The sequence below is a fragment of the Colossoma macropomum genome, unplaced genomic scaffold (genome assembly GCF_904425465.1).
Source record: "Colossoma macropomum unplaced genomic scaffold, Colossoma_macropomum, whole genome shotgun sequence".
In the NCBI taxonomy this organism is placed as follows: domain Eukaryota; kingdom Metazoa; phylum Chordata; class Actinopteri; order Characiformes; family Serrasalmidae; genus Colossoma; species Colossoma macropomum.
Genome location: NW_023494794.1, coordinates 10979409 through 11119599, shown reverse-complemented (window position 1 = coordinate 11119599; position 140191 = coordinate 10979409). Strand labels below are relative to the sequence as shown.

At 39.2% G+C, this 140191-nt stretch overlaps 1 protein-coding gene across 1 annotated transcript; it reads left to right on the top strand.

Annotated features, from left to right (window-relative positions):
* Positions 1-33515: 33515 nt before the first annotated feature.
* On the top strand, positions 33516-128368 carry LOC118814523 (androgen receptor-like). Its single transcript, XM_036580156.1, has 7 exons — positions 33516-33659; positions 38257-38373; positions 106365-106658; positions 116717-116861; positions 122048-122178; positions 123799-123950; positions 127679-128368. The coding sequence occupies exons 1-7, from the start codon at positions 33539-33541 to the stop codon at positions 127835-127837; spliced, it is 1119 nt and encodes a 372-aa protein (XP_036436049.1). The 5' UTR covers positions 33516-33538; the 3' UTR covers positions 127838-128368.
* The last annotated feature ends 11823 nt before the right edge of the window (positions 128369-140191 follow it).

The window sequence follows — 140191 nt, the reverse complement described above, 5'->3', positions numbered from 1 at the left end:
CCGCGACTCAGGGGTCATTTCCATTAACTGGAGGACCTTCACTCATTACATTCCCAATTTATTCAGCACTTCTAGACGGTCCTCTATAGTAGCTCATCTTACCCTTAACCTACGTTCAACTAAATATTCATTAAATTCACTTTTATTCTAAAACCCGACACTCATTCACTCAGTTGGCAACTTTAATCTCACACCTGATTCTGATTCACAGTAGACGTTAAACAAATAGTAGCAGATACTGAATAATCGATAATAAATACTAAAAATTACATAGTAGATGCTGAATTAAATAGAATAATTCATACTAGGTACTGAATAGTTAATGATAAATACTGAATAATTAATAGTAGGTACTGAGTAATAAATATTAGTTACTGAGTAATTCAGAGTAGATACTGAATAACTAATAGTAGTTACTGAATAATTCAGAGTAGGTAATGAATACTTAACAGTAGGTACTGAATAACTCAGAGTAGGTACTGAATAATTAATAATACATACTGACTTATTCAGTGCAGGTACTGAATAATTAATAATAAATGCTGACGTACTCTATTGGCAACTTTAATCTCAAACCTGATGCTAATTCAGAGTAGACGTTAAACAATTAATAGTAGATACTGAATAATCAATACCAAATGTTACATAGTAGATGCTGAATTAAAAAGAATAATTCATACTAGGTACCAAATAATTAATAATGAATACTAAATAATTAATAATAAATACTGAATAATTCAGAGTAGGTACTGAATAATAAGCCTGAAGTCTAAGAGGTTAATGATGATTTTGCTGCTGATGCTTACCGGTTTTTTGTTTTTGAATTGGCTGGTAATTTATTCAGTTGTTTTTCTCCCTGCATAATAATTTATAGTAGCTGCAGAATAATTAACAGTAATTAATAACTAATAATCTGAAGTGGTTTAAATTTATGTAATTTGTTAGTTAACGATTAATGTATAGTTGTTACTGAACATTGCGTAATAGATATTGAATAGTTTATAGTAGTTACTGTATAATTCTTAGCATTGGCATAATTTTATTGGTTACTGAATAATTCATAGTAGTCACTGAATAATCTGTAGTAAATACTGAATTCATAGTAGTTTCTGAATAATCTGTAGTAAATACTGAATAATTCATAGTAGTTACTGAATAATCTGTAGTAAATACTGAATAATTCATAGTAGTCACTGAATAATCTGTAGTAAATACTGAATAATTCATAGTAGTCACTGAATAATCTGTAGTAAATACTGAATAATCCATAGTAGTCACTGAATAATCTGTAGTGAATACTGAATAATTCATAGTAGTCACTGAATAATCTGTAGTTAATACTGAATAATTCATAGTAGTCACTGAATAATCTGTAGTTAATACTGAATAATTCATAGTAGTCACTGAATAATCTGTAGTGAATACTGAATAATTCATAGTAGTCACTGAATATTCTGTAGTGAATACTGAATAATTCATAGTAGTCACTGAATAATCTGTAGTGAATACTGAATAATTCATAGTAGTTACTGAATAATCTGTAGTAAATACTGAATAATTCATAGTAGTCACTGAATAATTCATAGTAGTCACTGAATAATCTGTAGTAAATACTGAATAATTCAAAGTAGTCACTGAATATTCTGTAGTAAATACTGAATAATTCATAGTAGTCACTGAATAATCTGTAGTAAATCCTAAATAATTCATAGTAGTTACTGAATAATCTGTAGTAAATACTGAATAATTCATAGTAGTCACTGAATAATCTGTAGTAAATACTGAATAATTCATAGTAGTTACTGAATAATCTGTAGTAAATACTGAACAATTTGTGGTAGATACTGAATAATTGATAGTGGATACTGTGTAATTCATAATAGTTACTGAATAATTCATAGCACTTCACAGCAGTTGCTGAATAATAAGCCTCTAGTCTCAGGCTGTAGCTTTAGCTGGAGAGTTTTGATCCATTCGAGATCAGTTTAAGTGACTTATTTTTTTCTGTAAAATGTAAAAAAGCATGTGGTGCCCAAACTTGCATATGACTGTACAAACGTGTCTTTTAAGACAAGACACCTGGACAAGGAATCTGAAAAAGACTGGATTAAAATGTTCATTTTAGTCCAACATAACCTGCCTCAGCGCTAGGAGCACATAAAATACGTCATTAAAAACCCTAAATATCCAAGTTTCACAAAGTAATTTCAATCTACTTTCATCTTATTTCAGCTAACCCAGTAAATGGTCAGGGCCCACCGGCAGGCCCACAGCTTTATTACACACTCCTGTAACCTGACAACGGCTCAGCCAGTTTGCACTGAAGTCCCTGTAGTTACTGAATAATAGGGCTTAGTGCCAATGTGTCAAACACAAGGCCGGCGGGTCAGATCAGGCCCGACACACAATCCGAAGTATTTAAATTCTCTGTTAATATTAACCTGTTCCACAATGTGCAGCACTACAGTCCCCAGCATGCACTGCAACATAACGTGCTCTGACTCTCCTACCCCAACAACAACAGTCTATGGGACAGTGGTTACACCTCAATTCTACACAGTTCCACACCAGTTACATCATCAAACACACCAACTGCAGTTCAGCCAACATGAACACTTAACCTCAGCTCAGCAGCTCAGAAACTGAGCACAAGTCTTAATGAACTTAAAGGGATGCCAGGTGTTTAGTTTAAGCAAGTAGGTAGGTTTAAAAGGCACCTGAGGACACTTAAATTTAGAATATTTCAGGTGTCCATGTACTATTTCAAGGTCTGCTACACTTATCTGTATTTTACTGTTGAAGTTTTTGCGTATTTTGAATAAACGAGGGCCGGTTTGGGTTACAGCACCAACATTAATTAAAACGACTTTTTAATACGGCCCTTTTACTGGTTGAGGTTGACACCCTGCCTCAGTATGTGATAAGACTGGGATTATAAGGGGTTAAGTTCGAAGGGATCCTCCAACATGCATCGTCCACTACACAGAAACAGTGATCCAGTGGACCTCCCAGCTGACAGTGTGTTGGGCTGCAGGCCTGTTCAGTTGGTCTCATGAGCTGTGTGTGTGTGTGTGTGTGTGTGTGTGTGTGTGTGTGTGCGCTTCGGTCTGGAAGGACCTTTATCTAACATGGAGTGTCTCTCGTCAGCGTTTAGCCTTCAGACCTCTTGGATTCAGGTCAAAGGCAAAATTGTTATGAAACACCACACAGGAAATCCAGAGCACAACAATTACTGCCCAAAGAGCTGAGCCAGAGTCAGAGAACCACTTCAGCCAGAAAATGCTAACCGTGAACCAAGGCATGTGGGAACTAGCTAGCGTTGTCGCTAGCCAACTAGTCATGCGGTCATTATCAGCATTATTAGTACCGCTATCGTTTGTGGGTGAAGTTCTCCTGAAAGCAGAATCTGAGGAATGCGGTCTTGGCCTTGACCTGCCGAGCAGCCGAATAAGCGGAGAAATATTCTTGGACGACGGAGCCGCTTGAAGAAGACAGATGGGGCGCAGTTGTTGTGCATTAAATACGAGAGATTTAATTTGTACGTTCATTAAAACGGTTGCCAGCCGCGCTTTGTTTACATCTGCTGGCTTCCAGTGGCCCGTCAGACCCGTTTGTGATCGTATCATTTGTTCCCTCCTTCCATTCGAGAACGTTGTGCTTGCATTTTTGTGATGTACCATCAGCTTCCGGAATTAGAAGCATTTCTGCAAAACAGTAAACCTAGATGGCTCTTCAAGGGTTCTTTAGTCAAGACAGTGGTTCTGAATAGAATCATGACCCCTCAAAGAATCATATGCGTGGGTTCTTTGCATGATGAAATGCTTATTCAGATTGATGGAGAATGCATCGTGTATGGTTCTACACAGCACCAAAAATAGAAGGGTTCTTCTATTGATTCAGTGTCAAGCTTGTAACAATAGAAGAACCCTTCTGTTTTTGGTGCTACGTAGAATCATTTACGACATCAATCTGAAGAACCATTTGACCATGTGATGGTTCTTTGCATGGTGAAATGGTTATTCAGATTGATGGAGAATGCGTTGTATAGGGTTCTATATAGAACCATGAATACTCAAAGAACCATATGCATGGGGTTCCTTGCATGGAAAAATAGTTTTTCAGGTTGATGGAGGATGTGTCGTATGTGGTTCTACGTGGCATCAAAAATAGAAGGGTTCATCTATTGTTACAAGCTTGACGTCGTAACAATAGCAGAACCTTTTTGGTGCTACATAGAACCCTTTTCATAGAACCCCATACAACACATTCTCCATCATTCCGAAAACCGTTTCACCATGCAAGGGATGAATTACATGCTTAAATGGTTCTTTGCTTGGTGAAATGGTTCTTCTTATGGAGAGTGTGTCATATATGGTTCTAGATAGAACCAAAAAAACGAAAGCGTTCTTCTATTGATTCAGTGTCAAGCTTGTAACAATAGTAGAACCCTTCTGTTTTTGGTGTTACATAGAACCATATACGACACTAATATTAAGAACCATTTCACCATGCAAGGTACCTTTTGCATGCCTAAATGTTTTTTTTGCATGGTGAAACGGTCCTTCAGATTGATGGAGAACGTGTTGTATAGGGTTCTATATGAAACGATGTACACTCAAAGAACCATATGCATGGGTTCCTTGCTTGGTAAAATGGTTTTTCAGATTGATCAATTGTTGTATATGGTTCCATACAGCACCAAAAATAGAAAGCTTTTTCTATTGTTACAAGCTTGACATCATAACAATAGCAGAACCCCTTTTGATGCAATATAGAACCCTTTTTAAAAATGTTCCATATAGAACTCTATACAACACACTTTCCATCTCTCTGAAGAACCATTGGTTTTACATAGCATCAAAAATAGAAGGGTTCATCTATTGTTACAAGCTTGACATGACAATAGCAGACTTTTTTAGTGCTACAGAGAACCGTTTTCAAAAATGTCCTACATAGAACCTTATAGAACACATTCTTCATCGATCTGAAAAAAACATTTCACCATACAAGGAATGATTTACCTGCTGAAATGGTTCTTTGCATGGTGAAATGTTTTTTTAGATCAACGGACAATGCATTGCATAGGGTTCTAAATAGAACCGCGAACACTCGAAACACACGAAAACCGTATGCATACTTTGTAGAACCATGTATGGCACATTTTCCAGCAATCTGAAGAACGATTTGACCATGCATGTGGTTCTTTGAGTGGTCATAATTCTATGTAGAACCTTAAACAATGCCTTCTCCATCGATCTGACAAACCATTTCACCATGCAAATGGTTCTTTGAGTGTTCACAGTTCCACATAGAACCACTGTCTTTACCTACCCTTGAAGAACCATCTTTTTAAGAATGTACTATAGGACCGTGTGGTAGGATGAGAGAAAAGGCACCACGAAAGAAAGTTTTAAGCGAAGTTCTCAATTTTATTGGAACTGTTTTTTAACAGTCCTTAATGGAGCTCAGCGCTGATTTACATCAACTCGATTTTAAAGCACTCAAACAAATGAGAGGACAATTTAAATGCCACCAGCAGATGCTCTGACATTTATCAGTAAAAGTCAACCCATTAGCGGCCAGAACTGAACCACCAAGACAAAACGAAGCTCATGTAAGCTTGAATTTTTAAATATGAAATATCTGACGCACGCGGTTCTAAAAAAGCACAAAAACAAATCAACTGTTTAGCTCCTGAATAGGCCGTTAGCTGTTTATCTCTAATGAAATAGGGCACTGTAAAACGCTCACACAGGCGACTGAATGGCCAGTGCATTGCCAGACTATTTATAAGACTGTTTGGAACGGTCTAAAGGTCATTAACCCATGGATTCAACCACTTAAATGGATTGACCATCACGGATAAACATCTGCTGCTGTGCTTAGGTGGGGAATGTGTTGGAGCTTTGAGAACATCTGGCTTAAACCTCACTGTAGCCCCTCTATCTGCGTGCCTGTAGATTTTTACACCAACGTACGTTTAATAGCACAACAGGGCAACGAGTGCAGGCTTGTGGAGCTCATTCGTCCAAAAGGAACCCATAAAAATGCTAAAGTGCAGCCACTCTAGCAAGTATGCTAACAAGTATGCATGGTGACAAACTGATTGGGAACAAATGACTAAGTGAACAGAGGCATGCTACCGTGTAAAGGGCTGGAGCTGATTGATTGTAGTAAATCAAATTAGGCAGGTGTTTTTTTTTATTTACAGTACTGTATTAACTTGGCTTTTACCGACAGACAGGAGCATGTTTTTCTGGCAGCCACGGCGCCTCCTTGGCACAGCGTGTTGCACCGCTATGCCAAAAGCAGATTTTTCCGAAATATTTTACAGCCACAACAACTCGCCAACAAGTTACCATCCAGTTGAACCTCTTGACAAGCCATAGGCCTGCAGGCAGGCCCAAAGATTTATTACACACTTCTATAACCTATGAATAGCTCCATTAGTTTGCATTGAAGTCCCTGTAGTTACTGAATAATAAGGCTTTGTATGAAATAAACCTGGATTGTTAAGGGATTGACCAAAGCAGTTTGTTCCACAGGGCTATTTTGGTGCTGCGATGCTGCTCAACATGAAGATTCAACCATTCCTTCCTTTTTTTTCCATATATGCTACCTGGCAGTCATTGGTCAGTTTCGGTGATGATTTTGACCACATTAACATAGTCAAATGCAACAGAATCAGCATTTAAAAAATCGATGAAAGAAAAAAATCAATCAAAGACAGCTGCGTATGATGCAAGATTCGAATTGTGGCCTAATTGAACTGCAGACATATAATAGCTATTTTTATTTCACTTTAAACTCTAAAAACATCTTGAATAAACAAATGAAAGTGTCAAATAAATTCAGTTCATCGCCTGCTATGAAATAACTGCAGCAGGATAGGCCTGTTTTCTTTATTTCCCCTTAAAGGCTCACTATACGATTCTGAAGAACGATTGTTGATATTTGAACTCAACATCATCTTCGATGTAAATATGTCTCAGCTTGTGCTAATGTACTAGTATGGGATAAAAAACTCTGCTTTAAGCTTCAGCTCAGCTGTAGCCACTTTTCTCGCATCTCCAGCAGGAAACTTTTCCTCAAAAGTGAAACAGATTCTTATAAAATGACTCTCAGCGTTCGACTTTTTATGAGGCTGAAGTTGCTTCTCATTTTCCAGCTTCTGGTTCGAATTTTACCGTTCCGCCTTAAATTAATGTAACTGCTGCACCATTTAAGGTGGAATGGGAAAATTTGAACAAGAAGCTGGAGAACGAGAAACTGACTTCAGCCTCACGACTTTTTAGTGTTTGTCAGTTGCAGATTAAACGTATCAGGAAACCAGCTGGAGTGATTATAAACACAAATAAGTCCATTAGTCTCTAAATTATCAATGTTTGTCTTAAATCTCTCTCTTTGCCATTTCGTAGCTACTAGCTAGGTGAGACTGTTATCTGTGTTGCTATGGTGACCAGCAGTCTGCGCTGATCTTCAGGGTTAAAGGGTGAATTAGCAGTTCTACATTAACTCCAGTGTTTAAGACCATTTACTGTTAAACTGTGTTGAACGATCAGCAGAGCTTTATTTTACTGTAAAGGAGGATTATTTTATTTTTACCCACACAAATCTGATTCAGCTGTGGAGCCGAAACAGGACAGTAAAAGAGCCTCATGCAGCTCCAGAGCCACATGTTACCGACCCCTAGCCTGACCATATGGGTGATTGGGCGAGTCAGGAGAATTCTCATAGCATTTTGGCTGGTTGCTCCAAGCTGATGTATAAACTGGTGCACGAAAAGCCCGGCAACACTTTCTTTGAAGGGTGTCTGCATAACACATTCATAACATGCTCATGAATATTTAAAACAACATTCACAAAGTATACGTTTTACATGACATTCATGTGGACTACTATGTCATTTTAGTCAACTGTTTTTCAAAAAGAAAGACTCTATAATTTATTTTGAAAAACTATATTATTTTCAGTAAAACTGAACTCAACTTCTTTTTAATTAGTTTTTTCTTAAACATTTGTATTTTATATTTTGTTATTCTGTTTCCTTTGTAATATTATTTAAGATGAAACATCAACTGTCTTGGGTTTAAATGCTAGCAAGCTTTAAGTTTTAAGGAAGACAGTAAGAATAAAGAATAACAAAGTGTAAAATACAAAGGTTTCATAAAAAAATAATAATAATAATTGAAAGGAAATTGAAAGTCTAGGCAAAAAGTGTATAAGTGTCAAATCACTTTTTGCCTAGACTTTAAATAAATAAATCACATCTAAATAAAAATCACATTTGCCTATAAATGATAAGTTTCACTGAAAATAATATAGTTTTTCAAAACAAAAATGGGGAATTTTATTTTGAAAAAAAAAATCTAAAATGACATAGTAGTCCATATTAATGTCATGTAAAACGTACACTTTATGAACGTTGTTTAAACATGCACGAGCGTTTGTGTAAGATGTTATGAATGTGACATGTAGACACTCTTAAAGTGAAGTGGTACCAAAAGCTCATAAAGCTCATAAACGATAAATGTCACATCTAAGTGTTTGTGTAGTGATTTAGGGGTTAAACCAGCAGCCCCCAGCTTGAGTGGTGCCGCCCCGGTTTGCAGACTGTGTCTGAGACTCGTACAGTGGACAGAGATTAGATAAAGCTAAAGCTTCTCCTGTTATCTTCAGATTTACTAACACATTTTCTCCTTGTGGTCAGTTTGGCTGTAGCAGTTCAAACCTCCAGGACGTGTCAAAGTTCCGGTGGGAATTCTGTTCTCCCCCATGTGGTGTGAACTGCCAGTGCTTCTTTCACTACTGCACGCCCGGTCATGTCAGGTTAGGGCCCTAAAGCAGAGGGAAGTTTTGAAGATTATTGATTTGCATGTTGTATTGACCTTTATCATCCAAAACCATCAAAGCAAATGTGATATTTCTTGTGTTTTATACTGCTACAGCAGCCTGGACTCAACCTGACCCCAGAGAACACAGATACATTCAAAATGTGTGACACTGAAAACATATCATCCTGTTCGGTTTACTCAGTCGTCCCCACGAAATTGGGAAAAGTCATTAAATATGAAGCAAAAAAAAAGGATGTCAATTATTTATTTAGAGACATTAAACATGAATGGCTTAGCAGATGCATGTACGGGCGCTAATGTGCAACTGCTGCACTATTTAAGGTGAAATGGAAATTTGAAGCTATTTTCAGCTTGACTGTGTGAATAAAAGCCAACAGGCGGCGCTCTAGAGTTCATTACATTTTTACATTAGTGCCACAGTCGTAGCCACAGGTTTATCACAGGCCTACCCAACCAAACGGAAAAGAATATTTATGAAGCCGAATTTTTAATGATAATGAATTTTTTCTCTGCATGCTGTTGTTGTATTATGGTCAGTGAAATCCTCACGCTCGCCGCAAAGCTCCGCTTTATTTTCCTCAGCCCTACTTGGCAACCGTTGCTATCGGCCATTGCTTCAAGCCAGTTTATCACACACCAATTTCTGAATTTGAAGCTGCGGTTGGTTTCAGTAAAAGTATAATTGCACCTTAAAAGAGGTCTCCACCAGTGGGCCACGAGGCACCCTCTAGTGGTCTGCAGGGCCTGTACTCAGGGGAGGCAGTAGTTTATAGTGGGCCAGTAACGCCACCATAAGTCATAAAAACATAAGTGGGAAAATGATTCACTTAATAATTAAAAACATTTACAGTACAGGATGATTCAAAAAGATTCATCTGATTTCAAAGTGATTTATTTCACTTGTAAATCATTACAGATCAATGCAGTAAACTGTAAATGGTTTAAATGAGCATAAAGTTTATTATGTAATTGTACAAGGTCTCAGTATGAACCTCCTCCAGCTGTACAGACAACATCAACACCATAGTCAAACTCATCCCATACTGGATTGAGCGTGTCGGGTGTCGCTGCACTCACGGCTCTTTCAGTGCGATTTCGGAGATCATCCAGTGTTGTGGAACCAACGACGAACGCTCTGAGCTGTTGGAGCTTCACTGCCCACGAAAATCACACTGCACAGTTATGACGGATTCACTCTTATTGAAGTGGAGAACGCAGAACGCTTTCTGCTCAGGGGTCTCATCTCCTCTCAGACTGAAGGGAGCCATCTTCCACTGACAGTCAGAAACTCTATGAGCCCCTCTTTCAGTTGGATTGTGATTGGTTCCTCGGCGCCTCACGGCTGTAAAAATATGGCGCTTTGAAATCAGATGAAACTTTTTGAATCACCCTGTATAACCAGTAGAAATATTATAGTGGCTAATTGAAGGTTACAGTCTGAGATGTGGGCACGCGATGCAGACAGCGAGCCAGAGCTGGAGGAGTTTCTTTGTGAAAACATTAACATAAACATTTAACGTTACTTCAGTGCATCGATAAACTTGTGGTAGTGTTTTTGCGTACAGTGTTTAGATTTAGTTTTTTAAGTGTGCTCTATTATTCTATCTTGGACTTTATATTAAAATCTTTTTCCTTTGAGTGACCCAATACCTTAATTATGATGTTTGACATTACATTTCATCACTCCCAAAACAATCATAACACTGCTGAAACTTTCCCAAATGTTTCGGTAGTGACAATTTTAGCTTACATTTTTGCTACCAATATTAGGCTAACAAATAATGGACAAAAGCACAAACACATTCATTGAAACATTCAATTTTTTGTCACTACCGAAACAATCACAACACTACCAAATGTTTCAGTAATGACTGTTTCAGTAGTGACAATTTTAGCTTAATTTTTTGCTACCAATTTTAGGCTAACAAATAACAAATAAAAGCATAAATACATTCATTGAAACATTCCATTTTGTCACTACCAAAACCATCACAACACTGCTGAAACTTTCCCAAATGTTTCGTGGTGACAATTTTAGCTTAAATTTTTGCTACCAATATTAGGCTAATAAATAATGGACGAAAGCACAATCGCATTCATTGAAACATTCAGTTTTGTCACTACTGAAACAATCATAACACTACTGAAACTTTACCGAATGTTTCAGTAATGATGGTTTCGGTAGTGACAATTTTAGCTTATTTGGAGCAGAACTCAAACATGCTAGCCATTACATGACACAAACACAGCTTTGAACAGCTGCACACACCTGAAATCATAATTGTCATTAAAACACAACAAAGTAAAGAAAGTCTGTGTTGCGGTAGTGACCATTCTTAATGTTCCACACTGATTTTCAGACTTTGGGACACATTTACCTCAAAACAATGGGATCTAACTGCTCACCACGTGTGTCAGAGACTCTCAGAATGTTTTGTCGTCTTCTTTGGGCCGAAGTTTTGTGTGTGCTGAGTGGACGCATGCTTTATGGTGAAGGCGTCGCAGTGTTTGTTGTGTTTAAGTGAATCCAGCTTTCTGATTGGTTGATAGTGTTTTGTATCAGGGCAGAAGTGTTGGATTAGGTAGAGTGACGACTGCACTGCAGTCACCTAGAGCCCGAGGTAATGACAGTGCAGACATTAGCACATTTGGAAGTTGTACCTATAAAGTCGGTCTACCAGCTTTGCATGTGTTTGCATGTGTGTGAGCCCTGACTCGAACCTTTAAAAGCCTTGTTTGATAATGGTGCCGTGGGCAGTTTTTAATTCTTTCCACATTTCTAATCAAAGGTAGGTTGTCTTGGTCACATGTACAGGCATCTCTGTGTTTTTATTATAACAGTCTGGAATGTTCTCTCTGGTTCATTTCTGGATATTCTGAGTTTGGAGACATTAGGATGTTCTTGTTTGTTCCTGTTTGTCCAGCCGGTGTACCCTTTAAATGTTGACCTCATACCCTCCAAATGCTACCAGTATAAGGCTAACAAATAATGGACGAAAACACAAACACATTCATTGAAACTCTCCCACTGTAGTCCATCTGGTTCTCTGCGTACTTTGTTAGCCCCCTTTTACCCTGTTCTTAAGTGGTCAGGACCCCTATGGACCCTCACAGAGCAGGTACTACTTGGCTGGTGGATCATTCTCAGCACTGCAGTGACACTGACGTGGTAGTGGTGTGTTAGTGTGTGTTGCGCTGGTCTGAGTGGATCAGACACAGCAGTGCTGCTGGAGTTTTTAAACACCCCAGTGTTACTGCTGGACTGAGTATAGTCCACCAACCAAAAATATCCAGCCAACAGCATCCTGTGGGCAGCGTCCTGTGACCACTGATGAAGGACTAGAGGATGACCAACACAAACTGTGCAGCAGCAGATGAGCTATCGTCTCTGACTTTACGTCTACAAGGTGGACCGACAAGGCAGGAGTGTCTGGACAGTGAATGGACAGTGTGTTTAAAAACTCCAGCAGCGCTGCTGCGTCTGATCCATGTCCGTGGCCCCACCTACGAACTAAAACTCTGTTCCGCTAGTGACACAAAACTGTGGGACAGCATCGACCTTTTATTTTATTTAAATATTAAACTCATGATAAATCTAAATCAGTCAACTTCACTTTAAAAGAAATCAAAAAGATCTTTAATTAAACAAAACTGGAAGAAAATAAACATTAATAAAATTATTACTGTCTTAACTTTTGAAAACATTTACAAAGTCACTGTTGCTACAAACTGTATGTAGCGTATGCCTCTGTGAGGGTTTGGCACTATTACAAAGTGACACCATCTGCACTATTGGCACATCAAACGATGCGATTAATCTTACTTAATTACTTCATTGTTTTACAGCTGGTGTGTTTGGTTGTATTTTATATCATCAAAAAACATCTTTAAGTATCCAGTATGTTTTAGCTTCAATCACGTTATGTGATCCAGCTTTATGTCTAGCACATGTACTGGCATTATGCTGTAAGGTTCTACCTGCACGTTTCTGCTCAGGTTTCAGGTTCTGCTCTATTGTTTCTCTCCACAGTGCTTGGCAGCCACTTCAGAGCCACATATTTCAGAGCCACATCCTGATAAATATCAATACACACATAAACACACAATTGCAATTGTGTTTGAGATCAGACAGCTTGCAGTTTTCATGGTACAGGGTGTAAAATCCAATGATCAAATAAGGAATCTTTAATTGAGGTTTTCTTGATTTGATTGAGGTTTTCTGGAAATTCTAGATCGGTCGCTGAGTGTGAATACGAGCCGTAGTCTAAGCAGTGTTCCGGTTAGTTGTTAGGAATGGAAAACAGCGGCTGCAGCTCTGAAATCGTCACAGTAAAACATACATACTAAGTCAGATATATGATAATGTCTGTTATAAGCTTCAGATAGAACATATGGAAGGACTACAAGATGTTTAATCCAGAATGACCAAAATGTTCATGTGCACTAGTGTTAGCTTAGCGCTGACATAATATTAGAAATCTGCATTTTCATAGAGGTGTTTTCTTTCTTGAGTTTTGACTTTTATGACCAGAACTGAAGGCCTAGCACTAATAGCTGGTTCACCTTTGGTATGCAGAACGTCTGAAACTTGGCTAAACAGTAAAGCTTGATTTACTGTTTACAGTAAGCTCAGAACACACTGTACTATATGAATTTACAGTTTTCTAAAGTTCATGTTAAAGATTCAGTCAAACCACAGTAAGAAAAGCTCTTCCTTCTTTTACAGCTCAGATTTAGTTTCGGTTCTAGGTAACAGACAGGTACACACTGTATAAGACTCTGAAGTCTTTATACCACTGTTTTACCCCATATAACAGCCAGCTATGTAGAAGTTTTCTGATTTACATCCCTGCTTAAAGATTTTATGTTGAAATTTAATAGTAAACATTAAGACGTTTCTAGCAAACATTACTTAGAAATAATAACTTTTGATCTTGAACTTCATAATTCATGTACTACTGTACGGATGGTTCTTTATAAAAGGCAACAGGTCTATATGGAACCATAAACACTCAAAGAACCACTTGTTTGCGTAAAGGGTTCTTTGCATGGTGAAGTGGTTCTTCAGATTGATGGAGAATGTGTTGTATATGGTTCTATACAGCATCAAAGAGGGTTCTGCAATTGTTACAAGCTTGACATTGTAAGAATAAAATAGCTATATAGAACCCTTTTCACTGTGTTCTATCTAAACCATTACAGTCCTTTACACCGGGACGACCATCACTGACTACTGGACATCAGGAGAAACTTTAATGCTTTCTGTGATTTTTTTCAGCAGGGTGGTTACTCGGCAGCAACATCATGCTCTAAGCCACGAGGCCGAGCATTACTGTGATTGTACCACAGGGAAGGGTGTCGTTAGGCATGACATGAAGTGTCAGAGTAAAAATCCCTTCCTCGTGATAAAATCACTGTAGTGTACGACCTCAAGTAGCTTATTGCTTTTATAAAATGATGGCCGGCATAAAATATGGTAAAATACACCATTTTTTAAGAAAATAATTTAAGTTATCATTAATAATAATCAACATAAACAAGTATTCTGCCAAGAAATGTAGTTCCTTCAGAGTATGGTATCATTGCCAAGCAACCATGGACTGCTGAATGAGGAGAACGTTCAGTCGCCCATCGCTGTATATTGCAGTCATTTCATTAATTTTGTAACATTTTGCCGTATAATGATAAACATATGATAACACAGCACTGTTTAATGCAGAAACTTTCACTTTATAAGGACTTTTTAGTCACCAAATCACCACCATGAGTCTTATTTAGCACCAATCCAGCGGCGCCCTCTTCTCACACTGGGGCTGAATCTCAAACAGCTCCCTGCTCCCTACATAGTGCACTACATAGAGGTTTAAATACTGGGTCCTGCAGCCCAACGGAGCAAAATACAGCTAAAAAAAAAAACAGTCATTTGGGATTCAGACTCATCCACACTCGCTAAATGATGCACTGTTTGGCTGTAGAGGCTAGAATTTCTAAACTTTCATAGCTAGAACACTATTTAGGGAGTACGGAGCCGTTTGGGATTCAGCCTGGGTTTCACATTTTTAGACTTTTATACTGCAGTTTTACAGTAAATCAGACCGTAAATGCTTTAATTCAAGTCTGTGATATTAATGATGGAGCTGTTAGACTGTGTGTCTGTGTGTGTGTGTGTCTGTATGTGTGTGTGTCTGTGTGTGTGCCTCTGTATGTGTGTGTGTGTGTCTGTGTGTGTCTCTGTGTGTGTGTGTGTCTGTGTGTGTGTCTCTGTGTGTGTTTTTCACTGCAAAATCATCAAAAACCCACAAGGTGGGTTTAATCATAATATTCACAGACAGCTCTATAAACCACAAAGCCAATCAGTCTAACAAACACCTGCTCGCGGTGAGAGAGAGAGAGAGAGAGTGAGAGAGAGAGTGAGAGTGAGAGAGAGAGATGTTTCTGATAGTACAGTGAGGTCAGAATACGATTGCTGGCTGAACACACCTCCGAAAAACATTCAGAACAAAAACAATCTCAGAAACTGCATCATTTATCTGAATTAATCCTGTTTGGACTTGTTTTTTCATCACATGTTTGGATGTGTGTGTGTGTGTGTGTGTGTGTGTTTGTGTGTTTGTGTGTGTGTTTGTGTGTGTGTGTGTGTGTTTGTTTGTTTTTCTGATTTGCATTACATCCAAAGCACAATGGGATTAACCTTCAGCTCCAACACCTGTAATGTGATTTTTTTATATAAATTTCATATTTCTTTTACATATAACAACTTCAGTGCACCTTTGTGTTGTCTAAGATGATCAAGTAAGAGAGAAAGAGTGTGAGGAAAAAAAGACAGAGAGAGAGAGAGAGCGAGAGAGAGAATATCTCTTTAATCTTGTCTCAGAAAAGAACGTACATATCTGGAGCCAAAAATAAAAAATAAAAAAAAGATGAAGAGAAAAGATGTAAGACAGAGGTGTGTTTGGGGTTTTTTTGTGGTGTAAGTGTTTTTCCATTTGTGTCGGCTTGTTGACAACGAGACGTAGTGAACCTGAGGTCTGTCTAACAAAGCAGGTGTAACTGACTTTTCTGACTGAGTTAACAACTTTCTGTTCATTTAGGATCAGACTGTGATTAATCCTTCTGTGTGTGAACATGAAGGAAACAGAAAGGATATTTTCTAAATATGTAGAAACTGAAGCATTTATAATGATTAAAAACAGCAACGCTGCCAACAGTGTTACTTCCTAAAAAGCTAAAAGTTAGATCCAACTAAGCTTAGATCCAAGTCAGCTTAAAGTCAGATCCAACTAAAAGTTAAATCCAAATAAGCTTGAAGTTAAATACAACTAAAGGTAAAGTTAGATCCCACTAAGCTTAAAGTTAGATCTAAATAAGCTTAAAGTTAAATCCAACTAAGCTTCAAGTTAGATTCAACTGAGTTTACAGTTAGATCTAAGTAAACTGAAAGTTAGATCTAACAAAGCCTAAAGTTAGATTCAACTAAGCGTAAAGTTAGATTCAACTAAGCGTAAAGTTAGATTAAACTAAGCTTAAAGTTAGATACAACAACGCTTAAAGTTAGACCAAACTAAGCTTAAAGTTAGACCAAACTAAGCTTAAAGTTAGACTCAACTAAGCTTAAAGTTAGATTCAACTAAGCTTAAAGTTAGATCCAACTAAACTTAAAGTTAGACCAAACTAAGCTTAAAGTTAGACTCAACTAAGCTTAAAGTTAGATCCAACTAAGCTTAAAGTTAGACCCAACTAACCTTAAAGTTAGATCTAATTAAGCTTAAAGTTTGGATTCAACAAAGCCTCAAGTTAGATTGAACTAAGCTTTAAGTTAGATAGAAAAAAAGCTTAAAGTTCGACTCAATGAAGTTTAAAGTTAAATACAACTAAGCTTAAACTAGCAAGATGGATGGGCTACAACAGCAGAAGACAATGTCTTGTGTCAGCAGTCCAGGCCGGTGGAGGTGGTGTAATGTTTTCTAGGCACACTTTGGGCTCGTCAATACCAATTAATCATCATTAATCATTAATCACCTGCTTGAGTGCTGTTACTGACCATGTGCATCTCACAGTTTACCATCTTCTAATGGCCACGTCCAGCATGATTAGGTACCATATCACAAAGCCAAAGTCGTCTCAATCTGATTTCATGAACATGACAGTGAGCTCAGTGTTCTTTAGTAGCCTTTCCAGTCACTGGATCTGAATCCAATAGAAGACCTTTGGATTGTGGTAGAAATGGAGGTTTGCAGTCATGCAGTCGTGTCAACAACATGGATCGGAATCTCGAAGAAATGTTTCCAACATCTTGTGGAATCCATGCCCTGAAGAACGGAGGCTGTTTTGAGGCTCTGCCCAGTATGAGTGTAGTGTTCCTAATAAAGGGCTCAGTGAGTGTATACTGGTACTTATATAGGTACAGTGCATACAGGATGTCCCAACAAAGCATAAAAACAAAAAGGCTGGTGTTTGTGTTTGGGTTTGCATGCAGAATTAACCTCAGATGGAGCAGCATCAGCGCTGATTGTAGGGTTTAAATTCTCTGGTTGAATTCTTTCCTTTTTTCTTGACTCACTGAGGAATCTTGAAAAATAATCTTGGCCGCTCAGCACTCGACCCGTCTCCGCCATTTCTGTCAGGCTGGAAGGGAAAAGAGAAAAAAAGAGAGACAGAGAGAGAGAGAAATGGAGAGAAAGCGTCTGTTCAGTTTCACCCCTTTCATTCAGGGCATCTCGAGATTTCCAATGATTCAGTTTTATGATTAAAATTAAAATTAAAATTAAAATTACACTGTTTACAGCAGTATTAGGTGTTAATTGTTTTTTTTTATATATATATACATTTCTGTTTGTGTTTTTAAAGAAAAGCCAAAAATAAAATTTCACTAATTTCATTAATTACTGATTAATAAGCCTAAAGTACTGAACAATTAATAGTTTCACTGAAAAATAATTCTAAAGATACTGAATAATTTATAGTAATTGCTGAATGATAAATCTAAACATACTGAATCATTCACAGTAATAACTAAAATAATAAGTCTAAAGGTATTGAATAATTCACAGTAATTACTGAATAATCAACCCAAAAGTACTGAATAATTCACAGTAATTACTGAATAATAAACCTAAAACATACTGAATAATTTCATTGTAATAACTGAAAAATAAATCTAAAGGTACTGAATAATTCACAGTAATGTCTGAATAAAAAGTCTAAAGGTACTGAATATTTCACAGTAATTACTGAATAAGAACTCAATGTACTGAAAAATTCAAAAAAATTACTTAGTAATAAGTCATAAGAATTATTGAACAAGAAGTCTAAAGATACTGAACAATTTGTAGTAATTACAGTATAAAGGATGTAAAGGTACTGAATGAATTACAGTAATCACTGGATATTAAGTCCATTGATAATTATATAAAATAATTACTGAATAAAAAGTAAATGTACTAAGTAATTCATATTATTTATTGAATAATAAGTCTAAAGGTACTGAATAATTCACAGTAGTTACTGAATACTAAATGTAAAAGTACTGATTAAATTACAGTTGTTACTGGATAACAAGTGTCAAGGTACTAAATAATTAACAATAATTACTGAATAGTAGGTGTAAACATACTGAATTATTTCCAGTAATTACTGAATGATAAATCTAAAGCTACTGAATAACTAAAAATAATTACTGAACATTAAGTCTAAAGGTACTGAAAAATTCACACTAATTACTGACTAAGAAGTCTAATGGTACTGAAAAATGTATAGTCATTACTAAACAATAAATGTAAGGTACTGAATAATTCACAGTCATTACTGAATAATAAGTCTAAAGGTACTGAATAAGTAGTAATTACTGAATAGTAAGTCTAAAGGTATGGATTGATTCATAATGGTTACAGAATATTTCATTGTAGTTCATTATTTATGATAGACATTGATATATTTTAGTTGGTACTTAATCGTTCATAGTACTGAGTAAGTAATTTATAGTAAGTACTGAATTAGAGGGAAAAGACTAAACAAAATTCAGCCGATTCTGTACTCTGTTTAAAAATAAACACACACCTGTGAGTGAAGATATTGTTTGCACATGAGTGAAATTATTGCAGTGTACATTGTTTTGCAGCACTATTTATTGTTGTTGATGTTTTTAACATTAGAGCATCAATGTTTGTGCCTTTAAAAAGAAACGAAAGACAAATGTGTCCAATAATAAAGTCGAATTGAATCTAGCGTAATTTGATCAAACGTAGAAAAACAATAAACAAAGCATCTATCGATAGGAAGGGCTGTTATTTTTGAAAATAACACTGTAGGGTGAATAACTGAATAACGTTATAATCTGTTATAACACATTCTAAGGTTGATACCATTACAGCTCTTAATGAAGGGAAAACGACAAAGCAGGCAGAACATGGACTTGAAATTTTTAAGTGCCATTTCAAGACGACACACGTTCTCTTTGACTACAGCGCGGATGTGAACAGCCATTTAAAGCCGTCTGCCCGAGCTGGAGTACGTTTTCCATGCTCAGGTGAAGAGCTGAGCTTTAGTCCTACTCAGCTTAATGATGTGGAAGAACACCACACACGCACACGGAGGAACCCGCCGTCTTATTTCGGGTACTAACCTTTCCGAGTTGTCATCGCACCACTGACGGCTCATTTGCATGTGTTCAGCAGGACCATTTCTATCACTTTGGCCGCGTTTTATTTTCTCATCTTTGTGCCTAAATTAGGGTGTAAGGTTTTATCCACAGTGAGTTCGGACTGATCTGTCACCACGCGAAAACAAGAGGAAAAGACTTTTAAACAGCACAGAAAAGTTTACAGAAACTTGAGCTGAGCCGCCTTAGACAGCTACGCAGGGCACCTGTAAACATGATGTCGTTGAGCATTCAGTTCATCTTCACTCTGTTATTTATTTGTCTACTTGTGGTAAAAATAACTGCGCCTCTACAAGATACCGCATGATCTTTTATCTTTGTGTCTTCCGAGCTTAATAAACACGAACAAATTACTTGAGTAAACAAGTAAATAATGAATGGTTTAGATGCATTAAAATACCATCATTACCCCTTTAAACTGTGAGGGTCTTTGTTTGGGTTCACACAGTTCCTCAGTTACTGAGTAATCCAGTATTGTTACCAAAGAAATCGTAGTATTTACTCAAAAATGTATAACAAGTACCAAATATTTTATAGCATTCACTAAATCATTCATAGGAGCTGCTCAATAATTCATAGTAGTTACTGAATAATTTATAGTACATACTGAATTATTCATAGCAGTTACTAAAGCAATAAGCCATGAGAGGCTGTGCATTGCTGTGATTTTACCACGGGGAAGGGTGTTGTTAGGCACAATGCGAAGTCAAGTAAAACCTCCTTCTCTGTAATAAAATCACAGTAACGAAAGCCTCAATTTGCTTATTGCTTTTATAAAACTGCCACCAACATAAATATAATAGAACACACAATTTCTCAGACAATAGCTTAAGTTATTTTTGATAATAATCGACAAAAAATATTCCCGCCAAGAAACGTAGTTCCTTTAGAGTGCGGTATCATTGGCAAGCAACCATGAACCGATGATTGAGAAGAACGTTCGGTCACCCATCGCTGTATATTAGTCATTTCATGAACTTTTTAACTTTTTGTTATATAACAATGAACCTATGATATCACAGCACTGTTTAATGCAAAAAACATTTGCTTTATAAGTACTTTTTGGTCACCAAATCACCACCGCGAGTCTTATTTAGCACCAATCCAGCGGCGCCTCTTCTCACACTGGGGCTGCATCTCAAATGGCTCCCTCCTCCCTACATAGTGCACTACATAGGAGTTTAAATACTGGATCCTGCAGCCCAACAGAGCAAAATACAGCTAAGAAATTTGGGACTCTCATCGGCTCAACACAATGGCTTCGAACGTGACTCAGCCAATCAGGTTTTAGGACTGGAACTATCCATAGACTTATTTTTCAGTAATTACTGTGAAGAATTAAGTACAAGAGGAAAAGACTTTTAAACAGCACAGAAAAGTTTACAGAAACTTGAGCTGAGCCGCCTTAGACAGCTACGCAGGGCACCTGTAAACACGATGTCGTCGAGCATTCAGTTCATCTTCACTCTGTTATTTATTTGTCTACTTGTGATAAAAATAACTGCATCTCTACAAGATACCGCATGACCTTTTATCTTTGTGTCTTCCGAGCTTAATAAACACGAACAAATTACTCGAGTAAACAAGTAAATAATGAATGGTTTAGATGCATTAAAATACCATCATTACCCCTTTAAACTGTGAGGGTCTGTTTGGGTTCACACTCCAAAGTAGTTAATCAAGAATTCATAATAGGTACTTAATATTTTATAGCAGTCACTAAGTCATTCATAATAATTACTCAATAATTCATAGTAGTTACTGAATACTTTATAGTAGATACTGAATAATTCATAGCAGTTACTAAAGCAATAAGGCGTGAGAGGCTGTACATTACTGTGATTTATCACAGGGAAGAGTGTTGTTAGGCACAATGTGAAATGGAGTAAAACCTCCTTCCCTGTGATAAAATCACAGTAACGAAAGGCCTCAAGTTGCTTATTGCTTTTATAAAATGGTGGCCAACATAAAATATGGTAAACATTTTTTTAGCAAATAATTTAAGTTGTTTTTAATAACAATCAACATATGTGATGCAAACAGAGTCACGTCTGTCAGCAATCACTCGTCTGCCGCTGTGGTCACTCACAGTCTCAGTTAATGTTACTTAGTTGACTAAAATCGACGGCCAAATTAGTTGGCAACTAATTTCATAGTTTAGTTACTTTAGACGTCATTACTCGTCTTTCTCACGCTCACTATGTTTTGACATTACCTTGGTCCCACTTTATATTAAGTGTCTCTAATAACTGTGTAGTTACATGTGAACAACATATGCGACAACAATGTAACTACTAATGATTTAGTCACTGTTACAGATTGGATTACAGAAGTACACCTTGTGTAAGTACACAACTGTATCTTAATAGCTGTAAAAGCCTATTCTCTCTCATGTAATCACACAATAGTAATAACATAAATGTAATTACATTTGTAATCAGACTGATCAGCAGTTTCAGAAGTCTTTTCTAGCAGTAAAAGGAAGTGTAGTGCAGTGTTAAACTGTAACGTTAACACTGCACTACAGGAACGTTCCTGTGTAGAAGATGCACTTGTGTCATTACAGAGGCAAAACTGAAGTTGATACACATCTGTAATTACATAGGCTGTAATCCATCTGTAACAATGACTAATCATCGGTAGTTATAGTGTTATTGCATATTTATTCATGTGCAACTACACAGTTGTTACAGACACTTAATATAAAGTGGGACCATTACCTGTTACTGGAGAGTTGACAACACTGCAATGGCAGCCTCAAGAAGAAGATCCTCAAAAATGTGGGAGCGGGCTCCCGAGTGGCGCAACCGTCTAAGCGTTGGCCCGATGCTACAGTCATCCGTAGCCGGGAGTCCGAGAGAGCACAATTGGCCTCGCTCTCTCTGGGTGGGTAGGATGGCCCCTCCTTCTCCCCCCATCACTCACTCAGCGCGATGCTAGTCAGCGCAGGCGTCTGTTAGCTGACGTAACAGATCTGGCGGTTGGCGCTTTCCTCCGAGCGCGTTCGGCTGTCCAGTGACGTTGCGTGAGCGGCAGTTCTAAAAGAAGCGGTGGTTGGCTTCACAGGTCTCGGAGGAAGCCTGTGTTAGTCTTCACCCTCCTAGCGTTGATAGCATCGTGTGATTGGTGGAGTCCTAACTAGCGGGTGGAATTGGAGACGACTAAATTGGGGAGAAAATCGGGTAAAAATTAATGTGGGAGCGTTTTAAAAAAGTGGTCAGTTGTACTATTTGTAAAGCCGAGCTTAGCCGGCACAGGCGCACATCCTCCATGCTGAAGCATCTGAGGAGGAAACATTGTCGGCTCACTGGATGAAAACGGTTCATCTCGGTAAGTTATTAACATCCTCTATTTTACAATGCACGTTCCCTGGAACTGTTAATGGAGTCGGAACGAACAAAGCAAGTAACTATTATTCACAAAGATCGCTTTTCAATTAGCGTTTACAGTTTTAAACACTGCATCGTTGTCTTAACGGCGAGGCTACAAGGTGCTTTTAAATGCAGCAAACATTTGAGAACGTTTGCAAACAGTTTTCTGTTTTCTGTTCTCTGCGAATGTTTGGCTCCACTCGCCAACAGGTTCAGGAGGTGGTTCTCCATGAACATACAGGGCAGCTGGACGAAGGGATACCATTGAAACCAAGTGTTTACACAAAATCGCCCAAATTTAACTGTTTGCCACAAATTTTCGCCACTTTCCCATCAGCTCCGTCAGAGCGCGTCTTCTCTGCAGGATTTGTTTACTTGAATAAAAGAAAATCTGATTTATATTTTGTTGTATTTTATCGCTGCTACTTTGCACATCCTTGGTTTGAAATTTCGACAGTATTGAGTTTTATTTATCTTTCGTATTGGCAGGAAAGTTCATTAAAACTGAATTTTTGAATAACGTTTTCATCTTTATTGTATTCATTGTCAATTTTTTCCAATGCATAAAACAACCTCAAGCTAAATTTAAAAGCCGATAGCTACATAAGTTATTTGGTAACTAAGTGATGCATGATCCGAATAATCGATTATTCGTTTCAATAATCGACAGATTATTCAACCATCAGATTAGTCGTTTGTTGCAGCCCTACTGCTGAAGACGTACTGGAGTGGGACGACTGCAGAAGGAGCTCTGAAAGAACCTGAGAACTTTAACAGCACTGAGGATTTTCTTTGTGGAAGTTCATCTTGGCAGCTTCACCACATCTGCTGTTTGATGAGCTGTACTCGAATTAAAGCTCCTCATCCAGTTGGAATTCTGAGGGTTTTGTACTGAGCTCTGTTAAAGCCACATTACAGTGTGTAAAGGCCTTGGAAACCACAAAGCTCGTTCCTGAAAAAGTGGTGGGAGCCACTAAACAGGGCAACAGAGTTAGTCACATTGCAAAACTTTAGCCTTTGTTTCTGCTGGCAAGTGGTAAATAGAGTAAAAGACAATTCTGGCCTTCTTCACTGTTTCAGAAGTGATTCGGGGTCTTTTCACGTCGTGCCAGGGTGAAGTGTTTTCTATTAGACTTTATTTTTTTAAATTATTTCCCAGTTGAGGACCCCTGATGTTTCACATGTTATTCCATTTCCTCAGTACGTCTGCTGCCAGCTGGACCAGTTAACAACTGGATTTGTAACTGGCGGGATCCCTTTAACCCTTCGAGAGTCTGAGGGGTGTCAGCTTTTATAACCTCAGATGCTTTTTGGAGTGTATTATGATGCATTTGGACTCCAAAACACACCAGTAGTGGCAGTAATGCAGTGTTCCAAGTGATCACACCCAGATTTTCCTTATTAAGCTGTTAATAGTCTCTGTTTTTCAGACTTGTGGGCCTGAAATATGGTCTGAAGTGTTTTATACAAGATTCTTGTTTCATTTTTTTTAACGAAACACCAAAACCATTTTTTTGGTTTCAGAGGTTAAGATTAGGGGTATGCTTAGGGTAAGAATTATTATATAGATATAACAATTTATATCGCTGCTGTCAGAAGAAAACCTCGTATCTCCATTTTTGTCGTTGTTCAATTTTTGACCGAATTTGGAAATACCCATTCTCTTTTACATTGTGTGTAAATTTCATGAAGATTGGACCCAAAGAAACAACCTGAAATGACTTGTTGACCTGGTTCTGTTGCCTTGCATTAAAAGTATAGTGGAACCAGACTTTTTTCTAAGTAATTTCGGGTCATTTGTTTTGGTCCATTCTTCATGAGATTTACACCCAATTTAAAGGACAACAGGCATTTTCAAATTATGTCAAAAACTGAAAAACGACAAAAACGGCGCGACAAGGTTTGTTCTGACAGAAATGAGATTTATGCAGGGCTATTTGTCCACACCTCCAAAGTTCAGTCTTAGAAGCTGGTCGATCATTTTCTGAAGTAATCAAACACATTCAGTGGTGTTGAGGTCTGGACTCTGGGGTGGTCAGTCCATCGTTCAGCTTCTTTGTTTGATGTGTCCGTCTCCTTTTCTCAGTGAGGTTCTTCTTGACAGCTACACATCCTTTCAGACCCACAGCGCTGAGTCGTCTTCTCACAGTGGAAGGATGGACAGAAACACCTGTGGATGTTTTCAGATCTGAAGCAGCTTGATTTTCTCCTCTCTCTCAGAGATGAAAGCTTTAAGTGCTGTTTATCTGATGGGGGCAGTTTTGGGGTCTGCCAGGTTCTTCCAGGTTGTTAGGAGCCACATTTCCTCTGACTTTCTCCTTCCTTGTGGACGTAGAATATCTTATATCAGATCTCCTCATAAACATCACCTGTAAAATGAACAAGCTGTACTTATTGGCTGTTTTGACTTAAATGAATGAAGGGGGGTTCTCTGACTTTTGCACAGTACTGAATACTGATGAAGAGCATGTGAGCTAAGGGCCTCTTATTAGCATCTGTTGCTAGCTGGTGGCTCTTTGTTTACATCCACATGTAGTACATTTTTAGAAAGAATGACAAAATACTTTGTTATAATGTATCCATTTGAGACTGGGCAGTTTAATCATGGCCCTGATGGGGGTCAGTCCCTGTTGACCCATTTACACCTCCCAAGGTTCATTACACCTTTGTTTTTACAACAATTATGACATTAAACTCACTCATAAACACGTAGTGGATGGTTATACATAGATGTTTTGAATCAAGGATCTGTTTAATGAATTGGGGGACTGTGTTTCGTGTCTATGAAGAGCCCTTTTCTTGGCCCAGGTGGCTAATTGTGTGGTTGTTTTGGTTTTTCGCTAATGATCAGAGTCGATAACCTCATTAACATTCTAAAAAAATCATAGTTTGACTGGAAAACATCTGTAATTCAAAGTAAACTATTGAAAAAAGAAATCGGCAAAAATGGACGTGGGTCATTCTACAGAAACGTCCACTTTTCAATCTCTCCATAGGGGTCACTGGTGTTACTGATCCTCATTGGTGTTACATAGGAAGGGTAACACCAGAGACATTTTAATGAACAATGTATTTTACAAAATGGCTGCTACGGAGCTTCAAACCACATGTTGTCAGTCATGGAACATCCACCAAAATATGGAATTTAATCCATTTGTATTCTATTTTTTCACAATTACCTCAGAATAAAGTCGGTCACACCAGTGACTTCAGCTAAAAGCTTCATATGAAATCCTGAGCTAAATGAGAAAATCTCTGATCATATTTATATTTGCTTCTTTATAGGCAACAGTGAGTCATACAGTGTCAGAAACCGCATCTCTATTAGAGATCAGAGTCTCACATTATTTGGATAGTCAATTATAGATTCTCTACAGATGTTCAAATTGTTACAACTATCTGGTGAAACTCAGTTGATTCTAAACAGTGGTCAGGTTAGGGTTAGGATTTGGACCAGGGTTAGGGCCAGGACCAGAGTGAGGGTTGGGTTTAGGTTTGGGGTTGAGGTTAAGGTTAAGGTTAATATTAGAGCAGGTTTAGAGTTAAAGACAATGCTGGTCAGTTTAGTAGATATTTAGAAAAGCATCTAAAGTGGACTATCCAAATAAAGTGTTACCAAACTCATTGAAGAATTTCACATGGTTCGGTTGGAGGCATGACTCTAATTTGTGCATAAAAACTTCCATTACTTGTTACTAGGGGTGCGGGAAAAACTCGATTCTTAGATGCACCGCGATGCGGACGTGAACGATTCTGAATCGATTCATAAATGTCAAAAATCGATTTTCTAAATATTTAATTTATACCGTAATGTTCACGGAACGCAAAAGGCGGAACTGGAAGTGGGTAAGTGCAGCGCCCGGACAGTCTGTGGCGGCACATAACAAATCCACTACTGGATGAGTGAGAAATCCGACCAGCTCCCTCTGCATTAAAGCCAGGTTAGGTCAGGAGTCACAACACAAATGATAAGAAGAGCCGTTTTGTCCTTTCAACAAAAATCAAACCACCTTGGGAGCCACAACATTTAATGTCCAGTATGTCTCAGTATGTGATGATGTCCTAGTATGGGCTAAAAATATAAACGAGAGTGCAGATTTACTTCGCTCTGCTTTAAGCTTTAGTTATAGCCGCTTTCCTCCCATCTCCGCCAGAAAACTTTTCTTCAAAACTAGAAGAGTTTCTTGTAAAATGTCTCAGCGTCCGGCTGTTTTACGAGGCTGAAGTCGCTTCTCATTCGCCAGCTTCTCGTTCTAATTTTCCCGTTCCACCTTAAATTCTGCTTTAGGCGCCGAATGTAACTGCTGCACCATTTAAGGTGGAACGGGAAAATTCGAAAGAGAAGCGAGTTCATTTTCGCAACTTTTTAGAGAAAGACAGTCTCTCAGCAGATTTAACCAACCGCGCTGCTTATAAATGCGAATAAGTCTCCAAATGTTCGTCTGAATCTCTGTTTTTTTGTTCGCTACTGGCGAGGCCGGACTTCGGGGCTATGTGACCTGCTGTCTGCTGTCTGTCCTCAGTTGTTGAGAACCAGGGCTTTCGCGCTATGCTGCACACTTTGGAGCCAGGATTCAACGTCCAGTCAGGAAGGACGGCTGTAACGCGCTGCGTGGACACCCGTTACCACTGGATCTTATTTCAGGGTAACAGCGCATTTTATCGCAGATGAGTGGCAGCAGCGTCTTTGAATGAGAGCCTTCTAGTTCACTTGCCACATCACTTCCATTTGATTTATTGATAAAAGATATTTTAGATGTTTAAAGCAAAGTGTTTGTAATGATCATTACAAATACTTTAAAACTACCAAGTTTTTAGACAGTAGGAAGATGGAAATCCTGTATAGAGAAAAAAGATGCATCGAGATGCATCGATAATCATTTTATAATTGCATCGCAGCATCTGAATCGTAATCAAATCGAATCGTGAGGTACCTAAAGATTCCCACCCCTACTTGTTACCTACATTAGCCTCGTAGCTACAGTGCTAAAAGTAAAGATGTTTTGCTGAAATATTCCTTAAAGGAGCGATATGTAAGATGACCAAACTGACAAACTGATTCTCCACACAGTCGCTCGTCCTCCCTCCTCACACCTCCTCCTGTTTACTTACCAGTCTAGAAGAAACGTTGCGAGATCAGCATCAAACTTCATCCTTTTACTTGGCAAGAGCTCCAGTAGTGTAAAGCAGCGCTAATGCTAACTCTTGTTTGTTTCTATTTATGTCAATTCTTTCCTTTGTGGAGCGGCTAATTCTTCATCCTCTCATGTTAGACTGTTGTAGACTCGGTGCTACAGCGACTCAGTATCGCCTCTTGAGGTACAGAGTGGTATTACGAGACAGGACAGGCTGGGGCTAGCTGCTTAACATGTTAACTTGGTCCTGGTTGTTGTGGTTCCTCTCAAGCTTTCTTCCTCTTGCTCTTAGGGAGTTTTTCCTTGCCACTGTTGCCATTGGCAACACTCATGAGGGCTCAGACCCGGATTTTTCGGTAAAGCTGCTTGGTGACAACGCCTGCTGTGAAAAGCGCTGTATAAATAAACTTTGACTTGACTAACTTCAGTAGATATCTCTATACATGATACACAGACATCTTTGACAGAACAGAAGTCTTCCAGATTGCTCATTTGAAGCTGTGAGGCTACCTTAGTGAAATACCAACCAGATTATATTCTCTTTCTCTCCCACCCAACACAACTTGTGTAAATCTACACAGCTCGTGTCGTCATACAGCCCTTTCGCATGGTTTCATTTGCAAATCTATTTAGAGTGAATTAGGATGTGAGGAGGATTATTGCAGAAAAGAGAGGATCTGTTCATAAGATCTGCTGTACAGTCCAGTCAGGGGGTATTAACCCCTTTAACAGTCCAGGATTATTACATACAAAGGCTTATTATTCAGTAGCTACAGGGACTTTAATGCGAACTGGCTGAGCTATTAGAAGTGTGTAATAAGACTTTGGGCCTGTCGGCTGGTCTGTGGCCTGGTAAGGGGTTTACTTTCTTACTATGTGTGTGTGTGTGTGTGTGTGTGGGTGTGGGTGTGTGTGGGTGTGTCCTGATTTTCTGCTGTCTTTATGTCCTAATTTTCTTTTCTCTTCTTATGTATGGGACCTACACTACTGCTCAAACGTTTGGGGGTCACTTTGTGGAGTATAAAATCAATTTCAATGCAGAAATGTGTATTAAATGATTCTAGGACGAAACTAAAGGCTAACAAGTGTCAAACCGTTTTGCAGGAAGCTGTAAAATCAAGATGTTTTGGGTGATAAATGGAGCTGTGATTTCATGATTATTCAGAAGTCTGTACAGCATTGAGAACTTCCAAAGAATCTAACGTCCAAAATGCCTCGTACTTGAAAACCGATAACCAAATCTCAGCCATTCATAATATTTTTGTGACAACAGACAAAACAATAAAGAGAAAATTATAGCTCAATATGTAATAACACTTCTATATCAAGCACTGGTTTAAGTTTTGGTGTCTTAAAAAATGGTCCTACAAGGGTTCTTTAGTAAAGACAATGTTTTTATATAGAGCTATAAACACTCAAAGAGCCGTGTGCATGATTAAATGATGAAACAATTCCTTAGATTGATGGAGAAAAGAGTTCTGCTATTGTTAATAATGTCAAGCTTGTGACAATAGAACCTTTTTGGTGCTATATAGAACTCTTTTCTAAAAGGTTCTATGTGGAACAATATACAACACTGCTCCTAACTCCTAACAACCACCTGGAAGACCTGCTAGACAACAAAACTGCATTCCTTAAAGTCAAAACAGCCATTAAGTACAGCTTGTTCATTATTCAGGAGATGCTTATGAGGAGATTTGATATAAGATATTCTACGTCAATTAGGCAGTCAGAGAAAATGTATGCTCCTAACAACCACCTGGAAGACCCGGTAGACCCCAAAACTGCCCCCATCAGATAAACAGCACTTAAAGCTTCCATCTCTGAGAGAGAGGAGAAAATCAAGCTGCTTCAGATCTGAAAACATCCACAGGTGTTTCTGTCCATCCTTCCACTGTGAGAAGACGACTCAGCGCTGTGGGTCTGAAAGGATGTGTAGCTGTCAAGAAGAACCTCACTGAGAAAAGGAGACGGACACATCAAACAAAGAAGCTGAACGATGGACTGACCACCCCAGAGTCCAGACCTCAACATCGCTGAATGTGTTTGATTACTTCAGAAAATGATCAACCAGCTTCTAAGACCGAACTTTGGAGGTGTGGAAAAATCAAGAACTTGTACTTAAAGACCATTTTATTAGAAATTAAACACATGTATTGTACATATCGGACACATGCTTGACCCCACGTCCTTACACTGTATGAAAACAAGTGTGAGTGTGTCTGTGCGCATGTGTAGGTGTAAATGTGTGAGTTTGAGTACAGTTTGGACTCGTCTGCAGACAAAACTATGGCTCAATGACAGATACTGTGAGATCTCAAGGTTGCAAGAGCATCAAATACACAAGGTTAAAGAGCTTAGAAATAAACACAGCACACGGTCACTCTCTCTCACACGCACACACATGCAAACACGATTAAAGCCTTGGGTTCACTACACAACTTTACAGTCTTAACAGATTATAAAAGACTGAGCATCTCACACTGTCAGACTGGTGTTTGCAGATGTTTTGGGGGACTGAAATATTGGGGATCACATGCTAAACATTTAGGAATCACACACTACTCAACTTTTGCTGCTGCTGAACTGAACAGAACTGAACTCTTGCACACTCTTGCAAACTCTCACGTTCTCCTGTTACTAGGAGATGCAAATAAACAAACGTGGAGCGGCTGCTGCTGTTTTTTCTCTGCCGTTTGCGCCGACGCTGTAAAGAAGCAAACATGTTCACAGTCATGGATTTAAAAATGTGGTCAGTTTGGTATTTTCAGAGTTTTAAATGTACATAAACTCGATTGTGCCTTAAACTCAGCTCATTAAAAAGCTTCGTTCCACACATGAGAGACTTTTCAACATTTTCCATCGTTTACTTGCTGAATTTTCTTCTTTTGTGCTCTCGGCTTTCATCGGCTGTTGCAGAAGTCCATTCGGATTGAGTGGTTGACCAGTTTGCACTACTAGATCATGAGTCGGGCAGGAAAAATTAAGCGTTTGATAAACTCTGAAACGCGATCAGTAGGCCGAAAATTTGAGTCTGTGCCCCTCAAACACGACTCGACTCCCTCTCCAACTGTCGACTCTGACTGACCCAAACATCTGCAGACTAAAGCCGACCAGCTCAGACTCGGCCCGACTGAGAATCTGGGCTAAAATAGGGTTAAAAGTCATGTAGTGTAACCCCGGCTTAAAACTGCTTGCTAGAACAACTTGGCTACTCTGAGTACTTGTGGTTTCAATATTTTGACTCATGTATCGTCATAAAATTAGAACAGATTCCCATTAAAAAAGCAGATCCAAAGTAATTTCCCAGTAAAATCTACATGTGCACCTTTCTGGATAAGCGCTCTCCAACTCTTTTAAGTTGCGGAAACTTTGTCTATCATAAAAATCAATGGGCTCACATTACCTGGCGGGCACAAAAACAGAAATGTCCCGTAAAATAAATAGTTCTGGACCAAAAATTGACTGTGCCATTGTAAAATAGTCAATTTGTGCACAGCTCTCTCTGTCTTTGTGTAATGGAGAGTATTATTGCATAAAACCACTAAAACCCTGTGCCTGTAATCGTCTTTGCTCACACGGTGTGTCCTGATGAAGTACGAATCTGGTTCCGTTTAAACTGAAGGGCTGCCAGCTTATGTGCTTAACTAAAATTAGGCTAATCTGTGGGCTAACAGGATAAACAACTCCTCCGTTAACATCACAGGCTGTGAAGTCCTCACTATAATACAATCCATTGAATGTCTTACTTCTCCTGTCTGTGTTGTTTTTCTCTGAAACTGAACTGCGACTGACTCTCAAACGGCTCCCTCCGTCCTCCATACTGTAATGTTTAGGTTCTGAAAGTCGGACTTCTTAAGGGAGCCTTTATGTCCCAAAACAAAGCAACCCTACCTTTTGTTTGCATGTTAGCGTTAGCATGTGACTTCTTTGTTCCGTCCTTGGCATTTGATATATGAGCTGGGAGGAGAAGGTTCCTCCTTAAACGCTGTGAATGGAGCCGTCAGAGAGACAAAAGAGAAGCACAGGATTAAACAGCAGGAGCCGTTTCCTCTCCTCCCTCCTTCCTTCAATTCTTTCGGCATTTTAACTGCCCTGAGCTGAACTAGTGATGGATGGACATTTGATGGTCCATATGTGGGTCAACATTTCAAAGTCCCATTAGGATAACTACAGAACATCATAACTTCATAGACGTTATGGGGTAATTTATAGTTATTGAATAGTTGATGGAAGGTTTGTAATATTTTGCTGGTCACTGAATAATTCATAGTAAATACTGAATAGTTCATAGTAGTTACTGAATAATTCATAATAGATATGGAATAATTCATAGTAGATACTGAATATTTCATCATAGAAACTGAAAAATTCATAGTAGATACTGAATATTTCATAATAGTTACTCGAAAATTTCATGGTAGACTCTGAAAAATTGACAGTAGTTATTGAATGACTCACAATGGATACTGGATAATTTACAGTAGTTACTAAATAATTCACAATTGATACTGAATGATTCATAACAGATACTGAATGATTCATAACAGATACTGAATGATTCATAACAAATACTGAACATTACATATTAGATACTGTATAATTCATAGTAGATACTGAATATTACATAGGAGGTACTGAATAATTCATAGTATTTATTGAATATTTTATGGTAGATACTTAATATGGCCTAGTAGATACTGAATAATGCATAGGATTTAATCAATATTTCACAGTAGTTACTGAATGTTTCATAGTTGATACTGAATAATTTATAGTAGATACTGAATAATTAATAGTAGTTACTGAATAATTCATAGTAGATACTAAATATTACATGTTAGATAGTGAATAATTCATAGTAGATACTGAATATTCCATACTAAATACTGAATGGTTCATAGTAAATACTAAATATTAGATAGCAGATACTGGATATTTCATATTCCAAACTGAATTCTACATAGTAGATACTGAACAACTCATAGTTTTGGCTGAATATTTAGTAGTAGGTGGTTGCTAGGGCGTTGCTAACCAGTTGATTTGGTGTTTCAGGTGGTTGGCAGGGGTGTTGCTAATGTGTACCGTGATAACATAAGAGGGGTGTACAAACTCTTGACCGTATAATGTACGACGACTGTGGTGGCAGTATACGTAAGAAGAATGTTTATTTCATAAACCATACATCCATCAAACAGTCTGTTCTACAGTTTCTCTTTAGATTGAATGAATAACCGACTCTAAATGTAGGTATTGTGATATAAACTGAGTCAGTTCTACAGTTTCTCATTAGGCTGAATGAATAACCGACTCTAAATGTAGGTATTGTGATATAAACTGAGTCTGTTCTACAGTTTCTCATTAGGCTGAATGAATAACCGACTCTAAATGTAGGTATTGTGATATAAACCGAGTCTGTTCTACAGTTTCTCATTAGGCTGAATGAATATATGTACATTTCTGGAGTTCTTTTTGTTTGTGTTTGCGTGCAGGTTTGATGGCGGGAGGGAGGTGCTCCCGATGGACTTTTTTTTCCCTCCTCAGCGCATCTGCCTGATCTGCTCTGATGAAGCGTCTGGGTGTCATTACGGAGCGCTCACCTGCGGCAGCTGCAAGGTGTTCTTTAAGAGAGCTGCTGAAGGTAATACATATACACACAATGTTGGGGCACTGTATCATATATACAGAATATATGTCATTTCCTGCAGTACCAACCACCTTTCATTTGTTTGTTTTCCCACCAAATGGCCTTTAAGTAAAAGTTATAAAATAAGATCCACTTAAATAAAGAAGGAGAAAGTCACAGGAAAATAAGTGAAAAAAGAAAACCTTCATAACGGACTGAATTCAGGACAGTATCTATTACAGAATAACAGTAACTTCATAATCTCATCATGAACTCCAGATAAGAAAACAGCATCACACAAACATCCTAACTAGACTAAACCTCCTAAATCCTGTCCTAACTTTAGGACGAGCCCCAACAGGGTCCTCACTTCTGTTTAAGGTCCGTTTCTATGGTTTTTAGGCAGCTGTGTCAGCAGCATAGTTCACTACCAGCATAATGAGCTCCATTTATTTCTACTGTAAAACGCTGCTTTCACTGTGAGATGATTTTCTTTTCTAACTCTGCGTTTTAAAGATCTCAGACGCTGCAGACTCGATCTCCACCGCCCCTCTGATCACCTTCGTGTGTTAATGTTGATGATGAAATATTACAGTGATGGTGGTGAATAATGAGACAGAGGTCATGTCAAGCTATTTTGGATGAATTAACACAGCACACAGCCGAATACTATTTTAGATATACACACTATATGGACAAAAGTATTCGGATACCCCTCCTAATTATTGAGTTCAGGTGTTTCAGCCGCACCCATTACTAACAGGTGGATAAAATTAAGCACACAGCCTTGTAGACAAACACTGGCAGTAGAGGGTCGTACTGATGAGCTCAGTGACTTTAATAGGATGTCACCTCTGACACAGTCAGTTTGTGAGAGTTCTGTCCTGCTAGTTCTGCCCCAGACAACTGTCAGTGCTATTATTGTGAAATGGAAGTGTTTAGGAGCAAAACAGCTCAGCCACGAAGCGGTTAGACCACCAAACTCACAGAGTGGGACCACCGAGTGCTGAAGCTCACAGTGTCTATCCTCTGTTGAATCAGAACTAAAGAGCTCCAAACTGCCTTTGGAAGCAACATCAGCCAAAGAACTGCACATTAGGAGCTTCACGAAATGGGTTTCCATGGCTGAGCAGCTGCACACAAGCCTAAGATCACTATGCACAAAGCCAAGCGTCGGATGGAGTGGAGAAAAGCGCCACCACTGGACTCTGGAGCAGTGGAAACGTATTCTGTGGAGTGACCAATCACGCTCCTCTATCTGTCAGTCTGATGGACGAGTCTGGGTTTGGCGAATGCCAGGAGAACGTTACCTGCCTGACTGCACTGTGCCAGCTGTAAAGTTTGGTGGAGGAGGGATGATGATATGGGGCTGTTTTTCAGGGGTTGATCTAGAACCCTTAGTTCCAGTGAAGGGAAACCTTAATGCTTCAGCACCAAGACATTTTGGACAGTTGTACACTTCCAACTTTGTGGGAACCGTTTGGGGAAGAACCTTTCCTGTTCCAGCATGACTGAGCCCCAGTGCTCAAAGCAGCTCCATAAAGGCCTGACTGGGTGAGTTTGGTGTGGAAGAACTTGACTGGCCCTCACAGAGCCCTGACCTCAACCCCATCCAACACCTTTGGGGTGAACTAGAACGAGAGACAGACCCTCTCGTCCAGCATCAGTGTCTGACCTCACCAACGCTCTTCTGGACGAATGGGCAGAAATTCCCCCAGACTCTCTCCAACATCTTATAGAAAGCTTCCCAGAAGAGTGGAAGCTGTTAGAGCTGCAAAGGGGGACCAACTCCATATTAATGCCTATGGATTCAGAATGGGATGACACATGGGATGACCCCTGTACTAACACTCCATATCACCCAGTCTTTCACACACTCACACACCCTTTGGATCTGTCACACACTCTAATCTGCCTACCCCCCACCCTCTCCCCTCTCAGGAATGCCTGCTAACAGCCTGTAGAACATACAGTGGCTATATTCTATAAGAATCTATTACAGTCTGATTACAGCCACTCTTATCAGAAAAGACTCGCATATGCTGCCATATTTGCCAGGAAGCTTCATTCACTTTAATAAGTCAGCTGTTCTATTGCCTCAGGACTGGTTTAGGAGAGGCACAGTTGATCCACGTAGAATCCCTGACAGTGTTTGTTAATGAGAGAGAGAGAGAGAGTTTATTACAGCTTAATAGAGATAAAGAAAGCGAGATACAGTGTTTCCTTTCCAAACTTTCCAATAAGCCACTTGGACTCTTGTTTATTTTACTTCTTGAATGCTGAAAAAATTACAACTTGGCAACTGAATCTGAAATGTAGTCAAAACACTGATTATTTCTTGCGAAATAATAAGGTATGGAATAATATTAGAAATTAAAAGAATGTTAAAATATTAATATAAGATATTGGAATAATAGCAGATAAATAGTGTTATATCATTAAACATAAGATATTTCGGGCCATTTTAAGTGCTTTCACTCTCCAATTCGTCTTTTTTTGCAGTAAATAATCGAGATACAAGCCTTTAATTTGATTATCTTTTGACCCAAAAAACAGAACTATATTTCAAACTGAAAGCACATGAATTATCTGACCCTGATCCTCATTTATCCCTGAATGTTTAAACAACTTGTGCTCTTATTTTCCAGCAGATCTGGAATCAATTATAGACCTAATCTGTCAAACTCTACTGCCTTTTTTGGTTCCTTTCATTTTCCCTCACTGTCACTCAACGTGCAACAAAATAGCAGACCTCATATCGCCCCCTACACTTCCTGTAGTGTATTACAGTCTGTCAGAGTGACTGTGTGGATCATATGAACATTATAGAGGCTTTTTAAATGAAACAGTAGAAGCCATATCGCCCCCTACACTTCCTGTAGTGTATTACAGTCTGTCAGAGTGACTGTATGGATCATATAAACATTATAGAGGCTTTTTAAATGAAACAGTAGAAGCCATATCGCCCCCTACACTTCCTGTAGTGTATTACAGTCTGTCAGAGTGACTGTATGGATCATATAAACATTATAGAGGCTTTTTAAATGAAACAGTAGAAGCCATATCGCCCCCTACACTTCCTGTAGTGTATTACAGTCTGTCAGAATGACTGTGTGGATCATATGAACATTATAGAGGCTTTTTAAATGAAACAGTAGAAGCCATATCGCCCCCTACACTTCCTGTAGTGTATTGCAGTCTGTCAGAATGACTGTGTGGATCATATGAACATTATAGAGGCTTTTTAAATGAAACAGTAGAAGCCATATCGCCCCCTACACTTCCTGTAGTGTATTACAGTCTGTCAGAGTGACTGTGTGGATCATATGAACATTATAGAGGCTATTTAAATGAAACAGTAGAAGCCATATCGCCCCCTACACTTCCTGTAGTGTATTACAGTCTGTCAGAGTGACTGTGTGGATCATATGAACATTATAGAGGCTATTTAAATGAAACTGTAGAAGCCATATCGCCCCCTACACTTCCTGTAGTGTATTACAGTCTGTCAGAATGACTGTGTGGATCAAATGAACATTATAGAGGCTTTTTAAATGAAACTGTAGAAGCCATATCGCCCCCTACACTTCCTGTAGTGTATTACAGTCTGTCAGAATGACTGTGTGGATCAAATGAACATTATAGAGCGCTTTTTAAATGAAACTGTAGAAGCCATATCGCCCCCTACACTTCCTGTAGTGTATTACAGTCTGTCAGAATGACTGTGTGGATCAAATGAACATTATAGAGCGCTTTTTAAATGAAACAGTAGAAGCCATATCGCCCCCTACGCTTCCTGTAGTGTATTACAGTCTGTCAGAATGACTGTGTGGATCATATGAACATTATAGAGGCTTTTTAAATGAAACAGTAGAAGCCATATCGCCCCCTACACTTCCTGTAGTGTATTACAGTCTGTCAGAGTGACTGTGTGGATCATATGAACATTATAGAGGCTTTTTAAATGAAACAGTAGAAGCCATATCGCCCCCTACACTTCCTGTAGTGTATTACAGTCTGTCAGAGTGACTGTATGGATCATATAAACATTATAGAGGCTTTTTAAATGAAACAGTAGAAGCCATATCGCCCCCTACACTTCCTGTAGTGTATTACAGTCTGTCAGAGTGACTGTATGGATCATATAAACATTATAGAGGCTTTTTAAATGAAACAGTAGAAGCCATATCGCCCCCTACACTTCCTGTAGTGTATTACAGTCTGTCAGAGTGACTGTATGGATCATATAAACATTATAGAGGCTTTTTAAATGAAACAGTAGAAGCCATATCGCCCCCTACACTTCCTGTAGTGTATTACAGTCTGTCAGAGTGACTGTATGGATCATATAAACATTATAGAGGCTTTTAAATGAAACAGTAGAAGCCATATCGCCCCCTACACTTCCTGTAGTGTATTACAGTCTGTCAGAATGACTGTGTGGATCATATGAACATTATAGAGGCTATTTAAATGAAACAGTAGAAGCCATATCGCCCCCTACACTTCTACAATTAAAATTTTGTTCACAAAATTTATTTTCGAGGTAGTTGTTCAAACTGCAGTTAATAGATACTTTGTCTTCTTCTTCTTCTCTCTGTCTCTCCATCAGGGAAACAGAAGTATCTTTGTGCCAGCAGGAACGACTGCACCATCGATAAGCTGCGGAGGAAGAATTGCCCCTCCTGTCGTCTGAAGAAGTGCTTCGAAGCAGGAATGACTCTTGGAGGTAAAGCTGCGCTCGGCACTAAAATGAAATTGATCTGACAAGACAGCAACCTGACATTCTGCCTTAAACCCATCTTGAGCTTTCACTATGTCCATGACGAAGAGTGAGAGATATTACAGATTAGTACAGAGAGAGAGAGAGAGAGAGAGAGAGAGAGAGATGGGTATATGGGTAACATATCCTGTAATGTTTCCCCAAAAAAAAAGTTTTCCTTCCATTTTATTGCTTTTGCAATGCTTTTAAAACCTTAACCTTTACACTCTAAGGCCCCGTCCTATTTCTTCTTTTTACCCCTACCCCTTGTTTTCAAGTGTCACCCTAACCCCTTGGAACTGAGTTACAGGGTAGTGGTTGAAATCCTCCCTCTGAAATGGGACCCTCAAATAAAAAGAGCATCACTTCATTAACAGCTACCAGCGCTGCTCTGTAGGCGACCCTGCCAGTCTGCAGTGACAGCAGAGGAGGGTAAAGTTCAGCTCCTCACTGCTGGGCTTTAGTTACATTTAGGACACCATCTGCGTTCAAAGAGGGGGTCAATTATTTATTGTTCAGCCATCTTGCCGTTTGGAGGGTCATGTAGCCCCAACACTTCACCCCACCCCTCTATCTCAATAAGAATTGGGACACCCTCCCCTTAGAAATGAGGGCTAACCCTAGACGTGAGGGCTAAGGGCCAAGTGGTAGGGGCAAGGGGTGAAATGGGATTGGGCCTAAACCAAGTCTAAACTGCTGTAGGCTGAAGGGCTAAAGTGTTGTAGGCTGTTATGACGCATTTAAAAGTTTGGGCCTTTTTTATCACTGAATTGAAACAAGGGTTTGGGCACATTTTTGAGCTGAGATTGAAGCAGCTCTGGTCACAGGGTCAGCTGACTCTACATCAGCAGGTGAAGTCATGTCTAATATAAGCTGTAAATGCTCCTTCTTTGGCACAGCAACACCGAACAACTCAGTCAGGGGCTATGAAGGCATTTTTCACACAGAAGATTCAGACAAGTTAAGAGTATCTGCATCAGGACACATGCAGGGAACAGAGAAGGTGAAGCTAATCTAAAAAGTAGAGGTTGAACAGAAATGTTGGTAGGTTCGCTAACCACCTCTGGTAATGCATATATTTCGCCACCAAAACGTAGCCAGCAAAATCATCAGTACACATTGCGTGAAGGAATTCTAAGCACGCCAAATTCCTTGCACGAACATGTCACTATTACAGTGTCAAGACAGAACAGCAGCACATTATCCAAAATAAACCACTGGGCAGAACTCGTGTCCCTTAGACTTTGAATGGCCTGTTCCACTTTGCCAACAAACATACAAGCCAGTGAAAACAAAAGGTCTGAAAACAGGTTCAGCAGGAGAAAGGGGCGAGGCTAGAGGCTGAATATTCAAGTTTCGGTCCGAGAGCAGAGTTCTTAGCATTAACCTTTCAACGGTGGGATTCTAGTGGGCATTTTTGCGTTTGAGAGCTGGGCCACTCTGAGAAGTGGTCGGCCACGTAAAATGACAGAGCGGGGTCAGCGGATGCTGAGATGCATAGTGCGCAGAGGTCGCCAACTTTCTGCAGAGTCAATCGCTACAGACCTCCAAACTTCATGTGGCCTTCAGATCAGCTCAAGAACAGCGTAGAGAGCTTCATGGAATGGGTTTCCATGGCCGAGCAGCTGCATCCAAGCCTTACATCACCAAGCGCAATGCAAATCATCAAATGCAGTGGTGTAAAGCACCACCACTGGACTCTGCAGCAGTGGAGATACAAGCTGTATATTTGGTAGAAACATTCAACTTTTGATCCAAAGCTCATAACCATATTTCATATTTCTAACAGTACTGCCCCTGCTTTTCTATCCTCATTGCACTGAAGTCTACATTCTCACACTTTCAAGCTGGACAACTTCTTAGTCTTTGGTTTTCCTGTTCTTGTAAAGGGATTTTGCGAGCCACTGTTTTCCTATAAAACCTTTTTATAATGGCACAAACTCACAGCAGAAACGTTCCAGTAATATTGTCACTTATTTAATTGAATACACTTCATTTAAAAGGGTGCAATCTGTTTTTGTTAAACAGATGCAAAAACAGGCCAGTGTAATACTTACGTTGGAACCGGAGAACCATGCATCAAGTGCTTTTTAACCTTTATATTATTTTTCCCCAAACATGCAATGTTTGTAAACTGGCTAAATAAATAAATAAGTGAATAAATTGTAAACCTATTGAGCTAAACGCCTCCAACACTGCGGCATATGACGCGTAGCCAAGGGTGTTCCCGGGGCAGATGTGCAGTCTCTGTGGGAACCCTCACCCTCTGTAAAAAACATTAGAATGACTTCAGCTTTAAATGAAAGAGATTGCAACCATACTGTCACCCTGATGGACTGTGTATCATCACTTTTGGGTTTTGAGTGGTTGTGCAATTCTAATTGTGTTATGATGTTCAGCATTGGAAATGTGACATAGGCTTAAATCTGAATAAAAAGTCATTTCATCCAGAAAAGCACCAAATAGAAAGTGTTCCATAGTTTTTAAAGGGGAAACTCCACCAATTTTGCAAACTTACTCAATCATTCAATGGTTAAGATGTAAACAAAATTATTTAGAGTGGTTGGGTGTGAAGTATGCCTTTCTAGAGAACTTAGAGTCAGAATTGTTCACCATTATAGTACTAGGAACCAGATGTCCAAAGCACTTAATGGCTCTAACATCAATCAATCAATCAATCAATCAATCAATCAATCAACCAACCAACCAACCAACCAACCAACCAACCTTTATTTCGACACTGAAGTACGTTGAAAGTGACCCTCAGTTACAATGTAGCTAACCAAATTACAAGGGATGGAAAAATGTTGAAATGAAATTTACCACATCAAGACAATGTATTATAAAATGTTCAATAAATAAATAAATAAATAAATGCTCAAAAAACAGGCATTAATATCGATAAAATATATAATAAAAACACATGAAGCAAATGAATCAGCTTAGATAGTAAGCACTACTCATCATCAAAAAAAAACAACAGTTACAATAATGAATGAATGAATGAATGAATGAATAAATAAATAAATAAATAAATAAATAAAGGGAAAAGTGCTGCAGCTAAAAGCAGATTCAGTAAAGTTCAGTAAAAACTCTCAGTACCTGAAGGCTGATCCAGTCACTGTAACGGATCTGGAAATTATTGTTATTTGTTATTTATAGAGTATATCCAGTGGTTTGAGGATCCTGGCGGATGCATGTTTATAGACTATATCATCATATTCCAGTATTGATAGTAAGGTTGCCTCCACGACTCTCTCTGATATGCATAGGCAAACAGGATTTATTTTGATACAGGAATCCGAGCCTCTGTCTGCATCTACTGACCACTTAAAAGATCTGATATTTGTAGTGTAGATATAATGACGTCTGGTTCCTAGTACAACACTGGTGAACAATGTTGACATGGTCAGTTTCTTTAGAAAGGCGCGCTTCACACCAAACCACTCTGCATGATTTTGTGCATATCTAAACCATTTAATGATTGAAGTAATTTTGCCAAATTGGGGGAGTTCCCCTTTTAAGTTAATACAAATTGCAATACAAACGATTAATGTATACATTCACTGATGTCTGACCACTGCAAAAAAAAAAACAAAAAAAAAATTAGTTCATTTACATTCTGCAAAGAAAGGTTCCAGTCTGCACTTCTTCTTGTTTGATATAAAAAAATGACAAAACTCATGATGACAATGTAAAGGATGTTTTTACATTCTGCAAAACAAGACAACAACAACTCTTCATCAAATTCAAACCATAATAAAATATCTCCTCTTCTGCTCACAAGCTGTCAGACAGGAGGCGAAGAGGCAGGATGTATGCGCAAATAGAAAACTTTTATTGAAATTCAAAAACACTGGATATTTATGCACAAAACAAAACCCACAAAAGTTATGACACAAATGACTGGACGGCTGTGGACGCACAGAGATGAGACTAGAAACAGCTTGGAACAATTACTAATGGGTGGGCTGCTAACTACAAACAGGCGACTGTGATAATGAGGGGGCGGGGCTAGGACAAAAACAAGATAGAGGCTGTGTTCAAAATAACATACTGTATATTATATACTACATACTCTTCCAATATATATTATATACTACATACTCCTCCAATATATATTATACACTACATACTCCTCCAATATATATTATATACTACATACTGCTCCAATATGTATTATACACTACATACTCCTCCAATATATATTATATACTACATACTCCTCCAATATATATTATACACTACATACTCCTCCAATATGTATTATATACTACATACTCCTCCAATATATATTATATACTACATACTCCTCCAATATGTATTATATACTACATACTCCTCCAATATGTATTATACACTACATACTCCTCCAATATGTATTATATACTACATACTCCTCCAATATGTATTATACACTACATACTCCTCCCATACTCCTCCAATATGTATTATATACTACATACTCCTCCAATATGTATTATACACTACATACTCCTCCAATATGTATTATATACTACATACTCCTCCAATATGTATTATATACTACATACTCCTCCAATATATATTATACACTACATACTCCTCAAATATGTATTATACACTACATACTCCTCCAATATGTATTATACACTACATACTCCTCCAATATATATTATACACTACATACTCCTCCAATATGTATTATATACTACATACTCCTCCAATATATATATTATACACTACATACTCCTCCAATATGTATTATATACTACATACTCCTCCAATATATATTATACACTACATACTCCTCCAATATGTATTATATACTACATACTCCTCCAATATATATTATACACTACATACTCCTCCAATATATATTATACACTACATACTCCTCCAATATATATTATACACTACATACTCCTTCAGTATATACTGTATAATGCATACTCCTCCAAAATATACTGTAAACCACATACTCCTCCAATATATACTGTATAATGCATACTCCTCCAATATATACTGTAAACCACATACTCCTCCAATATATACTGCATACTCCTTCAGTATATACTGTATAATGCATACTCCTCCAATATATACTGTAAACCACATACTCCTCCAATATATACTGTATACTGCATACTCCTTCAGTATATACTGTATAATGCATACTCCTTCAGTATATACTGTATAATGCATACTCCTCCAATATATACTGTAAACCACATACTCCTCCAATATATACTGTATAATGCATACTCCTCCAATATATACTGTAAACCACATACTCCTCCAATATATACTGCATACTCCTTCAGTATATACTGTATAATGCATACTCCTCCAATATACACTGTAAACCGCATACTCCTCCAATATATACTGTACACTGCATGCTACACTTCATCAGTAGAATACTGTACAGTATCCCATATACAACACAATCCACGTGCCGTATTACAGGACAGGGGCGCAACTGGTCTGTCAACATCACACACAGAGCCAGTCAGACCATCTCAAGTCCTGCCCCATTTTTCTCAGCCTTCCAATCACTGCTTAGCAACCGTTGCTGGCTACTTTTCAGTGTGTATGTTTGTATTGGTTTTTCTGCCCATCTCCAAAGCCACAAATAAACTTTAAAAATGTCAGGATCGGTCTGTGTGGTAAACCTGTGTGGTTTCAAAACCTCAATTTGCAAGCCATTTCATTTTCATTACATTTGTAGTTGGTAATGTGAGCTACTTTCACTGGATACTAAGCGGCATGGCTCCTCACAGGAGCCTAAATAGCCGATGCTGGACAGATTGTTCATCTGAGGCCAAATTTAAGTTACTACTTTAACCACATTATTGATGCAGTTTGCTAACTTTTGCAAATAGATGCACTGAGTGCAGCAACTTTTGGACAAGTTTCTTTAATTTTGACGTTAATGTACAGAAAGGCTGAATCCAGGCATACTACTTACTACTTTTGGGCAGAATCAGTACACATGTAGTATGCTAGAGTAGTGCACCTTCAATAGCAGTGCTATCACTACTGTAGTGCATATAGAAGGGAAGTCAAACTAGCCACCCTCTTGAAATTTATCCTTAAATCTGGCGCCGATAGACAAACATAGCGCTGCACACTGAGAGCGCATGACTGTGATTTAACTAACGCAGCTATTAACCTAACGTAGACTGATAGTTAGGTCTGCCCGTGTGGATTCATTCAGGACACAGTGGGAGACGCAGCACAACACAAATGAGAAACGGATGGAATTGTCAAATTAATCCACTAAAAAATCCAGATTTTACCACTCAGCGCTTCACTCTCAGCAGCTTCACTCACATTCAGCAGGAAGGCCAATCCTTTCACAATAAGAGTCCCATATAATTCTGTAATTACATGCAAGCTTACTTGATGTATGCACACAGCAACAGCAACTACTGTTCCTACAACTAATTATAATATGAATAATAATTATAATAATCATAGTTATTATTATTAGAAATAGTAGTAGTAGTTGTTGTTTGTATTGAAAGATCCTAAAACAATGACGAAGATGCAGTTAAACACGTCTTTGTTATGTATTTAAAATTCATAATTGGGGAAAAAAAAAATTTGGGACACTCTTTTGGCTTTTTTTTTTGTTGTTGTTTTTTCAACTTGGAGAAGCCACTTAGCTAGTGGCCCCCAGGTCATTTGAGTCTGAGACCCCTGAAATATAGTATTCACTATAGTCTCAGAAGACTAACAAAACGTGACACAAAAACAATGCGGTGTGGACTTAAAGGTAAAGCTCTGCACTTTCCATACAATTTCAATGAGCTACAGTGTAGTTTTCAGGCAATTGGCCATTAAGTTGACATGTTTACTGTGTCCACTCTTTCCCTTTATTCCAGCTTCCGTTCTTTTCAGGAGACTCACTTTCAGTTCCTCAAAGAATCTGCAGACACACCTCCAAAGTTCAGTCTTAGAAGCTGGTTGATCATTTTCTGAAGTAATCAAACACATTCAGTGGCGTTGAGGTCTGGACTCTGGGGTGGTCAGTCCATTGTTCAGATTGTTTCTCTCCAGTTTTAGAAACTCCCATTTTTTCACTTTGACTTTCTTCTTCCTTACATCCTTACTGCTGTGAACACTGTTTAAAGGACTCGAATCCTGAGATTTCAAGCTTTCTAACAGTAAATTGCATCAACTTATCGCCGGATGATTCGATGCACAAAAGTAATGTTTAAAAAATGGAAGTGACCGTTTAGACCAGTGGTCCCCAAATGTTAAGGAGAGCCATTTTGTCCTTTCAACAAAAATCAAACCACCTTGCGAGCCACAACGTTTTATGTCCATTTTACCATCTTGGCTGTAAATGTGTTGTATGTGGTGATGTGCTTGTAACGAAAACGCAGACTTGCGTTGCTCTGCTTTAAGTTTTAGCTCAGCTGTAGCTGCTTTTCTCGCATCTCTGGCAGGAAACAAAGCAGAACAGTTTCTTGTAAAATGTCTCTCAACGTTTGACTTTTTACGAGGCTGAAGTCGCTTCTCGGTCAAATTTTACAGTTCCACCTTAAATGGTGCCTGAAATGCCAGAGTGTACCTGCTGCACCATTTAAGGTGGAACAGAAGAATTCAGCTTTGTGACTTTTTAGTGTTTGACAGTTTCTCGTCGCAGATTAAACGTATCAGGAAACCAGCTGGAGTGATTATATAAGTCCATTCGTCTCTAAATTGTTGATGTTCGTCTTAAATCTTTCAATGTGCCGTTTCGTTAGCTACGAAGCTTGTCTGCGTTGCTATGGTGACGAGCAGTTTGCGTGTCTGCCTTCAGTGTTAAAGGGTGAATTAGCAGTTCTACATTAACTCCAGAGTTTAAGACCATTTAGTGTTAAACTGTGTTGAACGATCAGCAGAGCTTTATTTTACTGTAAAGGAGGATTATTTTATTTTTACCCACAAATCTGATTCTGCTGTGGAGCCACAACAGAGCAGTAAAAGAGCCTCATGCAGCCCCGGAGCCGCATCTTGTCGACCCCTGGGTTAGACGGAAGTGTGCCGGTACCTTTACAGTGATCTGTGATGTGATTTGACAATAATATGATTTGAACCTGCCTACGTTCTTTATTTATATATTCTGGTTCTGGACCCACACTCCTAAAAAAATATGGTTCTTCAAGGGTTCTTTACTAAAAAAAGTGGTTCTATTTTGAACCATGAACACTCAAAGAACCCTTAACAGGTTCTTTGCATGGCAAAATGGTTCTTCAGGTTAATGGAGGATGTGCTGTAGATTGTTCTTTTTCAAAAGGGTTCCAAAAAGGGTTGTTCTATTGTTACGATGTCAAGATCGTCACAATAGAAGAACCTGTTTTGGTGCTGTATAGAACCATCTACAGAACATTCTCCCATCAATCTGAAGAACTGTTCAACCATGGAGGAATAAAAGACCATCTTTTTGAGGTTTGTGCACCACAATTATTGCACTTTGGTCTCCCAGGACAAAAAGTTTTGGCACCTCTGGTCTATGAAAAGGTGTGTGTCTGTGTGCTCGTCAGGGTTGGATGTTGAATGTGTGAGATTAGGGGCTGGTACGCTGCTCATTCTGCCATTATAGTCAGTGAAGGATAATTATGTGTCACCACAAGAGAGAGGCAGAGAAAATCACCTTCAATTTCAGCTAAAATATGTCAATTTTTACCTCATTTTCTCTGCTGCTTCCTTTCCTCTCCTCCCTCCGTCCCTCCCTCCCTCTCACCGTAGCTCTGAATGGAGTTCTCTATTGTATTACTGCTTCAAGCACGTTCTCATTACACGCTGTGGAACGGCAAATAGCCTGCAAATGTATGCAATAAAGCCATTGTTTTACTTATTTAATAATCAATACAAGAGACAATTTCCCGTTTTTTAGATCAAATGTAGCTGATCAGCCCAGAGACAGAGACAGAATTTCATTTTTAGGGGGTTTTTACCTTTAAAAAAAAGTAAGTACACATTGAAGCACACATACAGTACTGTGAAAAAGTATTTGCTCCCCACCTGATTTCTTCTATTTTTTATATTTCTAATTTGTCACATTTGTCATGTTTCAGGTCATCCAGTGAATTTTAATGTAATATAAAGGCAACAGGAGTAAACACAACATGCAACTTTTAAATCATCTTCCATTTATTGAAGATAAATATTTATTCAAAACCTGTATCACCTGTGTGAAAAAGTAATTGCCCCCCAACCAAAATGTTTGCGTTGAGTCTTTTACATCGCTGTGGAGACATTTGGCCCGCTCTTCTTTGCAGAATCGTTTTAATTGGGCTACATTTGAGGGTTTTCGAGCACGAACTACCCGTTTAAGGTCACTACACGGGTAGAGAGTCAGAGCTTTGACTCTCAGCTCAAAACCTTAATTTCCGTTCTTTTGAGTCATGCAGAGGTGGACTTGTTTATGTGCTTAGGATCTTTGTTCTGCTGCATAAGCCAACTGCGCTTGAGCTTTAGGTCATGAACTGACGGGCAGACATTCTCCTTCAGGATTTGCTGATAGAGAGCAGAATTCATGGGTCCATCAATTCTGACAAGTCATCCAGGCCCTGCAGAAGCAAAGCAGCCCCAGACCATCACACTACCACCACCATGTTTCACTGTTGGTATGATGTTCTTATGGCGGAATGCGCTGTTAGCTTTACACCTTCCAAAAAGTTCCACCTTTGACTCATCTGTCCACAGAATATTCTCAGGGGTCATTTAGATGTTTTTTTGGCAAATGTGAGATGAGCATTTGTGTTCTTTTTGGTCAGCAGTGGTTGGAACCTTGCTTGAACCTTTAAGCAGCATCTATGTGACGTGACTGATGATGTCATGCAAAATGATTTTTTTTTTTGCTAATTTACATCAAACAGAAGCTGTGATATAGTGCTATAATGAGCCTAGGCAACAATAAATACATCTAACTGACACATCAAACTATTGCTCTCTCTTTCAGGACAATCTTTTGCAAATTAACTGACCGTGACCTATCAGATTGTTGATATGTGGCGCTGTAACCCACAGACACACAAGGAGATGCCCCCAAAGTGGCCACTTAAACAGTGCAGCTACTGCAGATTTTTAAAATATACAAATACAAACACTTTAAAGCACATGGATCTATACTACACTCAAAATATTATAAAGCTTAACAGGTTTCATTATTTTTATTTTTAGCAGTTGCAGTCCTGAAATTGGCAGGACTGCAGCCCCCTCAGGACCCCCACTTCCCACATCTCTGGGGATTCTGATAGTAAATTTTGGCTGTAAATTTTATACATTTTGGCTGTAAATCTTGTAAATTTTGGCTGAAGAGAGTCAATTTTGGTCGTAAATTTTGTAAATTTTGGCTGAGAAGAGTCACTGATGGTTTTATATTCTTAGTTTCTGTTTCTCCTGACGGGCAGTGGGTCAGATCCTCTCTGTCCTTCTCGCTTTTTCTGTGCCTTCCTGTTTCAGTGGCCAGTTTGTGGTCACCCATTCTGTGTGCTGTCAGGTTTGTTTGTCCTGTTTAATTCTAATGAGATAATTGGCTGATGTGTATTTCTGATCAGGCGTTTCATATTTGAGATTATTTTGGTGAGTAATTTGTTTAGAGGCTCTAATCTGTTGTCTTCAGTGTCTCTCAGTGTGGAGTGCTGAGCTGCTGGGTTCCTCTTTAAGTTAAGACTCTTCTTCTCTCTCTCTTCTCTCTTTTTCTCTTACTCTCTCTATTTCTCTCTCTCATCTCCTTTTCTCTTTCTCTCTATACTTATTTTTCTTTCTACCTCTCTCTCTCTTTCTCTCTCTCTTCTCTTTGTCCTTTTCCCTTTCTATATATCTATATTTCTCTCTCCCTCTCTTTATCTCTCTCTCTTCCTTTCTATATATGTCTCTTTTTCTCTTTCCCTCTTTCCTTTCTTTTTCTCTATTTTTCTTTTTCTCTATTTTTTCTTTACCTCTCACTTTCTCTCTCTCAAATGCACATATCTCTGTTTCTCTTTCTCTTCAGATTGACAGTCTATTTTAGTCTAATATTCCATTGTCATGCTGGTCCTCAGCACACAGGAATGTCTCTCTCTCTCTCTCTCTCTCTCTCTCTCTCTCTCTCTCTCTCTCCTCTCTCTCTCTCTCTCTCTCTCTCTCTCCCTCTCATCTCTCTCTCTTTCATCTCTCTCTCTTTTCTTCTCCCTGTCTCTCTATATCCTTCTCTTTCTCTCCTTTACCTTCTTTCTCTTTGTTCTCTTTTTCTTTCAGTCAACTGTACTTCAGGTCTATTTTTTTCTGTTTATTTCTCTTTTTACTCTGTTCCCTCTTTCCTCCTCCTGTCTTTCTTCTCTATCTCTCTCTCAGAGTAGAACACTAGAGATTGTTATTTTTAGGATTTTTAGTGATCAATAAAGGAAAATAGTGAAATTAAAAGATTCCTAATAAGTGATATTCAGTAATAATTGTGTCTCGCTGGTTGTGAGACTGTCTCAGATCCTGCGGCACGAACACCTTTATCTCTCTCTCTCTCTCTCTCTCCACCCTTTCTCTTCCTCAGTCTCTCACACCCCCTTTTCTCTCTCTGCATCTCTCTCTCCCTTCCTCCCTCTCTCTGTCTTTCTCCCCTTTCTTGCTCTCTCTCTCTGTTTCTCTTGTGCTCTTTCTATCTCTTTCTCACTCTTCCTCACCCTGCTTCTTCTCTCTTTACTCTCTCTATCTGTATTTTCTTTCTTTGTCTCCCCCCCTCTCTGTCTCGCTCTCTCCCTCCTCCTCTCTCTCTCTCTCTGGCTCTCTTTGACCAGATCAACACCCTAATTTTAGACATGTGTTTAATTCACATCCAGAGGCTATAAATACAGTGAAGAGAGGGAGAGAGAAAGAGAGAGAGAGAGAAAGAGAGAGAGAGAGAGGGAAAGAGAGAAGAAAGAAAGAAAATGGTGGCAAAAAAGAGACTGACAGAAAAGGAAAAGGACAGAGAGAGAAAGAGAGAGAGAGGGGAAGAGAGAGAGAAGAGAAAGCAAAATAGCAAGAGGGAGTGAGATATAGGAAGAGAAAGGAGAGAAAGGACAGAGAGAGAGAGAAAAAGGAGAGAGAGAGAAATAGGCAGAGAAAGGGGAGAGAGAGAGAGAGAGAAATAGGCAGAGAAAGGGGAGAGAGAGAGAGATTTTTTGATTTTTAACAATACAAATGCTTCACCCATAATATAACTGGCCCCAAACAATGTCAGCCCCAAGGACTGGCAAGGACTAACTCTCCCTCCACCACAGTGCAGAAAACATCATTATAACACCATTCAAACTCAAATACATCCAAGTTCCTCATCGCTTTACAGAATTTAAACTCAAAAACAATTCTAGATTCCACTAGAGCAATAAACACAGCCAAAGCATCATGACCAGATCTGTTCGAAAGATTGTTTCTTCTTGAATTGTAAATCGCAAGCTTAGCCTGGCCAACAACGAAGCTAAGCAGTTGCTGTTTCCTTCTTTCTGTTCGGTTATAGCCAGCTCCAAAAATAAAAACATGTGACAGAAAAATTCCCCACACTTTATGAACAAAAACCTCAGTGTATCAAAGAGTCATGTAAGTCTTGCACATTCTAAAAAAAACAGGGAAAAACAGTCTCTCTAAAACCACAAAACACACATTTATCACTGACATGTGGGTTAATAACAGACACAAATGAGTTCACAGCTACAGCCCCGTGTAAAATTCTCCACTGGAGATCTCCAGATCTCTTTGTTAGAGGGGGTTTATACAAGACCCTCCAAACCGGGCGCTTATCCATCCCCACCCCCAGGTTTCCTCTCCACACTGTATCTGCCCTCCCGTTCGACACTGAACCTCGACACAACACTTTTTACCTGAGGCTGCGCACAGATTTGTGTCTCGCGGTCCATTAAGGTCCGATAATGGACCAGACATGTCTTTAAAATCAGGAGAGAGGCCAGTTTTTTGGAGTGGATCCCTTCCATTGGGCACTGCAACCCCACTCCAGTAGCTCTCTAGTAAGGACCAGTCTTCCTGGTCCAGCCATTTCCCCCACAGGTCGAGAACAGTCCTAGCATGGCGAATGGATCTCTGGCCTAAACGGGAAACAACGGCCCGGGCATGCCCCCAGTCGGGTCCAGCTGCATCCACTAAGTGCCGTAGTTTGACCATGCTGGAGGCGGACAGAGTCTGAGTGAGGCCAGGTACACCTTCACTCGCAATGTCCAGGCGTGACCCTTTGATCAGTGGCTCCTCCAGCAGCCAGAAAGGGGAACTGCTTGGTTCTAGTCTCTTAGTTTTAAACAGTGCTCAAGTCTTAAACGATCCACGATAAAAAAGCGGTAATCCACTCAGGTGTAGCTGCTTGCAGTCCATCAGGAACATTCAGTGGAGTCATTCAGACTCCACTTCCATCGTGCCAGTCTACCCTCCATTTTTTCCGATACGCCCACCCAGTTTGTCGTGTAGCCTCATCCCCAAGGTAAACACCCAAATACTTCATCCCACTCTTTCTCCAGTTCATACCAGCCAGTAAACTGGGCAAACCACCTGCCCATTTCCCCACTGCAAAGGCCTCGCTCTTCCTCCAGTTCACCGTAGCAGCTGAAATCTTCCCAAAATCCTGAACAGCAGACACTAAATTATCAATATCTGCTCGCCCATTTACCATAATCATTACATCATCAGCATAGGCAGAAAGGCGATGTTGGGCATCATACTGAGGAAGCATGAAGCCTTCAATTTTGGAGAGAAGTCTATTCAGCAGTGGTTCAATGACAAGGGAATACAGCATTACAGACAAAGCACAACCTTGCTGTGTGCCACGCTCAGCCTTAAAGGGAGCGCTCAAACCACCATCTTCAGCACGCTCTCAATGTCCCGGTACAGCACCCTGACCATGGCAATAAAAGAGGGACTAAAACCAAAAGCCTCGAGAGTGTACCACAGGTACTGATGCTCGACTCGATCAAAAGCTTTCTCTAATGAAATGAGGTCAGAGTCACACCCAGAATACCGGAAATTTCCAAAACATCCCTGATTAAACAAATATTATCTGTATTGGACCTGCCAGGTACACAGTAGGTCTGGTCTAAGTGAATGAGATGCCCCATCACGTCTTGTAGCCTAATAGCCAGAGCTTTGGAGAACGACTTGAAATCGGTGCACAGGAGACTCACTGGTCTCCAGTTCTTAATGTCTTACAGGTCTCCCTTCTTTGACAGTAGGGTGGTCACAGCCCTACTGCAGCTCAACAGCAGAGAACCCTCCACCAAGGTCTCATTCAGAACGGCCAACAGGTCCCAACAAGTCGCACCGAGTTCTGCCCAAAAGGCCTAATAAAACTCCACTGAGAGGCCAACAATGCCTGGGGCAGTCCACCCTCCATGCTCTGTAGTGCAGCATGGAGCTCCTGCTCATCCAGGGGCCTTTCCAGCTCTGCATTCAGCCGCTCAGAGACCTTTGGAAGACCTGCATAAAAGCTCGAAGCCAGTTCTCTGTTCTCTTCATACTCACTCCGGTGCAATTCAGAATAGAACCGTACAGCCTGTTTTCTTATTCCAATGGTTTCTGTCAGCTCCTGCCCGTCTTCAGAGCGCAGAGAGTGAATAAAACGGCTCTGGCCATTCTTTCTCTCTAAACTAAAGAAAAACTTAGACGGGGCATCCAACTGCGTTAAACGCGACCGGACCAGAGCCCCCTGTGCCCCTAAAACCCAGCAGGTGTGCAAGAGCACTTTTTTTACACTTAAGATCTGCAGCGTGACTCTGGTCTCCTGTAGAGTCCGTCACTCTTTGCAAATCCAGTATCTCAACTTCTAATTGCTTCATAGAGTCAGTAATGTGCCGTGAGACATTGAAAGTGTACTGTTGACGAAGTTGCTTGAATACAACCTTTCCACAATCCCACCACTGTCGCAAATTACTAAAACGTTGCTTTCTTGCTTGGAAATTGGCCCAAAAACCTGAGAACACTTGTTTAAAATTCACATCACACAGTAAAGAGGTGTTAAAATGCCAATAAGCACTTTTGGGTTTTAAATTTGCAGTAAAAACAGTGCACAGAACCATACTGTGATCAGAAAACCCGACTGGTATAATCACACATCCTTTAAAAATGTTAAGATGGTGCTTAAAACAATAAAACCTATCCAACCTAGCTAGTGAGATAAAACCTTGCTCCATTCACATTCAGAGTGCCCACCCTGATCCTACTCATTAAGGAATGTGTTATTAGGTGACACGAGATGAGCAGCAGAGCGAGAAACAAGGAGAAGCTATGTGGTCTCAAAACCGTCCTCGTTGTCATTTTGTGATCCTAGTTTAAGTTTTGGCACAATTTTCTTCAACCGGTAAATTTCCTGTACTGTAAACTGTTCCTCACTGTCATTTCTCATAATGGCCTGAACCGACTTAATAAACAGCCTGCGATCGGGAAAATAGTCTTCAACCACTACGCCTTTCGTGTTTTTAGTTTTCTGAAGGAATGACTTTATTTTATCAGAAGTATATGCGCTCCTTCGACTCCGCTGACTTTTAATGTCTGAAAAATCGCTATCCGAATCATCCGAATCGCTATTGGAGAGACCAGTACCCCCCCCTGTTTCTCGCTCCGCACTCCTGCCACTCGCTGTGCCTTCCCCTCACTGTCACCAGGCTTAGCCCACTTCATTTCCCTTTTACCAGAGGGAGCTTTAAAAACAGACTCCTCAACCAAAGCTTCTGTGTCCAAATCCTCTCCCTCCAAAACAGATCCCACAGCAGCATTAGCATTAAGTTTACAGAGAGAGAGAGAGAGCGAGAGAGAGAGAGCGAGAGAGAGAGAGCGAGAGCGAGAGAGAGAGAGAGAGAGAGAGAGAGAAGAGAGAGAGAGAGAAAGAAAGAAGAGAGAGAAAGAAAGGAAAGAGAGACAAAGAAAAAAGAGAGAGAAAGAGAAAGAAGAGGGAGGGAGAGAGAGAGAAGAGAGAGAAAGAAAGGAGAGAGAGACAAAGAAAAAAGAGAGAGAGAAAGAAGAGGGAGAAAGAGAGAGAGAGAGAAAGAAAGAAGAGATAGAGAGAGAAAGAAAAAAGAGAGAGAAAGAAGAGGGAGGGAGAGAGAGAGAGAAAGAAAGAAGAGATAGAGAGAGAAAGAAAAAAACAGAGAGAAAGAAGAGGGGGGGAGAGAAAGGAGAGAGAGAGAGAGAGAGAGAAAAGAGGGAGAGAGAAAGAACAGGGAGGGAGAGAGAGAGAAAAAAGAAGAATAGAGAGAGAGAGAGAAAGAGAGAGAAAGAAGAGAGAGAGACAGAGAAAGAAAGAAGAGAGAGAGAGGGAGAAAGAAGAGAGAGAGAGAAAGAAAGGAGAGAGGGAGAAAGAAAAAAGAGAGAGAAAAAAGAAGAGAGAGAGAGACAGAGAAAGAAAGAAGAGAAAGAGAAAGAAAGAAGAGAGAGAGAGAGAGATAAATGACTCCAGCTGTCTGAGAGAAAATTCTCCAATTCTACCGTAATTCTCCACTTCGCTAATAGACTCGTTTTCTCTTTTTTTCTTCTCTCCGTCTGTGTAGGAAAAATGGCTCCCTTTCTCCTCCACTTTCTTTCATTGCTCTCTCTCTCTTCATGATCTCTCTCTCTCTCTTTATGATCTCTCTCTCTCTCTCTCTCTATTGTCATTCTTTCTCTGTCCTCTCTGCTCCTCAGTGTTGCTCAGGTGCTGAGTGAAGGCTGTGGATGCATCACTTCACTGTCAGTTTAAGGGGCTTTACTGCCCTGATGGGCTTCCATGCAGTTTTCAGAGGGTCTATAGGGCGTGTCTGTTATTACATTTTACAAAATAAAAGCCTTAATAAGTATTAAACTGTCTCCGGCTGAAATTCAAGTGGTCTCACATGTTAGGATATGAAGCGGTGTCGTTAAAAAAGAGAGACGGCGATTTGGCTGTGAGTTACTTTAATGAGTGTTTTTATGTTTTCATCTTTTTTTAATATGGCAGCTGCCCATGTACGTTAGTTATTGCATTACTTACATTAAATATATACATTTAGATTAAACATCCTTTTCCTTCATCAGTAAATTTTTTACATTTGAGAAATGTATGAAATATGGGAAAGTAATGCAGGTGTGTATAATAACAGTAATAACAGTACTGTAATATAATCCTCTATCCAAGGTTCTTTAGTTAAGACAAATAGTTCTATATGGAACCATTAACACTCGTATTAAAATCTCTATATATGGATATCTATGTACTGTATATAGCACCAAAAGGGTATCTGCTATTTTTACAATGTCAAGCTTGTAACAGTAGAAGAACCCTATTTGGTGCTATATAGAACCACATACAACACATTCTCCATCAATCTGAAGAACCATTTCACCATGTAGAGAACCTTTTAATCATGTCCTATGGTCCTTGGTTCCATTCATGGTTTTACTTTCATTTTTATTTTCACTGTTATTCTCTTATTTTCATTATTTTAGTTATTTTATTTTTTCCCCATTTATTTATTTGTTCATTTGTTATTACTTATTCTTGTTTTAATGCTGATTGTTTTATTGTTATTTCAGTCATTTTAATTACTTAAATTAGTTTTACATTTTAGTTATGCTTTAATTTTTTTTACCATTTTGTATGTATTTTTATTATTATTAATGTTACCTGATTAGAGTCATTTTTATTATTTTATTATTATTTTATTATTTATTATGAGTATACTATTATTATTTGATATTTTCTCACACATTATCAGTCCCTTTCTCCTGTATCGACTCGGCAACATTGTAAATGAGGGTCAGTGTTCTCCGAGGTTAAATAAAGGTTGATATGGAACCATTTGTGTTAATCAAAGAACCCTTGAAGAACCATCTTTCTATAGAAAGAAAGGTGCAAATTACTATTTTTTACATTGATTTTTGTAGTGCACGTTCTCCTCATTCAGCGGTCCATGGTTGTGCAGTGTATTCAGATGATATACATATATATATCTATATATATCTTGCACACCAAATGTGATTTTTTGGAGGGTGAACTTCACTTTATTTGCCATCCATTTGATTTTCGCAAACTTTCGCAGTTGACCTGATCTCGCTGACCACTCCTGGTGGTCTCTGATGTTAACATGGTCTGAGTTGCAGACACCCAGGCTGTATCTGAATGCTCTCATAGCGCTCCAGATGCTGAAGAAACTCTCTGAGCTCCTTTCACTTTTCCAAAATAGAAAACTAATTAGCCTGTTTTTCCTGAGGAGCAAAAGATATATATATATATATATAAGAGTTTCTGCTTGTTTGTCCAAATAACACCAAAAAAGAAAATTAATTGAACCCATTGTGTACAGTTTTGATGCAATAACACTGCGTATGACTATTTTGTGTTTTAATGCCATTTATTCGTATCACACTCAATATCAAACAGTCTTAAGTGGCAAGAAGTCCCTCCAAATATGAGGCCCACTTTAGCCCACTGACCAGAAATGTTATCTAGATTTTCATAAAGTTCACTGTAGTCTAGCCAGCATAAGCTTCACATGCTAACTGTACCGATGTAAACTGCAAATTTTAAAATGGATAGTTCCGGTCCTGAAATCTGATTGGCTGATCCATGATCCACACTATGCACACACCTATGACGCCTCACTACAATTGAACTGTGTATCACTGCACCACGGAAATCCCTTCTGCTGTTAATGGATTAATCTTTGACTCTAAAGCTGCTCACATGAACATCTGAGTGTCCTGATGAAGTAAGAACCTGTTTTCTGTTTAAACTGAGGGGCGACTTATTTTCTTAACTAGAACCAGGCTGGTCAGCTAGCTAACAGGCTAAATGAGCCAACAGCCTAAACAGCTCCATCATTAATATCACAGACTTGAATTAAAGCATTTACGGTCTTATTAACTGTAAAACTGCAGAATAAAAGTCTAAAAATGTCACTTTAATGTTTTACACACTTCACATATCCGTGTTTCAGTCAGAAGTTGCGTCAAACCCAGGCTGAATCTCAAACGGCTCTGTACTCCCTAAATAGTGTTCTAGATATGAAAGTGTAGAAATTCTAGCCTCTACAGCCAAACAGTGCATCATGTATCGAGTGTGGATGAGTCTGAGTCCCAAATGACTGTTACTTAGCTGTATTTTGCTCTGTTGGGCTGCAGGATCCAGTATTTAAACTCCTATGTAGTGCACTATGTAGGGAGCAGGGAGCCGTTTGAGATTCAGCCCCAGTGTGAGAAGAGGGCGCGGCTGGACTGGTGCTAAATCAGACTTGTAGTGATGATTTGTTGACCAGAAAGTACTGATAAAGTGAAAGTTTAACATTAACAGTGCTGTGACGTCATATGTTCATTGTTATGAGATAAAAAGTTAAAAAGTTGAAATGACAAACATTCTCCTCATTCAGAGGTCCAAAGGCAGAATACTAGTTTATGCCGATTATTCTTAATAATAACTTTTAATAACTAAAAATTGTGTATTTTATCATATTTTATGTTGTCTGTCATTTTATAAAAGCAATAAGCTGCTTGAGGTCTGTGCGTTACTGCGATTCTATCACAGGGAAGGGAGTTTCACTCCACTACACGGCGTGCCTAACAACACCCTTCCCCGTGATAAAATCGCAGTAATGCACGGCCTCTCGTGGCTTATGGCTTTAATATTCAGACCTTTGCTAGAACATACATAATTAGAAAATTATTTAAATTGCTATCGTTATTACTGTTAGATTGATATGTGGAAAGACAGTGTGGAAAAGAGCTAGCTAGTGTTGGTGGTACATGCTAGCTAGAGCAGTCATTAGCTAGAATTAGTCTACGTGCTCAGCCGTCTTCCCGGAGATGGGTTGGTATGCTAACGTTACCATTACATTTACCATTATGTAACTAAGATAATCACAATAACTATTTAATTCATGAGCAGAATTGACATTTTAAGTGTTTCTGTTTTACAGTCAGTCGTTCGTCTTTTGTTATGGCTCATTAAAATGAGTCTGTCAGTTTATTGTGCTTCACGTCAATAAAAGCAAAAGGATAAAAATAAAGAGAAAGTGCTCAAGAGTGAAAAACACCACAAGAAGATTAAAAGAAAAGTGCGAAGTACATTAAGTAGAATAAAAACATGAAAAGGAATTAAAACAAAGTGTTATTAAAATTAGCTTATTAAGGGTGAAGTGCAGTGATAACAGAGACAGAGCACATTTAGACCAAACAACTCCACTGATTTGCATTGCAAACTTCTCTTTAATGGTTTAAACTCAAGTTGGAAATATGGTAAAAAGCTGTTGCATCGTGGGTCGCAGGATAAAATTACACTAAAAACCTGATTTAAGGTTTTTCACAATTCCAAGATGCAAATCGGAGCCAAAAAGATGTCATAGTTGGCCTAAAGCCACCAACAGACAGGTGCTGTGACTCAATTCAGGACCGTTGCTAGGTAGGGCGCGTCCTTCGCCACATCCTTAGCAGCAGCGTTCGGCAGAGGAGCCTCGGCTGCTATATATAAATGATTCGGCCTACCGAGGATTCAGAACTGCAGCAGCGTCATAACTCCTGAGTTTGTATGGAGGACCAGATTTGGCAAAATGAAAAATAAATCAAATGAAAAATAAATGACTCATTAAAATGAGAACAAAGAACAGTGATGATAAATCTAAAAATAAATGAATATACGTAAAAATTAAATACAATCTTACATAAATTAACATATCTGCGTTTATTAATGTCTGTTTAGTGATTTCCCCTTCTCACTAATTCTTATTTTTTTTGTTTTTTTATGTTTCTTTATTAACATTTTTTTTCTTTTTTTTATTTATTTCCATAACTATTAATTTCTATATTTATTTATTTCCCAATTAATTAATTAATTTATTGTCCTTATGCTAATAAAGGGGCTGTCAATCAATGATGTCACAGTGTCTTAATATTCCTATTGGTTGATCGATATCAGATTCTGTAGATCGATTGTTCATGTCTTGCTCTCTCAGCGGTGACTAAGGACAGTACAGCAATGGCTGCTAACAGGCAGCGGACAGCCGGAGATCTGACAGTCTCGGCTGATCTGGCTGAAAAAGCAGGTCTGGATTATTCACTTTTCCTTGTGGAGGCTGTGGCGGACAGTTTGGTCCATTTTGCTGCCTCTGCTGATACAGAGGTCGACCCCGTAGCACTCAAAACGTCTTTTTTCTGTAAAATTCAGATCACACAGACATTTGTCTGCCCTTCTCACACACGGCCTGTGGAAGCCAACGAGGGTTATTTATAGGCAGGTTTGTCTGTTCAACTCTTCTCCTCCTGGTCTTGATTTCTAAGCCTGAACTTGTAAAACACGCCCCCTCATTATCATATGAACGAAGAAATACAGTTTTAAATAAATGAATTAATGAAAATAAATAAATAAATGAATTAGTGAAAAAAAATCAATAAATGAATACATGAATCAAATAAATAAAGTGAACAATCGTTATAAAATATACATTTTATTTTTTTATTTTTATTAATATAAACATTAAGAAAAAAATAAATAATACAGAAATAAGTAAATTGAGAAATATATACATTCAGAAAAAGGAAATGTGTATATAATTACAATCAAAATAAGCAATATTTACTTTATTCAGTTATTTTTATTTATTGATTAATTTACTGAGCCATTTATTTTTTCATTTTATTTGTTTTTCTTTTTGACACATCTGGTCCTTTGTAAGTTTGAGGTGTTTGACCGGTGAGCGGGAGCTGAGGAGGGCAGCTATCGAGGTCAATACAAAGAGAGCTGGTTAAAAAACACAGGCTGAAATGAAACGAATGAAACGTGACTCCTGCACCTCCTACACCTCCTACACCTCCTACACCTCCTGTGCCTGTGAAGAGATTGGCGTCTGTAAATCCTCAGAATCCGGCCGAAAGAAGGCCGCATTTTAAGGATCCTTTATGTTCTTTTGAAAAGGGGCGGAAACTTCACAGGTCTCAGCCCCAATAATGAGACACCCTTACTGGCTCTATAGAGCGTAAGGCCCAATCCCATTTCACCCCTCACCCCTTCCACTGAGCCCTTAGACCTCCGTTTTGTGCGTTCACGTCTAGGGGTAGGGTGTTCTGATTGTTGTTGAGATAGAGGGGTGGGGCGAAGTGTTAGAGCTACATGACCCCCAAACGGAGGTTTTTCAGACTCCAAACAGAGAGTTATGAGAAAAAAATACAAACTGGCAAAATGGCTGAACAAGAGACCAAAGAAACCCACAAATGTGAGAATTTTCTCTGTTAAAAATTATGATAATCACTGTTTTATCTGAGTTTTATGTCGTTTCAGTGTATTATGGTCCATTTTACCATAACAAACATAAAATCACTAGTACTATGCTGATGCCTGGGTAGCTAGCTGGCTAAATTTCCCGTTCCACCTTAAATAGTCCAGCAGTTCTGACGCCTGAAGTGCCAGAATATTTCTGCTGCTCCATTTAAGGTGGAACGGGAAAATTCGAACAAGAATCTGGTGAATATCTGACTTCAGCTTCATATCACTGAAGAATTAGGGGTGGGTGATGATAAATAATTGCCCCCCCTCTTTGAAGGCATATGATGCCCTAAATGTAACTAAAGCCCAGCAGTGAGGAGCTGAACTTTACCCTCCTCTGCTGTCACTGCAGACTGGCAGGGTCGCCTACAGAGCAGCGCTGGTAGCTGTTAATGAAGTGATGCTCTTTTTATTTGAGGGTCCCATTTCAGAGGGACGATTTCAACCACTACCCTGTAACTCAGTTCTAAGGGGCAAGGAGACACTTTGAGCTCAATCTCAGGCGCATGAAAAGAGAAATGGAACTTGGATTTATGAAACTTTTGTGAGACATGGAAACGAGCGGAGATTTGAGCGCAAATGATGAATCAGCCTCAGTGCGTGAAATCAAGCGCACCTTATTTACATATCATTTACATGAAGCACGCCCCAGTTTGGTAGTGAGCCAGTAAAGCGACAGAATTCAGCTGCTCATGAGCCACTGGCCATGCTCATAGGTGGAGTTTGAGGTGGAGTGGTGAGTGCACTGCGCCCTCTACTGACCAACTTTATAGTATTAAAATTACGATGACCGGAAAGGATAAAATATGAAATAAACATAACGTCTTGTATAGGTACATACAGTGTATGACACTAGCTGTGTTTTGTATTGTTGATTTTGTGGGCGGAGTCAGTGTAATATATCTTAAATGGAACGTGGAATTTAAGCATTTGTTGAATAATATCGGTGTGAATGTAAAATAAGTACATCTGCTTTTGTAATTTTTAGTATTATAGTATTGTAGATAGAGATAATAGTTTTGGTTATCTCTCCATTTTCTTTCCCACTCAAATTTAGACACTCCTACCGGACATGGCTTTGATCGTACAGCTGAAACTGTCTGTGATTTGCCAGTGATTGACTGAATTGATTGAACAGACTGTGAAATTCCCTCATTTCAAGGTCAGATCTGATAAATGAGGGTCAGTTTGTGACTCCATTGTGGCCTCTGCTAAAACCGAAGTGAGGTTACTGAGTTCTTTTCCTCAGGAGAGGCTTCAGTACAGAGGAACTACAGAGCAGTTATGGACATTTGTTTTGGTTCTTCTTTGGCATGGGGTAAACCAGGCTTTCTCAATCACACCCACATACTGAAAAGCCAAGCTCCGCCCCTGCCCCCGCCCCCGGGCTGCTCCGCGGACAGATTTAGCACCATGACTGCAGCGTGCCCTCAGTTGAACCCCAGCATCTGATCTGCTGGCATTTGGGAGAGATTTGGTATTTAGTTAAATCGTTTCATTGAGAAATAAATCTTTATGTTTGTCACATTGAAGGAGAAAGTGTGGCCTTTCCTTCTGGGCAGCCGGTGTTTTTGTTTCTCTGTCCTTTTCTCCGTCAGTGAGAGTGGACTTCAGGATCTGGGTCTGTTTTGAATCTCTGATGATTCTACCAAGTAATTCCCAGTTTAGACGGGCGCCTTAACCTCGGCCTCATGCTCGTCTGGTGGGCAAAAGGCTTTTTATCATTAATGGTCTATGATCCAGTGGATTTCATTATGTTTTGAACGTAGTGGCCTGAGAGGAGCATTTGCCAGAGGTTTTTAAATATGGTGACCAAAACGAAGCTAATTAATATTGTTTTATATGGATTATTATACTGCATTTGGGGCTTTTCACTGACCTGAGCTTTAGTCAGGCCAAGGCAAGTTTATTTACATAGCACTTTTCATACACAGCTGTCATTCAAAGTGCTTAATAAATGGGAAAATTAAGAGTCATTTGATAAAGTAAAGGAGAATAGAAATTAAAAACTTGATTAAAACAATTGATTTAAAAGGGAAAATCACTAAATTAAAAATCTAATTAGAAATTAAATCAGGATAATTACATTTTTTTTATTCAAAATTAGAAATTAAAAGCTAAATTAGGATAAAAAAGGTGTCATTATGGAAGACAAGGGCTAGAATGCTAACAGTGTTTTAAACTGCACTGAAAGCTGCTCAAATAGGAAAATTTTGAGTCTGGATTAAAAAAATCTTTTTGCATTGAGTGACTTTGTGCCTCAGTTATGTTTATTTGTATTAAAAGAAATGATGAAACATTCCATTTTGTCACTACCAAAACAGTCATAACTCCACTGAACTGACAATTTTGGCTCGTTTTAAGCAGAACTCAAAAACACAGCCAGTACATGACCACCAATTATTTCTCTGCCCAACAGCTACCAAACTGCTTGTACTCACTCATGGCAGGTCCTCAAACTCCACTGCTCAGCAATACTGACCCGCACTCCTCTCTGTGTTGTTTTTTCATCCCTCGTTCCTCCCATAGAGTCCCATTTATTTTTAACAACAACTAGCAACCACTTGGCAATCCTCTAACAACCACTCATTAAACACCCCTCATGCCATAGCAACTGCCTAGAAACACCTTAGCAACCGCCTAGCAACAAACTTCAGCTGCGCAACCTGTTCTGAGTGATCCAACAATGAAAGAAGGCTCGTGTATCTGTTACACAGTGATAGGAAACACAGTAGCTCACAGAAAGCTCCAATTCTATATGCTGATGTTTGGAAAATGTAGTATTTTGAATAATTTGGGATTAATATTTTATACCTCAGCTATTTTGACACAATATGTTCAGGCCCTGTTTAAAAAAAAAAGTTTGGACACCCCTCTGCAGCCTATCTGTTGCTGCACATGTCCATCAATGCAAATGGAGCACCACAGGACCATCACTGGCATAATTCTGATACCATTGTAGTGGTGTTTGGGTTTTTATTCAGGTCAGCTAGGTGGAGAGCAGCCCACCTCCCAAAAATATCCAGCCTCTGTGAAGGTTTAGAAGAGGGGTGCAAAACTCTGGTTCTGGAGGGGAGGTGTCCAGTACAGTTTGATGATTTGCCCACTCAAACACACCTGATTGCACTTATCTGTAAATTGGCAGGTTTAGTGGGTGAGTTTGAGTAGGGAAACCTCCAAACTGTGCTGGACACTGGCTCTCTAGGACTGGAGTTGTGCACTGGACAGATGGAAGAACAGATAGTTTGATAGATGGATGGATGAATCCAGACAGTTGAATGGACAGATGGATGGATAGATGGACAGCTGGGTGGACTGATGGATAGATTGGTGGATGCATTAATAAAGGATGGATGGATGGATGCACGGTTTTATTGATTGATGGAAAAACTGAAAAATGGCTGAATGCATAGATCGACATCGACAGATGGATGGACAGACAGATGGATGGATGGACAGATGAATGATTGGATGGATGGACAAATGGACAGATGGATGGATGGAGAGCCAGACAAATGATGAATGGGCAAACAGAGGGATAGACAGCCAGGAGGATCGATGGATAGATGGATAGATCTGTGAATGATGGATGGATGGACAGACGAACTGGTTGATGGATGGACTCATGGACAATCAGTACAGATGTACAGATGGATGATTGAATGAATGATTGGATGGACAGATGGTTGGGTAAATTGATTATTCAGCAGATGGATAGACAGATGGATGGATGGTTGGATGGACAGATAGTTGGGCAAATGGATGAGTTGACTGATGGCTAATAGATGGATGAATGGACAGATGGATGGTTGAATTGATAGAAGAATAGATGGTTGGGCAAATTAATGAATGGACAGATGGATGGATAAACAGATAGGTGGATGAATAGACAAATGGATGGATAAACAGATAGATGGATGAATGGACTGATGGATGGATGAATTGACAGATGGATGATAAACAGAAAGATGGATGAATGCAGAAATGGATGGATAAACAGATAGATGGATGAATTGACTGATGGATGGATAAACAGACAGATGGATGAATGGAGAAATGGATGGATAAACAGATAGATGGATGAATTGACTGATGGATGGATAAACAGATAGATGGATAAATAGACAAATGGATGGATAAACAGATAGATGGATGAATGGACTGATGGATGGATAAACAGATAGATGGATAAATAGACAAATGGATGGATAAACAGATAGATGGATGAATGGACTGATGGATGGATGATAAACAGATAGATGGATGAATGGAGAAATAGATGGATAAACAGATAGATGGATGGATTGACAGATGGATAAATAGATAGGTGGATGAATGGACTGATGGATGGATAAACAGATAGATGGATGAATGGACTGATGGATGGATAAACAGATAGATGGATAAATAGACAAATGGATGGATAAACAGACAGATGGATGATAAACAGATAGGTGGATGAATGGAGAAGTGGATGGATAAACAGATAGATGGATAAACAGACAGATGGATGATAAACAGATAGATGGATGAATGGAGAAATAGATGGATAAACAGATAGGTGGATGAATGGACTGATGGATGGATAAACAGATAGATGGATGAATTGACGGATGGATAAACAGATAGATGGATGAATTGACGGATGGATAAACAGATAGGTGGATGAATGAACAGATGGGTGGTTAAATGGATAGTTAGATGGATAGATAATTGCGTAAATGAGTGAATTGACGGATGGATGGATGGACAGGTGGACGGATGGGTTGAACTGCCTTTATTGATCCCTCAGGGGAAATCTGGGTGCTACCACAGCAATAAACATTATGTTGAACAGATCCATCATATGACATCATGCATTAATTACACTGATTGACTGCAGCACTGCTCTGCGCTTCACTCTCTCTGACAGTCTGAAGGAAATGTCTGATGGCACAATGACATAAAGCTGCGGGGCCAAAAACTATATGAAGTAGTGGAATAAAATTTGTGGTGAGTTCAGTCAAATCCCAAAATAAGTTTGATATTAAAGTGTAATAAACTGAAAGATCTGCTAATGAAGAGAATTTCTCTCCTTTTTAAGCCTTTTTTTGGTGAATTTCTCCCACAGAAAAAAGACACAAGGTTGAAATCGAAGTTACTCGTTTTGCATGACTAATCAGTGATAATGTGATATGAATAGCTCCTCCTGGCTGATTTCCCCTATTCAGCGCTGGGGGAGGGGGTTAGAGGGCAGAGACAGAGAAACATTATAATGTCAGAGCTGATAAAGTTTCTGATTGCTAAATGAAGAGGTCAGCGAGCAAATTGGAGAGCGACCTGACAGCGAGGATATCGGCCACCATGTTGAACTCTTTCACATTTGGGGGGCTCGTCCGGGATATTTTCATCTCTTCCTATTTGGCATTTTATTGAGCTGGCGAAGTGATAATCTTTGGTAGCTTGGTAGTGTTGCTGTTGCTAGCATGGATGCTAACTCGGGGCTTCTTCTGATGTTCGAAAGCTTTTGGTATTTAGCTTTTACGACATGGCTACACAGAATTACACATCCAGTTGATGTTTACCTGTGGTCAACTGGGCTGGGAAGCAAAAATAATGATAATATCAAAGCTTGTTGTAAACCTTTGCTACAGAAATAGCCTTGAAAGATAGCACAGCCGTAGCAGGGCATGAGCATGACAGCACATACAATGCATGGCCTTTAAAAGAGATTCCGTAGCCTAGTATGTTGAGAATTGATTGCTGTGTTGAATATCTTGTTGACAGTGTTAGAGTATTAGTTTGTGCCTACTGTGCATGTAGCTAGATTCAATGTATTCCCCATAGCTAGCTGTTGATATTTTAGCAAGCCAGCTAATTCCACAGGCAAACTTGCTGTCAGCTTATCTTGTTACGGTGAGTTCCTAAGTCGATGCATTTCAAAAGGCACTTCGTCAAGCGTGCTGAGTTAAATGGATATGTCAGGGTATCGCATAGCTTTCATGAGCTATGTAAAAGGGAACATTGATAAGCTTTGAGTGGCTATTAATAGTGTTAGTTTATCCTGAAATTTTGTTAGCGGTATTCTCCCAACTGTCAGTTAAGATTGACTCCACTTAATTTGAGCTGGCAATATAGCTTAGCTTGACTTGACTCGACCTGAATGTATGACAAAACAAGGCAGGCCAAATGAGTTTTCGGCTACCAGAAAACACTTTGATGGCAACAAGTGCTGTGAGCGGCTGGTGCAGTGGGCCACAGACAAATTACACATGGATGATTTTGATGGTAAGTCGTGTCCCCTGGGTCGGGTTACGTTTCTGCGCTCTGGGCCAAAATGCTTTGAAGGCCTCTGTTCTTGTGTATCTCAGTGTCATGCGGAGTTGAAGATGTCGATCCGGTGAACGCTGCTTTGAAGTGACATCTGAACTCACAGCGATGCTCATTCATGCCGTATGCCTATTACAAATGATCGCTAAGTGATTTCTCTCTCAGCGTGGGCTTTTCTGAGTGTCATATGATGCCAGGTCCATACTTGTCTATGCAGGTTTGTTATGGCTGGCTCATGCTAAGATGAAAAATAAAAGCGATAATCCTTTTTCGCAAGCCTCAGAGGTTAATCACCCTCTGCTGCGATGACTGGAGAAGTGCTAATTTGAAGTCTTCTGGATCATTAACACATTTGGATCTGATTTGTTTGGTACAGTATGACGAATCTGACTTTGTTCCAGACAGAAATTTTGTGGGTTTTGTGCCCAGAGCGTTTAAAAGATTGGAAATAGGTTCATGAAAGTCACTGGTTCCAATCCTGGCCATTAAGGGATTTGAACAAAGTTTGAATCTTGGTTGAGTTGATGTAGGTTTATGAAAAAGCTAGTTCGAATCCTTCTGGGGACATTAAAAGATTTGAACCAGGTTCTGGACAACTTCTGGAGTTCCAGGCCTTCCAGCCCTCACTGCTGTTGTATTAAGCAAGATGCTGAAATACTGCTGTTTCTTTAATGAAGAGCTTAAAGTTCTAGGTAACCTCTAGGTGACTGATATTAAATTTTGTGTCGATACCAATTTTGAGAAGCTAAATTGTCTGATAACTGATAATGTCAGCCACTTTAGTTCCATATTTAAATTAGAGCTGTCAAGGCTGATGCGATAATAACGCATTACCACAATCTCACTTTAACACAGTCAAAAAAATTAGCGCCATTAAGAAAGGTTCTTTTTAATTCTATGAATCACTATAGTTTAAAGTTCAAACTGAATGTGCACCAATCACAATCAGATTGTTTTGGAAGTCTCTTTGTACTCTTTGAATTGGCAAATGATGGCGAAAGCCCTCTTGGATGGGCAGTTCTCTTTCAAAACTTCACCAGATGGCTTGCTTGGCTAAACTAAGGCTGTGTTTAGTTACTGTCAGGCTGAGTTTAGTTTTCACCAGAGAACATCCATCCGACAATATCACACACAAGGCAAGCACATCTAACACCGCCAACAACATATTAGCTGCCAACATCCAGCAAATTAAAGATAGATGCTAAACGGATAGGCACAGCATGCAGGCTGATATAGACAGTGGAGGACGAAGGTCTGCACAAAGTATTTCGGATTGCGTCTAACAACTCAACTTATGGGCTGCTTTCAAGAGCCACGGTCATCACTGGGATACAGCTCTATGAAACAGAGAAGGCTACCACTGAGCCTCCTCAGCCGGCGCTATCCCACTTCTGACACCAGTGTAGCATCGACAGACGAAAAAACACAGGAATAGCAATGATCTGCTGTGTTAAGTGTGTTTTATTGAACGCATCATCAGAAAAGGGCACATACAGAACTTGCACTTGAAAGGGAGGTCACCTCTAGCCCCTGGCTTCATCTTAACGGTAAGGGCCAGCGCCAGCCGGCAGCAGAGCACCACTATACCAAATTTTCAAGAAGCAAAATTGTGACATTATTTTACTCACCCTTTTCGATTATTTCACTTCCGTGACATGAATTTCACTCAACCAATCACTGTTGTAACCGACGTTGTCTTGGCAACAAAGAAGATAACAGATTAGCTGCATCTGTTTGTCCTCTGTTTCATCTTGTGTCCGAAATGATTTCAACTGGGTTGCATGTCACCACTTGCCTGTCTTGTGAGGAGCAGAAGATGTTTATTTTTTCACTTTCATTTTTTAGATAAATATGTATAAACATGAGGAGCTTTTATAATGTTGTACACTGCGAACTGACCTCTTTAGATTTATCTAGAAGGTTAATGTTAATTAATGATTTCTTAAATTGAGCAATAAAGTTTAATTGTGACAGTTCTACATTCTTAGAAAAGATAGATATTTAAGGGTTCTTTAGTAAAGACAATGGTTCTATGTAGAATCAGCACTCAATCATTTTCATGCAGGATTCTTTGTATTGTGAAATGGTGAAACCTTTTTGAATAGGGTTCTATATAGCACCAAAAAGGGTTCTTCTACTGTTATAAAATGAAATCATAACAATAGAAAACCCGTTTTTGGTGCTATATAGAACCATACACTTAAAAAGATGGTTGTTCAAAGGTTCTTTAGTAAAGAAAATGGTTCCCTATAAAACCTTGAACACTTAGAGAACCCGTTGCACGATTGAAGCGTTCTTTGCATTGCTGGAGAGTGTGTTGAATATGGTTCTATATAGAACCTTTTCGTAAAAAGTGTTCTATATAGCACCAAAAAGGGTTCTTCTATACTTCATCATCATCACAATAGAAAAACCCTTTTTGGTGCTATATATAACCCTTTTCAAAATGGTTCCATATAGAACCATCTACAGCACATTCTCCATCAATCTGAAGAACCCCTTCATCATGCAAAGAACCATTTAATCATGCAGACGGTTCTTTCAGTGTATTTACTTTACTAGGAGCTCTTAAAGAACCATCATTTTTAAGAACGTATACAACACATTCTCCATCAATCTGAAGAACCATTTATCATGCAAAGAATTATGATGTTCATGGTTTGGTGTAGAATCAGTGGCTTTACTGAAGAACCCTTGAAGAACCGTCTCTTTTTTAAGAGCGTACAGTAAGTTATTGTTGTGTAGGCAGTGAGACGGTTTATTTTTATTAATGATTTTTTCATATTTTTTTCACATTTTTTAGATTAAATAATTGAGTTTAATGGGGTGAATTAGCATAGTGTTGTGCTAGTGTTTAGGCTGCTGTAGCGACTGGTTAATAGTTGCTAGATATCTAACGCTGGTGTATCTGCTGATGTGACCCTGAATGACAGGATGCTATCTGTCCCTCTCGGGAGGAAGTCCTCCGTCCTGCTTTCCCATAATCCTCTCCGTTTATCTCTCAGGGTAGGGAGTAGACACAACATTCCCGCGCCTGAGCTAAAAACAAAAATGCCAATCTGGATGTGTTCTTCCCGGGAGACTTACAACAATTAACAATCAGGCTGTAAAATTCCTGGGAAAGACTTGAATTAATAAAAGTTTTTTTTTGTTAATATTAGAAAAGCTCTGGCTGTTAAGTGGATGGGATGCCTGCAAGCAGAGGTGGTCGGATATGATATATTATTGCAATATTTGAGAATTAACAATGTTTTACAGTCTGTTTTTCTGATGTTTGGGAATTTGGAACACACACAATGAAGAAAAACTGTAGTGCCACATTCAGAAAAATTAGCACATATTAGTGGACAAATTATATATTTTTTTCCAATATGTTAAACTCAGCAAATAAATACTTTGCGCTTAAATTGGTAGAACAATACGATATTTCAGTGTGTTTTTTCATAGAAGATGTGTTAATTTATTTATACTTAGAAAATCAACAAAATGTAATTTTCACAATTTTACATTTCACTGTAACACCAACGATGAGGAAGCAGCAGACAAAGTTGTCCACCAGACTTTGACATCTGACAGCTTGGTTGTCACCATGCCAACAGCAAAGATAAGCTGCAACCTTCGAAGGTCTCACCTCTCGGCCACATACGTCATGAGCACCGTCCCATTTCGGAAGGACTCTTTGAAATGCGGCCAAGAAATGCAACATTCTTCCCTTTGAATTCAGAGGATGCACGGATGTATCCTTCTCAGCTCTAAGCCCTGAGTTCCCATGAGCCTCTGGGTCGCAGGCTACCACAAAAAAAGGAGCAGAGCTGCGGGAGAGTTTTTATTTTAAATGTATGCTGGTCCCATTTGTTTGTGAAAATAAGTACCACTTTACCACATGAACAGCTGTAAAGGGCATTACGAATGAGTGTCTGTCATTATACAGATGACCAGCTGTATTTTTAGCATTGCTGTGTGAAGTTTTCAGCATATCAGTTTCGCTCACCTCGGTAAAGGATTCATATTTTAACATTAAGAGGACAAACAATGAAGGAGGCAAAGCTGTAGCTGAACCCAAAACAGAAAATGCTAACATTACTAGCCAAAGCTGAATCTGAACTGAAGGTACACAGCTGGCTGTGGAGCAGTGGTAGATGGGAAAGTCACTAACGTTAACTATTTTTTGCAGTTTTGTAGGAGCAGAAAATATGTATGTCTTTCGTCCTGAATCCCTTCACAGGCACATCACTGCAGGCTGTGGAGAGGGATAAGTCATGTTTCATTCGCACAAAGTCAGCTTGTGTTTTTAAAATAAATCCCACTCTTTTTATTGACCTCGATAGCTGCCCTCCTCAGCGCTCGCTCATCGTTCAAACACCACAAACTCGGCCTCACATCTGTTAGCGGTCAGGAGTTATAACACTGCTGCAGTTATGAATCCTTTATAGGCCGGGTCATTTGGCGCTGGACGCAAAGTAGGCTCCTCCGCAGAACACTCCTGCTGAGGATGCAGCAAAGGACACGCCTTACCCAGCAATGGTCCTCAAATGAGACACGCCGAGTGATTGGTCATTAAGCTCATGGTGAAGGCTTGTAGAAATCAAGCAGAGCTTGAATAAAAATGTTGCATTGGCTTGTAACATTAGCTAGAAGTCACTAGGGCTGAAAGTTTTCTTGTATTTACAGCGGAGTCGCAATTTGAAAGAGGGACCCCAAGCTCAGGCCCCAATCTCAAATCAGTAGACAGCTCAGCTGATCGCCTGCTGCACATACGATTGGCTAAATTTGTCAGCTGCCCATTCTCGCTGCTTCCTCTGCAAGCCACTTCGCAACCCATCTCTACTACAGTTCCTCATTCATGCTGCGTCTGACTTACTCAGTGTCGTGTTTGTTGTTGTTGATGACTGCTCTAATGGGATGGGGGGGGGTTCTGCTGCTCTCCCTGCCTTAGGCTTTCCATACATCCAAATGGAAGTGCAGGGAGGTCCCAGAAAAGAGCCATACCACCAAATATAGCTTACTGCAAATGGACAGAATTCTCTTCTTTGACGAGGTGGTCCTGACTGAACTGCAGTTTTATTATAGCCTGCATTATCAACAACGTTGTCCCAGCAAGGAGAACTTTAGCGTGTAGTTAGGCCAAGTTAGACCAATCAAAAGCAACCAGACACTTCTGTGCCATGACATCACAGCCAACCGGCAATTCAGGAAAAAAATAGATGTGCTTAACTTATAGGAAACAATCTGTTTAAAAAACGTTTAAATCACAGTTGAAGTTTTGGCCAGAAAAATCTCTATTTTACATGTTTTCTGTCACTAAATTAGAATTGTTGGCTATTTTTCCTCCTTTTTATAGTCACGACCGATTCACCGAATTGCTAGGTCTCCCTCTACCACATGATGCTATCAAGCTGGGAGAGTGAAAGCTAGAACGTTCTTCGTCGAGACACATGAAGCCCCACCCTGTCTTTTCAAATTGCCACTAACAAAACGTCATTGAAGCTCAACACGCTTGGAGGAGAACACTAACTGCTGATTCTGTTATATCAACTAACAGAAGGCTGCAGTGGCTAGCAGAGGGATGGTCGGAGAGGGCGGATCACCCAGAGAGAGAGAGAGAGAAAGAGAGAGAGAGGCAGAGGGTGAACTATGCACGCAATGTGGAAAATTATCAAGGGACATTTCTGAAAAGTCAGGCTGACATTAAAGCGCTAGAGGAAATAATGAGTTTCTAAAGCTCACTGCAGTGTGTGTGTCTGTGTGTGTCTGTGTGTGTGTGTGTGTGTGTGTGTGTGTGTACAGCAGAATTGCAGTTTGGTAATTACCTGAAATATTTGATGCTACTCAAATTAAATTGTTTTGTACCGTGTGTGTGTGTGTGTGTGTGTGTGTGTGTGTGTGTCAGTGTGTGTGTGTGTGTGTGTCAGTGTGTGTGTGTTCAGTAATGAGTTTAACCCTTCGAGGCGGTGTGTACATTCTCCTGTGCACATGGCACAATGTAAAAAGCAAATGTGAACATTTTGAATTAAGTATAATTTAATTTACAGCATAATTTTATTACATGAGACAGTCTAATCGCGATTTAGAGGAAACTAAATAAAGTGGTTTACTAAATTCGTTTATTTGCCAACTTTATTTTGGCATAAAAGACAACCTGCACTCAAAAACATGTTTATTAAATGCTATTGAGTGGCTTATTATGGTTATATAGAGTGACATTTGTATCAAACGTGTTATTTAAAATCAAATGAGTGGCTAATTATGGTTATATTGAGTGACATTTGTATCATTTGTGTTGTTTAAATCATCTTGAGTGGTTATTATGGTTATATTGAGTGATGTTTATATCAAACCTGTTATTTAAAATCTCTTGATTGACTAATTATGGTTATATAAGAGACAGATGTGTTTATTCTGCTATAACAAGTGGCTCAAACGTGTCTCAGTCCACCTCCTGAAGTGGTTTGAGTGATCAGATTTTTATCTGTTTTAAATGCATCTTGGCTGCATTTACACTTGCATTTTTCTGTGGTTTGGCCTCCAGATATAATCCTGATACTCAGGACACATGAAGTGACCGTGTGTAAACGGGGTCAGAGACTTTGCAATAGCTGAACCAAAGAGAAGCATATTTAATAGGCGTTCAGTGAGTCTTAGATCACTTGCAGGTGTGCCAGTAGGCGGAGCCAGGGGGTCCACATGGAGTCTCCCCAGAAAGGGGAGATAACCTGACACATATTTGATTTGTGGTCATGTGAAAGGCTGGAATTCGTGCCGTTCAGCAGCTCCGTGGCAGCAGCACCAAACATGATGCTAGTGCCGCTAAATGATCTGACCCTTTTTCACCTTCATCTCGCTCTAATAATGAACAGCTGAGAGCTGAATATTCTTCATGAGGCTGCCGGTTAGTTTGTTGTGCATTCATGTGACGTTGCTAAACAGGATGCAGGTCCGTTCACATCAGTGACCGATACGAGTTACACAATTGTGAAGATTGGATCTAGAGTTCAGCCTTTTCTGGTGAAAACTGTTTTTAATACTTAAGACTCACATCCGGAGTTATGAGCCTATGAAGAGGGGCTGAGATACACATCATCTGCCTCTCACCGTGTGGAGCTGGTGGAGTCGTGTGTCCGTCTGCATTCTGTGTGAAACTGACCAATGGACACTCAGGAAATCACTAAGAACTGACCATCACGCCGGAAACCCTTCATTCTTCATTCAGTCCACATCGGAGACTCATGTGAAATGGCGTGCAGAGAGTTTACAGCTGCTGAAGCTGCTGCAGCGGTTCTGGAAAGTAGTGATGAAGATAACGGAGCATTTTGATATGAAACATATGAGGATCATGTTATATGAGGAGCCTTTAAAGGAGGATTTAAGAAGAGATGCACAGATCAAGAACATGGACTGAGACCCCTAGAACATTAACCTCACTGCAAAAATTAATCTTAGCAAGGGAAAATATCTTTAATGTAATCAATATATCTACATGTCCTCATTGTGAGACTATTATAAGAATAATATGAGAACTTATTTCATAGCATTTTTACATATTATTAATAATTTTATTTAGCGAAAGTGTCTAATTGCATTGAACTATTACTACAGATTAGTACAAGAAACACACTTAAAGCGTCTTACAACGTCTTTGGTTTGTGTCACAAACTGTATTTTTGAACAAGAAAATACATGAAAAGTAATAATAAACACTGTGGAAATAAACTGTAAAGCAGACGTACTGAAAGTAAGGCCTGCCATCATGTTCAGCGAAACCTAATATGATTTCTTCATTCTGCCCAGTAATGAGAAACAGGGACTCGGGGTAGGTCTACTTCTCTCATCCACGTCTCTTAGTAAGACATCATTACTGCAGCTAATCTGAGTCCCCGAAATGCTCCACTTCATGCTCAAGTCAAGCCAAGTTTGAGCCACATCTGCTCACCAAACAACGGCTTTCAAAAAACATCAATCACTATCTCTGAATGTTTGAAGTAAGGCCGTGTGAGAGGAGACTGAGCTCTAAAACAAGTGGAAAAGCTCTTACTATCATAACTATTGGCTTAAGAGTCATAATGAGCTGAAGAGGGACGGTTTGTGATTATTTTGTGCCATAAAAGATGGTCAGATTTGTAAGTATGACTGGTGAAGCTGAAAAACGAGAAATAAACACTGAATTTGAGGAGAAACTGACTTAATATTAGTGAAATGATCTGTCTACATTCTTCAATGTTATATATGTATATATATATATATATATATATATATATATATATATATATATATACACTGATCAGGCGTAACATTCTGACCACCTCCCTGTTTCTATGCTCATTGTCCATTTTATCAGCTCCACTTACTATATAGGTGCACTTTGTAGTTCTACAGTTACAGACTGTAGTCCATCTGTTTCTCTGATACTTTGTTAGCCCCCTTTTACCCTGTTCTTCAGTGGTCAGGACCCCCATGGACCCTCACAGAGCAGGTACTATTTGGGTGGTGGATCATTCTCAGCACTGCAGTAACACTGACGTGGTGGTGGTGTGTTAGTGTGTGTTGCGCTGGTCTGAGTGGATCAGACACAGCAGTGCTGCTGGAGATTTAAACACCTCAGTGTCGCTGCTGGACTGAGAATAGTCCACCAACCAAAAATATCCAGCCAACAGCGTCCTGTGACCACTGATGAAGAACTAGATGATGACCAACACAAACAGATGAGCTATCGTCTCTGACTTTACATCTACAAGGTGGACTGACAAGGTAGGAGTGTCTAATAGAGTGGACAGTGAGTGGACACAGTGTTTAAAACTCCAGCAGCACTGCTGTGTCTGATCCACTCAGACCAGCACAACACACACTAACACACCACCACCACGTCAGTGTTACTGCGGTGCTGAGAATGATCCACCACCCAAATACTACCTGCTCTGTGAGGGTCCATGGGGGTCCTGACCACTGAAGAACAGGGTAAAAGGGGGCTAACAAAGTATGCAGAGAAACAGATGGACTACAGTCTGTAACTGTAGAACTACAAAGTGCACCTATATAGTAAGTGGAGCTGATAAAATGGACAATGAGCACAGAAACAAGGAGGTGGTCAGAATGTTATGCCTGCTTGGTGTGTGTATATATATATATATATATATGTGTGTGTATATAAGTGTACAGCATTTTGTATGCCCAACGCCCAGAAACTTTATGGTGGTGTTTTTGTGTGTGTGTGTGTGTGTGTGTGTGTGTGTGTGTGTGTGTGTGTATGTGCTGTGTACACTGAGATGAAAGCGTGTGTGTGTGTAATATTGGTGTAATATTGGTGTAATTAAAGTGGAGTTATGAATCTGCTTCTTCAGTAAACAGATGGAGTTGCTCATCAGCTTACTTTCAGCTTTCATTCCACTGTATGAGTATCAGCATGTAATTACAGAATTTATGAAAAACAAATGCAAAACAGAGAGAAAGTTGACAGGGAGGAAGAAATACGCTTTAAATAAGAGTTGCCAGTTTCAGGCACAAATTCAGCCCAAAGTTCTTTACGAAAGTAGTGTACGAACCTTAACATGCAGCTTATGTGTCATTTGTATGGAAAAATGCAAAATGCACCCCTCCCATGTGCATTAGAGGAAGGAATAGCTGTTGGGAATACAACCCCAGTTCCAAAAAAGTTGGAACGCTGTGTAAAATGTAAAGAAATGTAAATAAAAACAGAATGCAATGATGCAATGAATGAAGTGAGACATTTTACCATTTCATGAAAAACATTAACTTATTTCGAACTTGATGGCAGCAACGCATCTCAAAAAAGTCGGGACGGGGATCTGTTCACCACTGTGTTTCATCAGCTCTTCTTTTAACAACAATCTGTAAACGTTTGGGAACTGAGAGGACCAATTGCTGCAGTTTTGAAAGTGATATATGTTCCCATTCTTGCTTAACATAGGATATCAGCTGCTCAACAGTTTGAGGTCTCCTTTGTCGTATTTTTCATTTCATAATGCGCAAAATGTTTTCAGTGGGTGACAGATCTGGACTGCAGGCAGGTCAGTTTAGCACCTGGACTCTTTTAATACAGAGCCATGCTGCTGTAATACATGCAGAATGTGGTTTGACATTGTCTTGCTGAAATAATCAAGGCCTTCCCTGAAAAAGACGTCATCTGGATGGCAGCATATGTTGCTCCAAAACATGTATATATCGTTCAGCATTAATGGCGCCTTCACAGATGAGCACGTCACCCATGCCATGTGCACTAATGCCCCCCTATACCATCATGAATACTGGCTTTTGAACTGTGCACTGATAAAAAGCTGAGTGGTCTTTAGCCCGGAGGACACGGTGTCCATGATTTCCAAAAAGAATTTCAAATGTTGATTCGTCAGACCACAGGACACTTTTCCACTTCCCCTCAGTCCATTTTAAATGAGCTCGGGCCCAGAGAAGGTGGCAGAGTTTCTGGATCCTGTTTATGTGTTTTCTTCATTGCGTTTTAGAGTTACATTTGTGGATGCAGCAACAAACTGTTTTCACAGAAGGGTTTCTGAGCCCATGCAGTGATTTCCACTACAGAATCATGTCTGTTTTTAATACAGTGCTGCCTGAGAGACCACAGATCACGACCAGCAAATACTGGTTATTAGTCTTGTCCCTTACATACAGAGATTTCTCCAGATTCTCTGAATCTTTTAATGTTATTATATACTCTAGATGATGAAAAGCAAAAGATCTTTGCCATTTTGTGTTCAGAAACTTTATTCTTGAATTGTTGCTCTAATTGATGGTGCAGTCTTTCACAGAGTGGTGAACCCCTCCTCATCTTTACCTCTGAAAGACTCCGCCTCTCTGAGATGCTCTTTTTGTACCCTATTATGTTACTGACCTGTTGCCAATCAACCACCAGGTGTTTTTTTAGCATAACACAACTTTACCAACCTTTTGTTTCCCCCGTGCCAACTTTTTTGGAATGTGTTGTTGGAATCAAACTCAAAATGGGCAAATATTTTTCAAAAAACAGTTTCAACATTTGATTTGTTGTCTTTGTACTATTTTGAATGAAATATAGGGTTTAAATAATTTGCACATCATTGCATTTTGTTTTCTATTTACATTTTGCACAGCGTCCCATTTTTTTGGAAATGGGGTTGTAGATAATGGTGGCTGGTTTAGTATTTATACACACATATACAGTACTGTGTGAAAGTCATGGGCACCTGAGAACATTATTTAATGCCATTTGTCTTGGCAATAAGTTTGTTTCTGCTTGGAAAATCACCATATATCATTAGAATACATGTTATTAAAAAAATACGGTAAAAAGTATCTTCTGCTCATATCATAACCTTGATTTTTGCCATAATAAAGTTCCCCTGAGAGCAGCTAGCCTCGACTCTGAGACTGTTTAGAGTGATAAAGTTCCCCTCAGAGCAGCTAGCCCCGACTCTGAGACTTTTTAGAGTACTAAAGGTCCCCTCAGAGCAGCTAGCCCCGACTCTGAGACTTTTTAGAGTACTAAAGGTCCCCTCAGAGCAGCTAGCCCCGACTCTGAGACTTTTTAGAGTACTAAAGGTCCCCTCAGAGCAGCCAGCCCCGACTCTGGGACTTTTTAGAGTAATAAAGTTCCCCTCAGAGCAGCTAGCCCCGACTCTGAGACTTTTTAGAGTACTAAAGGCCCCTCAGAGCAGCTAGCCCCGACTCTGAGACTGTAATGAAGTTCCCCTCAGAGCAGCTAGCCCCGACTCTGAGACTTTTTAGAGTAATAAAGTTCCCCTCAGAGCAGCTAGCCCCGACTCTGAGACTTTTTAGAGTGATAAAGTTCCCCTCAGAGCAGCTAGCCTTGACTCTGAGACTGTAATGAAGTTCCCCTCAGAGCAGCTAGCCCCGACTCTGAGACTTTTTAGAGTACTAAAGGTCCCCTCAGAGCAGCTAGCCCCGACTCTGAGACTTTTTAGAGTAATAAAGTTCCCCTCAGAGCAGCTAGCCCCGACTCTGAGACTTTTTAGAGTACTAAAGGTCCCCTCAGAGCAGCTAGCCCCGACTCTGAGACTTTTTAGAGTAATAAAGTTCCCCTGAGAGCAGCTAGCCCTGACTCTGAGACTGTATAGAGTAATAAATTTCCCCTCAGAGCAGCTAGCCTCGACTCTGAGACTTTTTAGAGTACTAAAGGTCCCCTCAGAGCAGCTAGCCTCGACTCTGAGACTGTTTAGAGTAATAAAGTTCCCCTCAGAGCAGCTAGCCCCAACTCTGAGACTGTTCAGAGTAATAAAGTTCCCCTCAGAGCAGCTAGCCCCGACTCTGAGACTGTATAGAGTAATAAAGTTCCCCTCAGAGCAGCTAGCCTCGACTCTGAGACTGTTTAGAGTAATAAAGTTCCCCTCAGAGCAGCTAGCCTCGACTCTGAGACTTTTTAGAGTAATAAAGTTCCCCTCAGAGCAGCTAGCCCCGACTCTGAGACTTTTTAGAGTAATAAAGTTCCCCTCAGAGCAGCTAGCCCCGACTCTGAGACTTTTTAGAGTAATAAAGTTCCCCTCAGAGCAGCTAGCCCCGACTCTGAGACTGTATAGAGTAATAAAGTTCCCCTCAGAGCAGCTAGCCCTGACTCTGAGACTGTATAGAGTAATAAAGTTCCCCTCAGAGCAGCTAGCCCCGACTCTGAGACTGTTTAGAGCGATAAAGTTCCCCTCAGAGCAGCTAGCCTCGACTCTGAGACTTTTTAGAGTGATAAAGTTCCCCTCAGAGCAGCTAGCCCTGACTCTGAGACTGTATAGAGTAATAAAGTTCCCCTCAGAGCAGCTAGCCCCGACTCTGAGACTGTTTAGAGCGATAAAGTTCCCCTCAGAGCAGCTAGCCCCGACTCTGGGACTTTTTAGAGTAGTAAAGTTCCCCTCAGAGCAGCTAGCCTCGACTCTGAGACTTTTTAGAGTTGTAAAGGTCCCCTCAGAGCAGCTAGCCCTGACTCTGAGACTTTTTAGAGTGATAAAGTTCCCCTCAGAGCAGCTAGCCCTGACTCTGAGACTTTTTAGAGCAATAAAGTTCCCCTCAGAGCAGCTAGCCCCGACTCTGAGACTTTTTAGAGCGATAAAGTTCCCCTCAGAGCAGCTAGCCCCGACTCTGAGACTTTTTAGAGCGATAAAGTTCCCCTCAGAGCAGTTAGCCCCGACTCTGAGACTTTTTAGAGCGATAAAGTTCCCCTCAGAGCAGCTAGCCCTGACTCTGAGACTTTTTAGAGCGATAAAGTTCCCCTCAGAGCAGCTAGCCTCGACTCTGAGACTTTTTAGAGTGATAAAGTTCCCCTCAGAGCAGCTAGCCCTGACTCTGAGACTTTTTACTTGACAGATAGAGAAGTGTGATTGGTCACTCCACAGAATACGTTTCACTGCTCCAGAGTCCAGTGGCGGCGCTTTTCTCCACTCCATCCGACGCTTGGCTTTGTGCATAGTGATCTTAGGCTTGTGTGCAGCTGCTCAGCCATGGAAACCCATTTCGTGAAGCTCCTAATGTGCAGTTCTTCTGCTGATGTTGCTTCCAGAGGCAGTTTGGAGCTCTTTAGTGATGATTCAACAGAGGATAGACACTGTGAGCTTCAGCACTCGGCGGTTCCACTATGTGAGTTTGGGTGGTCTAACCGCTTCGTGGCTGAGCTGTTTTGCTCCTGGATGCTTCCATTTCACAATAACAACACTTACAGTTGTCTGGGGCAGAACTAGCAGGACGGAAATCTCACAAACTGACTTGTGGCAGATGTGGCGTCCTGTGACAGTGTTTGTCTATCTAGACTGCAAGGCTGTGTGCTTAATTTGAACCTTTTGTCTGTTTAATGTCTGTCAATGTGTTAGTTTAACCATTTCCTGCCCTCTCTTTGTGGATGTCCAGTATAATCTGTATTTTTCAACCAATACCTGCTTAAATCAATACTTCATTAAATTAATCAATGATTTGTTACTACTGTTATTATTATTAATGATATACAAGAAAAAACTCACTTATTGCCGATTTTTTCTACAGTACTGTAAATGATGAAGAAGACAGGTGGTACACTCTTATAAAAGAGTTCTTTAGTGAAGTCAGTGGTTCTAGATAGAGGCATGAATACCCCAAAAAAAACATTTGAATGCTTAAAGCACTCTTTGCATGATGAAATGGTTCTTCAGATTGATGTGGTAGAGAATGTGGTTCTGCATAGCACCAAAAAGGTTCTGCTATTGTTACAAGCTTGACATCACAGCAGAACCCTTATATATTTTTAAAGCTTTTTTTTTTTTGGACAGCAACATTTGCTTTATAAAATAATATTAATTTATAGAGCATCTTTAAGACGTGTAGCGGCTCACAGTGCTTCACACTCTTTACCTGAACTTATTTGAATTATTGAAAAGATTTCTTCACAATTAAACATCTTTCTTTCACAGTAAGGCAGTTCTGTTGATCCAGAATGATTCACTGACACTGCAGGAAAGATTCGGTCTTCGTTTAAAACAGTGCGCTTTCTTCTGTCTTCAGTGAAGTGTAGGTCAAGACTTTAAAGGCTAGTTTTAAGCCAGTGAGACGCTGAATAGTGTAAGACGAGCCTCGGCAGGCTGGAGACCAGAGAACCAAGCGTCTGTTGTCAGTGCAGCGCGTCACTGTGGGCGTCTCTCGCTGATCGATTCTCGAGTGCAGACTGTAAATCTCCTCACTGAGCTGGAGCTCAGAACAGATGAGGGAACACTGACCTGCTGTAGAGTCACTCAGCCCTGAGCCATCACTGTGTCTGTGTTTGTGTGTGTGTGTGTGTGTGTGTGTGTGTGTTGTGTGTGTGTGTGTGTGTGTGTGTGTGTGTGTGTGTTTTGGCTCTCCTCCTGGATTCTACGAGTCATTTATGTCTCCATGATCTCTGTGTCCTAGAGACAGGTCCAACCAGTCAAGCTCAGATAATCTCCTCTGTTCAAGGCCTTCTGTCGCTACAGAGAGAGAGAGAGAGAGAGAGTGAGAGAGAGAGTGTGAGAGAGTGAAAGAGTGACAGAGGACGTGAAAGAGAGAGAGAGAGAGAGAGACAGGGAAAGAGAGAGAGAGAAACATGGAAGGAGGGAGAGAAAGAGTGAGAGAGTGACATAGAAGATGTGAAAAAGAGAGAGAGAGAGAGAAAGGATGAGTGAGAGAGATGGAGGAAGTGAAAGAGAAAGAGACAAACATGGAACGAGGGAGAGAGAGTGAGAGAGAGACATAGAGGAAGTGAAAGAGAGAGAGAGACAGAGAGAGAGGGAGAGAGAGAGAGACAGAGAAAGAGAGAGACAGGGAGGGAGAATGAGTGAGAGAGAGATAGAGGAAGTGAAAGAGAGAGAGACAAGCATGGAGGGAGGGAGAGAGAGAGAGTGAGAGAGAGACATGGAGGACGTGAAAGAGAGAGAGACAAGCATGGAGGGAGGGAGAGAGAGAGAGAGAGAGAGAGTGAGAGAGAGACATGGAGGACATGAAAGAGAGAGAGAGAGACATGGACGTAGAGAGAGGGTAGCCAAAAAAAAAACTTGTGTTGAAAAAAATGACTTACATGCCCTGAAAACACTCTTTGGCTCAGATCTCTTTAAAACGCTGGTGAATCTCTCTGACTTTTGCTGGGAGACCGTGGCTAGGACATGCAGTATACTGGCTAGAAGCTCACGCTGCTTGACCTTCTATAACAATGTAAACGGTCCATGTTAAGTGTGGTCAAAATAAGGCACCTTAGACGACAGCTGACTTGCGCTTCTTTCCAAATGAGACTGCCTTCGTCTCGGTAGTGTGCAAATGCTGCCTTAAAATGCTGCCTACTTAGATGTCTGCCTCCAATCGGACCACGCCGAATGTCTCCAACTTGGCCTGGATTGGCTTGGGATCCCCCAGAATGAGCTGGAAGAAGTGGGGCAGAAGATCATCTGGGCTTTTCTGGATCAAGCAGTTTAAGAAGATGATGATGATGATGATGATGATGGTGATGATGATGATTGGATGCACAGCCACAATATCCAACCTTTATGTTTACAAACATTCTGATTTGGTCTGTTGCTTAAGTGAATTTCTGAAAAAGTCAGCAAAATTGGGCAAATTAATTTTATTCGATTAAATGTAATTTTGCCCTAATGCGATTTAGACTGTTGTAGCAGGACAAGGCCACGTCTCATAAAACACAGCTACTTAGGTTAATCTCAGGTTAGAGTTTTCCTGTGGACAGGGATCTGTCGATCTGATGGTGGTAATTACACTCAGAACCACTAGTGATGGCTTTGAAAAAGGGTAATTTATTAATACAAGGATATATAGCTATTAATGCTAGATTAATGGGTATGCAGAGAAAACTAGAGACATGAGATTGACCAGATGAACATACTGTAATTAGCTGAGACTCAGAAATCTGTTTTATGGCATTTGAGCTGTTCATAGAACAGAATATTAATGCTAGCATAACAACTGGCCTAAGTTCAGATTAAAAGTGGGGACAGTGTAAGACAGCTGAGACTGACCCGTACGGTCAAAGAAGTGAGAGTGTGAACCTTACAGCCTCAAAGTTTTGGAGGGAGAGTTGTGGTGTTGATGTTCAGAAGGGTCCATGAGTCACATCTGACCGGACCTTGATGGCAAGGCAGACTGCTAACTGGCTCTTTTCGGCTTCTGGTGAGGAAGGCAAGCTCTTGGCTGCAAGACCAGGCTGCAGGTGCACAGTGGCCACTGAGGCTGCTGAGGCGATGGCTTGTCGATGCTGTTTACTTCTGTCCATAATTCTTAACCTGTGTTCGCAGATTTCGCTGTGACCTATCAGGGGTTTCTCAGGGGTTGGTCTAGAACCCTTAGTTCCAGTGAAGGGAAACCTTAATGCTTCAGCACCAAGACATTTTGGACAATTGTACACTTCCAACTTTGTGGGAACAGTTTGGGGAAGAACCTTTCCTGTTCCAGCATGACTGAGCCCCAGTGCACAAAGCAGCTCCATAAAGGCCTGACTGGGTGAGTTTGGTGTGGAAGAGCTTGACTGGCCCTCACAGAGCCCTGACCTCAACCCCATCACACACCTTTGGGATGAACTAGAACAGAGACTGCGAGCCAGACCCTCTCGTCCAGCATCAGTGTCTGACCTCACAAATTCTCTTCTGGATGAATGGGCAGAAATTTCCACAGACTCTCTCCAACATCTGTAGGAAGCTTCCCAGAAGAGTGGAAGCTGTTAGAGCTGCAAAGGGGGACCAGCTCCACATTAATGCCTATGGATTTAGAATGGGAGTCATAAAGCTTCTGTAGGTTTAATGTGGGTGTCCCAAGACTTTTGTCCTCATAGTGTATGATGGCAGAAACTATTGTGCTTGAACCATGTAAAGTCACACAAGTCACAAACATTACTCAAACACTTCTAAAGAGAAACATGAAGACTGAAAAGAAAAAGATATGAGGTTAACGTATTATTCAAAGGCACAGGTAACGACATGATATTTCTAGGAAAACAATTAAAAGGAAAAAATGACAAACTATTAAAGCCATAATCATGTTGATATCTTAACCAAGACACATTTCATATAACACACACGCGATGCTCACTGGTTTTTACGGTGCATTTTGGGAAGGTTCCAGTGCACTGGACCGAGTCTTACAATGAGATACCCTAGAGAATGTCCGAGCTCCCTGACCACTGAACCGGAGAGCTCTTTGAGACCCACCCTTGTTTTTCTGAGCTTTATGTGGACGAAATGAACCAGCAAAGCGGCGGAGTCAAATTTAAACGTTAATCTGAAAGGCTACACTGTACATACAACTGCGTTTCTGTTTATTCGGAGCAAAAAATGTCCAGGAGGAGAAAAAATCTGATAACTGGTTCAAAAATAAACAAGATAACTGCGCAATTGTGTCCAGACTTCACCTCTACTAACCGTCCAACTTCACCACTTAAGCCGAGCGGCGGAAGATCCTTATCCAGGTTTTCTTATGCACATCAAAAAAGGGTGGATGGAAAATTCTGAAGATGAATAGCATGAAAGAGAGGGAGTGAGCTGGGAGGGAGGAGAAAGCGATAAGGAGCGAAACCCTCTTTCATCTGCTTTTAATAAGTGTGACAGTAGAGCGCGGCCTTGGGGTTTTAAAGAGCTTTAACCCTTAGAGCTCCGGAGTTGCTGTTGATTTGCCGTAGTGCTTAAATAACAACACAAATAACAACAAAATAACAGAGTTTATCACTTTGCTACATAATTAACTTCATTTGCGCTCCCTATGGGCAGGTTTGAGTGTGTTCTTCTGACGTTTTGATGACAAAAAGTGGCGAAAACTGGATTTTTCGTCTTTCCGCAAAGCAACGCTGCGCAAAACACGAGCATAACTTTCCATCAAGTTGAAATCAGAGTAAAATATCTCCTCTTACGCTCACAAACGCAGATGTGGCAGAGACTGACAGTTTGGAATCTGAGTTTCTCCGCTTGTTTCAACAAGCAACGAGAATTTATTCATATAAAATGACAGCATGATTTTGTTTTTGCCAGCTGAAGTGATTAAACACCTCTTTAAAAAACGGTTCTTCAAGAGTTCTTTAGTGAAGGCAGTGGTTCTGTTGAAAAGCGGGAGAAAAGGAAGTGAGTGAAGAAGAGAGAGAGGAAGGGAGTGAAAGAGAGAGAGGAAGGGAGTGAAAGAAAAAGAGAGATTATAGAGAGACATGGAGGTAGCGGAAAAAGAGAGATGTTGAGAGAAAGAGAGAGAGAGAGCGAGAGAGACAATGAAAGAGAGTCATAGAGGGAGTGAAAAAAGAGATGAGAGAAAGAAAGAGAGAGACGATAAGAGAGAGAGTCATAGAGGGAGTGAAAAAAGAGAGAGAGATGAGAGAAAGAAAGAGAGAGAGACGATAAGAGAGAGAGACATAGAGGGAGTGAAAAAAGAGAGATGGTGAGAGAAAGAGAGATGGAGGGAGTGAAATAGCGAGAGAGACATGGAGGAAGTGAGAGACAGAGAGAAAGAAAGAGAGGGAGAGTGAGACGATGAAAGAGAGACATAGAGGGAGTGAAAAAAGAGAGATGATGAAAGAGAGACATAGAGGGAGTGAAAAGAGAAAGAGAGAGAGATGATGAGAGAGAGAGAGAGACAATAAAAGAGAGACATGATGAGAGAGAGAGAGACGATGAAAGAGAGAGACATGGAGGGAGTGAAAAAAGAGATGAAAGAGAGATGGAGGGAGTGAAATAGTGAGAGAGACATGGAGGAAAAAAGAGAGAGAGATGGAGGGAGTGATAGAGAGAGAGAGGAAGAGAGAGAGGGAGACATGGGGAGAGTGAGAGAGAGAGACAGAGAGAGTGACATGGAGAAAGTGAATGTGAGAGAAAGATATAGTGAGTGAAGGAGTGAGAAAGACATGGGGGAGTGATAGAGAGAGAGAGTATGTGATAGAGAGAGAGAGAAAGAGGGATAAGAGAGAGAGACATGGGGGAGTGAGAGAGAGAGAGACATAGTGAAAGTGAGAGAGAGAGAGAGATAGGGAGTAAAAGGGTGAGAGACATGGGGCAGTGATAGAGAGAGAGAGAGGATAAGAGAGAGACACATGGAGGGAGATGAGCTCTTAATGAGCTCTATATAGAACTATTTTGTGCTTAAATGGTTCCTTTCGTGGTGAAATGGTGGAGAACGTGTTCTAGATAGCACCAACAAGGGTTTACAAGTTGTTACAAGCTGGACATCATCACAGTAGAAGAACACTTTTTGGTGCTAGCAAGAACCATTTTCAAAAAGGACCTGAATGGAACCACATCACTGCTGTCGGGACAAACCCTCATATCTCCATTTTTGTTGTTTTTTCAGTTTTTGACGTGATTTGAAAATGCCTGTTACCCTTTACGTTGTGCGTAAACGTCATGATAATCGGGCCAAAAGAAACGGCCCAAAATGACTTGGAGATACGTCTGGTTCCATTGACTTACACTGGAATTAAAGTGTGTTTTTTCCTTCTCCTGTAAAGTTACCGTTTTGAAGATACAAGGCTTTGTTTTGGACAGCGGCGAATTATACAACACATTCTCCATCATTCCACCATGCAAAGAACCATTTAAGCATGAAATGGTTCTATACAGAGCTCAACGTTCTAAACAGAGACACGGCCTTTAACAAAGAACCCTTGGAGAACCCTTGTTTTTAGGTGTGCAGTGTTTTATCTGGATGTGTTGGATACAGCAGACTCGTTTTCATGTAGCGCTCAGGCCAGAGCATGCAGAGCCCAAATAGGCGCCAAAACAAACCCTTACATTTACACAGGAAGTAGTTTAAGCGCCTTCCAGGTCTGTAGGCCAAGAAACTCTCCAGCAGAAGCACGGAAGAACCCGTCTGCTCAGAGATTTAATCTGAAAGCGTTGGTATGGATCGTGTTACAAGCCCAAACAAACTCAAAACATGACCGACACTGATGGCTGATAACTGAAACGGTCTGGCAACCGAGGGAGAAATGCCTTAAAGGCAGCGCTGGGCTCAGCCTCGTCCAAACACACAGCCAAAAATTGGGGCAGCCCTGGCCAAACGTCCATATTTTGTTGATTTTTAAGTGACACTAAGTTACAGGGAACAAACTTCTCCTCTTTTCAATGCACATAATTACTGTTTCTTGCTGAATGTGACACACTGGGGGGGATAAAAACATCAAATGTGGCCTGTGAGAAAGTTATGGCACCCATACATAATGATTTTTTTTTTCTTCAATATGTTAAATTGAACAATTACGTATAAATTGTGCTCTAAAAATGGAAGGAAAATGGCATATTTGCCAGAATTAGCTCTCTGTTCTTATTCAAGGTAAACTCAGTGTTGCTTTGCATAAATAAAAGCAAGGAAGGAAAAGTGCTTAAGAGTGAAAAATGATAAAAACAAAAAGTAAAGTAGCACCATGAGTGAGGAGGATCAGCGTCACCGCCTTCCACTGGATGAACAGCAAGATTATACTTTACACACAAAACCTCTAAGATATCAGTCAAACTTTGGGATAAACAGTGCTAGCACTTAGCCTACAAGGGACTGAATTACACACTGTCAGAAATGTATAAACTGTTGGATTCACCGTGAAAAATGTCAACGAAATGAAGTAAGAAGAAATGGAATAGAGTGATACGGTGCTAAAAAGGAACAAAGTGCAGCAACTTAAAGAAATCAGACTAATAATTACGAGGAGGTCTAGACAGAGGTCAAAGTGCTTAAAAGCAAAATAAAAAACAAGGAAATTTAAGACAAAGTGTTTTAAAATGAGCTTATTAAAGGTGCTGTTCTGAAAATAAAGCTCAGAAAGAATAAAATGCGATCATAGAGTTCAATTATATGTTTATTTTCAATGTAAAAATCGACGAAATGTGTCATTTTACTCAGCGTGTTCTAGGGGTGGGAATCTCTAGGCACCTCACGATTCGATTCGATTACGATTCAGAGGCTGCGATGCGATTATAAAACGATTATCGATGCATCTTTTTTCTATACAGCATTTCTGTTTACTCACTGTGTGAGTTCAAGTTTCAAGTTTGTCATTTGCACAACATGTCAGGACATTTATGCATTGAAATGCGTGTGGTGAGGCTCAGCTAATCACTCTACAGAAAGGAAATAAGTAAAAATAAAAATACAACAAAAAGTAACTGACATATATTAAATATGCACAAAATATACACAGAATATATACAGAATGTAGAGACAACATATATTTTAAAGTGACTAAGTGACTGTTATTGTTATTTAAAGTGACTTGATACTTTTAAACCAAAGTATTTGTAACGATCCATAATGAATTTAATTCCAATATCTCTTATTAATAAATCAAATGGAGGTGATGTGGTAAGTGAACTAGACGGCTCTCATTCAGTGCTCTTGTTTGGAGCACGAGAAGCTGCTGCTGCTCATCTGCTATAAAATTATGTTACGGTGAAATAAGATCCAGTGGTGATGGACGTCCACGCAGTGCGTTACAGCTATTCTACCCGTTTTCTTCAGTGATTTTATAACTTGGGTTTTGGTCTCGTTGACGAGACGGGGAGGATCACTGTGTCAGTAAAGTATCTTCGAGAAATACATAGCGCGAAAACCCTGTTTCGCAACGACTGCAGGTCACATAGCAACGATGCATTATTCGCATTCATAAGCAGCGAAGTTTCCTGGTACGTTAAATCTGCAACGAGAGACTGTGAAACACTAAACAGTTACTAAGATGAACTCGCTTCTCTTTCGAACTCCCCCATTCCACCTTAAATGGTGTCGCATTTACATTCGGCGCCTCAGTCAGAATTTAAGGTGGAACGGGTAAATTCGAACAAGAACCTGGAGAATAAGCAACGACTTCAGCCTCGTAAAACCGCCGAACGCTGAGACATTTTACAATAAGTTGCTCTACTTTTGAATAAAAGTTTTCTGGCGGAGACGTGAGGAAAGCAGCTAAAGCTTAAAGCAGAGCGAAGTAAATCTGCGCTCTTGTTTATATTGTTTAGCCTAAACTAGGACATCATCACATACTGAGACATATTGGACATTAAATTTTGTGGCTCCCAAGGTGGTTTGATTTTTGTTGAAAGGACAAAATGGCTCTTCTTATCATTTGGGTTGTGACTCCTGACCTAACCTGGCTTTAACGCAGAGGGCGCCGGTCGGATTTTTCACTCATCCAGTGGTGTTTTTGTTATGTGCCGCCACAGACTGTCCGGGCGGCGCATTTACCCACTTCCAGTTCTGCCCTTTGCGTTCTGTCAACATTACGTTATAAATTAAATCTTTAGAAAATTGATTTTTGACATTGGTTAATCGATTCAGAATCGTTCACGTCCGCATCGTGATGCATCTAAGAATCGATTTTTTCCCGCACCCCTAGCGTGTTCAAATAAATGACTGTAAAAGAGCCTCTGATATTGTGCATAAAGTTGGCTACAATTATTAGAATGCTGCATTCCGATTGGCTGTTGCAGCCAGCAGTTATCTATATTAGCTGTTTATAGCTGGGCTGAAGAAGAGTAAACTCTTAAAAAAGACGGTTCCTCAAAGGTTCTTCAGTAAAGATAACGGTTTTGTTTAGAACCATGAACCCTCAAAGTAGCATTTGTATGCCTAGATGGTTCTTTGCATGGTAAAAACTGCTCTTCAGATTGATGGAGAATGTGTTGTGTAGGGTTCTGTATAGAACCTTTTTGAAAAGGGCTCTTATGAAGTCACAATAGCAGAACCCTTGTTGCTGCTGTATAGAACCATATACAACACATTCTCCATCAGTCTGGAGAACCATTTCAAAGAAACAATTAAGCATGCAAGTGGTTCTTTGAGTGTTCATAGTTCTATGTAGAACCATTGCCTTTACTAAAGAACCTTTGAAGAACCATGTTTTTTAAGCATGCAGGTGAAGTTCATGCCATTACATTTTTAAAGTGATTCAGGAGTTTTGTTTATAACGTCGAGGATTTTGCTGTGTGTCTCTGGTAGACAAAGGCCTACTTTTTGTGTTTTGTGGCTCTATTTTTGTTGTAGCACCATTTTAAAAACAGCTTTAATATATGACACATAAAGAACAGGTTGTGATTGGTCGTTTTGTATGTCAGTCTAACGCCCCTTCCTGCTAAAGCAGGCAGTTATTGGCTACATCAAGCGAAGTCTGGCTTGCGTGAAGCTCTAACACTAATCATTTACTTTTTAAACAATAAAAAGTATTTGATATTTGTTTTTCTTTTGTTTTTACTATAATTGAGACTGTTGGGCCTTGCAAGATTTTATTTTGTTTAACTAAACTTTATTGTCCACCATTTCCGGTCAAAAACAGCCATTAAGTACGAGTGATTTGAGAGAATTGTCCTTTGGAGGTGATGCAGCAGAGCGTGCTCAATAAAGACGGCCAAACTACAGCGAGAACGGCCGCTTTAATCACTCAGAATCCACAGATGAGGCTCAGCTGTTGACTCTTGCCTGAAATTGACACCTTACACCTTACCTTAGGTATACTGTATTGCACCACCAGGGAATTGAGGTGCTGAAGGTGCTGACTTTAGGATTGCAACTGTTCAAAATAACAACAATAATAAACGTTCTGAAGTTTAGAGTAATTTGAGTGTATATAGAGCCGTGTGTGCTTGTTTTAGACTGGAGTGTATTTTGTAATGTCTGCAGTAGCTGCGCTGTTTAAGCGAACGCCGTATTTTCATTGCAGTGAGATGAAAACTGTTGGCTGCTTTGGGGGCGCAGCCTCAAACACACACAAGACAAGGTGCAAATAAAGAGAGTCTATGAAGGTCTGAGTCCCAGAGAAGCCTAAAAATGTTTCTTTATGCTTAAAAAGAATAATCTAATTCAGTAATGAAGCTTTTATCAACTGTCCTGCTCAGTAGGGGTCGCACGACGTCAGAGGTTGTAAAGTCGACAGTTATGTGATGAAAGTCAGGCCAACATGGATTAATCACTGATAAGGTCATGAATAAAACCACCTTTGAATGGAATACGGTAACACTTTCTATGAATGTCACCTTTGTATGCATCTATAAATGCATAATATAACATGTTATAATGCATGCATAAGACATTATAAACATAGTTATAAATATTTATAAAAATGCATTATACATTATAGCCATGTTTATAATGCATTATTAATTGTTAACATAATACATTATAAGTACAGATCATAACAAATTATAAGAGCTCATAAGTCGTATTTGTCCGCTCTAAGTAAAGTGAAGCGTACTGTACTAAAGCCTCCTCCAGTGTTCAGAGTGAGGCTTCAAGTTGAAGTATTTACTGAAGGATTTACTGAAACACTAAAACATTCACAGTAAAGCACATTACAGGCTTCAAATGTCAGAGTTTAAACTAGAGCTGCCATCAGTGTTTTACCCAATGTGGGAAAGGTAATGTTCACCACCGTTAGCTTGGTATTTGTCTTTACTTTACGCTCTCCAAGCTGGGACTGACTTCTTTGGCACTGACATTATAACATGTTATTAAAACTACTTATAATGCATTATATTAACAATTCATAATGTATAATAAACATGGCTATAAAGTGTAATTCAGTGTAATTCTTTTTTATAAATATTTATAACCATGTTGATAATGCCTTATGAATACATTATAACATGTTATAAATGTGTTTATAGATGCTTACAAAGGTGACATTCATAGAAAGTGTTACCGGGAATACTTTGCGACAAGTTTAAAAAGTGTGACTAAGCCAAAGTCCACAGGTCAGTAGAGCAACAAGCCCATAATCACATTGCTAGCCTTCAGGGAATCAGACATTATGGACCCCAGAATCTCGCAATTTTGTATCCTACTTGGACGCAACTTAGGTGGCCTTGCCAAAGTGCTCGCTGAGGTCTGGAGAGTTAGAGAAATTTAGAGCGCCATAACTCGGTGAACATAAGAGTGACTGAGTTCAAACTTTACAGGATTATAGGCCGTTAGGTTTCCTCTCCAAACACACATGACTTTTTATTGTAGTCTTCAGGAAAACAGAGATGAGGATGTTCAATATCTGATCTTTGAAGCTTTGTAGATTTGCAGAGAAATGTAAGAAAAAAGCCGACCTCCACAGATCAGTAGAGGGTGATAGGCCCTGGATCACATTGCAAGCCTGAGATACTGACCCTGAAATCAACGGGCTTCTCACCCATTGTCTCCTCTGAGTTTTTGCTAGTGTCATTATTGTCTAACCATCCTTTTCAGGAGACTCACTTTCAGTTCCTCAAAGAATCTGCAGACACACCTCCAAAGTTCAGTCTTAGAAGTTGGTTGATCATTTTCTGAAGTAATCAAACACATTCAGTGATGAAACACACACCAGAACGTGCTAGACCACCAAAACTGCCCCCATCAGATAAACAGCACTTAAAGCTTTCATCTCTGAGAGAGAGGAGAAAATCAAGCTGCTTCAGATCTGAAAACATCCACAGGTGTTTCTGTCCATCCTTCCACTGTGGGAAGACAACTCAGCGCTGTGGGTCTGAAAGGATGTGTAGCTGTCAAGAAGAACCTCACTGAGAAAAGGAGACGGACACATCAAACAAAGAAGCTGAACGATGGACTGACCACCCCAGAGTCCAGACCTCAACACCACTGAATGTGTTTGATTACTTCAGAAAATGATCAACCAGCTTCTAAGACTGAACTTTGGAGGTGTGTCTGCAGATTCTTTGAGGAGCTGAAAGTGAGTCTCCTGAAAAGAACGGAAGCTGGAATTAAACACTCAAAAATGTTGATCTTGCATTTCGTTGTTGAAGCTTCTTTGTGATTTTGTTGTTTCCCGTGTGTGTTTAGCCGTGTGTTTTAGAAGTGATGCTGTAGTGTGAGGTGTTTCCAGGCTGCAGACATTTGACTAACAGGTTGTAATTTTCAGCCTGGGAGTTGTCGTCATAGCGATGACAGTAATGAGTGTGTTTGTGTGCTTTATTTGCATATGGGTTAGTGTGCACTTGTGTGTGTGTTTATCTGTTTGTGCTGAATGTGCAGAGGTGTTTGTGTTTGCATATTGATGATCCTGTGTGTGTGTGTGTGTGTGTGTGTGTGTGTGTGTGTGTGTGTGTGAGCTGTCAGTCGTATCTTCTCCGGCTCCTCAGCACACACCCCTGTGCTCCATGAAGCCCTGGTTCTCCTGTCACTGACGATAAAAATATACGGAAAAAGTCTCTAAAAACTCGAAAACTTTGCGCACAGCAGCTGCTGCCTCAGTCTTTATCCACCCTGGTACTGTTTTCACTCATATGCCCGTATGGTGAGCTATTACAGGTACAAAGTCAAAATACTGTTATAAACAGGCTGTGATTTGTTAAGAACTTCAATTTCTGCTGGAGTTTTTAAACACTGTGTCCACTCACTGTCCACTCTGTTAGACACTCCTACCTCGTCGGTCCACCTTGTAGATGTAAAGTCAGAGACGATAGCTCATCTGCTGCTGCACAGTTTGTGTTGGTCATCCTCTAGTCCTTCATCAGTGGTCACAGGACGCTGCCCACAGGACGCTGTTGTCTGGATATTTTTGGTTGGTGGACTATTCTCAGTCCAGCAGTGACACTGAGGTGTTTAAAACCTCCAGCAGCACTGCTGTGTCTGATCCACTCAGACCAGTGCAACACACACTAACACACCACCACCACATCAGTGTTACTGCAGTGCTGAGAATGATCCACCACCCAAATAGTACCTGCTCTGTGAGGGTCCATGGGGGTCCTGACCACTGAAGAACAGGGTAAAAGGGGGCTAACAAAGTATGCAGAGAAACAGATGGACTACAGTCTGTAACTGTAGAACTACAAAGTGCACCTATATAGTAAGTGGAGCTGATAAAATGGACAGTGAGTGTAGAAACAGGGAGGTGGTCAGAATGTTATGCCTGATCAGTGTATATACTTGTATGTGTAACAGTAACAACAAACAGAACCTCTATGTATGAATATGTTGTTGTGTCCACCCCGTTAAGGGCAGTGATGTTGGCTGGCTATGCCAGTGTGGCTCAGTGTGTATCACTATGTAAAGCATAAGCAGCTGTTTGTATTAGTTGTAGCACAGCGTGTGAAGTTCCAGAATTGTCCTAGGGAAGTGATACAACAGAGCATGCCTAATAAAGACGGTCGGACTGCAGTGAGAATGACCGCTTTAATCACTCGGAGTCCCCAGACGAGGCTCAGGTGTTGAATCTTGCCTGAAATTGACACCATATGATTAGACCAATGCAGCAAAGTTATGATGTTATTATTATAGTCTGACAGTGTCTGTGTTCACTGACTGAATGCATGAATGGCTGCTTTGCTTACAGAGTAATACTGTGGTATTTTTATTTATAGTCACATTATTCTTTGTATTAGAGACCACTGTGAGTTATTTATTCAATTTCCAGTCAAAAACAGCCATTAAGCACAAAGAGAGAGAGAGAGAGAGAGAGAGAGAGAGAGAGAGAGAGAGAGCGTGGAGAGAGAGCATGGAGAAAGAGAAAGCGTGTGGCACAAGAGAGCAAGAAGGAGAGAGAGAGGGGCAGATAAAATGTGCGTGAAAGAGTGAGAGGGAATGTGCGGCACTCTAGAGCGAGAGAAAAACAAAGAGAGGAAGAGTGAAATCCCACGGTGCAAGAGAGAGAGTTGGGCAGCGAGAATGAGAGAGTTAAAGAGTGAGAGACTTATAGGTTATAGGGAGAGTTAGAGAAAGAGTTACAGAGAGAGAGAGAGACAGAGAGAGAGAGAGAGAGAGAGAGAGTTGTAGAGTTAGAAGGCGGTAGAAAAAGAGAGAGAGAGTAGTGGGAGTGAGTTGTAGAGTTAGAGAGAGAGAGAGAGAGAGAGAGAGAGAGAGAGAGACAGAGAGAGTTGTAGAGTTAGAGGGAGAGAGAGAGAGAGAGAGAGACAGAGAGAGTTGTAGAGTTAGAGGGAGAGAAAGAGAGAGAGAGACAGAGAGAGGCAGAGAGAGAGAGAGAGAGAGACAGAGAGAGAGAGAGAGAGAGGCAGAGAGAGAGAGAGAGAGAGAGAGAGAGACAGAGAGAGAGAGAGGCAGAGACAGAGAGAGAGAGAGAGAGAGAGAGAGGCAGAGAGAGAGACACAGAGAGTTAGAGGGAGAGAGAGAGAGACAGAGAGAGAGAGAGAGAGAGAGAGAGAGAGAGAGTTGGCTGGTTTTCCGCTGAGAGAGTGAAACACTTTTATCAGCTTCCAGAAGCTTCTTTTGTTTCTCCAGCTGCCCGAGCAGCTTAAAGCGATCTCTCTCATACAGGTCGGAGGTCAAAACATCAGCCGTCCTCCAAACCCTCCGGAATTCCAGAAAAATTCCCACTCGGCTCTGCTGGGTTCTAGCTAATCAGTTCACATCGTCTGAATGTGGGTGAGCTCAGTATTTCTGTCTGAGCTGTTCACTGTGCTCAGTGATTTATTCTCTCACAGGTGCCGTCAGACACTGCATTACTCTACAGAAATATATGAAACACATATAAAACACATCCACACTGACTGTCACGTTCATCATTTTACAACAGAAACAAACAGAAGAAGTTCAGAACTCAAACCTGTCCATGCAAAATGTAAATCGAATGTAAATGTAATAAAATGCAGTGTTCAAAATTACAAAAATAACTTTATGCTTTTAAGGTTTAATTGCAAGCAGCAAAATGATAATAATAAAACAAAGCAAAAAATAAAAGACAAATAAACAAAAGAGGGGTTTAATGCCGGGCAAAGACCAGCTCATGATGCAAGGTGATTCAGGAAGATTCATCTGTTTTCAAAGCGCCATATTTTTACAACCGTGAGGCGCCTGGGAACCAATCACAATCCAACTGAAAGAGGGGGTCATAGAGTTTCTGACTGTCAGTGGAAGATGGCTCCCTTCAGTCTGAGAGGAGATGAGACCCCTGAGCAGAAAGCGTTCTGCGTTCTCCACTTCAATAAGAGTGAATCCGTCATAACTGTGCAGTGTGATTTTCATGGGCAGTGAAGCTCCAACAGCTCAGAGCGTTCGGCGTTGGTTCCACAACACTGGATGATCTCCGAAATCACACTGAAAGAGCCGTGAGTGCAGCGACACCCGACACGCTCAATCCAGTATGGGATGAGTTTGACTATGGTGTTGATGTTGTCTGTACAGCTGGAGGAGGTTCAGACTGAGACCTTGTACAATTACATAATAAACTTTATGCTCATTTAAACCATTTACAGTTTACTGCATTGTTCTGTAATGATTTACAAAAGAAATAAATCATTTTGAAACTGGATAAATCTTTTTGAAGCACCCTTATATATATATATATATAGAGAGAGAGAGAGAGAGAGAGGGGCAAAAAATACATTTATCCTATAGTTTATCCTAAAAAATTCAAATAATAACAGAATGCAAAATACAGATTATTGATCTGTTAATTTATTGTTCGAAGTTCAATGAACTCAAAATTTTAGAACAACTAGGTTACTAACTTTTTTAAGATAAATTCTATATTTATAATATATATAATATATATATATATATATGTATATACACACAGCATGTATATATACTGTGTGCACATATTTATATATACATACACACAGTCACATGCAAGCATTTGGACACTCTGGTCAGATTACATGTTTTGCAAATTTTCTAAGTTTATCATTTTTAACTGACGCAACTGACATTAGGCAGTTCTGGCTGATACTTTGTTACGTAAGCTTTTGTTTATTCACGCTTGGGTCACTGTGCACCCAGTGCTGCTTTTCAAGGATATTGCGCTTGGAGAAATTGGAGGAAAGGACACTGGAGGCCAAGATGCCACAGTGGTCCCTGCTTAGAGTGAAGTTCAGGGTGTTTTCAGTGATAATAAATAAAATGTGTTGCAGATACAGATGATGCTACAACTTTACAGGTTTTCTAATTGTTTACCGGACGGTTTTCTATAATTTATAGGAATGAAGAAATGAAAGATGGACAGAGCTGTCGAAGATTCTCAGATGACTGAGAGAACTGCAGAACATCAAGAAAGATGATCTAATAAAATGAATACAGCTCTGATGAAATAAAAATAATTTTAAATAGATCATTTATGTGGTATTTATAATTCAGTGACATGAATGCTTTTTTCAACATAGGTTACATATTGAATAAAAATCAAAACAAATCAACAGACTTTATTGCCTAAATTATAACATTTGTCTTCACTCTATAATATTAATTTGTGTATAAAATAGCGCAGATTATTAATATGACAGATGATTGTGAACCTCTTTAGCAGAATTGTGGGTAGAGGAGAAAACAGCGTTTTTAGTACCTGCTGCCCTCTTGAGTTTGCCTCACTCACTCACTAATGGTCAGGCATTTGGTTGTCTTGCTGTGAGAAGGGTTGTGGTCATTATTCTGACCCCTCAATGAGCTGCAGTTCTGCGACAGTGCTGCTCAAGCTGCCCTTTAGAACCTTGCATAATTCCAGTTGGCTGGTGTTGTAATGTGTTTGTCTTTGCTTTTTAGGCACAGACGAGGCTGAAAGTGAGCATAAGAGTGTCCGTGGGAAAGGCCCAAAGCTCCTGGACGAGGGAAAGGGAAAGCTTTTGGAAAATAAATTCAGTTTTATAACCGCCTGCTTAACCCGTTAATGTCTCTGAGCTAAAAACTGAAGAAATTGTTTAAGTTGATCAAACCATTTGGATGAAAAATTCATTTTTATCGCTTAATTAATCAAAACACTAATTGTTCTAGTTTTGAAAGTGGAATTGGTTGCCGTTCTGCTGTTATACAAGTCTTCAGCTGTGCAGTGGGCCAATGGGAGACAGTTCTGGACTGCAGAGAGTCCAGTCTACCACTCGCATGCTCTGATTATGCAACCGTCCTGTTGTAACAGGTGCAGAATGTTTCTTGCTGTTGTCATGTTGAAATAAACATGGATGTCCCTGGAAAAGTCTATTAGGATCTGTTGCTCCAAAATGTGTTCAGTGTTAATGGTGCTTTCACAGATGTGAATGACCCACTAATGTCCCCCTGCACCATGATAGATGCTGAACTTTGAACTTTATGCTGGTAACAATCTGGATGGTCCTTTTCTTTTGTGGCCCAGAGAACACAACATCTATTATTTCCATAAACAATCTGAAAGGTTGACTCATCAGACCACAGTACACGTTTCCACTGATCAGCAGTTCTTCTCAGATGAGCTTGAGCCCAGAGAAGTAGGCGGCGTTTATGGTTGTTGTTATATGTGACTTCTGCTGTGCAAAGTACAGCCTTAAATTGTATCGAACCATGAACTGTGTTTGTTGACAATGGTTTGTCAAAGTATTCCTGAGCACAAGTGGTGATATCCTTTGATCTGAGGGGTCGAAGGTCACGGGCATTTAGTTGTGGTTTTCAGCCTTTTCCTTTATGCACAGAGATTTCTCTGGATTCCCTGAATCTTTTGATGATATTCCTACACTGTACAGGATGAAATTCCTAAAATTCTGCAGTCGCTTTCAGAAGAACGTTATTTTCAAACTGTTGGATTTTTTGTTGATACATTTCTGGCATCACTGGCGAGTCTCAGCCTTTCCTGGATGCTTCTTTTATGCCCAAGCATGATTACATCACCTGTACATTGCACAGTCTTAAATTTCTCCTGCACCAAATTTTTGGCACATGTTGCCAAAAATGCTGGAAGGTTGGGATGCTGAGGGATTTACAACACCACAGATTTCAAAATTGTTTAACTTTATTTGGAGTGTAGAGATTTTGTGTGTTGTAGGTTTGAGCAGTATCTATTTTCTCATACCTTTAATATGTAAAAGTTGAGCTGCTGATGATAGAAGTCATTGGGTATGTTTACATGCACTTAATAATCTGATAAGTGCAGAAAATCAGATTGTGTCAATAACTGGTTGAGTGTGTTTACACATATTAATCTGATAACTGCAGAAAATCAGATTGTGTCAATAACTGGTTGAGTGTGTTTACACATATTAATCTGATAACTGCAGAAAATCAGATTTTGTCACTAACTTGCTGAGTAAGTTTACATTTAATAATCTGATAACTGCAGAAAATCAGATTGTGTCAGCAACTGGCTTAGTGTGTTTATACTTAATAATCTGATAACTGCAGTATATCAGACTGTCAGTAACTGGTTCAGTGTGTTCACACTTAATAATCTGATAACTGCAGAAAATCAGATTGTGTCAGCAACTGGTTCAGTGTGTTTATACTTAATAATCTGATAACTGCAGTATATCAGACTGTCAGTAACTGGTTCAGTGTGTTCACACTTAATAATCTGATAACTGCAGAAGATCAGACTGTGTCAGCAACTGGCTCAGTGTGTTCACACTTAATAATCTGATAACTGCAGAAAATCAGATTGTGTCAGTAACTGGCTCAGTGTGTTAACATGCACTTGAGTAATCAGAACTAACAAAATAAGACGTGATGTAAACGTAATATAAAACTCAAACTTCTTTTCAACACTTTTTTTTTTAAATGTGAGCCACTTTACCTAAAATATGAACATACATCATCTAGAAAATGAAAAATATTTAAATCCTTCATTTCGTCAAGCGTGTAGTCTGTTTCAGCGCCACTCCAAAAGTCATTAAACCCTGCTTGCTGACTGACTTCACATATGCGCAGACTGAGAAATGTGAAAGAAATCAGAGTAAGAGTTTACGTGCACCAAGAAATCTGATTACTGAGCTCATATTTTTCATATTTCTTCATCAAATTCTAGGCCTTACTCCAATCTAAGAAATCAGACTATAGTGTTTACATGGCCATTTGAATAAGCAGATAACTACAGAAAAGCAATTATGATTGGATTATTAAGCGCCTGTAAACGCATTCATTGTACCGTGTATGACACCATTCAGCCTACAATACTGTGTATCTAAGCCTCCATAGACAAGTCTTTCTAGATTTAAATACTTAAGGCCCACAGAATAATGAATAGAGAGGAAATAAGCACCCTTCTTCCATAGATTCATCAAGATAAAGTTATATGTGGCAACATTTCCATGATTTTATAGTTGGTCATATTTAATTGATTAACTAGGAGACTCATAGGGCAAAAATGATCTAATTTGAGTAAAACTGCCTCAGCCATCATGCACTGTAAACTCCAGAATCATCAACGCCTTCTCACTTCCCTGTGCAGGAGCGTCCATCATTTTTACATGAATAGAATGAATTTCATCAGATTTCAAAACCACGAGGTTCCACCAAAACCAATTTATCCATTACAAGACTTCCAGTATTGATTGGGAATAAGATGTACTCTACTGGCGGGCTCACAAGTGGGGTTTCCCAGGGTTCCATTCTTAGCCTTATTTCATTTTCATTTTTTATGCTTTTTTTTCTGACTTCACCATTTTAAGATTTTTTCTCACTTGCATGAGGATGACACTCCGCTCCGCAACTCAGTGCCTATTGCTTTTTATTCTCAGTTAAATGTTTCAATGCACACCAAGAAATTTGCTCAATCCTGTTTTTCTAATCAAGAAATACTGCTAAAATTAGATGTGTTGTCTTTTCAGGTCTTGCAACATCACACTTGGACTATTATAATGCCTTATTTACTTGCTTTAGTCAAGGTAGTCTTGTTCAGCTTTTTGTCCAAAATGCAGCTGCTCACAGATTGTTCCAGATTGTTCTAAAGTGGGGAAGATTGGATGTTCATTCTGCAGATCTTACCTATGGGGTGCCCCAAGGTTCCATTCTTGGCCCTATTTTATTGTCATTTTCTATATATATATCCATTTTTTTCGATAATTATTATTATATTATTATATTTGTGAATTATGAAGTGTCAAGTCTTTGAGATCTACCAAGCAGAGGCTTTTAACTGTAACACATTTGCTGTTTGTGCCCCTAAACTTTGGAACAGTCTTCTCATTGACACACAGTGACCGCTTTTAAGAGATGGCTTAAGGTCCATTTTTGTTTCTTAGCTTTTTCGAGTTCTGATTATATGGACCATCTTTTAATTGGGTTTTTCTGGTGTTTTACAGTTTCTGTATGCTTTAGCTACTTTAGTGTCATTCTATACTGTTTTTCACTTAATTTGTATTTTATCGTGAAGCACTTTGTAAGCTTGAGATTGAAAAGTTCCATATGTACAGCATTTACTTATTTACCTCTTACCTGCCTGAGAGTGGGTCAATCAGAGGTTGCCCTGTGATTGGCCACATTCCTGTAGGTGGAGTCTTGGATCAGTGATGTTTGAGGTTTAAGCTCAAACATTACGTTTTCATCTCATAATTGTTGACTAAACTCTTGGGTTTGCACTTTGCACAAATTTCAAAATCAAAACTCCACCAATACGAATCTGCCGACAGGAATTTGGGCCAATCAGAAGAGATCTAGCTGTCGGTTTGTTTTAACTAGCTGGTGCAGGGATTGATGAGTCAGGAGAAAAGTGTTTTTTTAGATGTCATTCATACTACATCTCTTTTTGAGCTCTGGACAGATGTGAGGTCTTGCGGCTTTTCTGAAGGGGCCAGCAGGAAACTGCTACTTTCCCTTCCACTTTATGATTCTGTCACAAATCTGGAGAATAGCTGAAATGTTTTGGCGAGAAACCAAGACGTTTTTTTCTTTTCTCTCTCTTTTTTCCTCAGCCTTCTTTTTCCTCACACCAATTTGTTTTATCTGGCCAGCATCTGTAAGGGTCAAGCTTCTGTCTCACAGCCTGCAAATGTCAACTGAACTCTTAAAGCCGAAAATTCCTGTTTACTCTGTACGGATTGCAAAACCACCAATAGGAATCGAGCTGCGTTAGCGTGGGCCAGTCAGAGGAGAGGTTGTTGTAAGTCTCTCTTTCACCAGCTGCTCCGGTGATTAATGATTTGGATGGAAAGTGGATTCTTTTTATTCTGTCGTTAGGCTGTAAATTGTAAATGTTATTAGCCCGTGGCTGTGTGAACTCCCTCATCGTTACTGGCTATTTACCATTGAACAGGCTGATTTATTTCTGCTGCGCAAACCATCTGAAAGCATCTCGGTGAACCATGAAATGACAGGTACTAACCGCACCTGAGGAAAACCTTTCACAGACACAGACACCGCTCAGATGTGTACTGTACGCAGGGTGGGGATGGATAGGAATGCAAGTATTGGGAATATGTATTCAAAATACAGAAGTTAAATGTCAGTATTCAGTCCAAGTTACATTTTGTGAAGGCAGAATTTAGAATACAGTAACCTTTTTACATTTTAAAGAGAATACATTTGGTATGCTTATCCACTAAATTAAAAAAAAAAACATATACCATCTTTAAAGGAACACCATTAGTTCTTGGTTATTAATTATTTTCAAGCATGAACCAGACATGATTGTTAGACGGACATCAATTAATAACTTCCTTACAAACACTGAGGTGTCTACTAAAGTCTGAGTAGACTGACAAATCAATGTAATCAGTTATTAATCTCAGTGTTACTGAGCTCTGCTAAAGCCTGAATAGACTGATAAATCAATGTGATGATCAGTTATTAATCTCAGTGTTACTGAGCTCTGCTAAAGCCTGAATAGACTGATAAATCAATGTGATGATCAGTTATTAATCTCAGTGTTACTGAGCTCTGCTGAAGCCTGAGTAGACTGATAAATCAATGTGATGATCAGTTATTAATCTCAGTGTTACTGAGCTCTGCTAAAGCCTGAATAGACTGATAAATCAATGTGATGATCAGTTATTAATCTCAGCGTTACTGAGCTCTGCTAAAGCCTGAATAGACTGATAAATCAATGTGATGATCAGTTATTAATCTCAGTGTTACTGAGCTCTGCTGAAGCCTGAGTAGACTGATAAATCAATGTGATGATCAGTTATTAATCTCAGCCTTACTGAGCTCTGCTAAAGCCTGAGTAGACTGATAAATCAATGTGATGATCAGTTATTAATCTCAGTGTTACTGAGCTCTGCTAAAGCCTGAGTAGACTGATAAATCAATGTGATGATCAGTTATTAATCTCAGTGTTACTGAGCTCTGCTGAAGCTGCGGATGAAGGTGTCTGTATTTCTAAGACATGCAAAAAACAAGTATTACCAAGATAAAGTGAATCAATTGACGTCTAGGGGTTCACATGGCTGGTATAGGTCAGTTAGGAAGCTGATTGAGGCAGCCAAAGTTAAAGATGGAGGTAAAGGTTCAGACCACCAAGAAAAGCAAAACAAATGTGACATACTTAGCCATACTTTGCCTCTGGCTGGGATGGAGTAAACTGTTCCAGACATACTGCAGAGCAATTTGAGAACAAACTGTCAAACTACTGTATCCCAGATTTCAGTACTGGTCAGGTTAAGCTGAGACAGCATCTACTGAGAAGTAGAAAAGCAGCAGGACCAGAAAATATACAGCCTTGGATTTTAAAGCAGTTCTATGAGGAACTTGCCCCAGTTTGGTGTCACCTTGTCAACACATGTCTGCAGGCTGGCTTCTGCAATCCATGCACTCCCCAAGAAGAGGCCTCCGTACCTTTCCTCAGGACTATCGCCAGATACCATTACTAAACATTGTTGGCAACGTCTTTGAAGGCCTACTTCAGAACATTTTAGTCTCATCAATAAAAGTCAGTCAATCAATAAAATTGTCACAGCACTGCTTTGTGAAGAATAGGTCTACTGTGTCCACTCTGGTCTACATTTTTCAGAGCTGGCATAGTGCTGTGAATGAAATTCCAAGATGTGATGTTTAAGCTACCTTCATTGACTTTACACAAGCATTTGATACAGTTGATCACTGCTGGCTCTTGTCTACTATCGTGGATCTTGGCATTGCAGGTTCACTGTGGAACACACTTAAGAGCTGTCTCGCTGACCGAGTGCTGAAGGGCAGTGGGGATCCTGCTGGTCTCAGCCACAGGCAGTGCTTGCTGGAGTGCCTCAAGGTGGTGTCTTGTTGTTGTTTGTGCTTTGTTTCAGTACTGTGTATAGTGCGTCCTGTAAAATATGCTGATGACCTGGCCTTAACAGACACAACAATGGGCCAGTTGCCTGGTTGCACCCAATCTGCCGTCGATGCAGTTGCAAGCTAGAGCCATGATTAATACACGGTCCTTAGCTTTAGGAAAGAGGGAACCAGAGTTGAGCTGGTCAATGGTCAATGCATTGAGTGGGTAAGAGCTTCTTAACTCTTCAGGGTCCAAGTCTCATCTGATTTATCATGGGATGCACATGTTATATACATCCTGAAGAAACTGCAACCCAGGTCTTAATATTCAAGAATGGCAAGTTGTGCTGGGCTCCCTACAGAGGTCCTGGCGCAGGTGTATGTGTCCTTCATAAGACCCGTGCTGGAGTAGCTACTAAAGCCTGAGTAGACTGATAAATCAATGTGATGATCAGTTATCAATCTCAGTGTTACTGAGCTCTGCTAAAGCCTGAGTAGACTGATAAATCAATGTGATGATCAGTTATTAATCTCAGTGTTACTGAGCTCTGCTAAAGCCTGAGTAGACTGATAAATCAATGTGATCAGTTATCAATCTCAGTGTTACTGAGCTCTGCTAAAGCCTGAGTAGACTGATAAATCAATGTGATGATCAGTTATCAATCTCAGTGTTACTGAGCTCTGCTAAAGCCTGAGTAGACTGATAAATCAATGTGATCAGTTATCAATCTCAGTGTTACTGAGCTCTGCTAAAGCCTGAGTAGACTGATAAATCAATGTGATCAGTTATCAATCTCAGTGTTACTGAGCTCTGCTAAAGCCTGAGTAGACTGATAAATCAGTATGATCAGTTATCAATCTCAGTGTTACTGAGCTCTGCTAAAGCCTGAGTAGACTGATAAATCAATGTGATCAGTTATTAATCTGTGTTACTGAGCTCTGCTAAAGCCTGAGTAGACTGATAAATCAATGTGATCAGTTATTAATCTGTGTTACTGAGCTCTGCTAAAGCCTAAATAGACTGATAAATCAATGTGATCAGTTATTAATCTCAGTTTAAGTTTTACATTGAATTATTTCAATGTAAAAAGTTCCATGTGTATTACCAAGATATGTTGTCATTGTATTCTGAATACATTACAATTTTATGTATGTTATTATGTTACTGGATACAATCATCACAGCCTATCCGGTGTTCAGCCATCTCTACTTTAGTGTATTTTGCTCCACCCTAACTGCACACTATATGTGCAGGTTCCAGTCCAGAACTGTCTCCATAAGATTGATGATTTTGTTTTGCTGTAAACGTTTTGGATCAAAAGGATTTCTGACTAATGACTAAAACAATAAAGACGAGATGAATGTGGAGAATGAGAGCGATGAAATACTGTTTTGTAGTTCAGAGAAAGATAGAGCAGGAAAGAAGGATGTATTTTTGACAGTGTCAGAGAGATTAAGGGGGAACTAGAGACTCATTTTATCTTTTATGTTCTAAAGATCAGAAACAAAATGTGGAAAAAAATGGTTAGAAGCTGGCTAATGATGCTTTAGCTGGCAATGTCACAGCTTCAGGTAAAAGTGGGTGAGCTTTTTTGTAATATCAGTATAATTCCACTGATAATAAACATTACATCCATAACCAGCACAGTTTTTCGTGCTTGGACCCCTAATAGTTGCAATAGTAGTCAGATACAGCTAGTTTAATATAATGTACATAATAATTTGTAAAGAGACTGTTTATATGTGTACATTTAACTGTATGTGTCTATAACAATAATAATAAGAAGAAGAAGATGAAGAAGAAGAAGAGGAAAAAGAAAAAGAATCTATAAATTTAAAAAATAGTAATAAATACTAAAATCATAACCAGTACATTCGGTGCTTGGACCCCTAATAATTGCAATAATTGTAAAATCCATGTAGCCTAATATAATTTACATACTATTTTACATCCTCATTAACATACATGTTTATATAGCAAAATATAATGTGTATATATATATATATATATATATATATATATATATATTATATTATTTATTTATATATATATTATATTTTTTGTTACATTACACAGAATATTATTATTGTTTTTTCATGCAAAGTTACTATTTTGGAGTTTTTTAAGAAAGTATCATTGGAACTTTTCAGCAAAATTAACCTTAAAAAGTGGAATAAACAAACAAATAAACAAACCTGCATTTCACTTTCTGCCTTGCAGCACGTAAACTAAAGAAGATTGGGCAGCTAAAGGGTCCGGAAGAGGAGGGTCCATCTCTGGGCATGGTTCCGGGCTCCGGTCTGATTGAAGTGACCCCTCCATCACCCAAACTGGGCCTGACCTTCCACTCCCAGCACGTGTTTCTGAGCATCCTGGAGGCCATCGAGCCTGAGGTGGTCAATGCCGGACACGACCACGGTCAGCCTGACTCCGCCGCAGCTCTGCTGACCAGCCTCAATGAGCTGGGAGAGAGGCAGCTCGTCAAGGTGGTCAAATGGGCCAAAGGACTACCAGGTGAGTTGGGTAACCAGGTGTGGAATAGACCAAGTTACCAAGTGATATACTCTGTGTGGCCACTTTATCAGAAACACCTACCTTGGAGTTATGTTCATTGGCCATTTTATCAGAAACACGTACAAAAACACATAGATCCACTATATAGATGTACAATAATTGCCTGTAGCCCATCTATTGCTGCACAGTTTTTCAGCCACATGGTATCACAAGTGACAGGAAATTGACTGAGGCAGAGAAAATTAAAGGATGATCGCATCTCTCTTTACCCAGTTTGGGTTAGAAGCAACAACATTTACATTTACGGTATTTAGCTGATGCTCTTATCCAGAGCGGCTTACAGTTCGATCATTTTTATACAGGTAGGTGAAGGTGGTGTTAGGAGTCTTGCCCAAGGACTCTTATTGGTATAGTATAGGGTTGTTTGCCCAGACAGGGGATTGAACCCCAGTCCACAGCGTAGGAGGTAGAGGTATTACCCACTACACTATACCAACCACCAACAACAAGCTTATCAGTTAAATACATTACTGTGATATTACTGTGTTTATTTTGTTCCTTCTCATTTTTGTACCTCCAGTATTTTAAGCTATACTCTCACTACTAAACAGACAAATGGAAGGAGTGTATGCAGGCATTAAAGCTCGGGATCTGAGCCTTATTTAGTCTCCTAATTTTTTAGAAAATCTCCTTTTACACAATTTAAAAATCAGTTTCAGAAAGTTTCATTTTCCTGTTAAAGTTGCTCAGATTCTTCTAGGAAGCTGCCGTCTTGATTTCTGAACCTTTTTTTTTCTCTGCTCATTAATATGCGTGTCAAAGCTCACTCTATTTATACTGCACAAATTTGTCAACTTTGTTTGACATACTTCCATCTATTGCCCCACTTGCCAATATCACTTAACATGAGAACAGTGACTGACGCACAATACCAGCTGCTCACCTTCTCTGTAGTTCTACATCACACCTTGTTTAAATAGCTGATTTTAATGGGATATATATGTAATCCTCAAAGAACACAGTCACTTAAGTAGCCTATAATCTACCATTTTGTTTCAGAAAACAGTTTATTTACCTCCCCAGTGTTTTATATGTTTCTTACTTCTCTTAATTTATCTAAGCCCATTCATAACATCTGTGTCAAAAACAGTCATAATTCATCTTTGTACAGGAATATTTTCAAGCTTTGCTTTATCCCCCAGAATTAAACAGGCTGTTTTTTTTTTCTTACTGTGCCTTTAAGACTGAAATATGTAAATAAGCTCAGTTGTGATTGGCTGTGCCTCGTTCAAAAAGTAATCTGGATGTGAATGGGTGGAGCTAAACTGCTGTAGGATGAATAGTAAATGTTACTAACAGGTGGATCAGAGTAAGCATACAGCCTTGCAGTCTACATAGACAAACACTGGCCGTAGAGGGTTGAACAGATGAGCTCAGTGACTTTAAACATGGCACCGTCATAGGACGCCACCTCTGACACAGTCAGTTTGTAAGATTTCTGTCCTGCTAGTTCTGCCCCAGACGACTGTAAGTGCTGTTATTGAGAAATGGTAGCGTCTAGTAGCAACAACAGCTCAGCCTTGAAGCGGCAGACCACACAAACTCACCACCGAGTGCTGAAGCTCACTGTATTTATCCTCTGTTGAATCATCACTAAAGAGCTCCAAACTGCCTCTGGAAGCAGCATCAGCACCAGAACTGCACATTAGGAGCTTCACGAAATGGGTTTCCATGGCTGAGCAGCTGCACACAAGACTAAGATCACTATGCACAAAGCCAAGCGTCAGATGGAGTGGAGTAAAGTGCCTCCACTGGACTCTGGAGCAGTGGAAACGTATTCTGTGGAGTGACCAATCACACTTCTCTATCTGTCAGTCTGATGGACGAGTCTGGGTTTGGAGAACGTTACCTGCCTGACTGCACTGTGCCAGCTGTAAAGTTTGGTGGAGGAGGGATGATGATATGGGGTTGTTTTCAGGGGTTGGTCTAGAACCCTTAGTTCCAGTGAAGGGGAACCTTAATGTTTCAGCACCAAGACATTTTGGACAATTGTACACTTCCAACTTTTTGGGAACAGTTTGGGGAAGAACCTTTTCCTGTTCCAGCATGACTGAGCCCCAGTGCACAAAGCAGCTCCATAAAGGCCTGACTGGGTGAGTTTGGTGTGGAAGAACTTGACTGGCCCTCGCAGAGCCCTGACCTCAACCCCATCCAACACCTTTGGGATGAACTAGAACGGAGATTGTGAGCCAGACCCTCTCGTCCAGCATCAGTGTCTGACCTCACAAGTGCTCTTCTGGATGAATGGGCAGAAATTCCCACAGACTCTCTCCAACATCTGTAGAAGCTTCCCAGAAGAGTGGAAGCTGTTAGAGCTGCAAAGGGGGACCAACTCCATATTAATGCCTATGGTTTTGGAATAGGACGTCCAACAAGCTCGTATGGGTGTGATACATAGGTGTCCACATACATTTGGTCACATAGTGTATATTCTTGTTGACGAGGTCATGTTGAAATTGTTTGGACTGTAAACTGACCGCTGCAGGGCCGTGAGCCGCGGGCCGGCTCCGCGGGATTGTTTGCTGTTTTGTGTCTGGAGCAGACGCTGGTTCTGATGCAGCACTGCTGTGGCTCTGTTTGTCTGGTAGAGCTGATCTGACGTGAGCTCCTCCACATCTGAACGGCTCTAAAGCTCCATGAGCCGCTCCACTAAAAACAAATTTGGACAGGAGCTAAATGCTAATGAGGCTAGTGGACAATCATCAAACGCTGAGAGAGGAAAGGAGGTGTGGGGTGTGGGGGGTGTGGGGGTGGGGGGGGGCAGAGGGAGAGAGGGTGAGAGCATTATTAACAATAACATGTATTAACAGTAATATTAAATATTTTTTATTTTTTGCTTTTTAATTTAATACATTGAATATTAATTTAATCAGAACTTCATTATGATGTCAATTTTATTAAAATTTCATTCTGGATGGTAATTTTAAAATAATTTAATTTTGGCTGTTAATTTTATCAGAACTTCTTTCAGGATATTAATTTTATTATAATTTCATTTTGGATGTTAATATTATTAGAAGTGCACTCTGAATATTATTTTTATTAGAACTTTATTCTGGATATTAATTTTTAATATAACTTAATTTGAGATATTAATTTTATTATAACTTAATTCTGGATGTTAATTTCATTAAAAAGTAATTTTTGACATTAATTGTCTTAGACCTTCACTCTGAATATTAACTTAACTTCATTCTGGATATTAATTTTATTATAATTTCATTCTGTATGATCATTTTTTAGAACTTGATTCTGAAAATTAATTTTATTAGAAATTAATTATGGAAATTAATCTTATTAGAACTTCATTCTGGATATTAATTTTATTATAATTTCATTCTGTATGATAATTTTTTAGAACTTGATTCTGAAAATTAATTTTATTAGAAATTAATTATGGACATTAATTCATTAGAACTTAATTCTGGATAATAATTTCTTAGAATTTTATTCTGAAAATGTATTTTATTAGACCTTAATTATGGAAATTAATTTTATTAGAACTTCATTCTGGATATTAATTTTATTAGAACTTCATTCTGGATATTAATTTTTTCAAAACATCATTCTGAATATTACTTTTATTAGAATTTCATTCTGGGTGTTAATTTCATCAGAACTGAATCTTGAATATTTTTTTATTAAAACTTAATTCTGGATATTAATTTATGAGAATTTCATTCTGAGTGTTAATTTTATTAGAACCTCATTCAGGATGTTAATTTCATTAGAACGTCTAAACTTCTAAAGGTAAATTTAAATGTTAAAGCTTCATGCTGATTAGTTGAGAGCTGTGACCTTGTAGAATATGAATATTCCATTATCTGCAGAATGGCAGGTTTCATATTATTGAATATGTTGATTCTAAACAGTAATGTTGGTCTTGCTGGAGCCTCTGGACTCACTGCATATTCATATCTCCACATTCCACATTCATACTGTACTGTTTCCCACGAGTGAGGTCAGAATGACCCCACAGTCTGACTTTTTCCATTTCTTCATGACCGATGACCAGAACGGCTCTCTGAAATGCCTGACCCATCACCGTCTCGATGAGTTATGTGAAAGAACCCCTGCAGGAATTGTTTATAGAGTGTAGTTTAGGCTGAGTAACTACAACAGTAAATGTCAGCTGACCTCTCTATCAGCCTTTGTGACCGCACCATCACCTGCCCAGCACTCCCTAAATTATGATTTGATATCCTAAAGTGAGCAATTTGTCTGCGATCACATTTTACTGGAGCTCTTATTTCAAAGATTTGTAAGGCAGCCAGGTTTCTAGTGAATAGTGTAAATAAGTGAACAGGTCCTCCACAGAGAACACACTACTGTACATTACACACACTTTCTGTTTATCAGGATTATTAGAGTTTTGAAAATGTCAGTTTTTTATTTCTATTTAGTTTTTGATTGCAGTTTAGTTTCAGTTTGTTTAGGTGTATATTAGTACTTTTAATTTTGTACTTATTTTCTGAAAATTAATAGTTTTAGCTTCATTTTTTTTTTCATTTTCATTTAAATTAGTTTTGCAGTGGCTAATATTTTTGATTTGGTTTATGTGTTTTTGAAAACGTTCATATTTATTTTTATTACAGATAATAAGCACATTTTTCACTGCTAGGTTTGATTGTAATAATAGTTTTAGCTATCTTTAATAAACATACAATTAAATATGTTGTCGAAAAAAATAAAACATAAAATGTGACTTGTGCAAAAGTTATGGAACTATTTGTTTTTTTTCACCAAATGATAATTGATTGTAATTTAGCAAAAACAATTTAAATCAATATAATAGTTTATCCATTCATATATATTTAATATGTCATTAAATAAATTAATATTAATTCATTTTTTTACATATCTACATTATTTTACATTTTTAAAAATTAAAATAGTAAACTTTCAAAAAATCTCTATATAAAAACTAGATTAAAAATAATTTAAAAAATTACTAAACATTGTATATGTAATTTAAATTTAATAAATGATGCAAGATTTTTCACATTTTACATTATTTATTTTTTATTAGATTTATTTATTTTTCCTGGTATATCTGGTATAAACAGATACATAATATCTTAGTAATTAATAAATAATCTATTAAATTATGTTTTTATGTATTCACAAATTAATGAATAAACTATTGTCTATATATTTTTATTTTAATACTAACATCACTTTGGTTTCAATTTAGTTTCACTCAGTTATAACTCAAGTTCTGATTAATAAACATCTTCAGATCAGGGTTAATTCAACTGCATGGAACCATTTGGTGCCCACAGTTTATCATGAACAGATATTCAGAATTCAGAACATGTTCTGATCTGAGAACCCTTTGTTGTTAAATGGCCAGTTAGGAGGAGAACATTAACCACAGAACTGGCATTTATTACTGAGCTGCGTTTGTAATGAAAGAGAAATTAAGTGTGTTTTGGAGACAGAAGAGCGTCGGGGTCAGTCTGACAGCGCCGGCCCCAAACCAGCAATTCAGTTAGAAATGGAATATTTCTCTTAACTGATTTGGTCATTTTTGGTAAATTACAAAGCAGTCTACTTCAAAAGAGCTTATTTGCTTAAGTGCAGAGGGCAAAGGATTCTGGGTAGAAAAAGAGAGGCTACCGGGTCAACAAGCCCCGAATCTGCAGCTAATGTTTGAATCACGCATCAGTGACATCTTTCTGAGAAAAGAAAAACCTCACAACTCACAGCTCAGCCCTCACAAATAATCAGGCATGTGTGTGTGCATATATATATATATATATATATATATATATATATATATATATATATATATATATATATGTGTATGTATGCAGGTCTATGTACACATACATTAACTGTTATCTGTTATTTGGGTCATTGACATGACATACGTTTTTTGTGTCCATTATTTTCCCCCAAAAATAATTAAATAGATACATGACATACATCAATTTATTCAACAATACCTTGTTTATGTGAAACAATTTTAGTGCATCTATATCAAGTTCATTTTAGCTTCATTTTGCCTCCAAAAGTCCAGTATGTTGATTAGGTAAACTATCAAAAAAGCTTATTAAGTTATATAAAATTTGGAATAAAATAGTTTGGCATAATTTTACATTTGCAAACTTTAAAATAAAAACCACATTACCAAATACGGCAACTTTAGACGTGCTTAACTAACTGAAAACATTTTTGTCTGCAAGTTCTTACTTCCTCAAATGTCAGGCGGCACAACCAAAAACAAAGGACTTTTATTTTGACATGCTTTTATGAAAGAGTGGCCGGGGTATTGCATCATAAAGAAGACCATGGTGCAATGCCAAGGTCAGTGACCCGTTCACAAGTTAGTAAACATGTGATTTTTGAGTCATGGTTAGAACGGTTCCGTTTACCCTGTCAGGTGTTCTGACCTCAGGAGAACTATGAAAATGTGAAATTATTATAATGATGTTTGTTTATTTGATAAAATATAAGTATAAACTGAAGCTCAAGGAAAAGGTTTCTAAAGGTGCTTTTTACAAGGTTTCCTGGTCGATGCCTGTTTAACTTGAAATTAGTCTGAAAAGTCAGGTGGCGCAACCAGACCAGCACAGTTTAATAGCTGAAATCGGCAATTAAAAGCTTTGATAACTCTCACTGTACTTAAGATATAAAATGTGCATGGATATGAACGCAAATATGTACGCTAAAATAAAAATGCATGTTGTCCTTTTTCATTCAATTTTTAAAAATTGTCATTTTGAAAACCTTGTCATTGATCCAGAACAGCCTGACGTTCCAGAGGAGTTACAGTAATACAGTGAGGAGGTTTAATGGTCAGTCTGAGTGTAAAGTGTGAGGCGTCCACTGTGGTTAATGAGCTACAGCTCTGGGGAAAAAGCTGTTGTCATATCTAGCTGTGCTGGTTTTGATGGTCCTGAATCTCCTACCAGAAGGGCGTGCCTGGAAGAGGTGATGTCCAGGATTAGAGGGGTCAGCTGTTAGTGAGCCGGCGTGGTCAATCACTCTGCTGTTGTAGATGATCTGAAGTGTTGGCAGGCCACATCTGATGATCCTCTCCGCTGCCCTGATTATGTACTGGGGTTTGGCTCGTTCCTGTGAGCTGGAGGAGCCAAACCAGATGGTTATTGATGATGTGAGGATGGACTCGATGATCGCTGCGCACAAGTGGATCATCAGACTCTGAGGCAGGTCGAGTTTCTTCAGCTGTCTGAGGAAGAACGTTCTTCGCCGTGCTTTCTTGGTGATGGAGACTGTGTTCTTCTTCTACTTCAGGTCCCTGGATACGGTGGTGAAACTCCACAGTGGAAACCACAGAGTCATTGATGTTGAGGCAGGGCAGGGCAAATATATATATATTTATATTTGCATGGTGAAAATATTCTTCAGATTGATGGAGAATGTGTTGTAGATAGCACCAAAAAGGGTTCTTCACCTGTTACAAGCTTGACGTTGTAACAATAGCAGAACCCTTTTTGGTGCTATAAAGAACCCTTTTCAAAGAGGTTCAATATAGAACCATACATAACACACACTCTATCAATTCTCCAACCCTTTCACAGTGCACCATATATAGAACCATATATAACACATTTGTTATAGAATCTGCAGAACCATTTCACAATACAAAGAACCCTTTTAGTGTTTGAGTGTTCATGGTTCTATAACGAACCATTGTCTTTACTAAAGAACCCTTGAAGAACCATTTTTAAGAGTGCTGCATATACAAGTTGGGGTTAAAAAAAAGGTTCCGCGCCTCATATCGGTACGCGACCACTGCATATGTTGCCATGGAGGCAGCATGATGGATGATAATCAGAGGAAGATTGCATGAAAACAATAATTATAAAACATGATTTATTTTTTTTTATATTATTTTGTCCGTCACATTAAATTCACCAAATAAATGGAATCCATGCACTAAAAGAAAAATATATGCAACTTATTTGCAATTAGAACCCGCAAAAAAATGTATTAGAGGTGCCAAAACTTTTGCATATGACTGCATGTAAATGACATCTATTCTGATTGGCCGCCCTGCTTTGTGCTTCATTCATAATGCAGTCCAGGGTGAAACAGCTCAAGCATAAATGGGCGGGGCTAAACTGCTGTAGGGCTGAATAGATGTAACATATGTAAATGAGCTTTTGTGACATCGCAAAAAAGTATGCATATGCAAAATGGGCTTTTATTTGTTTTGAAAAAGTCAAAATTTGTTTTCAATGAATTTGGCCCTTCAACAACTCCATACAGTTCAAGGCAAGCATATCTTAATATGAATATGTCGTCAGCGCCATGCTAATTGGTGGCCATAGGCTTCCATTACTTGTTAGCAACATTAGCATCATAACTCCACTGCTAAATTTAAAGCAAAACTGATTGACTGTATTTGAATATATATTTATTTGATGGTTTTGGGTGGGGTGGTTCTTCGAGGGTTCTTTAGTAAAAGGAACCATTCCATTTAGAACCTTAAGTTCCGTATAGAACCATTTTCATACTTAAATGATTCTTTCCATGGTGAAATCGTTCTTCAGAGTGACGGAGAATGTGTTGTAAATGGTTCTGTATGGCACCAAAAATGGTTCTGCTATTGTTACAATGTCAAGCTTTTTGGTACATACATAGAACCATGTACGACACATAGAACCATATACAACACATTCTCCATCAAGCTGAAGAACGCTTTCACTATGCAAAGAATCATTTAAATATGAAAAAGGTTCAGTATAGAACTCGTGGTTCTAAATAGAACCATTCTCTTTACTAAAGAACCCTTGAAGAGCCATCTTTTTGTAAGTGTAAGGACATTTGATTTCTCACCAGACTTTCCCTTGAAAGGGTTCCCCACCATCTACAGCCTGTTCAGACGCTTGACCTTCACAGGGAACCAGAACAGGCTGGATTTACTGTGCTTGTTCTGGCGTCGGTACTTTGACAGCGTCGGTTTTGATTGAAGTTTAAATTCGGTTACTTGTTTTTTCTAAGTTCTTCATGTCGTTCTGGCAGCTCAGCATCGGCTTCATGCCTTCAGATCATCACTGGACACTCTAATAGAGAAACAGCAGCAGAGAAGAAGAAGAAGAAGCTCTTCACTCCTTTATTTTATCACTCAGTCGCTTCACGTTAGAGTGACGGATGTTGTGTAAGGAGATGTTTATCTGGCTGTAATGAGGCTGTTTACACAGTATTAATGAGATCTTTTCTGTCTTTCTTCCTCTTTTCTCTCGCTCTGTCTTCTCTCTCCTTTCTTTTTCATTCTTTTTCTCTGTCTTTCCTCACTTTCTTTTTCTCTCTTTGCCCCTCTGCATCTTCTCTTACTCTCTTTCTTTCTTGCTCCTGTCTTTCTCCTTTCTTTTTCTCTACTTTCATTTTCTCTCCTCTCTTGCTGATTTCTTTTTCTGTTTCCTATCACTCTGTCACTCTTTCCTCTCTCGTTCTTTCTTTTCTTTCTTTCTTTCTTTCTTTTACTGCCTTCCTTCCACACTCTTCCTTCTCTGACTCTCTGTCTCCCCTACTTTCTTTCCTCGCTCTCTTTTCTCTCTCTCTCTTTCCTCTTTATCTTTCTCCTTTTTTCTCTCTCTCTGTTTGTTTCCTATCACTCTGTCACTCTCTTTCCTCTCTCGTTCACTTCGTTTCTTTCTTCCTTTCTTTCTTTCTTTTACTGCCTTCCTTCCTCTCATTTTACCTCTCTCTGTCACCGTCTCTGCCTCTCCTTCTCTTACTGTCTCTTCCCTGTCTTTCTTTCCACTCTCACTTTCTTTCCTCTCTCTTTCTCTTCCTCTCATTCTCTGCCTCTTCTCTCTCCCTCTTTCCTCTCTGTCTTTCTCCTTTTTCTCTCTCCATCTCCTCTCTCTCTCTCCCCACTCTTTTTTCTTCTCTCTCTCTCCTTCCTTTCTCTTTTTCTGTCTTTCTCTTTCTACTGTCTCTCCCCTCTCTCTCTCTCCCTCTCCCCTCTCTTTCTCTCTCTCCCTCTCCCCCTCTCTCTTTCTGTCTCTCTCTCTCTCTCTCAGGTTTCCGTAATCTCCATGTGGACGATCAGATGACGATGATTCAGCATGCGTGGATGGGTGTGATGGTCTTTGCTCTCGGCTGGAGGTCATATAAGAACGTAAACGCTCGGATGCTGTACTTCGCTCCGGACCTCGTCTTCAACGAGTCAGTTCTCTTTCTATTTTCATCCCTACACCCCCCCCACCACCCTCTCTCTCTCTGTATCTCTGTGTCTCTGTCTCTCTGTCTGTCTCTCTCTCTCTCTCTCTCTCTCTCTCTCTCTCTCTCTCTGTCTCTCTCTCTGTGTGTCTCTGTCTCTCTGTCTCTCTCTCTCTGTCTCTGTCTCTCTCTCTCTCTCTCTCTCTCTCTCTCTCTCTCTCTCTCTCTCTCTCTCTCTGTCTGTGTGTCTCTCTCAACTCAGACAGGCAGGAGAACACCCTGCAGCAACAGACCCGCAGGGTGCAGTGCGTACAGTGGGGGTAGCTGCTATTGGACATAGATCTAATTATTAATCTGGCAATGAAAGATTTGCATAACTGTCGTTTATGATTCAGAAAGGGGTGAAAATAATGAGTCATTAAAACATTTCACTGGAACTAAAAAGAGTTTTGAAAGCCCCACTGTGTGCATTACAGACTGACGCATGTTATACTTTATTTTCATAACTATAGCTGTAGAATCTAAACGTGTTCATAAAAACAAAGAAATAATGACCTCCTACAGACTGTGTTTGTGCTTTTATTGTAGGTAAAAAAATAAAATTTATTTTAAAAAATTTTACACACAAAAAACTAAAATAAAAGTCATTGTTGCCATATGGCAACACCACTTCATTAAAACCACCTCCTTGTTTCTACACTCACTGTCCACTTTATCAGCTCCACTGACTATATAGGTCCACTTTGTAGTTCTGCGGTTACAGACTGTAGTCCATCTGTTTCTCTGCATACTTTGTTACCGTGTTCTTCAGTGGTCAGGACCCCACAGGACCCCCACAGAGCAGGTATTATTTGGGTGGTAGGTCATACTCAGCACTGCAGTAACACTGACGTGGTGGTGGTGTTTTAGTGTCCAGCCAACAGCGTCCTGTGGGCAGCGTCCTGTGACCACTGATGAAGGACTAGAGGATGACCGACACAAACTGTGCAGCAGCAGATGAGCTATCGTCTCTGACTTTACATCTACAAGGTGGACTGACAAGGTAGGAGTGTCTAATAGAGTGGACAGTGAGTGGACGCAGTGTTTAAAAACTCCAGCAGCACAGCTGTGTCTGATCCACTCGCACATATAATCCTTATAGCACAGGATTCATTTAACCTGGGATTATTTTTATACCTTGTTTTATAGCACAGGATCAATGTAATCTGGGATTATTTTAGTTTTTAGATCATGGGATTAATATAACCTGGGGTCTTTTCTACAGTTTGTTTTGTAATATTGAATTAATGTAGCCTGGGGTTACTTGTACAGTTCATTTTATAGCACAAGATTAATATAATCTAGTGTTATATCTAAGATTTGGAATTAATATAATCTGGGATTATTTCAACAGCTTGTTTTATAGCACATTTTTAATATAATCAGTTATGTAGCACAGTATTAATGTAATCTGGGATTACATTAATGTCTTGATGTAATATGAGATTACATTAATGTATTAATGTAATCTGGGATTATTTCTACAGTTTGTTTAATAGCACAGGATAAATGTTATCTGCAGTTATTTCAGATTATTTCTACAGTTTGTTTAATAGCATGGGACAAATGTGTATGGTTCATTTTATACTATGGGATTAATATAACCTTGGGTTATTCCTATGGTTTGATTCTTAGCACAGGATTAATATAATCTGGGGTCATTTCTGTTTTATAGCATGAAATTAATATCACCTGGGGTGATTTCTATGGTTTGTTTTATAGTATGGGATTAATGTAAATTGGGGTTACCTTTACAGTTCATTGTATAGCACAAGATATAATCAGGGTGTTATTTCTAAGGATTGGAATTAATATAACCTGGGATTATTTCCATGGTTTGTTTTATAGCACAGGATTAATATAATTTGGGATTATTTCTATGGCTTGTATTATAGCACAGATTAATATAGCCTGGGATTATTTCTACAGTTTGTTTAATATCATGGAACAAATGTGTTCATTTTATAGCCTGGGATTAATATAACCTGGGGCGACTTCTATGGTTTGTTTTATAGTTTGAGATTAATGTAATTTGGGGTTACCTGTGGAGTTCATTTAATAGCACAAGCTTAATAAAAGGATTGGAATGAATATAATCTGGGATTATGTCTACAGTTTGTTTTAAAGCAAAGGGTTAATATAACCTGGCATTAATATTCCTGACTTTGTGAATTTGGATGGCACTAAAATGACAAACATTGTTAATAACTACAGTTACACTTGTTGACTAGTTGAATATTTGTACATAGATGCTAAATGCAACCTAGTACTGCTGCTCCAGTGTGGTAGTTTAGAGGCGTTTGGCAGGTTTAGTCTACAGTCTGAGCAGCTGCTGCTGTATAACGTGTTAATCTTTAACAGTAGATGTCATTTCAGTGTTAGCTTTCTTGTAGCATGGAAAAATATTTGTTTTTGACCGCTTACTGACCTCATAATTCACAGGACTCAGTGACATTTGGGTGGAAAATGTACATAAAACAAAACCTTTCAGCTTTGGGACGTTTCTGTTTGCCTTGGGGTGCAATAGGAGCATTTTTTAACAAAATTCCATTCATTTTTCCCATAGAGAACAACGACGTAGACCTGAAGTCCTTATTTAGGCGGGTTGCAGACTGCAAAATGATGCTAGATCTAGTTCTGGCACTGTATTATCAACGCGCTTAGCCTTGTGCCCTCTAGCTGTGGTGCTTTTGTATATATCAGCCAGCTAAAGCAGCGTTAAGGTCAAAAAATCAAATATACAGTGTACTTTTGTCCGTTTTTCATAGAATCCGAGTCAGAAAGCATAAAAGCGGGTCTATTTGAGATTGTATAAGAACTCGACACGGTTTGTGATGCAGTTAGCATGGTGCTAATTGGCTAATTCAATCACACGTTAGCTGCATTAGCCTCGGAGCTCCATATCTCGGCTGGACTGCGGGGTTTTTGGCTGAACTATCGCTTCAATGAAGGATTTACCGCAGATATTTTCGTATCCATGACGATAAAAGACAAAACAAGTCTGTTTTAGCCCCGATGACCGCATAACCTTTCTTTCCTCTCGCTTTTCATCTCTCTCCATCCGCTCATCTCCCTTCCTGCCTCTCCTACCTCTGTCTCTCCATCCGTTTATTTCCTCCCCCCGCCCCCCATCTCCTCGTCCATCTTGTTACTCTGTCGAGTCGGCCCATCGGGAGTTCTGCTCTTTTTACTCTTCTCCGTCTTCTCAGCAGTCTATAAAGTCATCATCCTCCCTTTCACACACACTTTCCCACATCTTTAGAACTTCCTCTCTTTCTCCTGCCTGCCTAATTGTCTCTCTCTCGCATCTCTTGTTATCTCCGAGCACAATAGTCCAGCGCGGTCCTGTCCAGGTTCATTTCTTCATTACTGTTGTCTTATTGAGATGTGCAGGACTTTTTCTCACACACATAATTCCCCGGAGAAGATTGGATTTTTTTCACTCCCACATGCTCTCAATGGCCTCCTCCTTCCGCCGCTGCCGGGGAGAGAGATGATGTCTTTTGGAGAAATGCATCTGCTCCTCTCTTCAAGCTCCGCTATTGTGCTCCGATACAAGGACTTGGAAAATGTCGAGTTTAGCAGGCGGGATTTAAAAAAAACACTATTTCAGGAGCCGGACTCATTTGGGCCTCGCTAGCGTGTCTGTCTCACCCGGTAGTGCTTCATTTTGTGGCTAGTTTGGCAAAAAAAATCCAATTTGCCACTGAGAGCTCGTATTACTCACGTTTAGAAGCCACCTCTGTTTATGATCTTAGATCTGCAGATACTGACCTGTGAACACGGAAGGTCGCACCTAAAGCACTATACAGGGATTATTTCTATGGTTTTCTTTATAGCACAGCATTAATATAATTTGGGGTTATTTCCATTGTTTGTTTTATAGCACAAGATTAAAATAACCTGGGATTATTTCTACAGTTTGTTTTATAGCACGGGATTAATATAATTTCTGATTATTTCTATGGTATATTTTATAGCACAGGGTTAAAATAACCTAGGATTATTTCTAGAGTTTGTTTTATAGTACAAGATTAATATAACCTGGGATTATATCTACAGTTTGTTTTATAGCACAAGATTAGTATAACCTGGGATTATATCTACAGTTTGTTTTATAGCACAAGATTAATAGCATGGGACAAATGTATATGGTTCATTTTATAGCATGATATTAATACAATCTGGGGTTATTTCTATGGTTTCTTTCTTAGCATTGGATTAACATAATCTGGTGTTCTTTTTAAGGATTGGAATTGATATAATCTGGGATTATTTCTATGGTTTGTTTTATAGCACGGTATTAATATAATTTGGGATTATTGCTATGGCTTGTTTTATACTACAGGATTAAAATAACCTGGGATTATTTCTATGGCTTGTTTTGTATCTTAGATTAATATAAACTGGGATTATTTCTACAGTTTGTTTAATAACATGGAACAAATGTGTATGGTTCATTTTATAGCATGGGATTAATATAACCTGGGGTGATGTCTATGTTTTTTTTATAGTATGGTATAAATGGTATAATGTATCTCGGTGTTACTTGTACAGTTCATTTGATAGCACAAGATTAATATAATCTGGTGTTATTTCTAAGGATTATAATTAATATAATCTAGGATTATTTCTACAGTTTGTTTTATAGCACAGGGTTAATATAACCTGGCATTAATTATTGCCACTGAGAGCTCATATTACTCATGTTTAGAAGCCGCCTGGATCTTTTAGGAGAGATTTTAAAGCTCTGCTGCTGGTTTTTAAAGCTCTAAATGACCTAAAATGCTCCTGGATGTCCGTCTGTTTATGATATTACAGCTGCAGAACTGACCTTCTGTAAAAATACAGAACATCTACCGTAAAATACAGAAAACATAAAGAGACTCTTTCTGTTATTCTGCTTCTAAACTGTGGAGCTCAGTCCAGCTTTTATTAGACAGTCAAGCTCAGAGCTCACTTTTCATAAACATCTGAAAACGTAGTTGTTTAATTAAGCATCTGTTCTGTGTTTATCTTTTGAACCGTCATTGTTTTATGTGATTTTATTACTCATAATTTCTTCTATTACTGTTAGGCTTTACTAGCTGTCTTCAAAGCACATTATTATTACTATTATTATTAATATTTTCGACGTTCTCTGTGTCTCTCAGTCGGAGGATGCACATCTCCAGCATGTACGAGCACTGTATGCAGATGAAGCACCTGTCTCAGGAGTTCGTGCTGCTGCAGATCACTCAGGAGGAGTTCCTCTGCATGAAGGCCCTCCTGCTCTTCAGCATCAGTGAGTCTCCACTCACCATTACCAGCTGTCACTCAGCACTGTTATTGTCCTGCACTATTCAGAGGGAAAGTACACCTACATTTCAAAGTTTCTCCATAATTTAGTGTGTGAGATGTAATCAGAGTGATTCAGAGTGGTTTGGTGTGAAGTGGTTCAGATGTCTTTACAGTGGTGGTGATAGGAACCAGGGGTCGCCATGACTACAACACAGATATAGGCATTTTATTTACTATCCAGAACCACCAGTGAACCTACACAAGTCTTCTGAGTGTTTATATGGAATGTTGATGATGGGAAAATAGTGGAAAATCTGATGAAACAAGTTTTCTTTTGGGACTATTTTGCCTTGGAACACTCTTCATGTATCCCTCCATCATTAATACATTAAAATAAATTGATTAAAATATATTTTAGACCAACTGACTTTGTTGGATGACTTTGATCACATCATAGACTTCATTATGGAGAAAGTATAGAGAAAATCAAAGGAATTCTCCTTTGTCTCATCAACAACAGCAAGTCTATATCATCACTGTCTGAAAAAAAAAATCTCCATTTTTGTCAATTTTTTTTTTTCATCATGTGAACACGGCAGCTGTTGTTTACATTGTCTGAAAACATTAGAATGAACGGACCAATAGGAATGCTCCAAAATGACTTGGAATAAAACCTTTTTGCATTAACTTGCATTAAAAGCTGGGAATATTCTTGCCTTCCCCTGTAAAGGTTTTTTTCCCTTGGACAGCGTCAATATGTAATTCAAATAATGCTAAAATAATGATAAAACTGAGGCTATATGCTATACTTGGACCAGGACAGCTTGTCATCATTTGATGGAGCTATGACATCCATCTATGGACTGAACTTTAAAAGAAGGTGTGTCCTGCTGAAAGACAACAACCCTAAAACTTTACTCTACAATAAATGGTTAAAGCAGAAGAAGCTTTATCATAAAACAATGTCTCGGCCATCAGGCAGCGTATTCATAACCATTTCATATAATATCTTTCTGCCAGGGATCTTTATGGCTCAAATGAGAAATGTTATGTTTGGCAAAACAAAACGCTGCATTCCAGCAACAGAAACTCGTTCTAGCAGTGAAACATGATGGTGGCAGTATCACGGTTTGGGGCTGTATGCTGCTATTGGACCAGGACAGCTTGTCATCATTTGATAAAGCTGTGACATCCATCTGAACCTCAACCAGAGCATTTTATACCAAACCACTCTGAACACCTCTGTTTACATCTGAATGAACTGAACTGAACTATACTGACATTTTGAATTCCTCTTTACTTACATAATTACAGGATGACGTGCAAATTCAAATCATAATAAAATATCTCCTATTCACAAATACAAACGAAATATGGATTTAAAGTTTAGAACCTGCACTTTCCACACAATTTATCCACTTCTTAACCGAATCGGAACTTGTTTTGTTTAATGAGTAGCTAATAAATGCGGCAGGCACAAAATAACCAACAAGGACAAACTGTATATTTGCCCATTTCAAAATATAAGTGTATATAACTTCCTTCTCTCCTCACTCTCCTCCTCTCTTTCTCCTCTCTCTCTCTCTCTCTCTCCCCCTCTCTCTCTCTCTCTCTCTCTCTCTAGTTCCTGTAGAAGGCCTGAAGAGTCAGAAGTATTTTGATGATCTGCGTCTGACGTACATTAACGAGCTGGACCGTCTGATTAATTACGGGAGGAAGAGTAACTGTGCGCAGCGTTTCTACCAGCTGACACGACTCATGGATTCACTGCAGCCGGTGAGGATCATTACACACACAGCACTGTGCAAAACTCAGAGACCCCCCTTATGTTCCCCTTATGTTCCTTTGACGTTTTCCTTTTTCATACAAGTAGATGATGTGTGTATATATACATATATATATATATATATATATATATATATATATATATATATATCTGATCTCCTAACAAATGTCCCCTGAAAAATGAAGTTTGAACTTGTGTTTTATGGCTGTTTTTGACTGGAAATTGATGAAACGAAGGGTGGAATGACAAATGGAGTTGAGTAAAGCGCCGCCACTGGACTCTGGAGCAGTGGAAACGTAGTCTGTGGAGTGATCTGTCAGTCTGATGGACGAGTCTGGGTTTGGCGAATGCCAGGAGAACGTTACCCGCCTGACTGCACTGTGCCAGCTGTAAAGTTTGGTGGAGGAGGGATGATGATATGGGGCTGTTTTTCAGGGGTTGATCTAGAACCCTTAGTTCCAGTGAAGGGAAACCTTAATGCTTCAGCACCAAGACATTTTAGACAGTTGTACACTTCCAACTTTGTGGAACAGTTTGGGGAAGAACCTTTCCTGTTCCAGCATGACTGAGCCCCAGTGCACAAAGCAGCTCCATAAAGGCCTGACTGGGTGAGTTTGGTGTGGAAGAACTTGACTGGCCCTCACAGAGTCCTGACCTCAACCCCATCAACACCGTTGGGATGAACTAGAACGGAGATTGTGAGCCAGACCCTCTCGTCCAGCATCAGTGTCTGACCTCACAAGTGCTCTTCTGGATGAATGGGCAGAAATTCCCACAGACTCTCTCCAACATCTGTAGAAGCTTCCCAGAAGAGTGGAAGCTGTTAGAGCTGCAAAGGGGGACCAACTCCATATTAATGCCTATGGATTCTTAAAAGAATGTAATGTGTAGGTGTCCCAATACTTTTGTCTATATAGTGTATCTCCTGAAAAATGATGCCAGAACAGCCATCAGAAAAACAACAACTTACAGTATGATTTACTGTAAAACTGCAGTATAAAAGTCTAAAAATGTCACGTGAATGTTTTACACACTTCACATATCCGGGTTTCAGTCAGAAGTTGCGTCAAACCCAGGCTGAATCCCAAACGGCTCCGTACTCCCTAAATAGTGTTCTAGATATGAAAGTGTAGAAATTCTAGCCTCTACAGCCAAACAGTGCATCATGTATCGAGTGTGGATGTGTCTGAGTCCCAAATGACTGTTTCTTAGCTGTATTTTGCTCTGTTGGGCTGCAGGATCCAGTATTTAAACCTCTACTTAGTGCACTATGTAGGGAGCAGGGAGCTGTTTGAGATTCAGCCCCAGTGTGAGAAGAGGGCGCCGCTGGACTGGTGCTAAATAAGACTCACGGTGGTGATTTGGTGACCAAAAAGTACTTATAAAGTCAGCGAAAGTTTCTGCATTAAACAGTGCTGTGTGGGCTCCCAAGTGGTGTAACCGTCTAAGCGTTGGCCCGATCATCAGGAGATTGCGAGTTCGATCCCTGGTGATGCTACAGCCGTCTGTAGCCGGGAGTCCGAGAGAGCACAATTGGCCTCGCTCTCTCTGGGTGGGTAGGATGGCCCCTCCTTCTCCCCCCATCACTCACTCAGCGCGATGCTAGTCAGCACAGGCGTCTGTTAGCTGACGTAACAGATCTGGCGGTTGGCGCTTTCCTCCGAGCGCGTTCGGCTGTCCAGCTCGAAAAGATGCGGTGGTTGGCTTCACAGGTCTCGGAGGAAGCCTGTGTTAGCCTTCACCCTCCTAGCGTTGATAGCATCGTGTGACTGGGGGAGTCTTAACTAGCGGGTGGAATTGGAGACGACTAAATTGGGAAGAAAAATCGGGTAAAAATTAAAATAAATAAATAAATAAATAAAAAAAAACAGTGCTGTGTTGTCATATGTTCATTGTTATACGACAGAACCTGCCTAACAACACCCTTCCCCGTGGTAAAATCACAGTAACTGGCTTATTGCTTTAATAAGCTCTTCTACGGTGATTTTAACTCTAAAACTCTTAACTGAAAAATGTTTTTCACAGTGAGTTCATCACTGTCACTTTATCAGCTTCCAGCTTCTCTACATTCTCAATCAGATGTGCTGAAAACAACACCGTCTGTCTCGAACTGGACACACCAGTGTGTTTATTCACGTTTAACACAGAACGAGTTCAACCAGAAAACAGTTCGGTTTGTGAATGTAACTAATTATTTCTTTGTCCTTTATTCTCTCCTCCTCTCTTTTCTGCTCCTTCTTCATTCTTTCCTCTCTTCTGTTCACATCGTCTCTTTTCCCCTTTCCTTTTTCCTCTCTTCCTTTCTTCTTTTCCCTCTTCTGTTCACATCTCTTCTTTTTTCCTTTCCTCGCTTTCTTTCTTTTATTCACATCTCTCTTCTCCTTTCCTCTTTTCCACTCTTTCTTTTCTCTTTTCCTTTGTCCTTTATTCTCTCCTCCTCTCTTTTCTGCCCTTTCTTCATTCTTTCCTCTCTTCTGTTCACAATTCTTCTCTTTTCCACTCTTTCTTTCCTCTTTCCTCTCTTCTGTCCACATCGTCTCTTTCCCCTTTCCTTTTTTCCTCTCTTCCTTTCTTCTTTCCTCTCTTCTGTTCATATCTCTTCCACTCTTTCTTTTCTTTTTCTTTGTGCTTTATTCTCTCATCTTTTCTTCTTTCCCCTCTTCTGTTCACATCTCTTCTCTTTTTCCTTCCATCTTTCTTTTATTCACATTTCTCTTCTCCTGTCCTCTTTCCACTCTTCCTTTCTTCTTTCTCCTTTTCCAATCTTTCTTTCTTCTTTCCTCTCTTTTGTCCACATCATCTCTTTTCTCCTTTCCTCTTTTCCACTCTTCCTTTCTTCTTTCTCCTTTTTCACTCTTCCTTTCTTCTTTCCACGTCGTCTCTTTCCTTCTTTCTCCTTTTTTACTCTTTCATTCTGCTTTCCTCTCTTCTGTTCACATCTCTACTTTTTTGCTTCTCCCTTTTTTCCACGCCTTCGTTCTTCTTCCCTCTGCTCTTTGATTCACATCTCCTTTCTCCTTCACTCTTTTTGCTCTCCTCTAATATCTCCTCTCTCCTCCTCCTTTGTCTTTTTTCTTCTATCATCATTCTTCCTTCTTTCTCTTGTCTCTTTTCCTTTCCTTCTTTCTTCTCCTTTCCTTCTTTCTTTTCTTCTCTTCTCATTTGTTTTCCCATCTCTTCCTCTTCTTTTATCTTTTGCTCTCTTTTCTCTCTGTCTTCTGTTCTTCCTTCCTCCTTTTCCTCCATTTTCCCCTTTATCTCTCCCTTTGTTCTCTTCTCCTCTCATCTTTTCTCCTCTTTCCCTCTCATTCTTACTTCTCTCCTCTTTCCTCTCTTTCTTCTCCTCTTCTTTTCTCCTTCCATTTTCCTCTCCTCTTATCTCTTCCTATGATCCACATTGTCTTTACGGCGTCTCTCCTCCTTTCTCTTCTTCCTACTCCTCTTTTCTCTCTTCCTTTGCCCTCTTGGTTCTCCTCCTCTCTTCATTTCTCATTTCCTCTTTTCTCCCTCCCTCTTCTTTTTTCCCTTTTCCTCTCCTCTATTTTTCCATCTTTAACTTCTCCTCTTTTCCTTTCCCTCTTTATCTCTCCTCTCCTCTTTCTGCCTCTTTCTTTCCTCACTTCTCCCCTCACCTTTCCTCTTCCCTCCTCTCTTCCTTTCTCTCCTCTTTCTGCCCTCTCCTCTTTTCATCTCTCCTCCTGTCTTTCTTCTCCTGCAGATCGTGCGGAAGCTGCACCAGTTCACCTTCGACCTCTTCGTCCAGGCTCAGTCTCTGCCCACTAAGGTCAGCTTCCCCGAGATGATCGCCGAGATCATTTCAGTCCAAGTACCAAAGATCCTCGCTGGCCTGGCTAAGCCAATCCTGTTCCACAACTGACACCAAGCCCCGCCTTCCACACCCAGAGTGGCCACGCCCACCCCTGCCAGTCCCGATCCAGTTTGATCTGGCTTGTTCCAGTCCGCAGCCCGGCCTGCACGGCGCTCTTCCTGTCAACGTTCTGCAGGAAGACCTGAAGATACTCATTTTTACTTTTATGGGTTTTTTTTCCTCCTTTTCCTTCTCTCTCTCTCTCTCTCTCTCTTTTTCTCTCTCTCTCTCTCTCCCTCTCTCTCTCTCTCTCTCTGTCTCTCTCTCTCCCTCTCCCTCTCCCTCTCCCTCTCCTCCTTTTCTTCTTTTTTCGAAAAATGTCTCTGAAATCTGCCGAGGACCATTACATCATTACACCAGTCTATCTTCTGCTCCGAGATAATTTCAGATCATTTTCTCACGCTGGTAGTGCGGTGTGGAACATCTCTCTCCTTCCCTCTCTCTCTCCTTCCCTCTCTCTCTCCTTCTCTCTCTTTTTTTCTCTAGCATTTATTCCTGAAGAGTCTGAAGAGCTACACCATGTTACCTGGAAGAAGAAGAGTTTTTACTTGAGCCCTGAAAAGACAAAATGTGCACTAGAAGTTTCCCTTAAAAAAGAAGCACTGCTATGTTTACTTCGTATATATCTACGTATTTTACTCTATGCATTTCTGTTGGCTTGTAAAGGTCTACTGCCATAAAGCTCAAGACTTCAGACTGCTTCTACTAAACCTAAACCAGAGTAAAGCTATAGCTGGCCTCCAAAACTACTCACTAACCAACAGAGCGACAATCAAATGGTCTTTATATATCCGTGTCTGGGTTTGTACTTTTCATATGGTGGTGTTCAAGTCCGACATAACGCTAGACGCACAACCGTTTCCTCTAAATACTTCTCAAATATAACCGCAGACCTAAACTAAAGGTACTAACTCACTTAAAACATGCATGCTGTGTTTTTTAAACCCTTAGACGACTATTGGAAAACTATCAGTTCTGTGCTACACTATACTACAGGACAGTATTCAGTATACTAAACTACACTATACCGTACTGTACTAGAGAGAGGTAGAGAATAGTACAATATGGTATATAATATTACATTTCTAGTATAGTACAGTAGACTGTAAGTATAGAATAGTACAGCACAGTATATAACACTGAGAGATAGTATTAAATACCATACTGTACTATTGTACTGTTTTGTTCTATGCTTATAGCTTGGTATAGCATATTAGTACAGTATAATATAAACTCTAAACCTGTAGTATAGTACAGTATATTGTACCTTAAGTACAGAATAGAACAGTACGGTATATAAGAAATAGGATTACATACCGTACTATACTATTCTATAGAATAGTATAGTACGATATATAATACTAATAAATAGGGTTATATACCATACTATACTATTCTATACTTAAAGTATAGTATACTGTACTATACTATAAATATAGAAAAGTACAGTATGGTTTATAATTCTAAACTTATAGTATAGTACAGTATAAGTATAGAATAGTACAATACGGTATATAATACTACAAGATTAGTGTTATATACTGTACTATTTTCTACTCTACGTATAGTATAGTATACTATATTATACATATAGACTAGTACAATACAGTATATAATTTTATATTTATAGTATAGTACAGTATACTATAAGTATAGAATAGTATAGTACAGTATATGATATTGAGGGATGTTTTAAATACTGTACTGTACAATTGTATACTTACAGTACAGTATAGTATAGTACAGTATACTATAAGTATAGAATAGTACAGTACGGTATATAATATTATGAAATTTTATTTCTAGTTCTGTCCTATATTATATTACAAGACAGTATAGAATACTATACTGTACCATACTAATAGTATAGAATGCTATATAATACTATCAGATAGTAATGAATACTATACTGTACTAATAGAGTAGAACAGTGCAGAACTGATAGTAGTAAATATGGACTTATGACTTGTTTTGTTGATTTTCTATTAGTAAGTATGTTAAAACCTTCCTCTACTGGGCACATTTCAATGCACACATATTGCTAATTTGCTAAATTTAATTAAACTTGTTTGATTTTTTTTCCCAATATGTTAAATTCAGCAAACGAACAGAAGTTGACTTTAAGATGCCATATTTATTCGTGTCTCCTGTAGAGGATTATTTGTTACCATAAGTTGTAAATATAAAAAATATCAACAAAACATGTCATTTGGGGGGTGCACCAACTTTTGCACAAGACCATATGTGTCGATAGGGAAATAATGAGGGGCTGCATGTTCCCCCTCACTCTGCTTAATACCAAAATCAACTTTTAAACGCATCAGCCGAACTCATTTACCACTCATAGCCGTTGTACATATACAGTAGATATGGGCTCATTTAGTTCTTTTCACTGCTTGAAACTAAAAAAGCAAACAAAAGAAAAACAATAAAAAAGAATAAATCTTCGCATGAGACTTTGACGTTTTTGCTCGGTAGACGTTTTTACACTTTTACGAGAAGGCTGTACGTTTCGACTCTGATGATTTTTTCTAGTGATAAGCTCTTGCACTTCAATGTGAATCTTCCAGACAAGCGCACCGCTTTAGCCTTTTTTTCATAGGCGGAGTCTGTTGGGGAATGGAGGGTGTGCATGGCCACACCCATTATGCAAATGTATGCATTAAATTAGCATGATAAGACGTAAAACATACAGAATGTGAAAATTTTAAAATAACACAAAGAATTCTGAATGAAAAGTGTTCACTGGGAACTGTTGGCTACCCTCTCAGAAAAGATTCTTCAAAGGTTCTTTAGTAAAGAAAATGGTTCTATGTATAACACTCAGAGAACCATTTACATGCTTAAAGCGTTCCTTGCATGGTGAAATGGTTCTTCCTTGCAGGGTGAGAAGGTGTTGTGTATGGTTCTGTATAGCACCAAAAAGGGATTTGCAATTGTTGCAAGCTTGAAGAACCCTTTTTGGTGCTATAGAGTACCCTTTCCAAGAAGGTTCTGCACAGAACCATATACAACACATTCTCCATCAATCTGAAGAGCCTTTTCACCATGCAAAGAACCATTTAAGCATGCAGATGGTTCTTTGAGTGTTCATGGTTCTACACAGAACCACTGTCTTTACTGAAGAACCCTAGAAGAACCATCTTTTTTAAGAGTGTAGCTAAACAACTGAGCAAAAACAACTGTTAGCTCCCACTTTCCATGAATAGAGTTCAATTTATGCGCAATCATCTTTTTACAGCAATAAAGTGACTGTTGTTGTTTTATTTCTGTAAAAAGTGAAGGGATCTGTACTTTATTGCAAAATAAAATTATTAAAATTAGCATTTAAATGTTTACAAAAAATTGGTTACCTTTAATATGGTGATTTTGGGCTGTCCCACCTCACTGACACTGAACTTTTATATGAAATATATTTATTAAAATCTTCCAGTAACACTGTAATTACAATGTTATTTGGTTCAGTTCCAAGCAATTTAACATCAAAATATATTTTTTTACCTATTAATTTATTTCATTTAACAACAAAAATCATTTTAACCTGCGTCCCACAGCCCTGTTACCCAAATCTATTAACCCTCGTAAAAAAAACAGGAACATTCCGTTTATTATGCTATAAACAGGAATTTGCATCATCTTGTTGTTTTCTTCAGAATGACCATCAGAGAGGTCAGTATTCTCATCCTGTTTTCTAAATTACAAACAAAAACATTGATTTGGCTTCAAAAAGCTTGACCATTCAACCCTGTTACCAAAGTTATTGTTAGAAAAAAGAATACATATCTATGTAAATTACATGGTTATTAGTAGTTAGCTTAGAACATGGCATGAAAAAATTATTTTAATCAAAACATTTTGATTAAAACAGATTTTCAAATTTCCCTTCTGCTCTATTTTGTACTCTTTATTTGTTTTTGTTCTGCATTAATATTATCTTAATAAGGAATATTATCTCTGTGTTCAACCTTGTTAGCCAGGATTCAACACTGTTTTTAGCCATTTTTGGTGAAAAATGTTTAATGTAGTAGGTTACGTTACCAGAAGGGTCAATTTGGTAATAAAACGAATTAGATAAAATTTCTAATGCAGGAAAAAACGCACTATTTTTTTGTTTATAGACGAACAAAAAGCTCTAAGACTTGAATATGAATATAGAAAGACAATACAGAAGTATTGAAAACACAAGAAAACTTTGGATTTGTATTATTTATTTGAAAAGTTTAACAAGAGAAAATGGAGAAAAATGAGAAAAATGCTAGAAAAAGAGAAAAAGCTAGAAAATCATGAATTCAGTTAACACTGGTTTTTAAAGGCCATTTATAGCCTACACTTCCCCAAAAACTGGTAACAGGGCTGCAAAAAATGCTGTACATTTCAGAAAAACAGCTCTGAGTTGGGAATATTTTCTGAAGATTAAGTACCAAGTTTGATTAATAGTTTGTCAAAAAACATCCAAGGAAAAGAAAACACATTTTTAAAGAGTTTCGAGGCCTAAAATGAACTCCATTCACGGAAAGTTCCAGCTAATGTGACACAACAACTGCTAATTTAGCACAATGAATATTCATTGTTTATTCACTAAAGCTAATCTCTGGTTACAGATGAAGCTGCTGCCGGTGAATAAAGCACAAAGCACAGTACAGCATTAAGATTTTTTGCACCCCTCGGCTTAAAACTCAGACTCCGCCTATGCCTTTTCTCCTTCTCCTTGTAGCCGTGGTTGCTGTTGTTGACTGGTCGTTTGGCGTATTAAAGGAATTCCTTTTCTCTTTTACTGCAAGTGCCACCATTTCTGCACAAGCAATAAGTAATCAAAAGCTTTTGTAAACAAAAATCTGACAAACGTCAGAGCCAAAACACTCTAACACACAGAGAAACGAAGCAGAGCCTGTAAAGATGAAGCTAAAGCGTTTTCTTTAAGATGTCTGGGGATTATTTTCGTCTTTGCATGGTTCTTTTCCATCAAGACTCGCCTAGTTTGGTGAAAAATTTAGATTTACACAGTTTTCCCAAAATGGAGTTAAGCCAGGACATGTTTAGTGTGTTTGCTTTAGTCTTAGCACTGGAGCTATGAGGCTAATGTTGCTAACAAGTAATGGAAGCTGATTTGCACTGCCAATTAGCAGGGTGCTAGCTGCTTGTCCAAAGCCCTGTGGGAGCTGGATCAGTTTTATCTTGGGATGTGCTGTAATTTGAGTGACTTCTGACAAGATCCGTGATTTCAATCCAGGATCCAAGTTTGCTAAGTAATAATTCCGGAATGAATCACGTTCTATAATTGGCCAAACTTGGAGCTCAGAGATCCCAGAGGAGACCGGTCAGGGTTTGAAATATGAACAGGAGAGCTCATAACACTCTACATGGCGTCTGTTTATGAAGAACTCCTGCCCTTAAACAAAAAGAGCCAATCAGGTTGCTGGTTAATCCACGATCTGGGAAAGCACCCTGTTGTGGTGGAGGTCTGTGCAAAAGCAGAAGCCAGAACAGCCTGATTTTGTGCGATACAGAGCCAAACGCTACAAACTATTTATAGATTTTTGTCAGATTTTTGTCAGATTTCAATTTTCAGTTCAGTTTCAGTTTTTCAGTTGAGTTCTGACCTTCAGTTTCCAGTTTTTAGGTCTCTCCATTCAGAGAGAGGAGTCTGGTCTCATATGGCTGGAAATAACTGCCCAGCGGTGTTGCCAAGATGGCCGCCGAGTGAAGTGACTTTCCCATAAGGACTGTATTGGCGCTCCCTCAGTAATAGCAGCCCTGATCAAATCGACATCACAGTAATGTAATAACAAAATATCATAGTAATAGAAAATGCCACCTCTTTTTTTTGTGACCTGGAAACAAGGCTAACCGCTAAATGGAGCTCGATTTGACCCACTTCCTTAACCCTCAAGTTCATGACCAGACTACCTCTGACCAGTCTCCTCCCTTGTCCAGGTTTTGTGTGTGTGTTTTTGATTGTTGTTTGTTTTTTGTTTTTTAGCAGCAAAATTAACATTTAGCTGGTCCCGGACGCATAACGTTGATGTTAACGTTGCACAATAAAGTCTGGATCTGGGCTGTTTGGGGTAGTTTATGGGAATTACACAAATCCTTTTGATATTTCACGTCCTGTATGAATTGGCCAGTCAAATCACACACAGATTACATTACCAGACCTCCTCCGGCCAACTAATCCAGCTCCAATAGGGCTTAAATCTTCGCATACTTGCTGAGCAAAGTTGCTCATGTGGTGTCTGACACTGGTTGATCCTGTTATCTATAAAAATGGATAAAACTATATTAGCATAGCAACAAAAACAATAGCAGGAATAATCCTAAAGCCTTTCTTTCCCAACAGGTTGTTTGGTCATGTTTAGCTACAGCTGCAGGTTGAAGGAGGAGTTGGACAGTAATGTAGAAGTGATTTGGATAATAATAATATCACTTTAAAGATCGTTTTTAAACGCAGTCTTTCTGAAAACGGTATTACATGGCCAGCTCAGACGGTGCTAATGGCTATGTATACATTAGCTTGTAGCTCCAGTGTAGAAGTAAAGAAGCAAATGTGTAAATTCGATTTTTTTTTGTAGTTTTTGCTGCCATAGCTGCCACTTTTTGCCAAGCAGCAAATGTGAGGTGCTAAAACTTAATCTCCAGCCCCCCTCCCTTAGCCGTAGCATCAGCTAAATCATCTGTGTCAGAACACAGAAGACTCTGTGTGGCATAATAGCAGAAAGAATGCAGATTTCCAGGACTTTTCTCGTTTTTTCCCCCCTCGTTTGACTGGATAATAGCCGGGGGCGTTATGTATGTAGATTGCTTTTAGCTTAGAAAGTCTCTCCTGGAAAAACGGCGCAGTCTGTTAGCTCGTTTGTGCCATTTTGCTAGCTGACGGGTTGAGTGTGCCGGCTGGAGGAAAAGAGGGAAGAAAGAAAAGAGGGATTTGGAGGGGAGGGGGGGTAGTTGTCAAGAGAGGACTTTTTGCCCCGTCTTGACAGCGCAGAGCGAGCAAGCGCACGCAAACACACAACACGCAGCTCTTTAAGCATTTAGACGGGGCCGAAAGCGCTCATTACGCTCATTTCTTTGGAAAGTACTAAACTGGAAAAGTGCACTTTTTCTTCATTTGGCCACCAGCTAGCTTTTTAGAGGCCTGATTCACAGACTGGAGAGAAAAGCGAAGCGCTAAATCATTAAGCAGACGCCTGGTTCAAAGATGCTAATTATTAAAGATTGCGCGAAACATTGTTTTGGTGGGTCGTTTCATATTTGATTAATAGTTGGAAAGAGTTTCATTTTGTTCTGCTGGCAACATGTAGTGTTAATAAAGCGCTCCTGTAGGGCTACGCTAATGTGCGCTGCTTATAAAAGGCTATGTAGCATAATAGAAAGCACATTGCTAATGGGTGCTTTTGTGTGCTTTTGTGGCTTCTGCTCTTCAATTTGTTGCCTTAAGAAGAAAAGTTGATGCCAGATCTCAACTTTTAGCACTTGTTTGTGAGTTGCTGTTTGGTTTTCAACGGCTTTAAAAGGTTTCTGATCTCAACTTTGCTGTTAGTGAAGTACAGACGGCACCAAAGGTGCACGTTTTTCATCCTAATGAATGTCTATGTGTGCATCTTCTGCAATGCCAAGGTTAACAGGAAATTCCACTCTTGGGTTTTCAGAATTTCCCCATAAGTCGGTGTGTGAGATGTAATCAGAGTGATTCAGAGTGGTTTGGTGTGAAATGGTTCAGATGTCTTTACAGTGGTGGTGATAGGAACCAGAGGTCCCCATGACTACAACACAAATATAGACATTTTATTTACTATCCAGAACCACCAGTGAACTCTTTGGGTGTTTATATGGAATGTTGATGATGGGAAAACAGTGGAAAATCAGAAAAACAAATCTTAAGTTTTCTTTGGGGACTATTTTGCCTCAACATGAATAGGTTTAAAAACACATCATAGGCCAAAACCTGCTCAAAAAGTGGACGTCTGGTTCCTATCACCACCACTGTGAGCAAGTTTCTCTACCATGAACCCACTCTGAGTGATTTGGTTTAAAGTTTAATCATTTAATTATGAGGGAATTTTGAAGAATTGATGGAATCCACTCCACTAAACGAACCACAAGAACCGATTCTACTTTTCAGACACAAACAAAAGCAAGAAGAAAAGCAATAATCGTTTGAGAAAAACGAAAACACAGTTCAGAAAAACCTTGTTTTGGCCACTAAAAGGCTGCAACCCTAGAAGTGAATGTAACGAACCTTCTTGGTAAAATTCTTAACTTCGTAAAACTAGATGTTTTCTCGTTAAGTGATGTTTTAATCAGTAATTAAGGGTTAAATAGTGATGACATTATTATTTGTTGTTTTTTTCTCTTTTTTTTTGGTCTTTTCTCTCTGGTGTTTTGCACTTGCTAGTGAAGCGCTGTCGTTTACGTGACAGTAAATTAGAGCTCAAAATCTTCCTCAAAAGCACATTGATCTGAAATTAGCTGCGCACAATTTCAACATATAATCTTTAAAAAGGGATGATGTTTTTTGTTTTTTTTTTTCCCAAAGAAAATACAAAAAATTGATGTACAAATAAAAACTTGTCATGAGGGTATGCAAACCATGTATTTATGAAATTTGTTCTTTTTTGTTGTTTTTAGTGTAAATCATATGATTTTGTGTACTTAAAACTAATTGTACCCATTTTTTATTCTGCTATTGGCTGTTAAATTCATACAAGTATTCTTAAGCTAAGGCTTTTATTTATTTTTTTTTCCTAGTGTGAACAATTCTGGTTTATTGTGTATAAACTTCTGTAAGTTTATAGACCGTTTTTTAACAGCACTTTTGCAGAACGTTTGGCTATATTATAAAACGTAACCCCGAAAATTCATATTTGTAAACTGACGATCCACTTTCTTTCAAGAAGTTGTCCAGCAGGTCACGTGTAAAATGGACAGGCCATCGGAAGCTTCACCGCGCCGAGGATTATGATGTGTAGCTTCTTGTAAATTTGGTTTGTTTTGTTCCGTGTTCCTTTACATCCTATTAAATAAAATAATCATCTTTGTGCTTTGTGATGATTTGTAGCTTGTTTGATTCTTGAGCACCACCCCCACCAATCCCTCCACCTCCCCAAGTCTCTAATTAAAGTCTGAGCTCCAAAGAAAGGTCAATGAGAAAAGTTCAATATTCTCTAAAGTAGTTTTGAAGGTGTGTTTACTTAAGAGCTAAAGGCTTAGCTGTGTTCATTATTTCTTCCTAAGCTCTAAAATAAGATGAAACAAACTCATAATTATCGTGAGCTCCACTTTCTGGGGCATTTACCTAAGACTAAGGCTCCACTGTGCTGATCTAATAAACCTCACTTGTCAACAGAGGTAACTTTTTATTTGAGAGTTTCATATTTTGGCATGTCGAATGAACAAGGACATGCAGCATCATTAATGTGAAGCACTACTTGTATGAACAACTACTGGAGTGCGCCCCCTTGTGGAGAATCTTCAGCCTGATAAACATGAGTGAGTGAGTTACAAGTCAGGTTCAATATGTGCTTTGTATATGAAAGGGTCTGATGTTACCAGCAAATGTTGCATAAAATCACAAAATTGTACAGTGTTATGGTTTGAAATCTTCAAAAACTTGTACATTGTAAAAATTAAAAAAACAACAACAAAAAAAAAACTAAAAATTGTGGCAGCAGGGGTACCAGACAAACCCATTAAATACCATTAAAGTATGTTTTCTCAGTAAGTGGTAAACATCTGTGAAATTAGCCATTTAATGTTTTAGAAATTCAGATTTTTACTGTGATTTAACACTTTCACATACTATTATGCTGCTTATCCTTACATACAGCATTTTGACATTAGAGCATATCATTATTTCTGAGATCTAAAATAAGACATGCAAACTCCAATAAGCAAGGTCACACAGTGTCATTTATGCAAAACACCACTAGTGTGAAAAACATCTGGAGTGCGCCCCCTTGTGGAGAATCCTCAGCCTGATAAATATGAGTGAGTGAGGGAGTTAATACGAATGCATTTTTATGTACTTTGGCACATCGAATTAATAAAGATAGTAAAATTTATGCGAAACACTACTTGTATGAAAAACTACTGGAGTGCGCCCTCTTGTGGAGAATCTTTAGCCTGATAAACATGAGTGAGTGAGTTACAAGCCAGGTCCATTAAGTGCTTTGTATATGAAAAGGCCTGATGTTACCAGCAAATGTTGAATAAAATCACAAAATGTACTAAGTTATGGTTTGAAATCTTCAAAACCTTCAAAATGTAAAAAATAATAATAAAGTAAAAATTCTGGCAGCAGGGATGCCAAACAAACCCATTAAGTAACATTAAAGTATGTTTTCTCAATAAATGGTAAACATCTGTGGAATTACAGTCATTAATATCTTAGAAATTCTGACTTTTACTGTAATTCAGCTCTTTCGCTCGCTATTATACTACTTGTCCCCACATACAGTATTTTATTGGCCATTGACATTAGAGTGCATTATTATTTCTGAGGTCTAATTTAAGACAATACAAACTCAAATAAACAAGGTCACACAGTGTCATTTATGCGAAACACCACTAGTGTGAAAACATATGGAGTGTGCCCCCTTGTGGAGAATCTTCAACTTGATAAACATGGGTGAGTGAGTTGAGTTGCTAATTCATTTTTATACATATTTTGGCATGTCAAATAAAAAAGATACAGCATCATTGATGCAAAGCATCACTTGTGTGAAAAAACTACTGGAGTGCGCCCCCTTATGGAGAATCTTTAGCCATTAGGTGCTTTGTATATGTAAAGACCTGACGTTAACAGCAAATGTTGAATAAAATTATAAAAAGAATGTATAGTATTACAAAATTTACAAAATTTACATTTTAAAAATTAATAAAAAAAAGAAACATTCCAGCAGCAGAGGTGCCAAACAAACCCATTAAGTTTTCTCAATGATGGTAAAAAAATATTTTTATATCTTAAAAATTTTGACTTTTACTGTAATTCAACACTTTAACTTGCTATTATACCACTCATCCTTACATACAGTATTTTATTGGCAATTGACAAAGTGTATAATTATTTCTGAGGTCTAAAATAAGACAATACAAATTCAAATAAACAGTCACACAGTGTCATTTTTTTGGAGCATCATTTGTGTGAAAAACATCTGGAGTGCCCCCTTGTGGAGAATCCTCAGCCTGATAAACATGGGTGAGTGAGTAAGTTAAGAGTTGCTAATTCATTGTTATGCTTATTTTGGCATATCAAATAAAAAAGATACAGTGTCAGTGATTCAAAGCATCACTTTTGTGAAAAACTACTGAAGTGCACCCCCTTGTGGAGAATCTTCAGCCTGATAAACTCAGAGCCAAACTGCTATCTTTTGTCTATTTACATTAGAAATGATTATAAGCTTTATTACATTACATTATTACAAGAAAATATGGCATGGCTCAGCATGTGTTAAGGACTAAGCAGGTTATAATGCACTATGAAAGCTGGACCTGCAACGACAATATATTAGGAACACCTATGATGTTTACAATGCGTAACAATTCATGAACTAATTAATGCTTAAAAATCATCTATGGGTCATTCAACAGAAACATCCACTTTTCTAACCATAGGAATCACTGGTGTTACTGATCCTCATTGGTGTTCCACATAATAAAGGAAACACCAGAGACATTTTTGATAAAAAAAGCATTTTACAAAATAACTGCTACAGAGCATCAAACCACATGTTGTCAGTCATGGAATATCCACTAAAATATGGAATTTAATCCATTTAGATTCTATTTTTTCAGTTACCTCAGAATAAAGTCGGTGACACCAGTGACTTCAGCTAAAAGCTTCATATGAAATCATGAGCTGAATGAGAAAATCTCTGATAACTGAAAGACACAGTGGACTCACCATGTGCTTTTCTTCACAGATCCTCAGAAAACAGGTAAAAGGAAGTCAAGTGATGTCATTAGTGTGACTATTTCAAAATAAGAGATTTTTTGTTACGCAGGGACACCAGTGACACGACTCCTGGGGAACTGTGTTTTTTATTCAAAATATGGCCTCAGCCTTCACACATAACTGTGAGGATGAGCTCTTCTGTGGTGTTTGGAAATCTAGATAATTGATTTAAAAGCCAATATTGATAAGATGATGGATCAAGAAAGTGCAGCTGTTAAAATAACCTATTGTGTGTAATATAGTGTGTATATATATATATATATATATATATATACATACATACATATACATACATACATATACATATATATATATATATATATATATATATATACATATATATATATATATATATAAGTGTAATATATCTGTAAACGCTAGGGACACAAAAACGGACATTTCTGTAGAATGAC

Coding starts and splice junctions, on each gene's coding strand:
- LOC118814523 (XM_036580156.1), top strand. CDS start 33,539: ATGGACTTTTTTTTCCCTCCTCAGCGCATCTGCCTGATCTGCTCTGAT. Junction 33,660..38,256: donor CTTTAAGAGAGCTGCTGAAG/GTAATACATATA, acceptor TCTCTCCATCAG/GGAAACAGAAGTATCTTTGT. Junction 106,659..116,716: donor ATGGGCCAAAGGACTACCAG/GTGAGTTGGGTA, acceptor TCTCTCTCTCAG/GTTTCCGTAATCTCCATGTG.